The 122,120-nt window shown below is 44.3% G+C and overlaps 2 protein-coding genes, 2 long non-coding RNA genes and 1 pseudogene across 6 annotated transcripts; 4 read left to right on the top strand and 1 right to left on the bottom strand.

Annotated features, from left to right (window-relative positions):
• Nucleotides 1-4,398: 4,398 nt before the first annotated feature.
• Nucleotides 4,399-12,241, bottom strand: LOC109493662. Of its 3 annotated transcripts, none has more exons than XR_006588789.1 (4): nucleotides 12,179-12,241; nucleotides 11,744-11,937; nucleotides 8,156-8,340; nucleotides 4,399-6,391 (listed from the first exon to the last, which is right to left on the bottom strand). It is a non-coding gene; the product is annotated as an uncharacterized LOC109493662 (long non-coding RNA). The 3 variants fall into 3 exon arrangements; XR_006588788.1 differs by having other exon boundaries at nucleotides 11,744-11,989; nucleotides 12,179-12,239; XR_002147948.2 differs by lacking the exon at nucleotides 12,179-12,241 and having other exon boundaries at nucleotides 11,744-12,171.
• LOC111557580 lies at nucleotides 8,253-10,383 on the top strand. The gene is made up of 2 exons (XR_002737759.2): nucleotides 8,253-8,372; nucleotides 10,268-10,383. It is a non-coding gene; the product is annotated as an uncharacterized LOC111557580 (long non-coding RNA).
• Nucleotides 12,242-55,729: 43,488 nt separating the features above from the next.
• On the top strand, nucleotides 55,730-56,339 carry LOC123381565 (annotated as a pseudogene).
• A 12,703-nt stretch (nucleotides 56,340-69,042) lies between these two features.
• On the top strand, nucleotides 69,043-78,655 carry LOC101085108 (NUT family member 2G-like). The gene is made up of 7 exons (XM_023249687.2): nucleotides 69,043-71,565; nucleotides 73,227-73,944; nucleotides 74,430-74,558; nucleotides 74,900-75,039; nucleotides 75,498-75,784; nucleotides 77,274-77,390; nucleotides 77,768-78,655. Exons 1-7 carry the CDS (start codon nucleotides 71,550-71,552, stop codon nucleotides 78,521-78,523), a joined length of 2,163 nt encoding a protein of 720 aa, XP_023105455.2. The 5' UTR covers nucleotides 69,043-71,549; the 3' UTR covers nucleotides 78,524-78,655.
• A 16,612-nt stretch (nucleotides 78,656-95,267) lies between these two features.
• LOC101094382 (putative serine protease 47) lies at nucleotides 95,268-102,697 on the top strand. Its single transcript, XM_006939027.4, has 5 exons — nucleotides 95,268-95,494; nucleotides 96,319-96,481; nucleotides 97,753-98,030; nucleotides 99,492-99,658; nucleotides 102,191-102,697. The coding sequence occupies exons 1-5, from the start codon at nucleotides 95,299-95,301 to the stop codon at nucleotides 102,503-102,505; spliced, it is 1,119 nt and encodes a 372-aa protein (XP_006939089.2). The 5' UTR covers nucleotides 95,268-95,298; the 3' UTR covers nucleotides 102,506-102,697.
• The last annotated feature ends 19,423 nt before the right edge of the window (nucleotides 102,698-122,120 follow it).

The following is a 122,120-nucleotide window of genomic DNA, read 5'->3' as shown; positions in this document are numbered from 1 at the left end:
TTGTCTTGACTACTCTTGTACTTGTACAGATGCATATAAACCAGATAATCATCTTTTTACATTCTATTTTTTAAACGGTAGCAATTTTATCAGTATTGCTTTCAATATATGGCCTCTTAAAAGTAGTAATTCTTCTATCATGAACATGGGTTAGCTCTCTATTCTTTATTCCTTTAGAAAAGCTGTGTTTTTTCCTCATAAAGTTTTTTTCATTTTAGATTATTCCAAGGTATCATAGTTGCCAGCGTTGTGGCAAATGGGATAATTTTCCTATCATATTTTCTAATTATTATTACACTGATCTCAATATGTTACACTGACTTCAAATATTATTTTCAAATCATGCTGATTTGCTAATTCTAATGCTTAGGTTTCTAAGGGAGAAGGTACTGTTTGGAAATTACAACAAACATATCCATTTCTAATATTTTTAGAATTTTAAAAAAATTTTACAATTAATCAGCGCCTCCAGGGCAATACTTTTTTTTTTTTTTTTTTAAATACAATTTATTGTCAAGTTACCTAACATATAGTGTATGCTCTCAGCTTCAGGAGTAGATTCCCATGATTAATTGTTTACATACAACAACCAGTGCCCATCTCAACAAGTGCCCTCCTCAATGTCCATCACCCATTTCCCCCTCTCCCTTGCCCCCCCCCCCCATCAACCCTCAGTTTGTTCTCTGTATTTAAGAGTCTCTTATGGTTTACCTCCCTGTTTGAAACGATTTTCCCCTTTCCCTTCCCCCATGGTCTTCTGTTAAGTTTCTCAAATTCCATATATGATTGAAAATATATGATACGTCTCTCTGACTGACTTATTTCACTTACCATAATACCCTCCAGTTCCATCCACGTTGTTGCTAATGGCAAGACTGCATTCTTTCTCATTATCAAGTAGTATTCCGTTGTACATATAAATCACATCTTCTTAGCCATTCTTCAGTTGATGGACATTTGGACTCTTTCCATACTTTGATTATCGTTGATAGTGCTGCTATAAACAATGGAGTACATGTGCCCCTGGGAATCAGCACTCCTGCATCCTTTGAATAAATTCCTAGTAGTGCTATTGCTGGGTCATAGGATAATTCTATTCTTAATTTTTGAAGAACCTCCATACTGTTTCCAGAGTGGCTGCACCAGTTTGCATTCCCACCAACAGTGCAAGAGGGTTCCCATTTCTCCACATCCCCATGAGCATCTGTTCATTCCTGAGTTGTTAATTTTAGCCATTCTGACAGATATGAGGTGGTATCTCATGGTGGTTTTGATTTGTATTTCCCTGATGATGTGATGTTGAGCATCTTTTCGTGGCCATCTGGATGTCTTTGGAAAAGTGTCTATTCATGTCTTCTGCCCATTTCTTCACTGCATTATTTGTTTTTCAGGTGTTGAATTTGGTAAGTTCTCTATAGATTTTGATGTCATTTGTAAGTATCTTTTCCCATCCTGTCAGTTGCCTTTTAGTTTTGTTGTTTCCTTTGCTGTGCAGAAGGTTTTTGTCTTGATGATGTCCCAATAGTTCATTTTTGCTTTTAATTCCCTTGCCTTTGGAGATGTGTCAAGCAAGAAATTGCTGTGGCTGAGGTCAAAGAGGTTGTTTCCTGGGGTTTTGATGGCTTCCTGGCTCACATTTAGGTCTTTCATCCATTTTGAGTTTTTGTGTACGGTGTAAGAAAGTGGTCCAGTATCATTATTCTGTATGTTGCTATCCAGTTCTCCCAGCACCATTTGCTAAAGAGACTGTCTATTTTCCAATGGATACTCTTTCCTGCTTTGTGAAAGATTAGTTGGCCAGACATTTGTGGGTCCAATTCTTGGTTCTCTATTCTATTCCATTGGTCTATGTGTCTGTTTTTGTGCCAATATCATACTATCTTGATGATTACAGTTTGTAGTAGAGGCTAAAGTCTGGGATTGTGATGCCTCCCACTTTGGTTTTCTCTTTAAATATTACTCTGGCTATTTGGGGTCTTTTGTGTTTCCATACAAATTTTAAGATTGTTTGTTCTAGCTTTGAGAAGATAGCTGGTGCAATTGGCATTGCAGTGAATGTGTAGAGTGCTTTGGTTAGTATTGACATTTTAACAATATTTGTTCTTCCAATCCATGAGCATGGAATGTTTTTCCATTTCTTTGTGTCTTCAATTTTCTCGCAAGTTTTCTATAGTTTTCAGCATACAGATCTTTTACATCTTTCGTTAGGTTTATTATTTGGTTGGTTAGGTTTGCTTTCTCTTTCTGTTGCTTCATTATGGGTGCATAGAAACACAACCGATTTCTGTACATTGATTTTGTATCCTAGGGTTTTGCTGAATTCATGGATCAGTTCTAGCAGCTTTTTGGTAGAGTCAGGTTTTCCACGTAGAGTATTTTGTCATCTGCGAAAAGTTAAAGGTTGACTTCTTTGTCGATTTTGATACCTTTGATTTCATTTTGTTGTCTGAATTCTGATGCTAGGACTTCTAACACTATGTTAAACACTGGTGAGAGTGGACATCCCAGTCGTGTTCCTGATCTCAGGAGGAAAGCTCTTAGTTTTTCTCCATTGAGGAGATAATGGCTGTGGACTTTTCATATATGGCTTTTTTGATGTTAAGGTATGTTCCTTCTATACTGACTTTCTTGCGGGTTTTTATTAAGAAATGATGCTGTATTTTATCAAATGATTTTTCTGCATCTATTGACAGGTTCATATGTTTCTTATCCTTTTTTCTATTAATGTGATATATACCACTGATTGATTTGCAAATGTTGAACCAGCTCTGCAGCCCAGGAATGAATCTCACTTGATCATGGTTAGTAATTCTTTTTATATGCTGTTGAATTCGATTTGCTAGTATGTCACTGGGAATTTTCACATCCATGTTCATCAGGGATATTGGCCTGCAATTCTCCTTTTTAGTGGTGTCTCTGTCTGGTTTGGGAATTAAAGTAACGCTGGCTTCATAGAAAGAATCCAGAAGCTTTCCTTCCATTTCTATTTTTTGGAACAGCTTGAGAAGGATAGGTATTAACGCTGCAGTAAATGTCTGGTAGAATTCCCCAGGGAAGCCATCTGGTCCTAGACTCTTATTTGTTGGGAGATTTTTGAGAACTGATTTAATTTCTTCACTGGTTATGGTCTGTTCAAATTTTCTATTTCTTCCCATTTGAGTTTTGGTAGTGTGTAAGTGTCTAGGAATTTTTCCATTTCTTCCAAGTTGTCCAGTTGGTTGGCATATAATTTTTTATAGTATTCTCTGATAATTGTTTGTATTTCTCAGGGGTTCATTGTGATATGTCCAATTTCATTCATCATTTTATCTATTTGGTTCCTCTCTTTTTTTTTTTTTTTTTTGAGAAGTTTGGTTAGGGGGTCATCAATTTTATTTTTTAAAAAAACTGAGCTCTTGGTTTCATTGATGTGTTCTACTGGGTTTTTTTTTTATTCTATATTCTTTATTTCTGCTCTAATCTTTATTATTTCTCTCCTTCTCTGGCCTTTGGGTTTCTTTGCTGTTCTGCTTCTTACACAGGTTAATGATTACTATGTGTTTTCTTCACATTCACACAGTAAGATCTTGAGAGATCAATAAATATGGGGGTGAAACCCCTGTTTGGGGCTCTTGTCTCCTCCCAGACATTAGCTTCTCTTGTATTCAATTCTGCATCCTCTGGGTCCTCTGGGACCTCTGCCTATGGGAGAGGCCATACAGCCTCTACAAAATGCCCTTCTAGCATGGGAACTGCTTCTCCCCATGTGGCTTGTGGACCCCTCAGACCTCGCTGCCTGCTCCTGGAGGATTCATCCTTCCCACCAGAGCACCGCCAGGTATTGAGCTGCAGAATTTCTGACTCTGCCTTCCCCTGTTTATAGAGTGCTAATGGTATTGAAACCCTCTCCTATCTCCCTTTCTTGTTCACTTGTGGGTGTTTCCACTCTCTTTCTCTCCACCTACTTTCCCTGGGAATGCTTTTCCTGTACTCTACCCCCTTTCTCTGTCCTCTCTCTGCAAAAACAGGTCCCTACCCTCTGTGGCTTCTTTCTCCTCCACTTCACCTCTGTGCCATGTACCTGTCAAGTTATGCAGATAATCCTCAGACCAATTTTATAGGTGTGCACAATGGTTTGGTGCTGACCTAGTTGTATTTCAGAGACAAGAGAGGCAGAGAACTTCCATGCTGCTCTGCCTTCCTAGCCTCCCAAGATTTTTGTTTCTTGAGGTAGGCCTGTATCACTCTAAACTTCCTTCTTATAACTACTTTTGCTATGTTCCAAAGATTTTGGACCATCATGTTTTCAAGTGTCTCCATGTATATTGAAATTTGCTCTTTGATTTCTTCACTGACCCATTAATTGTTTGGTAGCATGTTGTTTAGTCTCCATGTGTTTGTGTTTTTCCTATTTTTTTCCCTTATGATTGAATTGCAGTTTCATATCATTGTGGTCTGAAAAGATGCTTCCTGATACAATGCTAACCTTAAATTTGAGACTTGTTTTGAGGCTTAACATGATCCTGGATAAGGTTTCATATGCACTTGGATGTATATTTTGTTTTGGGGGGATGGAATGTGTATATGTATTATCTGTTAAGCCCCTCTGTTCTAATATGTAACTTGTGGCCACTGTTTCCTTATTGATTTTCTGTCTGATCTATCCATTCGTGTTAAATTTTCCTACTATTATTTTACTGTCAATTTCTCTATGTCTGTTAGTATTTATGTATTTAGACGCTCCTATTTTGGGTGGATAAGTATTTATAATTGTTGTATCATTTAGTTTGACCTCTATCATTACGTGGTTAATTCCCTTCTCTGTTTCTTGCTACCATCTTTGTTATAACGTCTACCTTGTCTGATAAATAAGCATTGCTACCATGGGTTTTTCCCCCACTTCCATGGAATATCTTTTTTCCATCCTTTTGCTTTCGGTATGTGTCTTTAGGTCTGTAGTGACTCTCTTTTAGATGAGTCTTTTCTATCCATTTAGTCACTGTAACTCTTGATTGGAGCATGTGGCATGTAATCCATTTCCATTTAATTATTGATAGGTATGTATTTACTGCCATCGAAATTGTGTGTGTGTGTGTGTGTGTTGTAGTTCTCTGTTCCTTTCTTCTGCTTTCCTGCTTTTAGCATTATGCTTGGATTTGTCTTTATTGGGCATCTAGTATAGATTTAGATTTGTGGTTACTATGGGGTTCATATAGATCCTATATGGATTAGCAGTCTAGATTAAGTTGATGATCACTTAAGCTTAAATACATTTTAAAAGCACTGAAGTTTTACTCCCCGTTTTATGTATATATTTTATCTTTTTAATGTGTCCTTTGACTAGTTTTTGTAGATGTTAATTGATTTTACTACATTTTTACTACTTTTGTTTTAATCTCCATGCCAGCTGTTATAATGTAAACCAATGATTTTTTGATTTTATGATTCTATTTCACATTTGGCAGAAAACAGCCTTAGATTGATGTTTTAGTCCACTTACAGTAATTGTAACTACTCACAACATAGGATTTCTGCCATATTTCTGTGTTTCCTCCATATTCTATTGCCTTTTTATCTTTTAAGTATTTTGAAATACATATTTTAATTATCTCGTGCTGTAGACTCTAAGTTCTCTCTTGGCCAGCGAGAGAGCAGATGCAAGATTGAAAGCGAGACGGCTAATGTCCGGGAAAAGACAAGACCCCCAAGTAAGGGTCCTTACCCCATATTTATTAAAATCAGAAGGCTTACAAACGTGATGGGAGTGCACAAAGAGACAATAAATTGGTAAACATGAACTCATGGGCATGAGGGAAAGGGGGTTTTGAGGATATACGGTTGGGGTTTGGGTCAATATAAAACAATCCTGGCACCAGGCAGATGGTTGTTAACAGCAGACAGGAGGTGCCCTGTCTGTTTATCTTAGCCAACCTAGGGGATAAGACACAGCAAGTAACCTCAGGGTTAACAACACACCTTTTCTTTTGCTAATCAGCTCTGCTCTGCAGTTTCATCTACAGTGCAGTGGTCTATAGCCCTATTTACCTGTTTGCCTAATTTGGTCCTTCCTTCCTGTGAAAGCAGCTTTCTGCTATAGTACTAAATTGGGGGTGCACTTTTGCCCTGAATACCTAAGCTTGCTTACCTCATATGCCTTTGTATTGGGGGCCTTTGCGCCCCCCCTCCTCTATTCTGGGGGCAATCCTGTTTCCCAAGCGTGGATGTGAGCATCCTATGGCTTTGTAATTCTTTATGCCTTGTTAACCCATCAGTGCAGACTCAGGGAATTCCTAAGCTTATTCTCCACAGTGCCCCCTTTTTGTTTTTCTTGGTTCTTTTAGTTTTGTGTTTGAGGACCATCATGACAAGCTCCTGGTCCTTCTTTTGCTTTTGGATGGCTTGGAGGGTGATTCTGCAAAGACATAAAAAGAGACACGGTAAAAGCATTCCACTTTCCAGAGTTATCCAGAATTTGAGATGGGTGCTAGCTGTGAGAAAGGATTTACGTTGTGCCACATTTCCCAGGAATCAGCCCATTTTTAAGCTGATTTTCTACATATTGTAGCTGTTGGCACAATGTCGTATCTAAATTTTCTGTGTTGTCAGAGAGTTAGGAAGAAAAGACACTGTGAAGGTGTGCCTGGACAGCATCCCAAGCCTAGGGGTGATTATAAGGAATGCCAGTCATGCAGATATGCTGGTAGTTAGGGTCACAGGGCAGTTTAGAGTGGAGGAACAAGCCTTCCTGTTACTTTCCAATAAATTCCACTGCAGCCCCAAGAGCTTCGAGGCAGGCTGAAACTTGTTTATCAATGGAAGTCTGGCTTATAAATTCTTTGGTAGTGTTGACCATATTTATTAAGGACATGGGCTGTCTGGATAGTATGATGCAGGCTGATTCCAGCTACAGTGGCAGAGGCGATAACACCTACTGCTGCTAGGATGCCCATGATCAGTAGGCCAGCAAATCTTTTTTGCCTTACAGCAGAATGCCAGTGTTAAACAGGCTTGGAAAGCGCACCTAACTCCTGATAGATGTATACAGGGTTCTAGAGCTATTAACAGGAACCCAGGCTGAGACATGCTAACTACTAATAAGGAGGAGATATTTAATTGGGTGATGTTATCAGTACTTACGCAGGATATAAACCAACTCTGGGAGGTAGAGATATGATAGTTGTTGGATCTGTAAAGTGGAGGTAGCAAAGAAAACACAGGGAGAAGGGACACAACTAGTGGTCCATGCTAATTGATTGTTGTGCAGGGAGGCCCAAGTTAGGTTAGTATGCTGATTTACATAAATTTCACCGTGGCTAATGGTACGAATGAAGAAGGGAAGACCTAGCTTCCAAAGGTTAACAAGCCAACGTCCTTTTAATTTCCCTTTATGTGCAGAAATTGTAGGTCCAGACAAACCTCCATCTTTCCAAAAAATACTCTCCCTACTAAACTGGTCAAAGGATATGGTCTTTTTTCAATATTTTGTTTCAAGATGTCCTCTAGGACCCCTGTCAATAATAGTCCAATTACCCCAGTGAAGGTTATGCTCAGTCTCTCCATAACAGGTTGTCCAAGGAATATTATTCCAGGGGTTGTCTGAATATTTGAGACTAGAGCAAGCTATAACAGGAATGTGAGATATGCCTTTTTTTTTTTTTTTAAAGTATATCGAAGCTTATGGCTGAGAAAAAAAGTAAAATTGGCTTTGTAGAGGGTTTGGGCTGTACATGCAAAAGCCAGTTGATTTTTAAGACAAGCAGATAAATTGCTGAACTTAGTAACACACATAGGAGGCGCTGAAGTAAGCCATCACTGCGGTCTTGGCATATAAAGCTAATGTTTTTGTTCCGTTTGGAAGGGCGGGTTAAGACTGGCTCCTTCCATGAACTGTGTCATTATTGCTAATAGGAATATCTCAGGCTAGGAGTGTTAAGGTATCAAATATAGATGGCTTAAGGAGATGAGCCCAATATGAATATTGAGCTTGGCCTGAACAAATGAGGGCAAGGAGAAGAATCAGGGTTACACAAATCGAATTTTTGTTAATGACAGAAATCATGGCCATCAAATGTGAATCAGGGGTGTATATATAATATCATTGTGTTATAAGAGGATGCCGGCCTGGTTAGACAGGCATTTAAGGCTTCCCCATGTTATATGAGGGGCAAAGACTTACATTTGTGGACTGGCTTCAGGATGAGGAGTCCGTGAAGAGGCTTCCTCCATCTTGAAAAAGAGGGGCGGTGGCCACTCACTCATTCTCCGGAAGTCTTGATTCATTGGAAGATATCCTACAGGTCTCCACCATGCCATGGTAAGGCTTCACCTTACCCCGAGAGGGGATCCACAGAGGTCCGGAATCTGAAAGAACATGAGCATATCCTCGACCCCAGGTGAGTTTAGTGAGCCCAGTTCGTGTGGGCCCCTTTCAAGGGTTTTGCACAGCACCATAGGGTGAGAGGGTTTATATTATTTTGAAAAATGTCACTCAGCTACAGTTAGTCCTTGAGGATTAAGATTTAAAAAGCTAAGAGTAATCATAGTATGATTAAGAAGGAGCTGAGGTTGTAATGCAGACAACCAGGGGTATCTCCCCCTTTTTGTTTTTTTAACATGTTTTTGAGAGTAATATATGCTTATTTTACAACTGTTTCACCTGTGGATTATAAGGAATGGGTAATTCCAACCAAGGCTTAAGTAAAACAACTTAAAAGGGCGTGTTGTCCTGTTGTTTTACCCTTTTTTAAAAAATTATTAATTTACTTATTACCATTAACAAAAATGTATCTTTCTGTGGTTGTCGTAGGATGCACTAATTTTATTTTGGCTCAGCAGTAACTTATATATTGATCATCCATCGGCAATTGGGGGAGGGGGCTAAATGACCAAAGTTAGGGTCTATTCCCCTGGCTTTTTTAGCAATGCCCATATAAATATGTTTCAGCCATGTGGATACCCATTTGTGGCATACAATGGGCTATGTTTAGTAAAATGGCTTCCATGTATCTTTGTAAAAGCCCTTCATATATTATCCATTCTTCATATGGTAGAGGCATCCATTCCTCTGCTAAACAGGAACAACACAAATGTGGAGGATTTGGAGGCTGGCACCAAGAGTATTGCCATCATTTTCCCAGACTTTGGATCAAAGGAGGGGGAATCTTAATCTTAACCCTGTGTGTTTTTAAAATGTATTTATTTTAACCTTAGTCTGTTCTGAGCACATGTAAAATTTCTTTTTAAAGATTTTTCTTCACGAAACTTCTACAACTTTTTTTGCATTTAGATTTTGTCCCAAGGCATTTCTTTTCAAATAACCAGTCTTATTTAGGACAAAATTACTTTCTTTTACCTTCAACAAAATTATATTTCCATTTCTTATGTCTTTTTGTCATATCTACTTTTCTACATACAGAGTTGCTTTTCTTATTTTTATCAGTTTTAACTACATTTAGTAGATAAATTTTAATTCTTAGAAACTTCAATCTCCAGTGAAAACTAAGTAGTAACCAACTGTGAATTGTCTGTTATATGAGAAAATTCTTTAGGTGGTAGACTTATGAATCCATTAAGCATAAAGCATGTTTTTTTAATGGATTTTTTTTTTTTTTTTAGCATTTATGCATTTTTGAAAGGCAGAGAGAGAGAGAGAGCGTGAATGGGGGAGGGGCAGACAGAGAGGGAGACACAGAATCTGAAGCAGGCTCCAGGCTCCGAGCTGTCAGCACAGAGTCCAACATGGGGCTCGAACTCACGAACTCTGAGATCATGACCTGTGAGATCATGACCTGAGCCGAAGTTAGCCGCCCAACCGACTGAGCCACCCAGGCGCCCCTTTAATGGATTTAAATATTCGTAGTTGTTTTGTTTTGTTTTTTGACTTAAGTCAGAAGCATAAACCTATGTTAAGTACAAAATGCTTCAACATTCCATTTGATTTAGAAGAGGCCTAAATGTCTGAAGAACTTAATTTATCATTTAAGCAAAACGTTCAAGTCTTAGGTTACCAAAGACCCTGAAAGCTATCTTAACAATTGCCCATGAAAACTATAAGGCAAAAAAAGTTAACCATTAAGTCATCCTTTATGTTAACAAATTGGAACAGAGATAACATGAGCTTATTTGACCTTTAATAGACCTTAATAGAATAAGGATCTATAATTTAAAAGATATGCCTATCTTAACATTTCATCTGTGTCCCCTTAAAAGTTTACCATTGTTAATTTTTTTCCTGTGGAACCAGTGAGGAAATCTTAAGTTTAAGGGGGTGTTTTTTCCTTTTTGACAGTGTGGGGAGGAGGAGCTGATGCTACATGAGACACCGAAGAGCCAGATTTGAAGGCTGCACCCAAGGTAATGCAGAAACAGGAGGAGTGGGGTGGGAAGGGAAGGCAGAAAAAGTGAGGTGCCTCCAAGAGGCCTGAAGGCAGACAAAGGCACAGAGGGCAGAGAAAAGAGTTCACGTGGTCCTAAAGCCTGTCAGCTCAGATAGGTGAGCAGATATCAATTTTTGTTTTGTTTTGTATTATTTGTTTTGTTTTCCACTAGTGGAATTAGGCAGTCTATGTCAGGCCAGAGAAGACAGGGAAGTTCCCCGAAACAAAAGGAGTTTCGGCAGCTGCTTGGGAATATTCCTTAAAATCTCTATCCAGAGATAGACTAGCCAGAGACAATTAGCTCTAGTCATCATACTCATTAATCCAGGAAATGAATGAGGGAGAAGCCCTCACGTGTAGTTAAAAGTAACTAGCGTGTATAGGGAGAAACAGTAAGAGATAGAGTCTCCTATATTAGGGATAACCTGTGTAAAATACACTGCACTATTTTAGTGGACTGTTTTACTGACAATGATAGGAAGCTGGGCTTGCTGCCTTGGATGGGAATATTGCCCTGTGCCAGAGAGTTGTTAAAAAGACCCGAGAACAACAGCAGCAAAGTTCTGCATAGCACGAGTCATGCAAGCACATGAAACTCTGGGGCACAGATAGCATACTGGGCTAGGGTCAGAATGATGTCCATAAGAGAGCCCCAGTCCCAGACACACATGGAATAAGCACCACAAATATTTTCTAAAATGCCAATTGTAAAAGGGCTGTGATGGACATACAGCTGAACTGATTTTTGCAATTCTTTTACTATTGGAAAGAGCAAGCCTTCATGGATGTAGTGCCCATTTTTCCTGATAATGGGAAACAGCTGGAATTTACTGGCCTCATGGGGTTTTTAAATGTACTTTTTCATTGGGCTAAGGACTTTATCAGAGCCGGCTGGTGAGGTTTTTAGAGGCTCAAGATCGCCCCACCCTTTTGGGGGAGGAGGTGTATCTTTTGGCTGTACAGGCACCAGAGGCACAGCCTGATTATAGGGGGACGGAGGTTTTTCCTCCCTTTTAGATAACTCTGTGTCTTCATATACATTGTCCAATCTCAAGGGGAGAAAAGCAGTATGGATGATGGACCAGGTGAGGATTACCTCAGGGGGACATTAGCCTTTTCAGAATGCCAGGCCTTCAATGTTTTCTTTATTTGTTCCCATACTTCAAGATCTTAAGTTCCTTGTTCTGGGGACCAAGGGCAATTTTGTTGGACAGTCAGCAATAATCTAAGGAGAGCCTTATAATTTAGAGCAGTCCATGCTGTGTCTCCTAGGGACTGATGAATTCGAATATAGCACTTTTGTTTAGGGGCTAGGGAGCCTCCCATGGTAGAGCTCTCAAAACATCCTGTGGCAGCAAATCCTAATATAGTTCCGCTTTATCCCTTACCTTGTCAGATAGAGACTGTATCCGGTGCGATTGTTTTCTTGGAGCCCCTTAATCGTTCTGCAGCATCATGCAGTCCTCGTGTCGTACCACCTCTTGGCCATGTTGGCTCCTTGCCCACGTTGGTCCACAGTACCCCTTTCCTTCTTTCACCTCAGGGTCACCATCTGTTGTAGACTCTAAGTCCAAAGTTCTCTCTTGGCCAGCAAGAGAGCAGATGCAGGATTAAAAGTGAGAGATGGCTAATGTCTGGGAAAAGACAAGAGCCCCAAATAAGGGTCCTTACCCCATATTTATTAAGACCAGAAGGCTTACAAACGTGATAGGAGTGCACAAAGAGACAATGAATCGGTGAACATGAACTCATGGGCATGAGGGAAAGGGGGTTTTGAAGATATACGGTGTTTGGGGTTTGGGTCAATATGAAACATGGGGCACCTGGGTGGCTCAGTCGGTTAAGTGTCCAACTTCAGCTCAGGTCATGATCTCACGGTCCGTGAGTTCAAGCCCCGCGTCGGGCTCTGTGCTGACAGCTCAGAGCCTGGAGCCTGTTTCAGATTCTGTGTCTCCCTCTCTCTATGCTCCTCCCCTGTTCATGCTCTCTGTTAAAAATACAATAAAAAATAAAATAAATGAACGTTAAAAAAAATATGAAACAAAATCCTGGCTCTGGGCAGATGGTTGTTAACAGCAGACAGGAGGTGCCCTATCTGTTTATCTTAGCCAGCCTAGGGGATAAGACAGAGCAAGTAACCTCAGGGTTAACAATGCACCTTTTCTTTTGCTAATCAGCTCTGCTCTGCAGTTTCATCTACAGTGCAGTGGTCTATAGCCCTATTGACCTGTTTGCCTAATTTGGTCCTTCCTTCCTGTGAAAGCAGCTTTCTACTACAGTACTAAATTGGGGGTGCACTTTTGTCCTGAATACCTAAGCTTGTTTACCTCATATACCTTTGTATTGGGGGCCTTTGCCCCCCACCCCCCTCCTCTATTCTGGGGGCAATCCTGTTTCCCAAGCGTGGATGTGAGCATCCTATGGCTTTGTAATTCTTTATGCCTTGTTAACCCATCAGTGCAGGCTCAGGGAATTCCTAAGCTTATTCCCCACAATCTTGTCATTTATTTTGCTCTACATCTCTTAGTTGTTTTCTTTTTGATTTTCCAGGGAATTACTAGTAATATAACAACCTAGCTTGCATTAACACCAAATTCTTTTAATAGTATCCAAAATACTTGTTCATATACGGTTGTTGTCCTTGTGCCTTCCTTTGTGCTGTTACGTCACACAAAATCTCTTGTATATTTTGTGCCAACAACACAGATTGGTGCTTTATGCAGTTCTTTTAAATCAAGTAGGTTAAAAACAACAAATACATTTGTACTGTCTTTTATATTTACCTCTTTGTAGTTAATACTTTCTGATGCTCTTTATTTCATCATGTGAGTCAAGTTTTCTCCATGTTTTTTCATTTAGTATTAATGACCTCTATTTTTTTTAATTTGAATTTTTTTAATTCTGTATTAAAAAATTTTTTTTAATGTTTATTTGTAGAGAGAGAGAAAGAAGAAAGAGAGAAGTGAGAAAGAGAGAGAGAGAGAGAAAGAAGAGAGAGAAGTGAGTGGAGGAGGGGCAGAGAGAGAGGGAGACACAGAATCTGAAGCAGGCTCCAGGCTCTGAGCTGTCAGCACAGAGCCCGACGTGGGGCTCAAACCCAAGAACTGTGAGATCACGACCCGAGCTGAAGTCGGACGCCCAACCGACTGCGCCACCCAGGCGCCCCTTAAATTCTGTATTTTTGAGAGAGAACACATGCAAGCAGGGGAGGGGCACAGAGAGAGGGACAGAGGATCTGAAGTGGGCTCTGCACAGACAGCAGCTTCAGCTAAGCGAGCCTGATGTGGGGTTTGAATTCATGAACCGTGAGATGATGACCAGAGACAAAGTCAGATGCTCAACCAACTGAGCCACTCAGGCACCCCAAGCATCTGACTCTTGATTTTGGCTCAGATCATGATCCCAGGTTTGTGGGATCAAGCCCCATGTAGGGCTCCGCACTGAGTGTGAAACCTGCCTTCCCTCTGCCTCTCTCCTCTGTGTGAACTCTCAAAAAATAAAAGATTTAAAATATTTTTATTCAAGGGTACCTGGGTGGCTCAGTCAGTAGAGCATCCAACATTGGCTCAGGTTATGATCTCAGGTTTGTGAGTTTTTGTTTTTAATTAAGTAATTTATTTTTAATTTGCATCCAAGTTAGCATACAGTGCAACAATTATTTCAGGAGTATATTCCTTAACTCCCCTTACCCATTTAGCCCCCCCTCCCACAACTCCTCCAGCAACCCTGTTTTTTCTGTATATTTAAGAGTCTCTTATGTTTTGTCCCCCTCCATGTTTTTATATTATTTTTGCTTCCCTTCCCTTATAGTCATCTGTTTTGTATCTTAAATTCCTCATATGAGTGAATTCATGTGGTATTTGTCTTTCTCTAATTTTGCTTAGCATAATACCCTCTAGTTTCATCCACGTAGTTGCAAATGGCAAGATTTCATTCTTTGATTGCCGAGTAATACTCCATTGTGTATATATACCACATCTTCTTTATCCAGTCATCCATTGATGGACGTTTGGGCTCTTTCAATACTTTGGCTATTGTCAATAGCACTGCTATAAACATTGGGGTGCATGTGCCCCTTCAAAACAGCACACCTATATCCACTGGATAAATACCTAGTAGTGCAATTGCTGGGTAGTAGGGAAGTTCTATTTTTAAACTTTGAGGAACCACCATACTATTTTCCAGAGTGGCTGCACCAGTTTGCATTCCCATCAGCAGTGCAAAAGAGATCCTCTTTCTCTGCATGTTTGCCAACATCTGTTGTTGCCTGAGTTGTTAATGTTAGCCATTCTTACAGATGTGAGGTGGTATCTCATTGTGGTTTTTATTTGTATTTCACTGATGATGAGTGATGTTGAGCATTTTTTCATGTATCAGTTGGCCATCTGGATGTCTTCTTTGGAGAAGCAGCCACTCATGTATTTTCCCCATTTCTTCATTGGATTATTTGTTTTTTGGGTGTTTGAGTTTGATAAATTCTTTATAGATTTTGGATACTAACCCGTTTGCAAATATCTTCTCCCATTCCATCAGTTGCCTTTTAGTTTTGCTGATTGTTTCTTTCACTGTGCAGAAGCTTTTTATTTTGATGAGGTCCCAATAATTCATTTTTGCTTTTAATTCCCTTGCCTCTGGAGACATGTTGAGTAAGAAGTTGCTGCGGCCAAGGTCAAAAAGGTTTTTGCCTGCTTTCTCCTCTAGGATTTTGATGGCTTCCTGTCTTACATTGAGGTCTTTCATCCATTTTCAGTTTATTGTCTTTGATGTAAGAAAGTGGTGGAGGTTCATTTTGCTGCATGTCGCTGTCCCATTTTCCCAGCACCATTTGCTGAAGATACTGTCTTTATTACATTGGATATTCTTTCCGGCTTTGTCAAAGATTAGTTGGCCATACGTTTGTGGGTCTATTTCTGGATTCTCTATTCTGTTCCATTGATCTGAGTGTCTGTTTTTGTGCTAGTACCATACTGTCTTGATGACTACAGCTTTGTAATACATCTTGAAGTACGGGATTGTGATGCCTCCAGCTTTGGTTTTCTTCTTCAAGATTTCTTTGGCTACTCAAGGTCTTTTCTGATTCCATACAAATTTTAGGATTGTTTATTCTAGCTCTGTGAAGAATGCTGGTGTTATTTTGGTAGGGATTGCATTGAATATGTAGATTGGTTTTGGTAGTACTGACATTTAACAATATTTGCTCTTCCAATCCAGGAGCATCAAATAGTTTTCTTTTCTGTTTATCTTCAATTTCTTTCATAAGTTTTCTATAGTTTTCAGTGTATAGGTTTTTCACCTCTTTAGTTAGATTTATTCCTAGATATTTTATGGGTTTTGGTTCAATTGTAAATGGGATCAATTCCTCGATTTCTTTTTCTGTTGCTTCATCATTGGTGTATAGGAATGCAATAATTTTCTGTGCATTGATTTTATATCCTGCAACTTTGCTGAATTCATGGATCAGTTCCTGCAGTTTTTTGGTGGAATCTTTTGGGTTTTCCATATACAGTATCAGGTCGTCTGCAAAGAGTGAAAGTTTGACTTCCTCCTGGCCTATTTGTATGCCTTTTGTTTCTTAGTGCTTTCTGACTGCTGAGGCTAAAACTTCCAATACTATGATGAATAACAGTGGTGAGAGTGGACATCCCTGTGTTCCTGACCTCAGGGAGAAAGCTCTGTTTTTCCCCATTGAGGATATTAGTGGTGGGTCTTTCATACATAGCTTTTATGATCTCAAGGTATGATCCTTTTATCCCTACTTTCTAAAGCGTTTTTACCAAGAAAGGATGCTATATTTGTCAAATGTTTTCTCTGAATCTATTGAGAGGATGATGTGGTTATTGTCCTTTCTTTTACTGATATGATGTATCACACTGATTGTTTTGCAGATATTGAACCAGCCCTGCATCTCAGGTATAAGTCCCACTTGGTCATGGTGAAGAATTCTTTTAATGTATGGTTGGATCCAGCAGGCTAGTGTCTTGTTGAGGATTCTTGCATCCATGTTCATCAGGGTAACTGGTCTGTAGTTCTCCTTTTTGGTGGGGTCTTTGGTTTTGGAATCAAGGTAATGCTGGCTTCATACAATGAGTTTGGAAGTTTTCTTTCCATTTCTATTTTTTGGAACAGCTTCAAAAGAACAGCTGTTAACTTCTCTTTAAATGTTTGGTAGAATTCCCCTGGAAATCCATCCAGCCCTGGACTCTTGTTTTGGGGGAGATTTTTGATTACTACTTTAATTTCTTTACTGGTTATGGGCCTGTTCAAATTTTCTATTTCTTCCTGTTTCAGTTTCAGTAGTTTATATGTTTCTAGGAATTTCCCATTTCTTCCAGATTGCCCATTTTATTGGTGTACAGTTGCTCATAATATTCTATTATCGTATTTCTGCTGTGTGGTTGTATCTCTCCTCCTTCATTCTTGATTTTATTTATTTTGGTTCTTTCCTTTTTCTTTTTGATCAAACTGTGTAGGGGGTTTATCAGTTTTGTTAATTCTTTCAAAGAACCAGCTCCTGGTTTCATTCATCTGGTCTACTGTTCTTTTGTTGTTGCTGTTTGTGGTTTTGCTTTTTGTTTCCAGAACACTGATTTCTGCTCTAATATTTATTATTTCCTGTCTTCTGCTGATTTGGGTTTTATTTACTGTTCTTTTTCCAGCTCTTTAAGGTGTAAGGTTAGATTGTATATATGAGATCTTTCTTCCTTCTTTAGGAAGGCCTGGATTGCTATTTACTTCCCTCTTATGACCACCTTTGCTGTTTCCCAGAGGTTTTGGGTTGTGGTATTATCATTTTCACTGGCTTCTATGTACTTTTTAATTTCCTCTTTAACTTCTTGGTTAGCCCATTCATTCTTTAGTAGGATGCTCTTTAATCTCCAAGTATTTATCTTTCCAAAGTTTTTCTTGTGGTTTATTTTGAGTTTAATAGCATTATGGTCTGAAAATATGTGGTATGGTCATGATATTTTATGTACCTGTTGAGGGATGATTTGTGTTCCAGTATGTGATCTATTCTGGAGAATGTTCCATGTGCACTGGAGAAGAACGTGTACTCCGCTGCTTTAGAATGAAATGTTCTGTATATATGTTAAGTCCATACGGTCCAGTGTGTCATTCAAAGCCATTGTTTCCTTGATGATTTTCTGTTTAGATGATCTGTCCATTGCTGTAAGTGGGGTGTTGAAGTCCCCTACTATCATGGTATTATTATCAATGAGTTTATGTTTGTGATTGATTTATATATTTGAGTGCTTCCACATTTGGAGCATAAATGTTTACAACTGTTAAAACTTCTTGGTGGATAGACCCCCTTAATTATATAATGCCCTTCTTCATCTCGTTACAGTCTGTATTTTAAAATCTAGACTGTCTGATATAAATATGGCTACTCTGGCTTTCTTTTGGCAACCATTAGCATGATAGATGGTTCTCCATCCCTTTACTTTCCATCTAAAGGTGTCTTCAGGTCTAAAATGGGTTTCTTATAAGCAGCATATAGATGGATGTTGTTTTCTTAGCCATTCTGTTACCATATATCTTTTGATTGGTACATTTAGTCCATTCACATTTAGAGTGAGTACTGGAAGATATGAATTTAGTGCCATTATGTTTCTTGTAGAGTTGGAGTTTCTGGTGGTCTCTGGTCCTTGCTATTCTTTGTTCCTTTTTGTCTTTTTAGTGTTTTGTTTGTTTTCGACTTTTCTCCCCTCAGTACACCTTAAAATTTCCTGCAGGGCTGGTTTAGTGGTCACAAACTCGTTTAATTTTTGTTTGGGAGACTTTTAATCTCTCCTTCTATTTTGAATGACAGCCTTGCTGTATAAAGAATTCTTGGCTGCATATTTTTCCAATTCAGCACATTGAATATATCCTGCCACTCCTTTCTGGTCTGCCAAGTTTCTGTGGATAGTTCTGCTGCAAACCTGATCTGTCTTCTCTTGTAGGTTAAGGACTTTTTTTCCCCTGATGCTTTCATGACTCTTTCCTTGCCTGAGTATTTTGTGAATTTGACTATGATATGCCTTGTTGATGGTCAGCTTTTGCTGAATCTAATGGGAGTTCTGTTTCTTGGATTTTGATATCTGTGTCATTCCCCAGGTTAGGAAAGTTTTCCAGTATGATTTGTTCACATAAACCTTCTACTCCTTTCTCTCTCTCTATCTTCTGGGACCCCTATGATTCTGATGTTATTCCTTTTTAATGAGTCACTGAGTTCTCTAATTCTTACACCATACTCTTTTGCCTTTTTTTTCTGCTTCATTATTCTCTGTAAGTTTGTCCTCTGTATCGCTGATTCACTGCTCTTGCTTCATCCATCCTTGCTGTCGTGGCATCCTTCAAGATTGCAGCTCAGTTGTAGCATTTTTTTATTTCATCCTGACTAGCTTTTACTTATCTCTGCAGAAAGGGATTCTAATCTATTTTCAACTCCAGATAGTATTATTATCTTGACTCTAAATTCTGGTTCAGACCTCTTGCCTGTATGTGTGTTGATTCTTATTCTTGTTCCATTCTGGTGATCATTACATGCAGTCAGTTTCAAAACTCTTATTGCACTTTTCATTTTGGCCTGATTTATTTTTAGGTCTTTTATCTCTCTGGTAAGGGTCTCTCTGATGTGTTCTATGGTTTCTCAAGTGTAAGGGTCTCTCTGCTGTGTTCTATGGTTTCTCAAGCCCAGCTAGTATCCTTATGATTGTTGCCTTAAATTCTGGATCAGGCATATTACTTTTGTTTTTATTAGATGCCTGGCTGTGACCTTTTGTTGTTCTTTCTTTTGGCATGAATTCCTCCATCTTGGCATTTTGTCTAGGTCTGTCTTCTTCTGTGTTAAGAAAGCCTGTTAATTTCCAGCTTCTGAGAGTAATGGCTTTACAAAGAAGAGGTGATAAAATGTCCAGAGCCTCGTGCTCCAGGAAGTGTCCTGCATACACTCTACTGCTGTGTTTTGGTGCTGTATCCCTCAGGTAAGTTGCCCACAGAGTTTCTTCTTACCTGAAGTGGGCAGTATTTGGACCTTGGCCAGAGTGTGGCAAGTTTTAACTAGGTGTGCTCTGCTCTGCTCATTAAGAGAGACCTGATGCTACTTACACTAGAATTGAAGCTTTGAAGAACTATGGTCTGTAAACATGTACAGGGGTGTGTGCTGGTATTCTGGGGGAGGGGTCTGCTGCACTGTTCTTTAGGCACACTTGCCTGAGAAAGTACCAGAAGAGTGCAGGGGGGGGTGGGACTTGGTGTAAGCAGGTCAGGCAGCCAGTATTGGTGCTGTGCTCTTTGCTGAAGTTGGTTTATGCCTAGGGATGTGGGAGGGAAATGGCACTAGCCAGCTTCTCTCTGGAGAGAGGAGTACATGCTGGCTGCTCTCAGGGAGGCAGTTTCAGAGGAATTAATAAATTCCCCTTGTACATTTTTCAGATCCCTAATTTCAGTCTCTGGGCTGCTTGCCTTCCTGGAGCAGCTCAGTGCACCCTGGGCTCTATCCCAGCCAGGCCAGCTGACTTTTAAAATTCCAGAGTTCCAGGACCTAGTATGGTGGGTATCTGTACTGATCCTCTGGTAAAGGGTCTCACCATGCTGGGACTGATGCAGGTTTGACCCAGAAGGGCAGCTGTGCCAGAGCACAGTGGCATGCAATATGGAGCAAAGCAAGTGTCTGGGTTGGCTGCCCTCAGCAGGTGTCTGTGCACCTATGCTGAGGGGCAGGGTAGGGAAATGGCACCCACCAGTTCTTTTGTCCCCAGAGAGGTAATGCTACCTCTCATAGCTGTGCTCTAAAGAGAATGAACAGGCTCTCCCTCTGCCACTTAGATGTTCCTTAGATTGCACAGTGTGCCCTGCCTCTGTCTCTTGAGTAAGGCAATGTCCTCAGGGTTCTATCCCAGCCAAGCTAAGGAAACTCTGATACTGCTTTGAGCCCTGCTGCTTGCAAAAACTCATGAAAATCAGCCCTTGTCATTTTCCCAGCCAATGGCTTTGGGGGAAGTGCTCTCCTTGTGCTTATCCTTGTGCTCTCTACTCTCTCTCGCCTTTCTCTGTGACCAGAGCTCCCTCCTCTCTGCAGCACCATGATCCATTTCTTCCCCAAACCATGTCTCTGCATTTCCTGTCTTCCTCAAAGCGGCTTCTTCAATCCCTTTAGTTGTGAAGTTTGTTCTATCCAACTCAGGTTGATTTGTTGAGTAGTCAAAATGATTTGATAGTTATCTAGCTGTGTTTGAGGGATGAGGCAAGCCTAGGGTCCTCCTGTTATGCTGCCATCTTAGTTTCCTTCTGATTATAGTGATTTTTTATTTATCTGTGTAGTTATCTTTATCAGTGTTATTTCTTCATATGGCTTTGAGTTACTGTCTAGTGTCCTTTCATGTAAACCTGAAGGACACCCTTAAGAATTTATTTTGAGGGAGAGAGGGTTTGAGTGGGAGAGGGGCACAGTGGGAGAGAGAATCCTAAGAAGGCTCTGCTCAGTGCTACCCCAGCTGATGCAGGGCTCAATTCCATGAACTTTGAGATCATGACCTGAGCCAAAATCAAGCGTTAGATACTTAACCCATGGAGCCACACAGGTGCCCCTAAACATTTCTTACAGGGCATATCCAACAGCCACACTCTCCCTTAGTTTTTGTTTATCTTGTGATGCCTTAATTTTTCCTTTACTTTTGAGACAGTTTCACCAGATACAAAATTATTTGTTGACAGGTTTTTTTCTTTCAGCAATTATTAAATATATTATCATCCTACCTCTTGCTAAAGCAATCTTCTGAGAAACTGGCCTAATTTTATTGAAGATCCCTTTTATATGATGTTACTCTGACTGCTTTCAATATTCTTTTTGTTTTTAGCTTTTGATGCTTTATGTTTTGGTGCAGGACCCTGAGGTTTACACACTTGGGAGTTAACTGAGCTTTTTAGATTTAAAGATGCATGATTTTTTTTTTATCACTTTGGGGAAGTTTTGGCCATGATTTATTCATAGATTCTTCCTGCCCCTTTCTTGCTCTTATTTCTGGGAGTCCTATGATGCATATATTTGTATTACTTTTTTTAAAGTTTATTTTATATTTATTTGAGAGGGGGAGAGAGAAAATCCCAAGTAGGCTCCATGCTGTTGGCATGGAGCCCAAATTAGGGCTTGATCCCATGAACCACAAGGTCATGAACTGGGCCAAAATCAAGAATCGGCTACTTAACTGGCCACCAAGGCACCCCCATACGTTTGTATTCTTGATGGTATTCTACAGGTCTCTTCTCTGTTCACTTTTCTTTTTTCTTTCTGCTCCTCAGACTTGATCATTTCAGTTGTCTTACCAAGTTTATTGACTCTTCTGTTCAAATCATCTTTAAAAACTCTAGCGAATTTTTCATTTGTTATTGTATTTTTCAGTTCTAGAATGTTATAATTTCTTTATATAATCCTTTATGTTGAGAAACTTTTTCCTGGTTTTGTTTGGCTCTTTTGAGCATATTAAAGATAGCTGATTTAAAGTTTTTGTATAGCAAGCTCAATTTCTGTGCTTCTGGAGCTCAGTGTCTCTTAATTTTTCCTGTTTGTGAGCCATATTTTCTTGTTCCTTTGCATGCTTTGTCATTTTTCTTGTTGAGAACTGTATGTTTTAAATACTATAATTTGGTAACTCTGGACCCCAGATTCTTCCCCCTCTTTAAAGTTTGCTTTTGTTACTTAGTGTTGGTTGTAGTAGTTTGTTTAGTGACTTGAATAAAGTTTCTATTTGTGGGATAGTCTCTAAAGTCTCTGTTTCTTTAATGTATGGTCAGTTGAATTCCTAAGGAAGGAAGCAAAGGAAAGGAGGAACGAAGGAAGGAGGGGCAAACACAAAAGGAAAGGAGGAGGGAAAGGAAATGAAGGAAGGAAACAAAGAGGAAAGGAAGGAATAAAAGAGGAAAAAAATACTTCTTCAGTCTTTTACAGATTGGCTCTGTGTTGGAGCACTCACTCATCGTTTATTAGGCTTTTATAACACAGAACATGGAACAAGAATTTAAGGAAACCAGGAGAATAGTGTCCTAACAAATATACAGTATCAATAAAGAGAAATTATGAAAAAGAATGTAAATTCTAGATTTGAAAAATATAACTGAAGTGAAAAATTCTATGCAGAAGTTCAATAATAAGCTTAAGCTGGCAGAAGAATGAATCAAAAAATTTGAAGATATGTCAACTGAGATTATCCAGTTTGAGAAACTGATTGAAAAAAAAACTCTAACAAGAACATAGCCTGAGCTACCTGTGGAATGCCATCAAGCATGCCAAAATGTACATAAATATACAGAAGGACAGAACAGATATAAAGAGGCAGAAACAGCATTTGAAGAAACAGTGATTGCAAACTTCTCAGATTTGATTAAAAACATTAAAAAGTGGGGGAGAAAGGGAAATGGCAGAGTAGTAAGGTCCTGAGCTTACTTCATCCCACGGACACACTGAGGGAACAACAAAGATGTATTGTATTTCACTCCAAAAATGACCTGAAAACTGACAGATCTTCCACAGCGACTCATAGAGGGAAGGCGACATCAGAAATAGCAGGAGGGGCAGAGAAGTGGTTGGGAACCAGGTCCCCAGGGTTAATGACTGCAACAAAAGGGACATCACGAGCTTGGAGTGAGGGAATCAGATCCCACAATGGGCACTGCTACCCTTAGGACATGAACTGGGAAGATGAGTCCCCATATGTCTAGTTTTGAAAATCAGTCTGGGTTAACTCTGAAAGTGTCTGAAAACTACAGGAAATCTAGCTTCCACCATGTTTAGCCAGCATGCTAAACAACTATGCCAAGACAACCACAGAAGCAGCAGTTTCAAAAGTGCCTGAAGTACATGGGGTAGAAAGGAAGGGATCTCCAGATTTCTCCAGGAACAAAAGTACTGGCAGGTACCATTTTTCTTACCCTTCCCCAGCCTAGATAACTGGACCTTGTAGGAGCTAGTTCTAACATTCTCCATCTACATTGCTAGCACCACCTGCCCTGCCCATGTGTTCCTCTGATGACCAACCCCACCCAACTCATCCCAGCACATGCCCCTCCAAAGCAGTTACTATCCTGCCACATCCAGCAGGCAACCCCACTGGTACCAACACCCCTGAAAAACAACTCTTGCCCTGAGTATGTAGGTAGCTAACCCCATACACTAACATGGCTGTAGCTCCTGCAGGTAGGGCTCTTACCTGGGTGTGCAGTGAGCCAGCCCTGCCTTTTGTTGCCCCTGGTGTCATAGCAGGTAACTGCAGACAACCAGACTAAGCGCTGGTCATGCCCAAGAGCAAGCTTATGGTGGATGCAGCCAGTCCTCTCAGAAGCACAGGGAGAAACTCTTCCCACCAGTGAGCCTACAGCAGCTGCACTGGACCTCTCAGCCACTAGTGTATGGAGTAAAACCTGTCCACAATGCACCTTCATCATCCAGAGGAGATCATTACAGCCAGTCCTTCCCACCAGTATGCCCACAGCAATTAACAATTAAGGCTCAATGTCAACAAAATATTAGCAATCCAAATTCAACACTACAGAAAAGGATCGTTCACCATAATCAAGTGGAATGTATTACAGGAATGCAAAGATAGTTCAATATTCACAAATCAATCCATGCAATATATCACATTAACAAGAGGAAGGATAAAAACTGTACAGTCATCTCAATATGGGAGAAAAAGCATTTGACAAAATACAACACTGGTTCATGCTAGTAACTCTCAACAAAGTGCATTCAGAGGGAGCATATCACAACATAATAAAGCCCATATACAAAAATCCCACAGCTAACATCAGACTCAGTGAAAAACTGAAAGCTTTTTCTCTAAGATCAGGAATAAGATAAAGTGTCTACTTACCACTTTTACTCAATACATTACTAGAAGTTCTAGCTATAGCAATCAGACAAGAAAAAGAAGGAAATGGCATCTGAATTGGTAAAGAAGAAGTTAAATTGTCAGTATTTGCATATGACATGATACTACAACCTGAAAGGCTCCACAAACATTATTAGCACTAACTCATTAATGTTGAAGGATACATAGTTAATATACAGAAATTTTGTGTTCCTATATGCTATGAACAGTGTAGGAGAAAGAAAACTGCCATTTGTAAATGCACCAAGAAGAATAAAATTCCCTAGAATAAATTTAACCAAGGAGGTGAAAGACCTACACTCTACAGGACACTGATGAAAGAAACTGAATATAAACAAATGGAAAGACATACCACGCTCAAGGACTGGGAAAATTAATATTGTTAAAATGTGCATACTACCCAAAGCAATCTTCAGATTGAATGTACTTCCTATCAAAATACAAATGGTGTTTTTATAGAACTAGAAAATAAGCCTAAAATTTATACAGAGACACAAAAGACCCCAAACAGCCAAAGCAATCTTGAGAAAGAACAAAGAAGGTATCACAATGCCAGATTTCAAGAGATACTACAAATCTGTAGTAATCAAAAACAGTGTGGTACTGGCACACAAAGAGACATATACTTCAGTAAAATATACAGAACAGAAATAACAAGTTTATATGGTCAATTAATCTCCAACAAAGGAGGCAAAAACACACAACGGTTAACAGGCACTCTCCTCAATACAAGGTGCTGAGAAAATCAGCTGATGCAGAAGAGTAAAATTGGATCACTTTCTTACACTATACACAAAAATAAATTAAAAATGGCTGACTTCTGGGGAAAATGGTAGAGTAGGAGGATACTAGGATCACCTTATCCCATGGATACACCTAGAGAACACCTGGCAGACTGGTAGAACAGACTCCCCAAAGCTAAATGTAGAGAAGAAGCCACATCAAAGAGGGTTGGAAGGGTAGAAACAGAGTCCAGAGTTAAATAGACCCATGGGACTATCCCTAGTAGGGAGGAACACCTTATACATGAAGAGGGAAGAGAAACAGACTCTCACACCAAGCACCCCAGGCATGGGGGGACCTGCATAAGACAAGTCTGTGTAATATTTGGCTGTGAAAACCAGAGGAGCCTAATATTTTGAGTTTGTGTAATTTGTGGGGCTTAACACTGGAAGTTTAAAAATCAGTGGGCTCCACTCTGGAAGAGTGGCTATCTGATGGGCAATAGGAAAATGAGTCCCTGCCCTTAAAGAGACAGAAAAAATGGCACCATGGTGATACAGCATAGAAGCAGCAATTTGAAAACCATTAGGGGTGTACAGGAGGGACATTTGTTTACTAATCTCATGTGTGTGCTGGAGGGGCAGGGATCTCTGGGGGGCTTCTCCAGGAACAAAGAAGCTGCCAGATGCCATTTCCCTCCCCTGCCCGCCCAAGCCTTGACACACGGACCCCCTCTGGGAACCACTGCAGTGCAAACACTTTTGGCCTAGCGTGTTAACAGCACCCACACCCTGTGTTCTCTTGTGGACCCAGCCCTCCAATACACCCTAGGCCCAAGCCCATGCAAAGTGGTGCCACAAACCTGGCAGTGTGCAAGCAGCCTTGACAGGAGGCAGCACCACTCCAAAGTGACTCCTGTCCAGGGTAGAGGGGGAAGATGACCACACACAACAGTCCAAATGTGGACCCAGCTGTGCACTAGGGTCAGACATCTGTGGGAATGGCCAGGCCCACCAACACAAGCTTCTCAGGGGACAACACAGAGAAATCACCCTGTAGTTTGGTGCTACTATATCTCTGGCAAATACCTGGTCTGACTCAACTCAAGCTCACAGTGGCCCAACACTGGCCCACTAACAACAACAGGGACCAAACCCTGCCCATGACAAAGAAAGCCACTGCAGATGACTGAAGACAAAAGTGGCTCAGCCATAACAAGAGGGCTCACACAACACATATAGACACCCCTGAAGCACCAGTCTCTGGTGAGTGGGAGACTTTGCACAGGAAAATCCAACAGAGCCTATTCTTCATAAGGCCACAACTTTCAAGAGTGGGAGATATAGCTGACCTTTCTAATACATAGAAACAAACACAGAGAAGTAGACAAAATGAGGATACAGAGGAATATGTCCCAAAGAAAGAACAAGACAAAATCACAGCAAGAGAGCTAAACAAAATGGTCATAAGTAATATGCCCGCTAGAGAATTTAAAGTAATGATCATAAAGGTATTCACTGGATTTGAAAAAAAGAGTACAGGACCTCAGTGAGACTCTTAATAGACTGAAAACATAAAGAACCTATCAGAGATGAAAAACTGAAATTTAAAATACAGTAAAGAAAATAAATAGACCAAAGGAAGCAGAAGAATTGGTTGAGTGATCTGGAGGAGACAGGAATGAAAGCAAGCTGAAGAGTGAAAAATAACAACAAATGAGAGTTAGGGAACTCAGAAATACTATAAACAGTAATAACAGCTGCATTATAGGGATACCAGAACAAGAAAAGAGAGGAAGGAGGCAGAAAATGCACTTGAAGAAATAATAGCTGAAAACTTCCAGAATTTGGGGAAGGAAACCAATCAGGATCCAGGAGACACTGAAAGCCTCCAACAAAAATCAACCCAAGGAGGTCTACACCAAGACACCTGGTAATTAAAATAGCAAAAAATACTGATAGACACAGAAATGTAAAGGTTGCAAGAGACAAAGATTACATACAAAGGAAACCCCAAAAGGCTATCAGGTGATTTTTCAACAGAAACTCTGTAAGGCAGAAGGGAGTGGCACGATGTATTCTAAGTGCTGAAAGGGAAAAATCTCCAGCCAAGAATATTATATCTAGCAAGGCTATATCATTCAGAATAGGAGAGATCCAAAGTTTCCAAGACAAAAGTTAAAAGAATTTGTGACCACCAAACTAGCCCTACAAGAAATTTTAAGGGGGACTCTGAGTGTAAAACAAAAACCATGAGTAAGAAAAGTAGGAAGCACAAAAGCAAAATAAATAAATTATATCTGTAAAAATCAGTCAAGAAAAGCACAAAATAAAGACATAAAATATGATACTGAATATCTGAATAGTGATGAGGAATAAAGAATGAGTTCAAAATTAAGCAACCATCAGTTTAATATAAACTGCTACATGCAGATGTTATATATACATCTAATGGTAATCATAAATAAAAAGATAAGCAAAATATAAGAGTAAGAAATCCTTCACTAAAGAAAACCTGAAAACCATGAAAGATTGAAAGTATCAGAGAAAAATTACAAAAACCACAGGGCCAGTAACAAAATAGTAGTAAGTGCATAATTATCAATAACTACTTTGAATGTAAATAAAGTTCCAGGTTTTTTTTTTTTCACAGACTGAAAAAAAAATACATAGATTGACAGAATGGATTAAAAAAAAAATAAAAACCAAGATCCATCTATATGCTGCCTACAAGAAAATCATATCAGACCTAAAGACACGTGCAGGTTGAAAGTGAGAGGATGGAAATGGGGAGCCAAGGAGCTCAGTCAGTTAAGCATCTGACTTTGGCTCAAACCATGATCTCATGGTTTGTGAGTTCAAGTCCTGCATCAGGCTCTGTGCTGACAGCTCAGAGCCTGGAGCCTGCTTCAGATTCTGTGTCTCCTCTCTCTGCTCCTCGTCCACCCCCCCTCAAAAATAAACAAATATTTAAAAAAATTAGAAAGTAAAGTAAGGGGATGGAGAAACATTTACCACAGAAATGGATGTCAAAAGAAAGCAAGGGCGGCAAAACTGATATCAGACAAAATAGATTTTAAAACAATGACTGTAAAAAGAAAGACACTATATAAAAATAAAGGGGACAAACAATGAGATACAGCAAGTATAAAAATACATGTACCCAACATGGAAGCACCCAAATAAAAGCAGCTAATTATAAATATAAAGGAAGTATCTGACAATAATACAATAATAATAGAGAACATTAATGTCCCACTTACATCAATGGACAGGTTATCTAAACAGAAAATAAATAAGGAAACGGTGGCTTTGAATGACACACTGGAGCAGATGGATATAACAGATATATTCAGAACATTCCATTCTAAAACAGAATATGCATTGTTTTCAAGTGCACATGGAACTTTCTCCAGAATAGATCAGTTGTTAGGTCACAAAACAAGTCTCAACAAATTAAAAAAGACTGAAGTCATGCCATGCATCTTTTCTTACTACAACACTATGAAATTAGAAATCAACCACAAGAGGGGCGCCTGGGTGGCGCAGTCGGTTAAGCGTCCGACTTCAGCCAGGTCACGATCTCGCGGTCCGTGAGTTCCAGCCCCGCATCAGGCTCTGGGCTGATGGCTCAGAGCCTGGAGCCTGTTTCCGATTCTGTGTCTCCCTCTCTCTCTGCCCCTCCCCCGTTCATGCTCTGTCTCTCTCTGTCCCAAAAATAAATAAAAACGTTGAAAAAAAATTTAAAAAAAAAAAGAAATCAACCACAAGAAAAAATCTGGGAAGAATGCAAATCATAGAGGTTAAATAACATGCTACTAAACAATAAGTGGGTCAACCAAGAAATCAAAGAAATAAAAAAGTACACGGAAACAAATGAAAATGAAAACCTACCTACCTCAAGAAGAAAAATCTCAAAAAACCTAACTTTACACCTAAAGGAGCTAGAAAAAAGAGCAACAAGCAAAACCCAAAACCAACAGAAGGAAGGAAATAATAAAGATTTGAGCATATATATATGTATGCATATATATAGAAACAAAATGCATGTATATGTATATATGCATAATATAGAAACAAAAATAAACATCAATAGATCAAGAAAACCAGCTGATTCTTTGAAAAGATCAACAAAGTTGATAACCTCTATCCAGACTCATCAAAAAGGAAGGAAGGAAGGAAAGGAAGGAAAGGAAGGAAAGGAAGGAAAGGAAGGAAAGGAAGGAAGGAAAAGGACCCAAACCAAATCACCAGTAAAAGAGCAGAAATAACAAACACCACCACAGAAATACAAACTATAAGAAAATATGAAAAACTATATGCCAACAAATTTGACAACCTGGAAAAAATGCATAAATCTCTGGAAACATATATATTAACCAAAATTGAAACATGACAAAATAGAAAACTTGAACAGACCAATAAGCAGCTCAGAAATTTAATCAGTAATCAACAAGTAATCAACTCCCAACAAACAAAGGTCCAAGATCAGATGGCTTCAACAGGCAAATTCTACCAAACATTTAAAGAGTTAATACCCATTATTCTCAAACTATTCCAAAAAATAAAAAAGGAAGGAAGACTTTCAAATTAATTTTCTGAGGCCAGCATTACCCTGTGATACCAAAACCAGATAAAGACTCCACTAAAAAAGAAAACTGAGTCAACATCCCTGATGAACATGGATGCAAAAATTCTCAATAAAATATTGGAAAATCGAATTCAACAATACATTTAAAAATCATCACCACTATCAAATGGGATTTATTCCTGCTAGGCTGTGGGGGTGGTTCAATATTCACAAATCAAGTGATACACATTAAAATAGAACCATATGATCGTTTCAATAGACACAGAAAAAGCATTTGAAAAGTACACCATCCATTCATGATAGAATCCTCAACAAAGTAGGGAGAGAGGGAACATACCTTGACCTAATAAAGGCCATATATGAAGACCCCACAACAAACATTATATTCATTTGGGGAAAACTGAGAGCTTTCCTCCTAAAGTCAGGAACAAGACAACATGTCCACTCTATTATTCAACATAGTACTGGAAGTCCTAGCTACTGCAATCATATAAGAAAAAAAAGGTATCCAAACTGGTAAAGAAGTAAATCTTTTAACTATTTGCAGATGATATAATACTACATACAGAAAACCCTAAAAACTCCACCAAAAAAAAAACTACTAAAAGTGATAAACTCCAGAATGTCACAGGATATAAATTCAATGTACAGAAATCTGTTGCATTTCTATACACGAATAATGAACTAGAAGAAAGAGAGATTAAGAAAATTCCATTTACAACTGCTCAGAAAACAATAAAATTAGGAATAAAATTAACCAAGGAGGTGAAAAATCTGTACTCTGAACACTGTCAAAAACTGATGAAAAAACTGAAGATGACACAAAGAAATGGAAAGACATTCCATGCTCATGGATTAGAAAAACAAATACTGTTAGTATATCTATACTACTCAAATCCATCTACAGATTTAATGCAATGCCTATCAAAATACCAATAGCATTTTTCACAGAGCTAGAACAAACAATCCTAAAATTTGTATGGAACCACAAAAGATCCCGAATAGCCAAAGCAACTTTGAAAAAGAAAAGAAAAGCTGGAGGCATCACAATTCCAGACTTAAAATTATAGTATAAAACTGTAGTAATCAAAACAGTATGGTACTGGCACAGAAAGAGACACATAGATCAATGGAATAGAATAGAGAACCCAGAAATGGACTTACAAATATATGGCCGAAGCAGGAAAGAATATCTAACAAATGGTGTTGGGAAAACTGGACAGCAACATGCAAAATGAAACTGGACCACTTTCTTACACCATACACAAAAATAAATTCAAAATGCATGAAAGATCTAAATGCAAGACAGGAAACCATCAAAGTCATAGAGGAGAACACAGGTAGGAACTTCCTTGACATCAGTCATAACAATTTCTTTCTAGATATTTCTCCTGAAGCAAGGGAAACAAAAGCAAAAATAAACTACTATGGCTACATCAAAATAAAAAGCTTCTTTCTGTCACAGTGAAGGAAATAATCAACAAGACTGAAAAGGCAACCTACTGAATAGGAGAAGACATTTGCAAATAACATATCTGATAAAGGGTTAGTATCCAAAATATATAAAGAACTGATATAACTCAACATTCAAAAAATAAATAACCCAATTAAAAAAATGGGCAGAAGACATGAACAGACATTTCCCCAGAGGATATCCATATGGCCAACAGACACATAAAACGATGCTCAACATCACTCATTACCAGAAAAATGCATATAAAAACTACAATAAGATATCATCTCACACTTTCCAGAATGGCTAAAATCAACAATATAAGAAGGGATCAAGTGTTGGCAAGGATGTAGAAAAAAAGGAACCTTTTGGATTGTGGGTGGGAATGCAAACTGGTGCAGCCACTGTGGAAAACAGTAGGGAGGTTCCTCAAAAACATAAAAATAGAGGGGCACCTGGGTGGCTCAGTCGGTTAAGGGGCCGACTTCAGCTCAGGTCATGATCTCGCTGTCCGTGAGGGCTGTGAGTTTGAGCCCCGCGTCGGGCTCTGTGCTGACAGCTCAGAGCCTGGAGCCTGTTTCAGATTCTGTGTCTCCCTCTCTCTGACCCTCCCCTGTTCATGCTCTCTCTCTGTCTCCAAAATAAATAAATGTTAAAAAAAAAAAAACAAACAAAAAACATATAAAAATAGCACTACTCTACAATCCAATAATTGCATTACTGGGTATTTACCAACACACACACACACACACACACACACACACACACACACACACACACACAACCAATTCAAAGCGATACATGCACCCCCATGTTTATAGCAGCATTATTTACAATATCCAAAGTATGGAAGCACCCCTACCATCCATCAATAGATAAATGGATAAAGAAGATGTGGTACACACACACACTGGATTATTATTCATCTCTAAAAAAGAACAAAATTTTGCCATTTACAACAACATGGATGGAGCTTGAGAGCATAATCCTAAGCAAAATAAGAGAAAGAGAAACACCATATGATTTTGCTTGTATGTGGAATTTAAGAAACAAACAAACAAAAATGAACAGAAAAACCAAGAAAGAGACTCTTAACTATAGAGAACAAGCTGATGGTTACCAGAGGGGAGGTGGGTGAGGGTATGGGAGAAAGAGGTGATGGGGATTAAGGAATGCACTTGTCTGATAAGCACAGGGTGATATATGGAACTGTTGAATCTCTGTATTGTACACCCGAAGCTAACATAACACTGTATGTTAACTATATTGGAATTTAAAATTAAATTAGGGGCACCTGGGTGGCTCAGCTGGCTAAGCACCGACTTCAGCTCAGGTCATGATCTCACAATTCATGAGTTCAAGCCCCACATCGGGCTCTGTGCTGACGGCTCAGAGCCTGGAGCCTGCTTTGGATTCTGTCTTCCTCTCTCTCTGACCCTCCCCCACTAATGTTCTCTCTCCCTCAAAAATAAATATAATAAAAATTTTTAAGGGGCACCCAGGTGGCTCAGTTGGTTGAGTGTCCGACTTCAGCTCAGGTCATGATCTCATGGTTCATGAGTTCAAGCTCCGTGTCAGGCTCTGTGCTGACAGCTCAGAGCCTGGAGCCTGCTTTGGATTCTGTCTCCCTCTCTCTCTGACCCTCCCCCACTAATGTTCTCTCTACCTCTCAAAAATAAACATAATAAAAATTTTTAAGGGGCACCCGGGTGGCTCAGTTGGTTCAGGTCATGATCTCATGGTTTGTGAGTTTGAGCCTGGCGTTGGGCTCTGTGCTGACAGCTCAGAGCCTGGAGCCTGCTTCGGATTCTGTGTCTCCCTCTCTCTCTGCCCCTACCCCCTTCGTGTTCGTTCGTTCTCTCTCTCTCTCTCTCTCAAAAATAAACATTAAAAACAATTTAAAAATTTTTTTAAAGAAACTAAAGACACAAATAAATTGAAAGAAATTCCATGCTCCTAGCTAAGAATTACTATGTTTAAATATTCACACTACAAGCAATCTACAGATTAAGTGCCACCTATATCAAAATTCCAATGGCCTTTTCACAGAAATAGAACAAACAATCCTAAAATTTGTATGGAACCACAAAATACCCCAAATAACCAAAGCAATTTTGAGAAAGAACAACAAAGTAACATGCTCCTTGATTTCAAATGATCTTACAAAGCTGTAGTAATTAAAACAGTATGGTATTGACATAAAAACAGACACATAGATCAATGGAGCAGAACAAAGGGCCCAGAAATAAACTCATGCACATATTGTCAATTAATTTATGACAAGAGAACCAAGAATATTCAACAGGGAAAGGACACTCTCTTCAATAAATGGTTTTGGGAAAACTGGATAACTATTCCATACACAAAAATTAACTTAAAATGGATTACAGATATGAATATAAGACCTGAAATCCTAAAAAGTCCTACAAGAAAACATAGGGTGTAAGCTCCCTGACATCTATCTTTGTGATGCTTTTTTTGATTTGAACCAAAAACAAAGACAACAAAAGCAAAAATAACCAAATGGAACCAAAAAAACCCCAAATGGAGTTTTTTTAGCATAAAACTAAAAAGCTTATGAACAGTAAAGGAAATCATCAAGAAGATGAAAAGGCAACTACAGAATGAGAGAAGATATTTGCAAATCATGTATCTGATGAGGGGCTAACATCCAAAGTTTATAAAAACTCCTATAACTCAATAGCAAAACCAAACAATCCAATGAAAAAATGCGCAGAGGATCGGAATAGACATGTTTCCAAAGAAGACATACAGATGGCCAACAGATACATGAAAAGAAGCTCAACATCATTAATAATCAGGAATTGTAGATCAAAACTATAATGAGACATTACCTCACAGCAGTTAGAATGGCTATTACCAGGAAGACTAAGTAAGTGGTGGCAAAGGGTATGCTTGCATCCTCTTGATGGGAATGTACATTGGTGCAGTCACTATGGAAAACAGTATGGAGATTGCTCAAAAAATTAGAAATATAACTACCATATAATTCAGCAATCCCATTTCTTGTTATTTATCTGAAGGAAATGAACTATCTCAAATAGATATGAGCACTACCATGTTCATTACAGCACTATTTACAACAGTCAAGATATGGAAACAACCTAAGGATCCATTGTTATATAAATGGATAACTATGTTGTCAGATATATATAGGTACATGCATACATATACATATAATGGAATATTATGCACCCATAAAAAGAAGAAAGTTCAGGTATTTGTGACAACATGGAACAGACTCTTAACTATAGAGAACAGATAGTTACTATAGGGGAGGTGGGTGGAGGGATGGGTAAGATAGGTGAAGGGGGATTAAGAGTACACATATCTTAATGAGCACTGAGTAACACATGGAATTGTTGAACCACTGTATTGTACACCTGAAACTAATATAACACTGTATGTTAACTATGTTAGAATTATTTTTTTAAGGCACAAACTTCCAGTTATAAGATAAATAAGTTTTGGGAACGTAATGTGTGGCATGCTGACTACAGGTAACAATATTGTACATTTGAAAGTTACTAAGAAAGTAGATCTTAAAAATTCTCATCTCAAGAAAAAAGAATAAAATCGTACCTGTGAGATGATGGATGTTAACTAAACTTATTTTGGTAATCATTTTACAATATATACATATATTAAATCATTATGCTGTTTACCTAAAGCTAATATTACATGTCAATTATATCTCAATTATAAAACCCGTACATATCCCACCTTACAGAAGATAGAAACAATAATGAAAAAACAGCAAGGAAGAGAAGCTGGGAGGAAATTTCTTGGTGTGATCACACCACCACTTCCCAAGGTACCACCCCTGAAGCTACAAAAGCTGTACAAACATCTGCCCTAGATAGAGACAAGTGGAGCATGTGGTCCTACAGTGAAACACAGCAACATTCTCATAAATGGGCAAAAACGGGATGAATGTGTATACAACTGATGTCTATTTTTGAAATAACTTGGCCCACCTGTGAGGATCCCATGTGTGAGTACCCCATGATGAGGCTCTAATTTGGTACACAGCTAAAGTAACCTTTTTTCAAACCACCAAGAGCACCTGTGAAACTCATCCCACACTCATGGAAGCACACTGATGCTCCTTACTACTGGCAATCAGGGGGAAGCTCAATCCCTAAGGCACAATAATCTGGGTAAAAAGGAATATACAACCGCTCACCAAACCAAACCTGTGTACAGCCTTAGCCACAGCAATATATACCTAAACAGACCTACTCGCATGCTGGACTTCATTCTGACAACTTGATTTTGGTGCACATAAGAATAATAGCTCTCCCATTGCCAAAGTCTCCTGTAAACTTCACTCATCAACGTGAACCTACTCCCCTCAACAAGAGCATTGAAATCCAATGAATCTGCGTGAGGCTAGCCACAGAAATGTGTGGGCAATGGTGGGCTAAGCACAAAACCCATTTAGTTGACCCGGGTGCTGAGTGTGAAGTTACCATCCATGACCATTAGACCATAATTATATGTTCCTATTCACACCACTTGGAATCTCACTGAGCCACACAAACTCACCCCTCTCAGGAACATATAGCATACAGGGAGCAGAGGGAGTCTGGTGGACCTAAAAGAGTCAAACAGCCTCCCCATCATAAGCTTTCCCCCATCCAACATTGCAAAGTACTTTCTGTACTTGGATATGGCTTAAAATCCCATTAGATTTTTACTCAGCAAGGGAACCCCAAGTACTTGTGTTTACAAACCATGCCAGCCAAAATTCTCCAATGCCACAAATGAGTTCTCCCACCAGTCCCCTGGTGCTAACCACTCTAGAATCACCAATTCTGAGCACCAATTATCAGGACACCAGGCGTGCAGGGAACCTCACAACAGGTAAAAGAAACAAACAGCTGTGTCCAAGGAATTATCCACAGAAACTAAATGGCCCAGGGACAGGAACTCTTGGCTGAATGTCCATGTACTTTAGGACCATAGTGTTACACAACTGCAAAGACTTAGATTTCTTATAAGCTATTAAAGAGGGGTGGGATCGTGCACTTGCTCACACATCTTGCTGTATGTGGGTTGGTAATCTTCATCAAGCTTTACAGATAGCCAGGGACATGTATCAATGGGACCAGAATGTCACTCTACTGACTAAACAGATCAAACAAGTCAAACTCTTCATTTCTGATCTATTCTCTGGGCTTTCCCTGCAGCTGGCTGTAAATGGGCTTTGAAATCTTGCTTTTGTAGGATAGGGGGTCCTTAGAATGCTTTATCACTGGCTCCAAACTTGGGCATTATAAAGTAACACACAATTTCAATTGTAAAATGAACACGGAGCCAACAGAGGGAATGTTAAGTGAACCAAAGACGCCCCATATATTGGCTCCTATGCTGTTTATTTCTTCACAGCAGGCTGAGACCTCTAGTTCATAACATACTACTATCAAGCTCAAATTTTTACATTTATGCTTTAAATATAGTCCAAATAAGCCCATTTAGAGCCCACCTGCTTTGCATACCTTGTGAAACCGCACCTAACATCTGCTAGCTACAGATAAAGCAAACCTTGGGGCCATGAAAGACCCTACTATGCGGCTGCTCTTCAGAACATACGAATGTACCCAAATTCATTTGCTGTCATCTTAACTCCCAGTACCACAGAATGGGATTTTATTAGCAGATAGGATCCTTAAGAACTAATTAAAGTAAAATAAAGTCATCAGGGTGGGCCCTAATCCGACCTGTCTCCTTATAAGAAGAGATCAGGACACAGACACACATGTGGACGACCCTGTGAGGACTCCCTAGAAGACAGTCACCTGCAAGCCAAGGAGAGATCTCCAGAAAAACTTTCACTGCCGATACCTTGACCCCAGATCTCCAGCCTCCAGAAATGAGAATAAATTTGTGTGTAAGCCACTTAATTTGTGGCACCTTGCTACAGCAGCCCAAGCAAACCAATGCACTTCCCATCTTGTTGCTGAGGAACACTGCCTAGACACCTAAGTCCCCGTCCAATACCCCTCTTTTCCAGGAGTTCCTTTACCTTGTTCCCCCTTCTGGGCGGTAGTCCTGAGCCACTGCCTCTGGAAGGTTTTCTGTGAGGGACTCTGCCCCTCATGTAACCTATGAAAGCACCACCCTAATAAAGCTTACTGTGTGCTACTGCTGTCTGTGGTCATGTCTTTTCCTTGATCAGCCTTGGAATCCTCAAACTCACTACATTCTACCTTTAGATCTTTCTCATCTTTTTTGAATACACATATACACATTTCTGTTGCATGTGCCTGTGATCTAGCTAAGCAGGTCATCTTATCTGAGCTTCAAGAGTAATGATACAGTCCATAACGCCATTTCTTAGCTCAGAAGCTCCAGTTGTTGCCTATTCCTAGAAATTCCATGTATTGAAAGATTACGATGCGTTAGACATTGTGCTAACATCTATCTATATATACAGTATCACAGGAAGACATCACAACTATCTTCCAACTGAAGTATGGTTATTCCCATTGTACAGTTGAAAACCGAGACAACTTAAGGTACACAGAGGGTATTCAAGTGTTAGCTAATTTACCTAGTATCAAATAGCAATATCTGGCAGAATCCATGTCTGTTTGACAGCAGAGGCTAAACAGGTAATAAAGGCATGCAACTCAATCCCAAAGGCTTTCAAGAAGTAGGTTGCATTTGCTCTGCAGTCACCCAGAAAATACATCACAAGAGGCTGCTAAGAATATACATACTTGAATAACATTTACCTTTAAACGTGTGAGGGGCACCTGGGTGGCTCAGTTAAGAGTTAAGAGTTAAGTTAAGAGTCCAACTTCAGCTCAGGTCATGATCTCACAGTTCATGAGTTCGAGCCCTGCATCAGGCTCTGTGCTGACAGCTTGGCGCCTGGAGCCTGCTTTGGATTCTGTGTCTCCCTCTCTCTCTGTCCCTCCTCTGCTCATGCTCTGTCTCTGTCTCTCTCTAAAAAAAAAAGATAAACATTGAAAAAAATTTTAAAACATGTGATTGGTAAGTCATGGATGAAAAGAAAATGTATCCAAGCCTCTAAAGTCACCTAGGTATGCATTCTGATTGCTGGATCCTTTCTCTGTGCTGTAGACACCTTCTGAAGTAGTGCTGTGTTAAGTAGCTGACAGGTGGAAGAGGCTTTGGAGATGGTCCAGTCCAGTTCTCACATTACAACCTTGCAAAATCTAAGGCCTGAGGATGGAAACAGACTTGCCTAGAAACCCAGGATGTTAGTAAAAGAACTAGGAATAAAACCAGAGCTCTATTACACAGGAATAATTAAAACAGAATCAATTACAATACTAGCTATTACTATGTTGAGGGTGTCTGCAATATGCCCTGTATATACAGTATCTTATTTAACCCTTAAAGCAATCTTTTATTTATTTATTTAATTTTTTTTTTTTAACATTTATTTATTTTTGGGACAGAAAGAGACAGAGCATGAACGGGGGAGGGGCAGAGAGAGAGGGAGACACAGAATCGGAAACAGGCTCCAGGCTCCAAGCCATCAGCCTAGAGCCTGACGCAGGGCTCGAACTCACGGACCGCGAGATCGTGACCTGGCTGAAGTCGGACGCTTAACCGACTGCACCACCCAGGCGCCCCTAAAGCAATCTTTTAATGGAGGTGTTATTTCCATCTTGAATGAGAGAAAGGAGTTTCTAAGTCTAGAATCACACAATACATGGCAAAGAAATTTGAATCGAGTTCTTTTATAGATTCAAGATTTTATGCTTTTCCTAATTTTTGCCTCAACTTTTATTCATGCTATTAAACTACAGGAAAATAACTAACAGTTATATCAATGATAAAAGAACAAAAGGCAAATATATGATGCATTCCACGATCAATATAACAAAGATCTCTACAATAGCTAAGCTTTATTCTTGTCTCAAGGAAAGTTTGAATGGAAATAGCATATGCATTGCATGTTACCACTTCCAGTTGTAAAGTTATGGGAATTGTAGGATCATCTAGAAACAAGAAGGCCTTATTCTCTTTTTTGTAGGTGATATCTGTTGACTCCCTTATAGACATTCCACTTGGATCTTCCACTGTATAGTCTTTTTTCTCCACCTTGTCTCAGTGGTTCCTTGTACTGCTTTCTTGGGTCACACAGAGATAACATGGGACACAGATGTGTTTTGTATTGAGCCTTTTCCATAAGCTCTTCACCTATAGTGGCACTGGTCACCAGAAGGGCAGTCAAGGAAAATAGCCAGTTGTCTTGTGAAGCTTTCCCAAAAACTTCCTCAGGGCTGCTTTTTCTTTATCAATCTCCCTGAACCGGATATTTAAAGCCTTTTGGAGTTTCTGAATGTGGAGTCTAGTCCTCTTCTCCTCTCCAAGGTTGTTCACAAGGGCCTTCCTCAGGTACATGGGATCTCCTATTTTCAAGGTGCTCTTCTGTACTGGGTAGCCCATTCCACCCATTGTGAAACTTTGGCAGAGGAAGGTCAAGACAGGAGTGAGGCTTCCTGTAAATGTCTCAGTAAAATGAGTCTCCTACAGTTTGGAATATTAGAACCATGACACCATGGGAACAAGAGTCACAGAATCTTGGGGATGAGTGGCATCAGAGATCCATCTGCTTAACCTGAACTTTTGTGTCTGCCTATCAGAGGAAGTTTCTAAGTTTACATACACTCTTAGTTTAGAAACAGAGATGAGTGTTTCAACACATGAGAGTGGCATCAGGATGGTTACTGCTGTTTTGTGGTTACACGTAGGTTGAATGGTAAGTGCCTTTGGGCACCCATATGCAGGACAAGAATGTTTACAGATAGAGAAAAATAGAAAGTAGAGTCCATAATTCAGATTAGTTTTAGAAGCTTCATTCCTTATGTGTTCCCCTGAAGGTGCTAAATGTTTAGATTCTCTCATTTGTCTAGGCATTGGATTAGACTTAAAAGGCAAAAACTTCCTCATGAAGTATCTACTTTTCATACAAGAAGGAACAGGAAACAAGAAAATATACATGTTATCTATCACATGTGCAAAAAAAAAAACCCTAAAGAAAATACAAACTAAAAACGAATGAGATGATAGAGCTGGGAAGGGACAAGGGGCTAAGACGAGGAAATGGAAATAGGGTTGAAGGAACAGAGAGAGGAGCACTTGGGTATATCTTTTTGTCAGTTAAGTGTCTGACTCTCCATTTCAGCTCAGGTCATGATCTCACTGTTCATGAGATCGAACCCCGCGTTGGGCTCTGTGCTAACAGTGCAGAGCCTGCTTGGGATTCTCTCTCTCTCTCTCTCTCTCTCCTGCTCTCTCTCTCTCCCCACACATGTGCTTGCACTGTCTAAATAAATAAATAAATAAATAAATAAATAAATAAATAAATAAACATTAAAAAAAAGAAACTACAAACAAAGCAAAGGAGGAAGGCTATAACATACTCTGCTACTGGAGTGGAATTGAAGATATCAGTAGGACATGGAGGAGTCCATGTGGATTCATGGTTCTATGAATCAGTACAAATTCATAGTTCTATGAATCAGATTAATCTACAGTTCTATAAATCAGTATGAATTCTTGTGAAGAGTGGACCATTAGAAACTCTGGTCTTCAAAGATGACTTAAAGACTTTGTAACTCTCCCCAACATGGTTTGGGCTCCATTTATTCCTGAACTCAAAATTCCTTCTCAAAGGACAGATAACAGGTTTTATGGCTCTGTTTTTAGATTTTAGCTAGGACTTTATTAATTTATTTTAAAGTTAGCTAACATACAGCATACCTGGCATCAGGAGTAGAACCCAGGATTCATCTCTCACATATGACACCCAATGCTCAACCCGAAAAGTGCCCTCCTTAATGCCACTGTCCATTTAACCCACCCTCCCGTTAAGTTTCTTAGATTCCACATGAGTGAAGTCATATGGTATCTGTCTTTCTCTGACTTATTTCACTTAGCATAATATCCTCCAGTTCCATCCACGTTGTTGCAAATTATAAGATTTCATTCTTTTTCAGCGCCAAGTAGTATTCCATCCATATATAAACCACATCTTCTTTATCCATTCATCAGTTGATGGACATTTGGGCTATTTCCATAATTTGGCTATTGTTGATAGAGCTGCTATAAACAAAATCTTTGATGATATTACTTTATTCCTTTTAGCCTCGTTAAGAGCAGATACATATATATTTGTTCCAGTCCTCTTTAATAATGGGCAGGAAAACTGAACAATGTGGAATGTTTCTAATTAACAGGAAAGCACATTTTTCTTCTAACAAGAGAACTTTACTAATTTTCAACTTTCAACTGTAGCCTTTGGAAATCATCAAAAGGTTTAGCAAAACTTGTTTGTATTATCAACTAACTACTAATGAGTACAAATACTGATAGCCCAATCAGACCACACTTTAAGGGAGTCTGATGGGCCCACACTTTTGGAAGCAAGGAGCAAAGGGATCTTTACAAACATGACATACCAGAAGAGATTATCAGATTGGCCAGAAGTGTAGAAGTGATCTTTTGGTAGAGAAGATTTGGACAAGACACTGCTTTCCAATAACTCAAGGACTATCATAAAAACTGCATGTATGCTGACAGGAAAACTAGTGTTAGCTGGTAGAGATGGAAGATTACAGCTCAGGATAATGAGCAACTCTCCCAGCATCTGGAGGTGACCATTAATAACATATTTGCCACTAGAGATGTTCAGGAAAAATCATTATAAGGGTGTCATACACAGCAATCACTCACATTGTATTTTGGAATATATCTCTAAGATGTCTTCTATATCTGAAATAAGGATGATGATAATCAGCACACCATCATTTACAACAACCCAGCATCAGGAAAGGATTACTGTTGCTATTTTACATGTGAGGAAACTGAAGCTCAGAGAGTCGAACTCTGTCCAAAATGGACCTCTAACCTTACGTGACTCCCTGCAGCCATTATCCCATCTGCAGAGCCAGCAGCATACATAGAGATGTGAACTCAAGAAGGCACTTCTGGGTACACAGATGCAAGCAGCACATGAACCAATGCATACATTCATGAACTAGGACACGTAAAAACACATGGGTGCACAAACACACAGTCTAGGGCAGGGCTGTCTTGTAGAAGTTTCTGTAATAATGAAAATGTTCTATATCTGTGCTGTCCAATACAGCAGCCACTACCATATATGGATTGAACACTTTGAAATGTGGCTGGTGTGACCGAGGAACTAAATTTTAAATTTTAATTTCAATTAAACTTAAATTCAAATAGCTCCATGTGACTTGTAGTTATCGTACTGGACAACACAGGTCCAGACTTACAGGTGATGAAACGTGCATGTCCTTAGGTCTGTGACATGCTGGAGACAAGCATTTATACAGAGTCCCTTGTGTCTTCATGCAGTCACAACCAAACAGACATACTGCACTCTTCCACCCCTCAATCCCTCAGGTGTGCGTGCACAGAAACATGCGTGCACCCACGTTAACACATGGGCAGACAGCAGCATCATTCCTTCACTGGAAGCCACCCCCTCCACTCCACTGAGGGTGGAGGAGGCAGGCCATCCTAGGACACGCATTCCTGCAGGACTGTCTTGGACTAGAAGAGAGGCGTGAAAGTGCTTACAGAGCGAACGTGTGCTTTAGAAGCTGTTCTGTGCAAGTTAAAGGGAGAGGATGGCTAATGCTTTAACAACTGTGTGCTGTCACTTGTGTCGAGATGGCATTTTCTGTAGTCCTCACAGGCTCCTCAAACCCAGTACTATCTCCCTTGTAATGTGTGTTCATTAAGCAGGACCTAAACTATACAGGTTTTACTACCGCCAACAGTGAATGGGTACTGTACCCCCAGCATGTCCCAGTGCCTCTCTGGCCTGTGCATGGTCCTGCATCTCTTCTGACCACTAAACCCTTCTGTGTCTGCTTGTGCTCACCCTACCCCTACTCACCCCACATTCCACAGTCCCTGCAGCCTGACCACCAAGCCCTCTGTCAGTCAAAGCTGCTATGATAGAGGTCAAAGTCCAGCTTTTGGAGAATGGGGGGAGTTCATACAAAGTTTCAGAAGTCGCCATAAGGTCTGGTAAGAAGGAACATCAGAAGTGTGTGTATGATCCTAGCCTGTCCTTGACCAGGGCTAAACAGACCTCACATGATTCTTGCTGGAGGCAGGCCAGGGTGATCAGACACCACCTGGGGGATGGTGGAGGATGAGGAATCTAACCAGATACCAAGGGTGGGGACTCCAGCTGAACTGACTTAGCAGGACTCTTGCTAAAACTGAACAGTGCAGAGAACTCAGAAGAAGCTGGTTGGAAAAGTTCATAAAAGCCTGAGTAGAATCTTCCCAGGACAGAATCTCTGTCAAGGGGAAGGAGCACTTCATTCTCATCCCCTCAGGATACCTGAGGACGTTTCTCAGCTGACTTAAGATCACAAATCTCCTGGTCAATGTGTCTGGGCACTCCTAAATGCCAGAGCCCATTAGCATACTGTGAGTCTGCTCAAAACCCCCTCAAAAGCACTGTTGCAAAATCAGGATGCTGCCATCACTGTTCTCCTGGATGCTGACCCCAGCCCACCTGACGCTGACTGCAATGCCTGAGAAAGGGTGGTTAGCACTCACAGCAGGGGCCACTCAGGAGCTAATAGGTGAACACCCAAAGAAAGAAAAAGGGGAGGGGGACAACTGGGGACAGACAGGTAAAAATGAAAGAAAAACAAAAGAAAAATCCTACACACCTAAAGTTAGAAGTCATTCTAAAAGATTTTGTTTATAAAAATAAAAATGAATGTTAGAAAAACCTACCACATGCCTATGCTCAGCTGGGTCACTCCGGGGTTTGGACTTGAATACATGAATGATATGGCAGGGCATCACTGCACTGTCAATCTCAGGAGTGACTGAGATAATTAAGGCACCCAAGGCATAGCTCTGCCAGAAGTCCTAAGACCTCTTGGATTTGAAAGGCTCTCTGGTCCATCAGTTATGAGAGAGGATTTTTACATTAAAATGGCATTCTGTTTATGCTGAGGCTATTCATACAATGTTACAATTCTCTATTCTCTAAAACTACTCAATTGGCAGATAAGTGGAAAAACCAAAACTGATTATTTTCTTTGTCCAAAATTGTCTTCAAGTTTTAAATCTGTATAATTTTCAGAATACTTATAATTATTCTACAGAACATGAAACAAGAAAACTAATTTTTTTATTGCCTTGATATTTGTATTATCAGGTATCTAAGACCCAAACAAAAATGTAGGCCAGATATACAAATCTGTGAAATTTTAAGTGATATTTAGGGAGCTGCAGTTAAAAATGCACATTCCACTTCATAAAGTCTAGCTGATCTAATGAACCTTTCTTGGGTCTCATGGATGTACAGGCCTCTATTTTTATGATAGTTAGGCCTGCTGTATTATTTTATAAGATTTCTCTCTTGCCGCTTTTAAATGTTTACAAAGTATGATCACGTTTCCCAGGTGGGATCCTTGCAACTTTCCTGTAGGTGAGTTACAAGACATGTTCACATTATCCCCATGCCACCTGCCAGCAGTTGAGTGGTGGTGAGAGTGGGAGTGTGCCACCTCCGTACTGCTTTCCACAGTGGCTTCACCAATTTACAATCCTACTAACAGTGCATAAGGCTTCTCTCTTCTCCACATCCTTACCAACACTTGTTATTTCTCAGACAAAATAGAGTTTAAATAAGCAGTTACAAGAGATAGTGAAGAACATAATACATTAATAAACAGTTCAACACAGCAAAATAAAACAAATGTAAACATCTATGCACCTAATAAGAGACCATCAGAGTATATGAAGCAAAAACTGACAGAACTGAAGGGAGAAATAGTCCTACAATAATAGTTGGAGACATCAACATCCCTCTCACAATAATGCATGAAATCACCAGATGGAACATAAGGAATCAGAAGACTTAAACAACATAATAAACCAACTGAATCTAACATATACAGAGCACTCTACCCAACAACAAATGCATACACATTTTTCCTCAAGTGTTCACGGGGCATATTCTAGGATAGGCCCTATGTTAGGAACAAAATTAAGTCTTGAGATTTAAAGAAACAGACATCATACAATGTATCTACTCTAACCACAGTGGGATGAAGACAGAAATCAGTAACATAAAAAATGAAAACTTCACAAAATTGTGTAAATTAAACAGTTTTCAACAACCAGTGGATAAAGAAGAAATCACAAGAGAAATTAGATAATACTTAGCTGTGAATGAAAATGAAGATACAACACACCAAAACTTACGGCATACAATGAAAACAGTGCTTAAGGGGTAAATCTCTAACTATGAACACATTAAAAAACAAAATAAATCTCAAACCAACAACCTAAATTTACAACTTAAGGAACTAGAAAAAGAAAAGAGGGGTGCCAAGATGGCTCAGTCAATTAAGCATCTGACTCTTGGTTTTGGCTAAAGTCATGATCTCATGGTTCATGAATTCAAGCCCCACGTTGGACTCTGTGCTCACAGCGCACAGCCTGCTTGGGATTCTCTCTCTCCCTCACTCTCTACCCCTCCTAAGTACATAAACAAACATTTAAAAAAAGAACAAACTAAACCCAAGCTATCAAAGGAAGGAAATGATAAAGAAAAGAGATAAATGAAATAGAGAATAAAAAAATAATCAATGAAACTGAAAACTAGTTCTTTGAAAAAATCAACAAAATTGACAAACATTTAGCTAGGTGGACTAAGAAAAAAAGAGAACACTCAGATAATCAGAAAAAATATTCAGAAATGAAAGTGGGGACAATAATACCGACCTTACAGAAATAAAAAGGATTGTAAGAGAATAAAAGGAACAATTGTACACAAAAAATTTGGATAAGTCATGTGAAATGCACAAATTCTTAGAAACACAAGACATATCAAAACAAAATCATGAAGAAACAATCTGAATAGATCTATAACTAGTAAGGATATTTAATTACTAATAAAAAAAATACCCAACAAAGGAAACCCTGGACCTGATGGCTTCAACTGTGAATTTCACTAGACATTTAAAGAATAATCAATCCTTCTCAAACTTCCAAATAATTGAAGAGGAGGGAATACTTCCTAACTCATTCTGTGAGGTCAACATAACCCTGATACCAAAGCCAGAAAAGCCACCAGAAGAAAACTGAGACTAATATCTTTCATAAACACTTAATAATCTCAACATAATAGCAAACAGAATTCAACAGCATATTGAAAGGATTATACAGCATGACTAAGTGGGATTTATTCCTGTAATGCAAGGATGGTTCAACATAGAAAATTCAATCAACACACCACATTAACAGAATGAAGAAACCCACATGATCATCTGAATTGATGCAGGAAGCACATTTTACCAAATTCAACACTTTTTCATGATATAAACACTTAACAAGATAGGAATACAAGGAAATTATCTCTACATAATAAAAGCCATAAAGGAAAAACCCAAAGCAAACATAATCCTCAAATGTGAGACACTGAAAACTTCCTTTAAGATCAGAAACAATGCAAAGATGCTTTTCACAACTTCTATTCAACATGGCACTGGAAGTCCTAGCGAGAGAAATTAGGCAATAAAAAGAAATAAAATTATCTCTGTTTACAGAGAACATATTATATGTAGAAAACCTTAAAGAAAGATACCATAAAAATTGTTAGAATAAATGAATTCAGCAATGTATCAGGATATAGAGTCAACACACAAAAACCAGTTGCATTTCTACATGCAAAAATGAACAATCTGAAAAGGAAATTACAAAAACAAATCCATTTACAATAGCACCAGAAAAGAATACTTAGGGATTGACTTAATCAAGGAGACAATGAAAGCTAATGAAAATTCCAAGATGTTGCTGAAAGAAATTAAGAAGATATAAATAGAAACACATCCCATGCTCATGGATTAGAAGATTAAATGTTGTTAAAATCTCAATATTACCCAAAGTAATCTACAGATTCAATGCAATACTACCAAAGTATCAATGATATCTTTTCTGAAATAGGAAAACCTATCCTAAAATTCATATGGAATCTCAAGAGGCCCTGAATAGCCAAAACAATCTTAAGAACAAAACTCACACTTCCTGATTTCAAAATCTACCACAAAGCTACAGGAGTCAAAACAGTGTGGTATTGGCATAAAGAAACCACAATATGGACCAATGGAATCAAATATAGAGCCCAGAAGTAAACCCTTGCATATGAAGTAAAATGATTTTTGACAAGAGTGCCCAGACTATTCAATGGAGAAAGGACAGCCTTTTCAACAAAACTGGATTTCACATGCAAAATAATGAAGCTGGACCCTTACCTAACAATATGCTAAAATTAACTCAAAATGGATAAAGAGCTCAAATGTAAGACCTAAAATAATAAAGCTCTTAGAAGAAAACATATGACTAAAGCTTCATGACACTGGCTTTGGCAGTGATATTTTGGATAGGATAACCAAAGGCATAGGGAACAACAAAAAATAGACGAACTTGGGACACTAAGAAAATTTAAACATTTTGACATCAAGAGGCACTATCCACAAAATAAAAACACAACATACAGAATGGGAGAAAACATGTAAATCATGCATCTGATAAGGAATCACTATCCAGAATATGTAGAAATTTCCTAAAACTTGATAGAAAACAAAACAAAACTGATTCAACAATGGGCAAACAACTTGAACAGAATTTCTCTAAAAAAGATAAACAAATGACCAATAAGCATGTGAAAAGATGCTCAACATCACTTATCATTAGGGAAATGCTAATCAAAACTCCAATGAGAAACTACCTTACACCTATCAGGATGGCTACTGGAAGAAAACGAGAGGATTTGGAAAGGATTTGGAGAAATTGGAACCCTTTTGCACTATTGGGAATATAAAATGATATGGTCACTGTGGAAAACAGTAAGAAGGTTCCTCAATAAATTAAAAATAAAAGTATGACAGGACCCAGCAACTGCATTTCTGGGAATACACCCAAAAGAAACAAAAGCAAGGTTTTCAAGAGATATTTATACATTCATGTTCAGAGCAGAATTAGTCACATTATGTGGGATGTAACCCAATTGTCCAACCAATAAACACATAGGCAAATGTGCTATATATATAAAACAAAATGTTATTTAGCATTTAAAAGCAATGAAATTCTCTAATGTATTACAACATGGATAAAACTTGAGGACCTTAGGCTAAATTCAATAAGCCACTCACAAAAATACAGACAAATACTTTTCCATTTATATGATGTATATAGAGTAGTCAAATTCACAAAGAGAAAAAATAATGGTTGCCAGGTGTGGGGTAGAGAGGAGAATGGAAAGTTAATAGGTATAGATTTTCAGATTTAAACTATGAAAAGATCTTCAATAAATGGTGTTTGGAAAATTGGACAGCTACATGTAAAAGAATGAAACCAGACCATTTTCTTACAACATGCACAAAATAAACTCAAAACGGACTAAAAACCTAAATGTGAGACCTGAAACCATAAAAATCCTAGAGAAGATCATAGGTAGTAATGTCTCTGATATTGGCTGTAACAACTTCTTTCTAGATATATCTCCTGAGGCAAAGGAAACAAAAGAAAATTAACTATTAGCAGTATATCAAAATAAAAATCTTCAACATAGCAAAGGAAACAAAAATAAAAGACAGTCTACAAATGGCATCTCTGATAACATACAAACCCAACAACAAAAATACAAATAATCCAATTTAAAAATGGGCAAAAGACATGAACAGACATTTCTCCAAAGTCATACAGATGGCTGACACATGAAAATGTGCTCAACATCACTCATTATCAAATACAAATCAAAACCACAATGAATTATCAACTCAAACCTGTCAGAATGGCTAAAATCAAAACACAAGTGTTGGTAAGGTTGTGGAGATAAAGGAACCTTCATGCACTGTTGGAGGGAAAGCAAACTGGTGCAGCCACTGTGGAAGACAGTAGGGAGGTTCCTTAAACAATTAAAAATAGAACTACCCTAGATTTCTACTGTGTCTATTCTCACTCCAGCAGAAGTCTGGGATTTTATTCTCTGGAGAGGTTTCTGTACTGCATGCACATACCCTAATCCTAAGCCCAACCCTAACCATCTGGAGAGGTCTGAGCGGCGAAATACAAGACACACACCCTAACCCTAACCCTAATCCCTAAAAGCTAACTCTAACCATAACCGACTCTGATTTCAGCTCAAGTCATGATGCCAGGCATGGAGCCAGGCAACAACAGATGTTGGCAAGGATGCACAGAAAGAGGATCTCTTTTGCACTGCTGGTGGGAATGCAAACTGGTGTACCCACTCTGGAAAACAGTATGGAGGTTCCTCAAAAAATTAAAAATAGAACTACCCTACGACCCAGCAATTGCACTACTTGGTATTTATCCAACAGGTACAGGTATGCTGTTTTGAAGGGGCACCTGCACCCCCATGTTTATAGCAGCACTATCAACAAGAGCCAAAGTATGGAAAGAGCCCAATGTCCAACAATGGATGAATGGATAAAGAAGCTCTGGTATATATATATAATGGAGTATCATTCAGCAATCAAAAAGAATGAAATCTTGCCATTCGCAACTATGTGGATGGAGCTAGAGGGTATTATGCTAAGCGAAATTAGTCAGAGAAAGACAAATATCGTATGACTTCACTCATATGAGGACTTTAAGATACAAAACAGATGAACATAAGGGAAGGGCAGCAAAAATAATATAAAAACAGGGAGGGGGACAAAAACATAAGAGACTCTTAAATATGGAGAACAGTTACTGGAGGGGGTGTGGGAGGGGATGGGATAAATGCATTAGGGGCATTAGGGAATCTACTCCTGAAATCATTGTTGCACTATATGCTAACTGACGTGGATGTAAATTAAAAAAATAAACTCCTTCCGACCTCTTTATCGTCATCTTTTTAAAAAATTTTTATTTATTTTTATTTTTTTAATGTTTATTTATCTTAGAGAGAGAGAGAGACAAGAGTGTGAGTGAGGGAGGGGTAGAGAGAGAGGGAGACACAGAATCTGAAGTAGGCTCTAAGCTCTGTGCTGTCAGCACAGAGCCCAATGCGGGGCTCGAACTCATGAACTGTGATATCATGACCTGAGCCAAAGTCAGACGCTTAACAGACTGAGCCACCCAGGCACCCCCATCATCCTTTCTTGGTAAAAAGCCTCAAGAATGTAGGGATAGAAAGAACATACCTTAAGATCATAAAAGCCACATATGAAAGGCCCACAGCTAATATCATCCTCAATGCGGAAAAACTGAGAGCCTTCCCCCTAAAATCAGGAACACAACAGGGATGGCCACTCCCACCACTGTTGTCAGTATCATACTGAAAGTCTTAGTCTCAGCAATCAAACAAAAATAAATAAAAGTCATCCAAACTGGCAAGGAGTAAGTCAAACTCTGGCTCTTCTCAGATGACGTGACACTATGGAAAACCCAAAAGATTCCACCAAAAAACTGGTAGAAATGATATGTGAATTCAGCAAAGTCACAAAATATAAAATCAACATACAGAAAGCAGTTGCATTTCTATACATCAACAATGAAACAATAGAAAGAGAAACTGAGGAATCAATACCATCTACAATGGCACCAAAACCCATAAGATACCTAGGAGTAAACCTAATCAAAGAGGTAAAAGGTCTGTATACTGAAAACTATAGTAAGCTTATGAAAGAAACTGAAGACACAAATAAATGGAAAAACATTCCATACTCATGGAATGGAAGAACAAATACTGTTAAAATGTCGATACTATCCAAAGCAATCTACACATTCGGCACAATCCCTATCAAAATACCACCAGCATTCTTCACAGAGCTAGAACAGTCCTAAAATTTGTATGGAACCAGAAAAGACCCCAAATAGCCAAAGTTATGTTGAAAATGAAAACCAAAGCTGGAGGCATCACAATTCCAGACTTCTAGCTGTATTACAAATCTATAATCATCAAGACAGTATGGTATGGACACAAAAACAAACACATAGATCAATGGACCAGAACAGAAAACCCAGAAATGGACCCACAGACATATGGCCAACTAATCCTCAACAAAGCAAGAAAGAAGATCCAATGGGAAAAAGACAGTCTCTTCAACAAATGGTGCTGGGAAAACTGGACAGCAACATGCAGACAACTGAAACTGGAGCACTTTCTTACACTATACACAAAGATAAATTCAAAATGGATGAAAAACCTAAATGTGAGACCGGAAACAATCAAAATCCTATAGGAGAAAATAGACAGCATCCTCTTCGATTATGGCCACAGGAAATTCTTACTAGACATGTCTCCAGAGGCAAGGGAAACAAAAGCAAAAATGAACAATTGGGACCTCATCAAGATAAAAGGCTTCTGCACAGCAAAGGAAACAATCAACAAAACTAAAAGGCAGCTAATGGAATGGGAGAAGATATATGCAAATTACATCTCAGATAAAGGGTTAGTTTTCAAAATTTATAAAGAATTTATAAAGAACTCAACACCCAAAAAACAAATAATGCAGTGAAGAAATGGGCAGAAGACACGAACACTTTTCCAAAGAAGACATCCAGATTGCTAACAGACACACGAAAAGATGTTCAACATCACTCATAATTGGGGAAATACAAATCAAAACCACAATGAGACACCACCACACACCTGTCAGATGGCTAAAATTAACAACTCAGGAAACCACCAATATTGGTGAGGACACAGAAAAAGGGGAACACTTTTCCCTGTTGGTAAGAATGCAAACCAGTGCAGCCACTCTGGAAAACAGAATGGAGGTTTCTCAAAAAATTAAAAATAGAACTATCCTACAATCCAGAAATTGCAGTATTAGGTATTTACCCAAAGGGTACAAAAATGCTGATTCAAAGGGGCCCATGCACCCACAATGTTTATAACAGCACTATCAACAATAGCCAAATTATGGGAAGAGCCCCAATGTCTATCAACTGATGAATGGATAAGGAAGATGTGGTGTGTATGTACGTATATATACATGCCTACATACATATACATACATATACGTACACATATATGCACAATGGAATACTACTTGGCAATCAAAGAGAATGAAGCCTTCCATTTCCAATAATGTGGATGGAACTAGAGTGTATTATGCTAAGCAAAATAAGTCAGGCAGAGAAAGACAAATATCTATGATTTCACTCCTATGTGGACTTTAAGAAACACAACAGATGAACACAGGGGAAAGGAAGGAAAAATAAGATAAAAACAGGGAGGGGAGGAGACAAACCATAAGAGACTCTAAATACAGAGAACAGACCGAGGGTTGTTGAAGGGGAGGTGGAGGATGAGCTAAATGGGTGGTGGGTATTAAGGAAGGCAATTGTTTGATGATCACTGGGTGTCATACCTAAGTGAGGAATCACTGGATTCTATTCCTGATACCAAGCCTACATTGTATGCCAATACTTGAATTTAAATAAATAAAAGAGAAAAAGAAAAAAAAAAAAAACAGGAATCTGAAGAGTGCCTGGGGCACACAGTGGGGAGGTTATGTGCTCATTTTAGAGCACATCTCAGACAGGCAGCATTCATGGAACATTCTGGGAACAAAGGAACTGGCCAGAGCCATTTCCTTCCTCTACCCCCTAGCAAAAGCACAGGGCAAACTGTAGGAACCAGTGCAGTATCAGCACTCACAACCTAACTTGTTTACACCAAGTCCCACCCCCATACCCTCTGATACAACCACTCTTCCCAGTCAACAGCCTCATTCCCAGCTTGGCAGGCCCCCTCTTCATGAAGACCTGCCCAAACCCCTGCTCACATGTATCTCCCAATCAGGAGGTTTGCAGAGTCTTGGTTCCCATGGCAGTGGCAACAGGGCTCATTCCACAAGCAGACCAGGGAGCACCCAGTTAAAACTCGCCACATTCAAGCCAGGAACCAAACACTGCCCACAGCAGGCAAAGAGAGCTCTGCAAGTAACTGGCGCAAAGAATAAAGCAGCCCGTACTCAATAGCATAGCGCAAACAGCATACCTTAGAGGCACTCCCGGAAGCACCAGGTCCTGGGGAACAGGTGACACCATACTGCAGGGCACTACAGCACCTCTTCTTCATGAGGCCATTCCCCTCAAGAACAGGAGACTCAGCTGACTTGCCTAACAAAAAGAAACAGGCACAGAGACATAAGCAAAATGAGGAGACAGAGGACTTTATCCCAAATGAAGCAACAGGACAAGGCCACAGCTGAAGACCGAAGCAAAACAAATATAAGTAACATGCCTGATGGGAGTATTGAAAGCAGTGATCATAAGGATACTTACTGGGCTTGAGAAAAGAGTGGAAGACATGAGTGAGACCCTTAACACAGAGATAAGGAGTAACAGAGAGATAAATTGTTCAATAAACAAATGAGAAACACACTTAACAGAATGAATGGCAGGCTGGAAGAAGCAGGGGAACATAATGACCTAGAAGACAGAGTAACAAAAAGTAATCAAACTGAACAAAAGGGAGAAAAAAAGACTTATGCAAAACAAGAAGGCACTCAGGGAACTCAGTGACTCCATCAAGCATAGTAATATTCACATTATAGGCATCCTAGAAGAAAGTAAGGGGACAGAAAATGTATTTGAAGAAATAAAGCTGAACACTTCCCTAATCTGGGAAAGGAAACATATCCAGATGCAGGAGGCACAGGGAACCCCCAACAAAATCAACAAAAGCAGATTCGCTCCAAGATATATAATTGTTAAAATATAGTGATAAAAAGAGATATTTTAAAAACAGCAAGACAAAAGTAGACAGTAACAAACAAGAGAACCCTCATAAGGCTATTAGGGGATTTTTCAACAGAAACTTTCCAAGCAAGAAGGGAGTCGCATGATATACTCAACGTGTGAATGGGAAAAAATTGTAGCCAAGAATACTCTATCTAGGAAGGCTATCATTCAGAACAGAAGGAAAGATAGAGTTTCCCAGCCAAACACAAACTAAAGGAGTTCATGACCACTAAACCAGCCCTTCAAGAAATATTAAAGGGAACTCTGAGGAGAAAGCAAACAACAAAAATGACAGTATGGAGTCAGGAAAACACAAAGGAAGTAAAAATAAGTATTTCTGTAAAAAAATTAGTCAAGACATTAAAAAAAATTTTTAATGCTTATTTATTTTTGAGAGAGAGAGAGAATGAGAGGGACAGGGGCAGAGAGAGATGGAGTCACAGAATCTGAACCAGGCTCCAGGCTCCCAACCGCCAGCTCAGAGCCCACTGCAGGGTTCGAACTCATGAGCTGCGAGATCATGACCTGAGCCAAAGTCAGATGCCCAATCGACTAAGCCACCCAAGAGTCCCTAAAAAATCAGTCCGTGCATTTTAACAATATTTTTCTTCCAATCCATGAGCACAGAATGTCTTTGCATTTTTTGTGTCATCTTCAATTTATTTCATCAGTGTTTTATAGTCTTCACAGTACAGGTGAAAGTACAGGTCTTTCACCTCTTTGGTAAGATTTACTCCTAGGTATCTTATTAGTTTGGCTACAACTGTAAATGGGACTGTTTTCTTAATTTCTCTCTCTGATGCTTCCTTGTTGGTCGTTGCAAGGAGTATGGCTGGAGTCGCAAAAGATGAGTCTGCAAACAAAGTGCAGTTAAGTGAAGGTCCTCATACTCAAGTCGGAATGAGGCCCTGACTCCACAATGAAGCTTCTTTTTATTAGGGTAATCGATAAGGACTACGTGCATAAAGTCAGCTAAGCAAGTGTGTTAATCAATCTAATGGTTTAGTTTTTCAAGGTTGAATTTCGAGTTAATTGGTTTCTATAACACTAAGAAGTGTCAGCTGTGAAGGAGGATCTGGCACTGGACAATGCTAATGGCTTTAGGCGTTCCTTACTAGTCGCAGCCGTGTTCAGCTGTGTAAACATGTCCTACACAGGTCCTGTAAACATGTCCTAAGGCCTTGCACCTTCTCCAGCCCTTCCCTTTTGAAGTCTTTTCCTTTGATGCTTCTCTCCTGCATCTCCCACAGTTGGTGTATAGACATGCAACAGATTTTTGCACGTTTATTTTGTATCCTGCAATTTTACTGAATTCATTTATCAGCTGCAGCAGTTTTTCAGTGGAGTCTTTAGGATTTTCTGTATGCAGCATCATGTCATCTGCAAATACTGTTAAAATGTCAATACTACTCAGAGCAATCTATACATTTAATGCAGTCCCTATCAAAATACTAATAGCATTTTTTACGGGACTAGAACAAACAGTCCTAAAATTTGTATCGAACCACAAAACACCCTGAACAGTCAAACCAATCTTGAAAAATAAAAGCAAAGCTGGAGGGCATTGCCAATCTGGACTTTAAGTTCTATCAAAAAGCTATAGTAATCAAAACAGTATGGTACTGGCATAAAAAGAGACACATAAACCCAGAAATAAACCCACAACTATACGGTCGATTAATCTTTGACAAAGCAAGAAGGAACATCCAATAGGAATACACAGTCTCTTCAACAAACAGTGTTGGGAAAACTGGGCTCAACATGCAAAAGAACGTAACTGGACCATCTTCTTACACCATACATAAAAATGATTTCAAAATGGATTAAAGACCTAAATGTGAGACCTGAAACCTTAAAAATCCTAGAAGAGAATATAGGCAGTATTTTCTTTGACATAGGCCATAGCAGCTTCTTTCTAGATATACCTCTTGAGGAAAGGGAAATAAAAGCAAAAGTAAACTACTGGAACTATATCAAAATGAAAATCTTCAGCACAGTGAAGGAAAAAAACCAACAAAACTAAAAGACAACCTTTAGAATAGAAGATATTTGCCTTTCGGCCGGAACTGCCATCTTCCAGTAATTCGCCAAAATGACCAACAAAAAGGGAAAGAGGAGAGGTACTCGCTATATGTTCTCTAGGCCTTTTAGAAAACATGGAGGTGTTCCTTTGGCAACACACATGCGAACCAGAAAAAAGGTGACATTGTGGACATCAAGGGAATGGGCACTGTTCAAAAAGGAATGCCCCACAAATGCTACCATGGCAAAACTGGAAGAGTCTACGATGTTACCCAGCATGCTGTTGGCACTGTTGTAAACAAACAAGGGCAAGATTCTTGCTAAGAGAATTAATTTAGGTACCGAGCACATTAAGCACTCAAAGAGCCGAGACAGCTTCCTGAAGTGTGTGAAGGAAAATGATCAGAAAAAGAAGGAAGCCAAGGAGAAAGGTCCTTGGGTTCAACTGAAGCGCCACCCTGCCCCACCCAGAGAAGCACACTTTGTGAGAACAATGGAAAGGAGCCTGAGCTGTTGGAGCCCATTCCCTATGAATTCATGGCGTGATAAATCCAAAAAAAAAAAAAAAAAAAAGACGTCAAGACTGTAAAAATGTTTCTTTCAATTGAGTAGCAGCATAGTATTGTCTTCCCCAAAGAAGTATTTAAAGCAAACTTTATATCCGAATTCACTGGGGGATGGTTTTATTCAAATTTTGTGGGTTTTGAGGCACCTGGATGACTCAGTTAAGCATCCGACTTTGGGTCAGGTCATGATCTTGCAGTCCATGAGTTTAAGCCCCGCGTCAGGCTCTGTGCTGACAGCTCAGAGCCTAGATCCTGCTTTGGATTCTGTGTTTCCCTCTCTCTCTGCCCTCCCCTGCTTGTGCTGTCTCAAAAATAAACGTTAAAATATGAAAAAAAAGAAGATATTTGCAAATGACATATCCAATACAGGAGTAGCATCCAACACATATAAAGAATTTATAAAACTCAACACCCAAAAAGCAGACCCAAGATACCACCCAAGATAACCAAGATAACCCAAGATACCACCTCACACCTGTCAGAACGGCTAAAATTAACTCCGGAAACAACAGATGTTGGTGAGGATGCAGAAAGAGGAGAACACTTTTGCACTGTTGATGGGAAAGCAAACTGGAAAACAGTATGGAGGCTCCTCAAAAAATTAAAAACAGAACTACCCTACAACCCAGCAATTGCACTACTGAGTATTTATCCAAAGGATACAAAAATGCTGATTCAAAGGGGCACACGCACCCCAATGTTTATAGCTGCATTATCAACAACAGCCAAATTATGGAAAGAGCCCAAATGTCCACTGACTGCTGGATATGGAAGATGTGTATATACACATACACACAATGGAGTATTAGTCAGCAATGAAAAAGAATGAAATCTGGACACCTGCAACAACACTGATGGAACTAGAGTGTATCTGGTAAGTAAATGTCAGGCAGAGAAAGACAAATATCACATGATTTCACTCCTATGTGGAATTTCAGAAACATAACAGATCAACATAGGGGAAGGGAAGGAACAATAGAGGGAGGCAAACCATAGCAGAGAACTGGGGGTTAACAGACGGGAGCTGGGGGGGAATGGACTAAATGGGTGATGGGCATTAAGAAGGGTACTTGTTGGGATAAGCACTGGGTGTCATATGTAAGTGATAAATCATACTGGGTTCTACTCCTGAAACCAATACTTCACAGTATGGTAACTTGAATTTAAATAAGTTTAAAATTTTAAAAATGGGCCCAAAACATGAACAGACATTTCTCCAAAGAAATCCAAATAGCCAACGTGAAAAGATGCTCATCATCACTCATCATCAGGGAAATGAAAATGAAAATTACAATATCACCTCACACCTGTCAGAATGGCTAAAATCAACAACACAAGAAACAGGTGTTGGCAAGAATGTGGAGAAAAAATGGACCCATGTAGTTCAAATTCATGCAGTTCAAGGATGACATGTATACACTACTTACAAGATATTCATTTATATTCAAACCTATATAGACTCAGAGTTAAAGGATGGAAAAGGATACAATACCCCATTCAAATAGTAACCAAAACAAACTAGGAGTTCTTATACAAACAAAACAAAACAAAACCAACCAGGTGTTTTATACAAAATCGATTTTAAGTCAAAAACTTTCTGTAGACCATAAAAGGTCTGTATATAATGATTAAAGAGTCCATTTAACAGCAAGATATAACAACCATATGTACACCCAATATCCAAGCACCTAAACATATAAAGTAAATGCTGACGTATTATATTGCACTATAATGATGTTAGGGGACTTCAAAAACTCACTTATAATAACATAGAATATCCAGACAGAAAATCAGTAAAGAAACAGTTGACTTGAACAATAGTATAGATCAAATGGACCTTACAGACATACACAGAACTCATATTCCATCCAACAGCAGCAAAGATTCATTTCTAGTACACAAGCAACGCTTTCCAGGATAAATAATACGTTAAGCCACAAACAGATCTTAAATTAAGAAGACCAAAATTATTCAAAGGATCTTTTCTGACCACAAGGGAATGAAACTAGAAATCACTAGCAGCAAAAACAAACAAACGAACAAATTCACTAATGTACAAACTAAACAGCCCACTCTTGAACAACCATTTGCTCAAAGAGGAAATCAGAAGGGAATTGAAAAAGTGTATCAAGACAAACTCAAAGAAACACAGCACACCCAAACTCACAGGATGCAGCAAAGGCAGTAAGTACTAAGATGGAAGTTTATAGTCATAAATGCCTATATCAAAAAAATAAAATAAAAAGGACCTCAGATAAACAACCTACCTTTACACCTCAAGGACCTAAGGAAAAAAAGAAAAACATAATCCTCAAGTTGGAAGGAAATAGTACAGATGAAAACAGAACTATATCAAGTAAAGAACAGAAAAAACAGCAGAAAAAGTTTTAAAAACTAAGTGGTGATTCTTGAAAAGATAAATTCAACACACCCGTTACTACATTAATTAAGTAAAGAGGACTCGAATCAAGAAAATCAGAAGGGAAAGAGGATGCAATAAAAAGTGATGCCTCAAGTCCTAAGAGGAAAATACGCTGCAATTCAGGCCTATCTCAAGAAACAAGAAAAATCCCAAATACAAAATCTAACAGCACACCTAAACGAACTAGAAGCAGAACGTCAAAGAAACCCCAAGGCCAGCAGAATAAGAGGAAAAATAAAGATCAGAGCAGAAAAAAAAACAATATAGAATCCAAAAAAATATTGTTTAAATGCCCATACTGCCTAAAGTGCCCTATCGATTTCACGCAATCCCTATTAAAATTCCAATGGAATCTTTACAGAAATAGAAAAACAATCCAAAAATTTATAGGGAACCACAGATCCTGAAGAGCCAAAACAATTTTGAACAAGAGCAAAGCCTGAGGCATCACATTTCCTGATTTCAAAATAGATTACAAAGCTACAATAATCAAAATAATACAGTACTGCCATATCGACATACAGGTAAACGGACCCAAGAGCCCAGAAATACATCCATCTATAGTGTGATCTTCAAGAAGGATTCCAAGAACTCACAAAGTGGCAAAAGGGTAGTCTCCAATAAATGGTGATGGGAAAACATGCTTAAGAGTGAAACTGGTCCCTTATTCAACTTCCATCACAAAAATCAACTCCAAATGGATAAAAAAGACTTAAGACCTGAAACTACTAGATAAAAACAGAGATTCTGCTGCTGGGATCTACTTTGTGTCTTCAGAGCCTGGCATCCGGCTGCATTGATCAGGGTTATGTTTAGTTTGTTGGGAGGGGTTAACAAGTATGACTGATATTCTGGCACATACAAGGTGCTTCATCATGACTGCCCACCTCTGAACATCAACTTCATCACCTGCCAAAGTGAAACAATTAATGTTTCCACCTAGTGGGGTTTTTACGGATTTGGAATACATGCATGTGCAAGTACTCCACACAGGGCCTTGCACACACTAGAAACTCAAGTGATGCAGTGATGATGCAAATTTGCATTTTCAATGGAGCCTGATAAACACAGCTGGGCACTCAGTTTGGCTCCGCTCTTTCTTCAACAGTTTAGGACACCAAGAGTTTTGGCTGTCAATATTTGGATAACGGGAAACATGTTGCATTCTAAAAAGGTCACCGTTTATAATTTTACAGCCATCTACTGAAGTTCTATGCCATGCCTGCTCCATTGGGAGCCACCCAAGGGAGGAAACAGGTTTCTCTCTCAGGAACGGTCTGGGTCTACTTTTCTCCTAGCAGAGTCCATCCAATAGGTCAGTCCTGCCAGCACATTCTGGACAGGACTGGTCATGCCTGACTTCCTGGAGGGCAAGTCCTGACCTACCAGCCACCCCACTGAGGACAGGACTCCTGGGGGACTCAGACCCATTCTGCATCCAGCCACCAGAAGTGATATTCCCAGACCAATCCAGGTGAAAATGAGAAGACTGCTGACAATTCCAGGGGAATGGCTGCCCTAGAGAAGAGACAGGATGACGGCAAGCCACAGGAGGTCAGAACAAACAACGGTCAGTACACATGGGGGAGACTTACAGCCACCAATACAGCCCCATATCCCACTCCCAGGCCAACAGACACTCCACCCAGTCACAGTGATCTGTGCCACCATCAAACAGGCCCACAGAGCTCCACACATCCTCAAACACACAAACCCTCTACCTATCAGGTGCCTGGTTGTGTACCCAGAACCCTCATACCCCAAATATACATAAACCCCCAGCCCCAATAAAATTACAGCCATGGTCTTCAATAAAATAATACACTCCCAGGGAACCTGGGTGGCTCAGTCAGTTAAGCATCCGACTTCGGCTCAGGTGATGTTCCTGCAGTCCATGGGATCAAGCCCTGCGTCGGACTCTTTGTTGACAACTCAGAGCCTGGAGGCTGCTCGGGTTCTGTGTCTCCCTCTCTGTCTGTCCCTCTCCCGCTCACACTCTGCCTCCTTCTGTCTGTCTCAAAAATAAACATACATTTAAAAATTTTTAATTAGGAAAATGCACTTCCAACCATCCCCGTATCCCCCAAAAATCCACTCAACCTCATAAAACCCCCAATGCAATGCACACAAACCCTCCAACAATAACGGAATACATTAAAACCAAACTCACATACTCCTCAATGTTAGACACAATCCTCTAATCCCACATATACCACATACAGTCCCCTAGAGCTGTCAACATCCACATAGGTATGCCTTCAAAGCTCAAACATAAATACCCTCAGACAGACACAGACAGGGTTTCCTACCTTCTCCTAAATGGTCACTCCCCCCAAAAACAATGACCTTACCACCCTGATACAAACGTACACCCATCTCCCTCTTGAGAACCTATAAATACCATGTCTACACCCCTCAATTCTGCACACACAACTCAAAACACCCCAATACACTAACAACCCTGATCTCCCACATCCCGCCACTCCCTAAATTCTTACCCTGACAGGATGCATGAATACAGGTATAACAATGATATTGCAAATACACACAAAACCAACACATGAAGCATTAAAATGCATAACTCTACCTCTTCTGAAACGCACATACACATATTCACCATAGTCTCAAAATGCACACAACCAGCCACACCACCCAGCCAAACCACACGCACCCACACCCACCCACACACCATTCCACACCACCTGTATACACACAGCTCTCCTTGCCCCCCCAAATCACACATACACAATCCCTACACATCCTTAAAACTACCCCAAACTATCTCATACCCCCATATACCCACAAGTTATTCCACAACCTTCTTTGTCCTGATTCACATTGATTCTCCCCAGCCTCCTTCCAAACACAAAACACACACACATACAACAGTCCCCCCAACCGCTATCCCAACCCGAGGCCTCCAGAAAAAAAAAAGTACTGAATATATACAGCCAACCCCTTAAACCTCTCAAATACACAAGAACCCTTCAAAATTCCTCAAACACACTATGGACCCCTTACAAATAGAAACATACACATACGCGACCTTTCATGTCCCAAGTGCACATGCACCCAGACACATACATAAGCAACCCCTAATCCTCAAATGTATATATTAGATTACTCACTATGATTTCACTCATACATGGAATTTAAGAAGCAAAACAGATGAACATATGGGAGGGGGGGAAATACACAGGGAGGCAAACCATAAGAGACTCTTAAACACAGAGAACCAAACTGAGGGTTGACGGGGGTGGGGTAAATGGGTGATGAGTATTAAGGAGGGCACTTTGGATGAGCCCTGGGTGTTAGACATAAGGGATGAATCACTGAATTCTACTCCTGAAACCAATATTGCACTGCATGTTAACTAGCCAGAATTTAAATAAGTTTTTAAAGAAAAAGATGACTCACTAAACACTGAATTCACACACAACTCAGCCTGTACTATATCCACTCAACACACCACACAAACTTCCTGCAAACACCCTGAATATTCACAGGAATTCACACAACCCCAGCGCATACACACCCTCACGTCACTGGCACACACGCGTACAGAGCTCCAGTCTCACAATGAGAAACCGCCCTCGTGAGGTGCTGCCCGCGTGACTACAGCAGGACAGCCTGCTCACACCCAGTCTGGACATTTCGATAAGGGCCTGAGCTTAGAATTCGCACCCCAAGCTCCCACTCTGCTTTTCCTAGGGCACCTTGGAAAGTAACCCTCCAGAGCTGAGCCCGGGAAAAGCGAGCAACCTCCACCCCAACCACCTGGCAGTACTGGGTGCTTGCTACCCTGCACTCTACGTCTGCTGGCTGTGACCCAAGATGGACAACTGCCCTTCCCCTGGCCCACTGCACGCCTGTTACAGGGACCTGGAAGTAAATCTTGTGACTCTCCTTCCTTGGAGGGAGGGGGGTGTGCTGAAACTGTGCGTTCGATCAAACCACCCTGTGCTTTTCACTTCCCCCCGGTGTTGCTCAGGTGCTGAGGGAGCTCCCTGCTGAGGCTGCGTGGGTATGACCTGCTGAAGGCGGTCTTAATACAAGACTGGTTCTTAATACATCTACCAGCTTGGGACCCCCCACAATCCTCAGCACAACATGTGAGGGCCATCCAACCCCCCCCCCCCGCCCAGACACAAGCGCAAACCTACACACTCCCCAACTTCACACACAAAAACTCCATGCTCGTACAAACATTCACGATATTCACAACACCGATGTGCACTTACACAGTTTCCACCACCTTGAAGACACTCACACGCTCAGAATCTATAATATAGAAACTGCGATGGGGATGAGTTCGGTGACAATGGCAAGTATCACCTGCACCTCTTTCCAGGGAAGGCCCTGTGTCCCCCGCTGACAAGGGTGCCTTCGGGAGGCAGTGTCGACTCCCGGCTCCTTCAGGGACTGCCCAGCTACACACGGTGGCCTCACCTCGGGGCATCCCCTTTGCAGGAAGGCATATGTCCCACGGGTTGATGGAGGCCTGGCCGGTTTCCTCCAACTGAGGACAGACAGCTCTGAAAGAGAGTTCAGTGGGGGAAGCACAGGCTGTGCTGGAGTCTGGGGGAGACATCAATGGGTCCAATCCTGCTTTCTGTTTCTTCCCTCACAGGTGCTGCTTAGTAAACATCCTGTTCCCTAAACTCTGTGTTCAGGTCTGTTTTCTGAAGAATCCAAGCTACAAGAAGTATTTACCAAGCACGGTAAAGACTCCTCTTCTGGCTCTGACTTTCCAGTGGAGAAAACAGATGCTAAACACAGAGCTGCATCACGGACACGGACACGGACACACACACACACACACACACGCACAGCATTAGCCAATGTCCAGTCAGCACTTTGACCAAAAACTCTGATCTCTGCACACGGGAGGAGGAGAGGCTACAAGCACCAATATACAACTTATTAAAAACCGGTTACTGTTTCTAATTTTGTTTCTGGGGCGCTCCCAAGGAAGAGGCCTTGAGCTTCCTTAACCGCTGCATTTCTAACCAGGGTGCACCGTGGACACGTTTGTCGTTTAAAGCGTGAGTGAGCCTCGGGAAGGAGCTAGACCGCTGACCTCCAAGCTGACATTCTCTCAGGGTCCCTAACCAGGAGCAGCCACAGGAGCAGGGTCTGGCGGAGGGATGAGGGTGGCGGGATTCATCCCCTGACTTGCTCCCTCCTCCTCTCCCAGCAGAGGCAAAGCCTGCCTCCAGCCCCGTCCTCCTTCCCATCCTCTCCCTGCTCTGTTCCTAGTCCCACTGACCCCGTTCTGCTTTTCCCAGTCTCGGCAGGCTGTAAGCCCTTGGACGCGCAGCTCCTACAGCAGACATCAGAGCAGCCTCCTTTCTGGAGCCACCTTTTGGGCGTCCTCAGACCCACTCCTGTGTTGCTGCAGGGCTCCTGAGCCCCCAAAGCCCAGTATGGATGACAGCGTTCGGCTCCTTTATCCCCACCAACTGCTGCGAAGTAGAAGGGGTGGGAGCTCCTAATGGCCTGGCCAAAGGGGCCGCTCCGTGCGGAACAGAGGATCCCTTCTGCCCAGGGAGAGATGCGGGAACACAGGGTACGTGCCGTAACGTACACTCCAAAACACCAGTGGCCCCAGAACAACCAGCTGTGATCGGCCTCAGCCATTCCAGACATTTCCATCCATTCCACGTGAGTGGGGCGTTTTCAGTGCTGGTTTGGGATATCGAGACACTCCTGTTCTTCTCCCCTAAAGCTCAGGGTCTACATCTTCCCCTATCAAAAACAAAACAAATTAAAGAAACCCAAAAATGTCTACCTTGCATGTGTTACATCATGTTCTTTTTAGAACATAAAATGTTTTAAAATACAAAAAACGGGCAAAGGTCCATTTTGCCAACAAAACACAATGCAATTAACATACCGTACTGTCCCTTTATTGGGGATAGGTTACAAAGGAGGCAGTGAGAGCCCTAGGAATCCGCTAATGCTAAGAGAGGTGGTCTTGGGGCATTCAAGAAGGTGACGTCGGCACCTTTTGCTGGAGGGAGATGCACCATGAGGGAGAAAAGGCCAGTGGGAGACTCCCCATAAGGAAGGCCCAGAAAGGCCTGGGTGGGTCCAAGGGAGAGGGGAGGCGGGAGGCAGGAGGCAGCTGTGTATGTGGTCAGCTGGTGGCCATATTGACTGAACCCTCTGGAGGGTCTGCAGGTCCATGTGGACGGAGAAAAAGAGCATCAGGTCATCCCATCAGAGAAACATGAAGCTGAGATAAGCTTCCCAGGACTAGGAGCGTCCTGAACCTTTGAAAAGAAAAGAGAGCATACCCTGTAGGGTTCTGGAACATCACAGCCATACCTACCCAGAGCACAACATCCCAGTCTCTCCGGGTCTCAGCCCCCAGCCCTTCTGCAGGGACAAAGCCTCCCAACTCCAGCCTTGTCAGTTCACTGACCCCGCCCCCAGAGGTCCTGCCGAGCACAGAGGACTCAGGCTTCCACTGAGATGAGCTGGTTGAGAACTAGTGACATGGCTGACCAGCATGATCAACAAAATGCCCCACCACCTGGGGCAGCTGCTCTCGCAGATACAGATTTCTACAGACCGTCACCACCTGGAACCCACGTGGAGGGTGTCCTTGCCTCCCAGCCATGCCCCAGAAGAGACAGCAGTGCCCGTAGCTGCCCGGCTGGCTTGCGGGGGTTGCCCGGGAGAGCAGACCTTCCGACCTCCCGTCCAGGAATCCCCATCACACCAACAACACGCTGGTGAAGGTTCTGCACCGACAGCCATCGATGCCCACCAGGCCATCCCACTTGGGACCCAGATGCCAGGACCGCAGGTGCTGAAGGAGTCTCCACCCACCTAACAGACACCCCCAACCTATCTGCACATCACCAATGTTTACAGGGATGCTTTGGCCCTAACCAGTGGGCCGACCTGATTAGGAGTGACGCAACGGTTCAGAATGACCAGGCTCGGTGCACACACACAAGGGCCGACAGCTCCGGAAGCTCCACTCACAATTCACAGAGTCACCCCCACACACACACACACCCAACGATGCCCGAATATGCTTGCTTCACCCATCCATCCATCCATCCATCCATCCATCCATCCATCCATCCATCCATCCATGCACACAGACCGGTGGTGTGCTCCTAAATGCTCAAGAAAATGCTCCCGGACAAAGGAGGGAAAGGCTTCCCTTGTGGCGTTTACCTAGCATTCGCAGCTTGACTCCTTCAAGCGACCCGCCTGCTGACACTAAACGCAGAACTAGGAACAGATGCACACCACTCACCACCCCGAGTCGGCACAAGTCACTTCCGGCACACCCCAACACTTCACACAAGGCCACATCAAGCACCCCCCCACCCCCGACGCCAGGAACGAGTCACGGACTTGCCCTCCACACACCAACACACACACACACAACTCCACTATCCAAAGAAATGCCCTTGGAATGCTCCTAAAACCTTCACGCCTCGCGAACAACTTGGATAATTCCCGTAGCCGGCGAGGGATAGATACACAGCTGCCGACCATCAGGAAAAGAAACGGAACCATGAACCACGTGGTCCTCCGACGCTGGCCGCATAACACACAGCACGCCACACACCGAAACCAACACACGCAGGCGCCGGTCCAAGCGCTGCCCCTATGCACACGCGCCTAATCCTCCCAAATCGGCCGCGACTCGCACCAGCCCCCGAGTCAGAGGGGGCAGCAATCGCACGTGCCACGTTCCCCAAAGTCCCGACAGCTAACCGCCAACTCCCCGAGGAGCTAGGCACTCCCCGTCCACACACGACTCTCCGCCCGCGCTCACACACGGACTTGGCCCCTTCATCACCAACGCCCCGAGACCGCACTACCCCACACGTGCGAACACACGTGCCACGCTCCCAGCGGACAAGCTCCTGCGGCCCCACCTGTGCTCCGCTGGCCTGGCGGCCCCGCGCCCTCGGAGGGGAACCGCGACGGCCCCTCGCCCCCCGCCCACCGCCCCCTCCAGGCCCCGGAAGCACGACCGCCGGGACGCAGACCCCAGACCCGCCCCCGCCGCCCGGGACCAAGTTGCCGACGCCGACACGCCCAAGAACCCGCTTCAGACCGCCGGGTCGGGACGCCGGGGTGCAGACCCCAGACTCACCGGCCATCCGGGACCCCGCTGCCGACGCCGACTACCAAGAACCCTCCTCAGAACCACTGGTTCGAGACGCCGAGGCGAAGACCCCAGACCCGCCGCCGCCTGGGAACCCGCTGCCGACGCCGACACGCCCAAGAACCCGCTTCAGAACCGCCGGGTCGAGACGCCGCGGCGCAGACCCCAGAGCCAACGCCGCCCGGGACCCCGCTGCCGACGCCGACTCCCAAGAACCGGTCTCAGCCCCGCACGGTCCACACCCGCACACCGCCCGAAACACTCGCGCGTCAGCTCACCGTCGCGGCGGCGGTCGCCGAGCGTCCACGCGGCCGGTTGCTACGTGACACGCGCGCGCACAAGCTAAGGCCTTAACTCGGCGACCGCGGCTACGCCTGAGCAACTAACAGCGCGCGACCCTGGCCTCGACTTGACGTCACGGTGGCACGAGGCCGCCGGGCAGGGCGCCGCCTCCAGCCGGGAGGGCCGTTGAGCCCCGCCCCCACGTACGCGCGCGCGCTCCCCGGCGCACCGCCTCAACGGACGCGGCGGGCACTGGGGGGCGGGCCCAGGAGTGCTGCAGCCCCGCCCCCCTGGGGTGCGCGGGCGGGCAAAGGACACGCAGGGACGCGCCTGGAGGTCCCTGCGGGGTAGGGCTCCAGGGGACCCTCTCGCGCTGGGAAGCCACTCGGGCGGCTCTAGCTCGGACGGGACGGACTCTTTATGGCCGTCCAGCCTTGGAGCCGGCGCCTGTGAAGCCCGCACTGGCGATTGTAACACCGCACACGTGCGCTCCGCGCCCTCTGACGCGGCCTTCCCACCGAGTTAGGGGCCAGGTGCACCTGCAGCCCCACGGCCTCCGGTGGGGCCACGGCCGCCCTCGGCCGGGACCGCCCGTCCCTCTGCTCGTCCCCGCCTTTCCACAAGTGCTGTGCCCCTTGGACGCCCGAGCCCGAAGGTTCCATGAAGGAACAGATCAGGCGGAGAATGCAGACCTGGGGAACACTCCAAGGGCCCCCTCCCTCCCCGCCTCCTCTCCCAGAGTTTCCCGAACGCACTGCCTGTGCCGGGTTAGGTTCCTTAGTGTAGCTGCTGATACACGGGCTGCTCAGTACGTGTGATGCACGGACGCCTCCTTAGAGGCTTGTGCTCTGCCTTTGATCCTGCTGGACAGAGGCAGTCACACAGGTGGGCTGGGAACGATGTGCCCTCCCCACCCTCCTTTTCAAAACAGCGAAGAATTTCAACTGATTTTTTTTAAAAAGGACTCAACTTCTTGACCAGATTTTGTAATATTCTTGAGAGAAGCTTCAACCTCCACAACCTCTTCGTGGCCAGTTGCCACTTTCGTGCTATTTCTCAGCCACAGCAGAACGATGAAACCTCGCACTGCACACCTCCAAGTCCACGGGCTGCAGACTCCAAGAGACACAAGCATGATATCCCCCACTCTGCTAATGTCCTTGCTCCTGTGGAAGGCCATCCCTCTTCTGAGGCCTGTGATCCGTGTCCAGAGATGGGTTTGTCTCAGAAGTTAATGCAGGAACGGCCAGAGATCAGGGTCTAAAGGAATGCTCTTACTCCCTTCTAGGACCAGTCTTCCCAAGTTACATTTGGGCTAATTTGATGCCATCTGCTTCTGGACTCTAGATTTCAAAGTGTTTGAAAATGATCGCAGAATTGGGACCAGAGAAGTTTTCTGCAGTGTCATCTTTTATCAGTGGCCCTGAGAAGGGTCACTCAAGTCCTACGTCTGAGCCATGAGAATCTTAGCAATAATTGGTTGACTGACTGGACAAAGGCAGCAAACAAGAAGGAGCCTGCTTTCACGAGTGCCTGAGTACATTTTGCCTCAAAACTCTCTAAAACAAAGCTGTTGCTTGAAACCCATTTCAGCCTTCCCCGGATAAGAGCTCAGGTCTTGAGAAATGTCTCCAAGTTGTTTATTTTTCAATGCCCAGCAGGGATGTTTGCAATAAAGTTCACTATGATTTGCTTGAGTGGCTCTCAGCTCATCTCCCCAGGTCATATGCAGGAAGCCTGCTCAGAGCAGCTGCCAGAGAACACAAAGATGGGTCCCTGTGGAGAGTCCCTTCCACACTGCAGAGTGGGAGAGGCCTGGGGAATGTCCTGAAGGGCTGCACCGTGGAGCTCACCTGCTTTGGGTGGCTGGCCCTACACTCCAGAAGTGCTCATAGAAATAATCCCTGGGCCCTGTCAGGGTGGGAGTTGGGAGAAAACTTAGAAACCGTGTGGAGATTGGAGAGGAATTGGGAAATGACTCTCTTACACGACTATAGCACGGAGCAGGGGGAGGGGAGGAACTCCAGGTCCTGAACTCAAAGTCCAGTGCCTTTCCGCATCAGGGTGTCCACTGTTCAGTTTCCACACAGTGGTGGCCTTTGGAGTCAACTTTTCCTCAAGGGGGCAAGGAATTGTTTCAGTGCGTTAACCAGGAGTCTTTTTCAGTGTATGGTCAGTGTGGAGCCATCCTTCTCAACCTCCCTTTCCTTCCCCAACACCCTGCCATCGTAGGAGCTGTACTGCTATGATAGCAGGGGTGAAGCAGGTCTCCCAAGAGATTGGTGGCAACCACTGAGGTTCTTAACCCTCGTCACCCTTGGCCAATTTCCTACCAGTCCTCTCTTCTGACAACACAAAACCCCAATGCTCTTTCATATCATTTTGAACCTTCCCAGTAAACTGATGTTGATGTGCAATATGAAAAGAAGAATCAAGCCAGACTTTAAAGAGGTGCTCCTTTGATTCTCGTGCAGATGGGGCCACATGCACTGATGACATGGATTCCAAAGAACAAGGGTCTCTCATGCAGACAGGAAATACACAAGCCCGTGAGCAGGGCTTCCAGGCTAGCATTGGCCAATGAGAATTTAGAGGAAGCTGGTTGTGTGAATGGGGGTTGGACGTCAGTGGATAGATGGCAGGTGCACATCCATTTCATGGGGATTGATTTTAACACCTAGGAAAACCAGGACTGTAGGATGTTAGGGAGGGGAAGGTTTCCTATCCCTTACTTCTGTCCTTAGTCCCATTAATTCCAGATACTCAATTCTGTATATTTGGCGCCTCCAAATTCCATATCACCCAAAGAGCCTATAGACACCGTGTGTGTGTGTGTTCGTGTGCACGTGCGTGCGCAGGCAAATGATTTTGTGGGTGAGCCAAGATAGCACTCTTTTTTTTTTCAAAGTAGCACCCTTGAGTCTCCTAATCCAAGTTCTCTTTCTCACAGGGTGACTAATATTGGCTGAATATATTACACTGTTTGGGTGGAGATGCCATATAAAGTACAGAACCCCAGCTAAATGCAAAATTCAAATCAACTGGGAACAAATTTCCAGTAAAAGTTATATCCAAAATATTGCACGGGACACAATTATTCTAAAAGCTGATCCCTATTATCTGAAATTCTAACTCAATTGAGCATCCATTATTTCATATGCTAAATCCAGCCACCCTATTCTACAGGGTCCTTGAAATGTAAAGGACTGTAGAACTACATGTTCCCAGAAACCAGTCTCCAGAAATAAGGACAGGAGCCACAGTATCAGCATAAAGTCAATCACTGGGCACACTCACACCTATTTTGGAATATGTGTCAACTTTTAGCCACAGAAAAAAATACAAGCATTTTTTGAAAATGAAAATAGCTCACATGTACTTTTAGTTGCACAATCCGTCTCTCTGAAGATTTGGACGTCACAGATAACACTGGTTTCCTGCGAGAAAGGGGCTTGGTGCCCAGGAGTAAGAGGTGGGAGGAAGAGTCATCACTGCATATTCCTTTATGTCCTTTGACATTGAACCACACAAAGCTATTGATTCTTTGAGATATTCCACTAAAAGAAGGAAAAATGTTAACAGTCAATGTTGAATGACAGCACAGGATGCTGGGAAACAAAAAGTAGTGATTTCTGGTCCTGCATGTGTAGGCTGCACGACCTTTGTCTGACAGGCTGGGGCTTTCCAGCAGAGGAGAGCATTAGTAAGGCTCGTCCGGCTCGTCCTGCTTGAGTCTGAGCAGCTTCCAGCAGCGGAGGGCGGCGAGGACAGAAGGACCCGTGTGCAAGCAAGCACGCAGGATCTGCTGAGACCATGCTAATTTGGAACCTCAGTTCCATGTGGCCTTCAGGACCCATGTGTTCATCAGAATACATGTTCTGAATCTTGTTCCGAAAGTCCGGCCTCGGTTGAAGTGAGTCAAGAGCCAGGTGGGAAGCAGAGTGGCTTGAGGGACACAAACTCGGCCGATGGATGGAAAACGGAAACAAAGGACCACCAAGTAAACCTCGGTGCTCGGAATCTGAACAACTTGTATCAATTGCCTCAAAAGGCACACAGCAATTGTGTTGCCCCTGTGTCATTTGAGAGGGACTTGTGGTCCTTGCCTACCTGCCAGAGCCCTCAGGGAAGGTCTCCCCACCCCCACCCAGGGCCCTGGCCCTCGGCCCCTCCCCCGCTGCAGAATGTCAGGAGCCCTACATTCTGTCCCTGTTTACATTCAAACTTTTCCCTCCTTAATTGGCTCTTGAGCATCTGCTGGAGCAGGTCGCCGTCTGGGACCTGGATTCGACGTTTCTCATTGTGGTGGCTGCAGGATACAGTGGTCCCTGCCTAAGCCTGCGGGGATGGCTTCAGAAGGAGGTAAGCCTGTGGGTTGGGCAGGTGTGTCCGCGTCCCTGCCATCCCTCAAATCCGTGGGATTCAAATGTGACACTTGGACAGGGGCACATGGGGGTGGGGGTCGGGGTTGAGTCGAGAAAGAGGGCGGGGGCCAAGGACAGCTCATTTGGGAGCCTGGGAGCCCGTGGAAACCTGCAAGGACCCTGGGGAGGAGGGCGGGTCGAGACCACTAGGGGAAATGCCCTGGGTGTGGAGAACGGATGGAGGCAGGCACACTGCGTGTCTCTGGAGTCACACACCACTTTGACAGTTTGTAGCACAGGTGGCACCGTGTCATGGTGGTGGCACAGGCAGGGTCCCAGGGAAAGGACAGCCGGGTGTGGTATTCCTCAGACACCTGGACCTCCCCCACCATACCCTCCAAGGGACTTGACTGCAGATTCTGGGTCTCCATAGTGCCTGATAGGGAGGTGGGGGGAGATGGTCTGAGCCAGGACGTGGTTCAGTGGGACAGTCTTATGGCCAAGGTCCTCCCCGGGAGCGGGGCTGGAAGTTCCTCTAACACCCACGGCCCAGGACTTCCACTCCTTCCAGCCCAGAGCTGACTTCTCCCCAGCCCAGGTGACCCTTTTCGTAGATTCAGCAGGGACAGGGCATCAGGTGGCCTCAACCAAGGTAGGCCTTGGGTTCCTCAGCTGTTCTGGGTCCCTCTTCCTCTTGAGGACGTGCGGTCCTTCCACCTGCTTCATCTTGTCCAGTGTTTCCTGGCCAACCCTCAGCCCTGGGAGCCACCTTTGAGATGAAGGTGCTGGGCCCCTCGTGTGTCCTCACCTTCACTATTGGAGCTGGAAGGGGAAGACCACAGAAGCCTGCATTCCGACGACCAGTCCCACGTGACCCAGCTCCAGAGTCCCCCCACCCCAACAGCCCCGCTGCCCCCTCTGCATTGCCCTTTGCTAATCTTCTGTAGCCACCGTGGGCTGCGAGTGACAGGAACCAGGGAACATGACGCCTGCCTCACACTCTCCCAGGATCCGAGCTGCTGAGCGGTGGCAGCACCTGGCCCGTGCTGCGTGTGGGCTGTGGGGGTTCCTAAGACGGGGTTACGTGGGGGCTCGGAGGCCGCGCTTATAGGGAGAAAGATATTACAAGCGTTTGTTTTCTTATGTTAGGACAGGAAGAAAGGGAGGGAGTTTTACTGAGCGTCAGGCATTGGGGGTCTGAGCAGGAGAGGGGCCCAAATGGTTTAGACGCTGCCCGTTCACAAAGGCCCTTCAGGTGACTCGGACGTACCTGGGAGCAGAACCCAAGCCGCCTGGGAGCCGGCCGAGGGCATTTCCCACAGGGCAGATGTCCACCCAGCCCCTCGTCCAGGAGGACAGCCCGTGAGGATGGAGGGTGGTGTCTGGGGTCCTGGGGAGGTTCCCAGAGTCAGTGCTGGCCAAGGCTGCCTCTTCCAGGCAGGCAGGCTATCTTGTTGAGAAGGGCGGGGACAGTAATTGTCGTCTGGAGGCCAGAGCATGGAAATCACTCCAGGACACTTGCAAACCGCACCTGTTCCTGTAAGCGTCCCTCCCGTGTCGCGATTCCCCACTCCGCTCCCTAGTGAGCAAAGGGGCCCAGGATCCTGCGTCCTGGCTGCGATTCTCCGACTCGATCCGGCCCTTCCCTTCTGTCCACAGCATCTCCAGTGCTGGGACCGCATGTGGCCATGGACCCAGAGGCCTCCGTGTCTTCTTTGACGGCACAGCCGTTTCCTCCACCTGCTGCTGGCGCCTCGCACTGGTCACCCCGGGGGCAGCACTCGCCGCCCCACATGACCCTGCCATTCACGCCTGGCAGCCCCGTGGTGCTGCCCACTTTCTGCAGGACACCGCTGGTGGCAGGGGATGCCGTCCATGGCCCAGGTGGGACCCGGGCCTGTAACGTCATCGTCCAGGTCAGGTCAGAGTGGGGGCCCGCAGATGCCCCCCAGACTCAGACCGTCGTCCTCACCCAGGCCCCCGCTCACTGGAGTCCTCCCGGGGCCCTCTGTGGGGGTGCTGCATGTCCCACACCCCTGTTCCTGGCAACGTCGGCAGCGGAGAGCGGCGTGTCTGCCCCAGCCATCGGGGGCACCGGGGCCGGCAAGGGAGGCTCCAGCCCAGGCCTTCGACCTCAGGCTCCGCCCCCGGCTGTCCGCCTGGCCCCCATGGTGCCCCCGGGGACCGCAGGGCCGCAGCCCCCCGCAGCTGCCAGGGAGGGCAGCCTGGCCAGCGGCCCCGCCAAGGCCTCGCCCGCGGACTCGTGTAGCCCCAAGAGCGTGTACGAGAACTTCCGGCGCTGGCAGTGCTTCAAGGTCCTGGCCCGCAGGCACCTCCCGCAGAGCCCCGACGCCAAAGCCCTCTCCTGCTTTCTCATGTGAGCGCCTTCTGCCCCCCACTGCCCTCAGCCAGGACCCTGGGGTGTGCCCATGGCGGGGGCCTCAGGGTGAGGAGAGGAGGGTGTGAGCCAGTGCCCCTCTGGGAAGGCAGTGCGGCGCGGGTCCTCTGGGGTCCCCCCCTGGACACGGGGTGACGGCACTTCCCGCAGGGGACCGGGGGACCGGATCACTGCCTGGCACGGCACGCTCAGTATCGTCATTATGGAACGCAGGGTCCGGGGGCAAAGAGCTCCCTGATCCAGGTGCGGGTGGGTGGTCAGCCTGGACCCCAGGGCCCGGGGCTGCCCAGTGTGAGGCAGTGACAGTGGTCGCCTGGAGGGGGCTGGTTTGCACGACCAGACACCGCCTGTCACCTGCCAGCACTGAGTCATGCTGGGCGGGGGACACGTGCTGCACAGGGCGGGGGTGGGGCAGGGTGGGGGCCACCAGGCCACAGCCGCCGCCTGACCCCGAGGGCTTGCAGCCCGGTGCTTCGGTCCCTGGCCCGCCTGAAGCCCACCATGACGCTGGAGGAGGGAGTGTGGCAGGCCGTGCAGGAGTGGCAGTGCAGAAGCAACTTTGACCGGGTCATCTACTACGAGATGGCAGGAAAGTGAGTCAGGGTCCCAGCCCCAGGCCTGTGGGACCCGTGAGGCCGGGCTGAGCACAGGGTCCTCCTCACCTACCTGCCCAGGCTTCAACCCCAACCTGATCGACACCCACTCCTGCCTCCATGTGTAGGTCTCAGGATGGGGGCTGACTTGCAACCCCGGGGAGGTGGGACCCCTTCTGTGGCCGGGCCGGGCCGGATCGGCCAGCCTGCTGCCTCCTGGGGGGCCAAACCATGGCTGCCGCTGCCGGGCACTACCTCTTCCGGTCCCCCACGGCCTCCGCCTTTGCTGGGCTCCACGGCCGGGCCCCTCCTCAGTGTGGCCTGGGTCTCCTCACCCCCAGGTTCATGGAGTTTGAGGCAGAGGAGGAGATACAGATTCAGAAGCTGCAGTGGGTGAAGGTGGCCCAGGGCGCATCTGCTCCAGCCCCACCCAAGCCTGGAACACAGGGGTCCCCGGCCCTGGAGGGGGGCCGGCAGCCAGGTACAGCACCCACATTCCCAAGGGAGCTGGCGGCCGAAGGCAGTGGGGCCTAGGGAAGGCCGCTGTCCCCACGTCCTGTCTCCTCCTTCACGTGGGCCTTGGTCTTTCAACCAAACCAGCCGCAGAGAGCCTGGGGTCGTAGCTGCCCTTTGTCACCGTGAGATATTGACCTGGCCAAGTTGGTGACTACTCTCCCACCTCCCTGTCAAGGGACCCGACAAAACTCTGCCTGGAAAGCGGGCTGCGGGGGGAGACCCTCGGAGAATCGGTGGGTCCTCTGTTGCTCACAGGAGACGCTGTTAGATGCTCCTCCCCTCAGCTCCCCAGTCCCAGGGTGCCTGTGGCTTCAGGTGGCCCTGACCCAGCCCCCACAGACATCAGTGTCCCCCAAACCCTGCCCTCTCCACAAGCCAGCTGGAGCCCCTCTCACCTCCTCCCTCCTTCCCGCTCTGCCTCAGCCTGCGTTCCCAGGAAGGCCGGCTCCAGGGCCCAGCCACCCTGCCGGCAGCCACACAGACCCCCGCAGCCCAAGGCACCCAAGGAGATCCCCGCTGAGGCTGTGAGAGAGTACGTGGACATCATGGAGGGGCTGCTGGGGCCTGCCTGCTCAGCCCCGGGGGCGCTAGCAGGTGAATGGGGACAGGACGGAGAGGAGCCACGGCAGGACGAGGACGCCATCTACCTGGACCCGGGTCTTCTCAGCTACATTGACAAGCTGTGTTCCCAGGAAGACTTCATCACCAAGGTGGGCTGGCCCACAGCCTGGCGTCTGGAAGATTCCAGGCATTGCCACTCGGACACCCGGAGTGGGGCTGTGCCTAGGCCTTTGGGATCAATCTCTGTTCCTCGTTCCTGAGCTGTGTGTGTGCAGGCACGTGTGTGTGCACGTGTGTGTAATTGGATGCATGTGCTTACGAGCATGTGTGTACTTGTGTGTATGTACGTACAAGCAAGGGTTTGTATGTGTGTGTATTTGAGTGAATGTGCTTATGTGCATGTGCGTGTGGGTACTTGTGTGCATGCATGTGTGTATACTTGTGTGCATATGCGTCCATTTATGTGTGTGCATGGGCGTGTACTTGAGTGTATGTATATACATGCAAGTGTTTGTGCGTGTACTTGTGTGAACGTGCTTACGTGCATGTGTGTGTGCCTGCGTGTAGGGTGCATGTGTGTGTGCTCTTGTGTGCATGTGCATACATGTGTGTGTGTGCATGTGCGTGTACTTGTGTGAATGTGCTTACGTGCACGTGTGTGTGCCTGCGTGTAGTGTGTGTGTGTGTACTTGTGTGCATGTATGTACATGCAAGGGTTTGTTTGTGTGTGTACTTGTGTGAATGTGCTTATGTGCATGTGTGTGCCTGCATGTAGTGTGCTTGTGGGTACTTGTGTGTATGCATATGTGTATACTTGTGTGTTCGTGCGTCCATGTATTTGTGTGCATGTGCGTGTACTTGTGTGCGTGTACATACATGCAAGTGTTTGTATGTGTGTGTACTTGAGTGAACGTGCTTACATGCATGTGTGTGTGCCTGTGTGTGTTTGCATGTGTGTACTTGGGTGCATGAACATACATGCAAGGGTTTGTATGTCTGTGGACTTGTGTGAATGTGCTTACGTGCATGTAAGTGTGCCTGCGTGCAGGGTGCACCTGTGTGTACTTGTGTGTGTGTGTGTGTCCATGCACGTGTTTGTGCCTATATGTAGTGTGCCTCTGTGGATACTTGTGTACATGAACGTGTGTGTACTTGTGTGTGTGTGCACCTGTGCAGGTGTGGGTGAGCCTGTGTGGGTGTCTGTGTGTGGCCTGTGTGTATGCGTACGTGCATGTCTGTGTGTGTATGCATATGTTTGTGAGGATATGTTGGTGTCTACCATTTGAATGCTTCTGTGTCTCTGTGTGGGCACATATGTGTTGGGGGTGTGTGTGCATACGCATTTGTGTGGCTTTTGTATGTGTGTATGTATATATGTACGTATGTATGTATAGGCTTTGTCTCTCTGTGTATGCACGTGTGAAATTGTGTTCTCTGCATGTGTGCCTGTGTGTGCATGTGTGTGTGTGCGTGTGTGCCTGTGTGCGTGCGCGTGCAGCCAGTGACCATGATGGTTCAAACATCCTGCCTTGTGCAGAAGGCGGGGTGGGGCTTCACGTTACCACTTTCCCGGCGGGTCCTGCTTGGCTCACAGGTGCCCCCTGCCAACCTGCCCACAGCCTGTTCCTTCTGTCCCAGGTGGAGGCAGTCATTCACCCGCGATTCCTGGCAGAACTGCTTTCTTCAGAACCACAGCTGGATCTTTTGGCCCTCGCTGAGAAATTGGAGCAGGAGGAAGGACTCTCCCTTGCAGCGGTGAGCAGGGCAAAAGAGACACAGGAGAGGAGCTGAGCCAGGGGAGGGAGGGGACCCAGGTGAGCCAGGGAAGGGGGGGCACTCAGTACAAAGGCACACGTGACTCACGTGACTCGGTCCCCCGCTCCCCTGCCTAGGAGGCATGGCACTGGGGAGGCGAGCTCCAGGAGCTCCAGGGCAGGTACTGAGCAGAGAATGCCGTCTACAGGATGGGGAGCCTGGGAAGGGAGGGAGGGACTCAGGGGGATATCAGGAGAGCCAGGGCCTCAAGGGCCACCCGTCCCCTCCTCCCACCCCCCCCCGCCCCCCATGCCACCGTCCCACCTCCCCTCTCACACTCCCGTGCTGGCCAGTCACCGTCACCTCCCTCCTCCCAGCTGGTAGAGAAGAGACTGGTGGCCTTGGCGGTGGAGGACGGTGTGCCCACAACCCCGAGTCACTGTGCAGCGACACTGGGCTCCGGGCCTGAGGGTGAGGCCAGGGCCCGGCCAGGGGTCAGCCGTGAGGCCTGCCCAGCAGAGAGCGAGTGCCAGGACCTCCGGAGGCACAGCCGGGCACACGCGCACCCGTGCAGACCCAGAGCCTTTGCCGCGTCTCCGGGACAACAGGAGCTGCCTGCCCTCCGGGCTGGTGGGCTCTCCTCTCCTCCCCAGCGGCCAGGGCGCACCCCTCCTCGGCCGGGCCCCAGGGATGCCCCCGTGTTCAGAGAGGCCCCCCCTGCTAGGGAGCCTGGCGGGCCAGCAGATGGGTCCAGTGAGGACGAGGAGGAGCTGCCCAGCCTGGCCTTCCTCCTGGCCTCTCGGCACAGCCTGCTGCCCTGGGGGCTCTCCCAGAGTCCTGCTCCGGCCCCGGGCCTCCCCAGCCCTGGAGGGCGCGGGCCGCGGGGAGCTCCCCAGGCCCCCGCTGCTCAGAGAATAGGCCGCAGCCCAGCCGCTCCCCCAGCTGCCAAGTCCAGAAAGCGGGCTCTGCGTGCGGGTCTGGCCGCTGCCGGGAAGACGCCCCTCCCAGGGGCCAGCCTCAGGGGCTCGGTGCGGGCCCTGGCCGTGGGGCTGCTTCGGCCCTCTCTGCCTCCAAAGAGAAGGTGTGGCTCCTTTGTCCCAGGGAGGAGGAAGAAGCAGCACTGCAGCCCGTAGGGAGCCCTGGGCCCACCCTTCAGTGCTGATCCTGGCTGGGGGGAGAGGGGGAGGGCACGCCTGCGGGCGGGGTGGCAGCAGCCCCCAGGGGCGCTGCGTGTACGTGGGAATAAAGATGGTTTTGCTGGGAAATGCGTCTGGGCCGCTGCGTGGAGATGCCCTGGCCGGAGGGAAGGGGTCTGGGAGGGGCCTCCAGGGGCTTGCGGTCACCATGTGCGTCCCTGAACATCCAGGGATGGGCGCCCTCTGCACCACAACCATCTTCCAGAGTGCAGTCTGCAGTCAGCCCTGTCTTCTCCGGGAGCTGCCCTCTGCCTCCCTGCAGCGTCCAGCCATGGGGCTGAGCTGGGGCGGGGAGGGGGGCTTGGGGGGGCTACATCCTCCTTGGCTCCTCCAAGGCTCCCTGTGTGGGCCTGAGGGAGGGCAGAAGGCCTGGCCTCAGGGGACAGGCTCATGGGCTCTGGCCTCCTGGTATGAGGAGCATCTTCGAGTCCCAGTGGGACCATTGAAATGTGAGGGATGGGGGGGTGGGTCCTCTTCATCCCCGTGAGGATGGACTCGGGGAAAGCATGAGGTGGGACTCGGGGGCCACCAGCCGAGGTGTGCGTGCGCTGTCCCAGGCGGCACCTCCGGGTCAGCTCACTGGGCCTCCACAGGGAGCCTGGAGGGAGCCAGGCTTCACCATTTTCTGAGGACCGTGGGCTCAGGGAGGCCAGGGGATGAGGGCAGTCACGGGCGCCAGGGCGGCTGCCACACAGCGTTGGCTCCAGAGTCCTCCTCCTGCTCCCGTAAGAAGAAACCCCTCAAAGTAGCCATGGAGTCGTGGGGAAATCCCTCGCATCCAGGTGCACACCTGTCCCCACTGATGACGGTGTCATGTCTTCTGATGGCACCCGGGCAGTCGGGCTCCCTGTTGCCCCCCTGTCCTGGCTGCACGTTTGTGCTTCATTCCGAGCTGCGGGGTGTCCTACAGGTCACTGTGCGCTGGGCGGGAAGGGGGAGAGCAGGCTGGCTTGGGGAATCCTGGCCAGGGTGCCCCCATGCTCCCCAAACGCTGATCTTGGGGAGGCCTGCCCGCACCCATGCCTCCATCGGTCATCAGCCATCACTGGGCACGGGTGTCTTAGGGGGCTCCGGCAGAGAAAGATGGTGTCCGTGGCCAGTTGTTAGGACAGACAGTGCTGAGCCATCCCCGGAACCCCTACAAGCATTTGCTCTGGAGACTCTGGGCCGGGAATCAGAGGGCTCGGAAAGTCCCCACTTGTGGTCCCCACGACCTACTTGACGGGACCCTTCCTCCAGATGAGCTGGCACGAGTCCCCACAGGTCTCCTGGGAGGCCCTGGACGTGACTCACGCAGTCTGAGGGCCCGTCCGTCTGGGATGCCTGCGTGCCAGCCTGGGCTCTCTCTCGGTGCTCATTTTAGCAAAATATCTTGCGATTAAGCTGGGCTGTGTGAGGGTTCATTTTCCCTACTTCACCGCAGTCTCTGAAGGCCAGTCTCCACCCTCCTCCCATAGTCTGTCCTTTGGAATGTCCTTTGTCGTGGTTCATTCCAAAGATCATGCTTCAGGGCCGTGTATTGTGTGAATTCGTGCAAAGTGCATGGACATTAAAAGATGTTTTCCAACCCCACACACAATCTATAGAGGTATCCGTAAGGTGTTTCTAGGTTGTAAGGCTCCTAAAAATATATAAATAGAACAATTGGTAAAGTGCTCCTGCCCTTTACAATCTGTTCATATGAAAACAGCCAAATGTAGATTTTTCTCTTGCAAATTGTGCTGAAGTGGAGCCTCAAAGCCATCTATACAGACCAACCTATGCCACTGGGAGCACAGTGGTGTTATCAGTACCGAGAGGGTGATTCAGATCACACACCATCCTTCCCCCCCTATTTTCACCTCGATGTTGGCTTTGCTGGATCCCTTGTGCTGTCCCAGAAAGCAATGGATATACCACTATTGTAGTCTCTGTGTACTTCTGATAAGTACGACTTGTACGCCTGGATTCATCTTTTCAGGGCATTCGCTATTGGTTGCTCTGCGTGTGCAAGATATTGACAACCTCTAGATAAAACTGACATTAAAAGAATTTTCTCCAATGGTATTTGGAGAACAGTCATAAAGTAACTAAACAAACATAATTGCACTATACTCTAATGTGTCCAAAGTTTAAGCTTTAAGTTATATATAGATAAAAATGAGGATAAAGTTTTTCCCCTCAGTTCAGCAATAAGACCAGAATATCTGCTCTCATCTCTCCTTTTTCAACTTAATATTGCAGGTCCTAGTTAGTATAGTAAAGCTAGAAGTGGCAATAGAGGCATACGGTTTGGAGAAGAAGAAATATATCTGTCATTATGTGCTGATGTCATTATGTGATGACGAAAATTCCAAGGAGACTACAAGAAACTCATAATAAATTATAATAGATTACTTTAGCGAAATCTCAGAATACAAGATCAGTGTAATATGCAACATCGATCATATTACCACAGTCTAGCAACGAACAATTGGAAATGAATATCTAGAACATATACAATCATTCTCTCAGAAATGAGATGTTTGGTGTAAGTCTTTTAAAAAATGTAAAGGACCTGCACAATGAACCTTACAGAACTGATGAAAACAAACAAGCCCATGTAAGCACAAGAACATACTGCTTTCATGAACTGAAAGAGTCAAGGTAGTAGATCGTCAATTCTTGTAAAATTGACAGACAGGCTTAAAATGGAATTCCTGTCAGTTCCCCATAAGGCTTTTCTTTGGTCAAAATAGACAAACTTATTCTAAAACTTATATCAAAGTTAAAGGAAGAGTGACAGCAGCAAAATGATGGACAGACTAGGATGGTCCAAGCTCTTGCTTCTGCACAGAAAATTAAAAAAAAAAAAAAAAAAAAAAGAAAGAAAAGAAGAACACACACACACACACACACACACACACACACACACACTCTCAGAAACCTCTAAACCAACTTTATAGGAGCTCCAGAAAATAGCCAAAGGCTTCCAGTGACCAGCATATGCCCAATCAAGAAAAAACATCTTCAAAAAGGTAAGAAGGTTTTGTGGCATTTTACCCACCCTTGTCCCATACCTCCCAGCAGGGCCATGGTCTTAGTCCTGTGCAGGAGCAGGGCTGGTCCCCGGTTCCCCTCCTCCATTGTGGGGAGCAGAGCAGACCTTCCTTGCAGATAACTGTGTTCCCTCATTCCAATCTTTCTGGGGGCCTCCTGAAGGCCTGGAGCAAGATGTTCTTGTTTGGTTTGTACAGGTTGGACACAGGTGGGAAAAGGCAGGTGCTGCTGCTCCTGAACCTACAGGGCACCTCTGAACCTACAGACGCCTGAGCTAGGAGATTCAGGCTGGGGACACGCAATTGACCGTTTAAAGCTCAGGAGATAAGCTAAAGTAAGACTTTGGGAAATGAGGATTTTCTAAAGCAGCCTGTATACATGGGAGTTTAAAAAGCCATGTGCAGGACAGGCAAGAATGCTCAGAAAAGTCCTGAGAAGACCTCAAGCTTCCACCCCAGGCTGACTCCTAGCCCAGAGCAAGCCTAGCAAAGGGGGAAGGGGGACAAGGACTCCAGCACAGAGCCAGCATGCCTGGGGGAGGTAGCTGTTCTCTCTCATTATTTGTTATTTTTGTTTGTTTATTTGTTTCAGCTCTGGAGATTCAAAGAAATCTTTCAAAACATAAGCGAAACACAAACTAAAGAAACAAAGACTTCAGTGTTTAAACTCAACAAGTAATCAATCGTCTTTGCAAAAAAAAATAATAATAATAACTGGAGGTGTGGCTGGGTGACTCAGTCATTAAGCATCTGACTCTTGACTTTGGCCCGGGTCATCATCTCACAGTTCATGAGTTCTAGCCCCGCATCAGGCTCTGTACTGAGAGTGCGGAGCCCGGTCGCGATTCTCTCTCTCACTCTCTCTCTGCCCCTCCCCCCCTCTTTCAAAATAAATAAATAAACTTTAAAAAAATGGAAGCATCAAAATGAACACACTACTACAGACTTCAAAAATAAGTAAAAACCCAACAAACCATGGGGAACAGGAAGATTCTTATTTCCAGAGTTACCAATAATAACCAATTTCCAACAAAAAAGCCACAGACATACAAAGAAACATAAAAATAGTAAGCTCATCTTGACAAAAGAGCAAAAGCACTTCTATGAATGTAGGATAGTTGTTTTATTTGTTTGTTTGTTTGTTTAGCAAGTATATGAGTGGGGGAGGGAAACAGAGAATCTGAGGCAGGCTCTGCAGTGTCAGCACGGAGCCCCATATGGGACTCGAACTCCCGAACCCTGAGATCATGGCCTGATCCAAAAGCAAGAGTCAGGTGCTTAACTGACTCAGCCATCAGGTGCCCCGAGGATAGTTGTTTTAACAAATTGTGTTGAAACAATTGAATGCCCACAGGCCAAAAAAACAAAAAACAACCCCCCCCCAAAACCTCCACCTAAACTTCACATTTTATATATAAAAATGAACTCAAAATGGATGATACATCTGTACATAATGTAAACACATCTGTACGTAATGTAAATACCTCTCTACATAATGTAAAACGTAAAACTATAAATCGACAAAAAACATAGGAGAAAATCTTTATGATTTAGAGTGAAGCAAAGGTTTCTTAGCCATGACACCAAAAACATGATCTATGAAATTAAAAACTGATAAATTGTAATCATCAAGATTACAGACTTTTGTTCTGAAAAAGACCCCATGAATAAGATGAATAAACAAATTGATGTATTGGTGCCACCCTCAGAATCCACTTCGATTTCAACAGTTTTATATGTACTCATTTGTATGTTGGTGTATAATTTTTTTAAAGCGATTCTTTTTCTTTTTTTAATTTAAATTTTCGGGTGCCTGGGTGGCGCAGTCGGTTAAGCGTCCGACTTCAGCCAGGTCACGATCTCGCGGTCCGTGAGTTCGAGCCCCGCGTCAGGCTCTGGGCTGATGGCTCGGAGCCTGGAGCCTGTTTCGGATTCTGTGTCTCCCTCTCTCTCTGCCCCTCCCCCGTTCATGCTCTGTCTCTCTCTGTCCCAAAAATAAATAAACGTTGAAAAAAAAAAAACATTTAAATTTTCATTAGTTAACATACAGTGCAATATTGGCTTCAGGAGCAGAATTCACTGATTCATCATGATATGAAATTTTGTGACATGGACTCTTATAAACACCACAGTGAAGATGTATCACCGGGGTCGTACCTAATGCTACTCTTCACAGACCCGCCAGCCTCTCCTCCCTCCCTGGGGTCCTCCATAACCCCTGGCAACCACAAACATGCTTTCCATCTTGACAACCTTCTCTTCTTAAGAATGTTGTATAAAAGGAATCATATATATGTTATATAAGCAAAATGTTATATAAATGACTTTTCACTCAGAAAAATCCCCTTGAGATCCATTCAAGTTGCACACATCAATTTGCTCCTTTTTATCAGAGAGTAGCATTTACTAGTATAGCTGTACCACAAATTGTATGGCTATTTACTGATTGGAGATCATCTGGGTTGTTTCCAATTCGGGGTTCTTACAACTAAAGCCATTATGAACGTTCACGTACAGGGTTTTGCATAGACATGCTTTTGATTTCTCTGGGATAAATGCCCCACAGGGTGATGCTGAGGATTTGGTAAGTGTATGCTCATTTTTTTTTTGAAGAAACTGCAGTCTGGGGATGCAGGGGACTTGGGTGGAGTCTAGGGAGTCTGGGGGGTGCAGTTGACCTGGAAGTGGTGGCAAGAGTGTCTCTAGTCACAGGAGACATGGGCCACTGTGCTTGTAACCCAGGTCACAGGGCACTCGAAGAGAGTCACAGGGGTATCTAGGAGCACAGAGATCTTGGAAGTAACCAAAGAGGTGTTGGGGGGCACCAGAGGCTCGAAAGGAGTCATAGCAGTTTCTGGAGGCACAGAGGACATGGGAGGATTCCCAGAGATTTGGAGTGCATGGCAGCCTAGAAGCAAACAGTTGTCTCAAGGAGGAGTGGTAAGACCCAGGGAACACCAGCATCATTGGGTGGATGGTGGGTTCAGAGAAGCACCAGCAGCATCAGGGTGCATGAGGGCCTGAAGGAGCACCAGGACTGTCTGGAGGTGTTGTGACGTGTATGGTCACACAAGGGATGTGGAGGGAGTTGCAGGCACGTGTGGGGCAGCAGAGAACTGGGAGAAGTCACAAGAATGTTTAAGGTACAGGAGATTTGAGAAGAGTTCTCTGCCCAGGGTCCCATGAGGCTGAAGTGGAGATGTTCACTGGGCTGCGTTCTCATTGGGAAGCTCTGGGTAGAAAATCCACTCGCAAGCTTGTCCTTGCTCCTGGCACAATTCAGTTCCATGCAGCAGAAGGTCTGAGGCCCTGGTTTCTTCCCAGTGTCGTTGAGGGCCACTCTCAGCTTCATTAGGCCAGTGCATCCCTTGCCGTGTAGCCCCACCATTTTCATGCCAGCAACACCAAACCTTTCTCATGCTCTGAACTCAGACGGGGATCACACCACTGGCTTTCCTGGGGCCAGTGTGCAGATGGCAGATCATCTGAGCCTTCACAATCATGTGAGCCAATCCCTCATAGGTAAACAATCTCTGCCGCTCCCTGTTTCTTGCTCTCCTGATTCGTATTAGCTCTGTTTCTCTGGAGAGCCCCAACAAATGTAGCAACCGCTATGAAAGTCACTAAAAATATAGGTATAGAGTTAACAGAGGAATTAGATGGTACAATAAAAAATGTACCATCTTAGTGGAAAAGACAGAAGTAGAGAAGTAAAAGTGGGGGAAAGATAAGAGAAACACAGAAAACAAGTAGCAAACTGGAAAATGTAATTCAAACCACATCAATAGTCACATTAAATACAAATAGACTAAGCACTCTAATTTAAAGATAGACATTGAAAGACCATATTACAAAATTTAAAAAACAAGGCCCTTATAAATATGATCCCTAAGAGGAAGAAGGAAAGAAATGAGAAATTAAAGTAATCCAACTTTGAATGGAATAAGTAAAACTTTTATTTGCAGAAGTCATGAACCTCTATGTAGAAAATTCTAATGAACTTGCCAAAACAAGAGACTATAGTTAATAAATAACTTGAAGATCCTAAGAAGCAATATTTCTTACAAAAGTCCATGATATTTCTGTATACTAGCTATAGAAAGATGAAAATAAACTAAAATAATTTTATTCACAATAGCATAGAAAATAGATATAAATTTAATAAAGAAGTACAAGATCTGTACATTGAAAACTATAAAACATTGCTGAGAGAAATTAAAGATCTAGTTAAATGGAGAAACATATCTCACTCATGGATTGAAGGATTTCTTTTTTTTTAATGTCAGGTTTATTGATGTATAATTTACATATAGCTATGTAATCATCACCACAATCAAAATATAGATTGTTACATAACCCCCAAAAATTCCCCTGTGCCCCTTCATAGTCTTATTTTTTCATTTAATGTTTTTATTTTTTTAATTTAAATTTTAGTTAGCCAACATACAAGTTCAATATCGGCTTCAGGAGTGGAACTCAGTGATTCATCACCTATAAACAACACCCAGGGCTCATCACAAGTGCCCTCCTTAATACCCATCACCCATTTAGCCCATCTCTCCACTCACCTTCCTTCATCAACCCTCAGTCTTTTCTCTATTGTTAAGAGTCTTTCATAGTTTGTTTCCCTCTCTCTTCTACTCCCCTGCCTTCCCATATGTTCACCTGTTTTGTTTCTTTTTCCCCCTATTTTTATAATTCATTTTTTTAATTCTTTTTTTATTCTCAAGTTATTTAACATACAGTCTAGTCTTGGCTTCAGGAGTAGAACCCAGTGATTTATCTCTTACATATAACATTCAGTGCTCATCCCAAAAAGTGCTCTCCATAATGCCTGTCATCCATTTAACATATCCCCCACTTCACCCCTGACAGCAATCCTCATTTTGTTCTCTGTATTTAAGAGTCTCTTATGGTTTACCTCCCTCTCTGTTTTTATCTTATTTTTCCTTCTCTTCCCCTATGTTAATATGTTGATTTTCTCAAATTCCACATATGAGTGAAATCATGTATCTTTCTCTGACTGATTTATTTTGCTTAGCATATTACCCTGCAGTTCCATCCATGTTATTACAAACAGCAAAATTTCGTTCTTTTTCATAGTCCTATAGTATTCTAGTGTGTGTGTGTGTGTGTGTGTGTGTGTGTGTGTGTGTATGAGTGTGTGTGTGTGTCTGTATATATATATATATATATATATATATATATATTTATATTTATATACACACCACAATATACCACATCTTCTTTATCTATTCATCAGTTGATGAACATTTGGGCTCTTCCCATAAGTTGCTACTGTCAATAGCACTGCTATAAATGTTGGGGTGCATGTGCCCCTTTGAATCAGCACCTTTTTATCCTTTGAGTAAATACCTATTAATGCAATTGCTGGGTCATAGGGTAATTCCATTTTTTATTTTTTTAGGAACCTCCATACTGTTTTCCAGAGTGGCTGCACCACTTTGCATTCCCACCAACAGTGCGAAAGTGTTCTCCTTTCTTTGTGTCCTTGCCAACATCTGTTGTTTCCTGAGTTGTTAATTTTAGCCATTCCGACTGGTGTGAGGTGGTATCTCATTGTGGTTTTGATGTGTATTTTCCTGATTATGTGTGATTTTGAGCATCCTTTCATATGTCTGTTGGCCATCTGGATGTCTTCTTTGGAAAAGTGTCTATTCATGTCTTCCACCCATTTCTTCTCTGGATTATTTGTTTTTTGGGTGTTGAGTTTGGTAAATTCTTTATAGATTTTGGATACTCTTTATCAGATGTCATTTGCAAATATCTTCTCCCATTCTGTCGGTTGCCTTTTAGTTTAGTTGATTGTTTCCTTTGCTGTGCAGAAGCTTTTTTTCTTGATGAGGTCTCAATAGTTCATTTTTGCTTTTGTTTCCCTTGCCTTCAGAGACATTTTGAATATGAAGTTGCTGCAGCCTAGGTCAAAGAGGTTGCTGCCTGTTTTCTCCTATAGGATTTTGATGGTTTTCTGTCTCATATGTAGGTCATCATTTCAAATTTATTTTTGTGTATGGTGTAAGAAAGTGGTCCAGTTTCATTCTTCTGCATGTTGCTGTCCAGTTCTCCCAGCACCATTTACTAGATTGTCTTTTTCCTCTTCTTTTCTCCTTCTCCTTCTCCCCTCTCCTCCTCCTCCTCCTCCTCCTCCTTCTTTTTTCTGAGACTATCTTTTTTCCATTGGGTACTCTTTCCTGCTTTGTCGAATATTAGTTGGCCATATATTTGTGGTTCGATTTCTGGGTTCTCCATTCTGTTCCATTGATCTATGTGTCTGTTTTTGTGCCAACACCATACTGTCTCAATGATTACAGCTTTGTAATACAGCTTAAAGTCCAGGATAGTGATGCCTCCAACTTTGGTTTTCTTCTTCAACATTGTTTTGGCTATTTGAGGTCTTTTGTGGTTCCATACAAATTTTAGGATTGTTTGTTCTAGCTCTTTGAGGAATGCTTGTGTTATTTTGATAGGGATTGCATTGAATGTGTGGGTTGCTTTGGGTAATATTGACATTTTGACAATATTTGTTCTTCTAATCCATGAGCATGGAATGTTTTTCCATTTCTTTCTGTCTTCTTCAATTTCTTTCATAAGATTTCCATAGATTTCAGCATATAGATCTTCTACCTCTTTGGTTAGGTTTATTCCTAGGCATTTTATGGGTTTTGGTGCAATTGAAAATGGGATTGATTCCTTGATATCTGTTTCTATTGCTTCATTATTGGTATATAGAAATGCAACTGATTTCTGTACATTGATTTTATATCCTGTGACTGCTGAATTAATGTATCAGCTCTAGAAGTTTTTTGGTGGAGTCTTTTAGGTTTTCCATGTACAGTATCATCTCATCTGCAAAGAGTGAGAGTTTGACAACTTATTTGCCAATTTGGATGCCTTTTATTTCTTTGTGTTATCTGATTGCTGAGGCTAGGACTTCCAACACTTTGGTGAAAAACAGTGGTGAGAGCAGACCTCCCTGTTGAGTTCCTGATCTTAGGGGGAAAGCGCTCATTTTTTTCCCACTGAAGATGATATTAGCTGTGGGCCTATCATATATGGCTTTTGTGATGTTAAGGTATGTTCCTTCTATCCTGACTTTCTTGAGGATTTTTATTAAGAATGGATGATGTATTTTGACAAATGCTTTTTCTGCATCTATTGACAGGATCATATGGTTCTTATCCTTTATCAATGTGGTGTCACGTTGATTGATTTGTGAATATTGAACCATCCCTGCAGCCCGGAAAGAAATCCCACTTGATCATGGTCAATAATTCTTTTAATGTACGGTTGAATTCAATTTGCTAGTATCTTGTTGAGGATTTTTGCACCTAGGTTCATCAAAGATATTGGCCTATAATTCTCCTTTCCAGTGGGGTCTTTGGTTTTGGAATTAAGGCAGTGCAGGCTTCATAGAATGAATTTGGAAGCTTTCCTTCCTTTTCTATTTTTTGAAACAATTTGAGAAGAATAGGTATTAACTCTGCTTTAAATGTCTGGTAAAATTCCCCTGGGCAGCCATGTGGCTCAGGACTCTTACTTGTTGGAAGATTTTTGATAACCGATTCAATTTCTTTGCTGGTTATGGGTCTGTTCAAATGTTCTATTTCTTCCTGTTTCTGTTTTGGTAATTTGTTAGTTTCTAGAAATTTGTCCATTTCTTCCAGATTGCCCAGTTTTTTTTTTTTTTGGCATGTAATTTTTCACAGTATTCTCTTCTAATTGTGTTTCTGCAATGTTGGTTATGATCTCTCCTCTTTCATTCATGATTTTATCTATTTGGGTCCTTTCTCTCTCTCTCTCTCTCTCTCTCTCTCTCTCTCTTTTTGATAAGTCTGGCTAAGAGTTTATTAATGTTGTTTATTCTTTCAAATAATTAGCTCTTAGTTTCAATGATCTATTCTAATGTTTTTGTTTCTATATTGTTTATTTCTGATCTAATCTTTATTATTATCCTTCTTATGCTGGCTTTAGGTTTTATTTGCTGTTTATTTTCTAGCTCCTTTAGATGTAAGGTTAGGTTGTATATTAGTGACCTTCCTTGCTTCTTGAGATAGACCTAAATTGCAATGTACTTTCTTCTCAGGACTGCCTTTGCTGCATCCCAAAGGTTTTAGGCCGTTGTGTTTTCATTTGCATTTGCTTCCATGTATTTTTTTTATTTCTTCTTTAATTTCCTGGTTAACTCATTCATTCTTTAGTAGGATGTTTTTTAACTTTCCTGTGTTTGAGGGTTTTCCAAACTTTTCTTGTGGTTAACTTCAAGTTAGTTGAAGTGTAGTGTAGTGATCTGAAAATATGCATGGTATGATCTCAATCTTTTTATACTTATTGAGGGCTGATTTGTGACCCAGTATGTGATCTATTCTGGAGAATGCTCCATGTGCACTCAAAAAGAATGTGTATTCTATTGCTTTAGGATGAAATGTTCTGAATATATCTGTTAAGTCCATCTGGTCCAGTGTGTCATCCAAAGTCATTGTTTCCTTGTTGATTTTCTTCTTAGATGATCTGCCCGTTGCTGTAAGCGGAATGTTAAAGTCCCCTACTATTACTGCATTATTATAAATGTGTTTCTTTATGTTTGTTAGTAATTGATATATATCCCAAGTTGGGAGAATAAATCTTTATAATTTTTGGATCTTCATGATGGATAGATCCCTTAATTATAATATAATGCCCTTCTTTATCACTGGTGATAGTCTTTGGTTTAAAATCTAGTTTGTCTGATATATATATGGCACTTCAGCTTTCTTTTGATTTCCATTAACTGATAGTTGGTTCTCCATCCCCTCACTTTTAATCTGCAGGTGTCTTTAGGTCTAAACTGAGTCTCTTGTAGGCAGCATATAGATGAATCTGGTTTTTTTTTTTTTAATTTTTTTTTCAACGTTTTTTATTTATTTTTGGGACAGAGAGAAACAGAGCATGAACAGGGAAGGGGCAGAGAGAGAGGGAGACACAGCATCGGAAACAGGCTCCAGGCTCCGAGCCATCAGCCCAGAGCCTGACGCGGGGCTCGAACTCCCGGACCGCGAGATCGTGACCTGGCTGAAGTTGGACGCTTAACCGACTGCGCCACCCAGGCGCCCCTAGATGAATCTGGTTTTTTATCCATTTTGATATCCTCTGCCTTTTGATTGGAGCATTTAGTCCATTTACATTCAAAGTGGTTATTGGTATGAATTTAGTGCCATTGTGTTGCCATAGATTTGGTGTTTCTGGTGATGTTCTCTGGTCCTTTCTAGTCTTTGTTACTTTTGGTCTTTTTTTTTCTCCACTCAAAGAGTCCCCCTTTAAATTTCTTTCAGGGCTTACTTAGTGGTCATGCATTCCTTTAGTTTTTGTTTTTCTGGGAAACTATCTCTCCTTCTGAATGACAGCCTTGCTGGATAAAGGATTCTTGGCAGCATATTTTTCCCATTCAGTATGTTGACAGTATCCTGCCACTCCTTTCTGGCCTTCCAAGTTTATGTGGACAGATCTGCTATGAAACTGATCTGTCTTCCCTTGTAGGTTAAAGATTTTTTTCTCTTACTGTTTTTAGGATTCTTTCTTTGTCTGTGTATTTTGTGAATTTGACTATAATATGCCTTGGTGATGGTTGTCTTTTATTGAATTTAATGGGAGTTCTCTGTGCTTCTTGGATCTTGATGTCTGTGTCCTTCCCCAGATTAGGGAAGTCTTCAGCTGTTCAGATAAACTTCTGCCCCTTTTCCCTCTCTTCTGGGACCCCTGTGATATGAAAATTATTATGTTTTAAAGAGTTGCTGAGTTCCTTAAGTTTGCCTTTGTGATCCATGACCTTTGTTTCCCTCTTCTTTTCAGCTTCATTATTTTCCACAATTTTATCTTCCATGTTACTAATTTGCTCTTCTGCTTTGTCCGTCCTCATCATGGCATCCATTTCAGGTTTCCATATTGGTTATAGCATTTTTAATTTTGGCCTGACTAGATTTTAGTTATTTTATTTCTGGAGAAAGGGACTGTCTTGTATCTTCCATGTTCTTTTTTCAAGCCCAGCTAGTATCCTTACAATTGATTTAAATTCTAGTTCAGACATCTAACTTACGTGTGTTGATTAAATACCTCACCATGAGTTCTACCTCTTGTTCTTTCTTTTGGTGTGAATTCACTGTCTTGTCATTTTGTTCAGGATAGAAAAGAAGAAAAGAAAAATGAAGAAAAACCCCCACAAAAACCCACAAAGAACAAAGAAAAAACAAACAAGCAAATGAACAAAACTAGATTGTGGGTATGTTTTGGTCTGCTTGTTAAAATAATCTAGATCCAGGGGCGCCTGGGTGGCGCAGTCGGTTAAGCGTCCGACTTCAGCCAGGTCACCATCTCACGGTCCGGGAGTTCGAGCCCCGCGTCAGGCCCTGGGCTGATGGCTCAGAGCCTGGAGCCTGTTTCCGATTCTGTGTCTCCCTCTCTCTCTGCCCCTCCCCCATTCATGCTCTGTCTCTCTGTCCCAAAAATAAATAAACGTTGAAAAAAAATTTAAAAAAAAAACTATATTTAAAATAATCTAGATCCAAAAATAAAGTAAAATAAAGTAAAATACAAGTAAGGAAACCACAAAATTAATTAAAATATTAAAAAAATAAAACATATATGAATAAATAATGAAAATCATAATAATAAAAAGTCTATAAAGTAATTGAAAAAATAAGTAAATAAATAAAAAGAATAAAAAAAAGAATAAAAGTAAAACGGAAGTTAGATCTTATTTCCACTAGAGCTGAAGATTTGCAGTGCTATGATCATGGACTTGGTGCAGGGAGTTATTTGCGCTGGTCTTCTGGGGAAGAGGCCTGCTGTGCTGGTTCTCAGGCTGGCTTGTTTGAGTGGAAATCCCCATCTGGGGTGCAGGGGGCAGGGCTTGGTGTAAGTGGATCTTGCCTCCACTAGGTGGTACTGTCTTGCTCCCTGAAGGCGCTCTTCCCTGATGGGTGGGATGAACATCACTGTGCCCACCTTCTAGCCCCGAGATGAAAGTTTGCACCCCCCACTCTTCAGGGAACCCTCAAAGAAGAGCAATCAATCGCCCCTCTTGTGTCCCCGGTTTCCATCAAAACCCCAAGTTCACCCAGCTTGTGTTCAAGCTTTTTTTTTTTTTTTTTATCTCAGGTGCAACACTGAGTTTCAAAACTCCACATTTTAGGGATTCCTGTGGCGTGGACGAGCACTGCTCCTCTGGGGGAGGGTCTTGCCATGCTTTTGCTGCCCGGCTTAGGAAAGCAGTTGCACAACTGCACAGCAGTTCAGAGCTTATATCAAAACAGAGCAGAAAGCTGGTACCCGAGTCTGACTCCTATGCCTGGGAACAGTGCAGCACATTGGTGTCACCTGTTCTTCTTGTGACCCAGGAGACCCTCAGACCACGTTGTCATTCCTGGGATTCCGCCCTGGCACCTGAGCACTTTTAGGCCAGGCTCATACCTCACGGTAGCAGACTTCAAAAAGTTCTGCTGCTTATACTACTTAGCAGTAGCCTCTGAGTGCAGCCCCTCCCCCTCTGCGTATCTGCAGCTATGTCTCTCCCAAGTCAACTCTCTCCTCCTCCTACCTTCCAGAAGGTGGTCGCTTTTCTACTTGTAGTCTTACAGTTTTTGTTCTCTCAGACCTCCCATTGATTTCTGGGATGTTCAGGATGATTTGATAACTATGTAGCTGTGTTTGAGGGACCAGACAAGCTTGGGTCTCCCTACTCCTCCTCTATCTTAACTCTCCCTCCTTCACAGTCTTTCCCTTTTTCACTCTCAGCCCCTGGTAACAACTGATAGTTTTTCTCCCTGTGGCTTCTTTTCCACGTATGTAAATGCAATCTACAGCATATGACTTTTTTGCCTGGCTTCTTTCATTAAACCTAATGCATTTGAAATTTATCCATGCTATTCTAATTTTCTGTAACTCCTTCCTTTTCATTGCTGAGTAGTACTCATTGTATGGGGGCATTGTAGAACACTTCAGAATACTTCTTCATATTCCTAGGTGACTGTAGTTTATTTAAATCTATCCACACATTTCAAACTTTTTAACACATGTTGGTAATCCCCTTTGTCAATTAAATTACCTTATGATGCTGACTATTCACTTTTTTTAAAAAGTTTTATCTTTTTGTTCAGACTTTCAAAAATATTAAGTAAGCCCTACCGTATGCCAAACATTTTTCTAGGTGTTGAAGATACAATGCTTAAAATAAATACAAAGTGACAAAAACGAAAAGCACATATTGCCTGTGGACTTTCCTTGGTAAGGAGGTAGAGATAAAAATATATGTGTAATATAATGTCAGGTATTAATTGAAGTTTTAAAAGTATTTTTAAACAATTGATGGAGGGGCGCCTGGGTGGCGCAGTCGGTTCTCTCTCTCACTCTCTCTCTGACTCAAAAATTAATAAACATTAAAAACTTTTTTTTTTTTAATTCACCCTATGCAGTCCTCAGTCTCTTACTGGCTCCTTTTTCTTTTTTGGCTCTTTTCTGTGTTTTGGTCTCTGATTTTGTTCTATATGTTTTTTTCAACTATTTTATCCTCTCCCATAGACTCAACTATCACCTCAAACCTCACAGTACTCTCTATCTCCAACCCCAAGGCACTTCCCCAAATCCTAAATTGGTACTTCCAAATGCCTATTGAACGAATCCAACTGTATATTCCACAGACACTCCGATCTTAACTCATTTAATATGGTCTTCATCATCACCTCACCTTCTCCATCAATCCTATATTCCCTTTTATAAAATTCATGAATTATTCTTCTAGTCTCTATATGAAATATAGATTCTTCCTAACACCAGTTTAGGTAAACTGTGGTGTAGTTTGGGTAAGAACCCAAAAGGTGGCTTTTTAAAATTTATTCAAGTATAATTTCTTAGCCAGTAAGTAAAGCTGGGTGCCCCTTGGCTTCTGTTTTCATTAAATAACAATAGTAGCTATTAAGCTGAATTTCAGTGTCTACTGTGTGCAGCTCTAATCCCCCTCCTCTCTTGCCGCTAGACTCAGTGGTGAATAAAATAATTTCCCTGTGCACACGGAAAGTAAGTGTGAGCCGATAGGATCTTACTCCCAATACCAACAAATGCAGCACACTCCATCCTGGAGTAGACAATAATAAGCGTGTCTGAAATTTGGATGTTTTCCTCACACTGTGGAGAAATCACTGATTAACCAAGGTGTATGGGTCTTTATCCATCCCAGAAAATGTTTGCAATTTGATGATTGAAAATGACACACTGTAATGTTTCAACTCCCTTTTCTAGTTAACCAGTTAAATGAAGCATGTTTTCTTGCCTACAGATACTTTAAATTCCCTCTCCCATGAATTGCTTTCTCATACAGTTGCTATTTTCTACGTGGTGTCTACTGTCTTTTCTCTTGAATTCATAGGAGCCCTTGATTGCACTGAGGTCCCGCCCTGCTGGGACCAGCTGGGCAGGAGGCCAAGAGGGGTGGGGTCAGGACCAGATGTGGGGAGGAGTCCAGGCCTGAGTCAGGGCTCAGTGGGGTAGGGTCTGGGCAGGATTAGGGCCCAGAATTGGGGGGGTGGGGGGTGGGGAGGGCAGACAGGGGCAGGGCAGGGCCTAGGATAGGAGCGGCCAGGGATTGGCTGGCCTGGGGTCAGGGGTGGGGGGTCAGGTCGGGTCAGGCTGGGGTCAGTGGCCCCGGTCATGGGAGAGGAGGGGCCGACCCCCCGTGGGCGAGGCTGGCTGGCGGCCCTGCTCCGGCTGCTGCTGCTGCTAGCCACGGGCATACGAGGATCCTGGCCAGTGGTCGCCCGCGTCCCTGCTCCAGCTCCAGTGGAGGCAGCGACTGAGGAGCCCGGGCGGCAGGCGGGTGGCGCGCAGCGGTTGGCGTTAGGAGCAGGTGCGTTGGGCTGAGGCTTGTGGGCGGAGGGGGGGCTCCAGCTCCGGGAGGGGCTGGGGCGTGGCCACGACCTTTTCTCCCCGCCCCCTCGCAGGCCCCACTGTGGACCCACCTGGAGCCGGGCGGGTGGCAGGGCCTGACCCTGGGATGGGGGCTGGGAGGAGGGGGGAGGACTGCTGAGTGAGGGGGCCCTCCTGGGCACACCCCTGCCCCTCCCCCGGTGTGAACCCCAGAACCGGGGCGTTCTTCACTAGACTGCTCCCTCTTCCTTAAGAAACAGCCTCCTGAGTCAGGGGAGTGGCCCTCCCGGGGTCACCCAGCACCACAGACTCCTTCCTGCCGTGAGCCTCCCTCCCTGAGAGGCGGGGTGAGGTGGAGGGCACATAGGAAGCCCCCTGGAAGCATCACGGCCAGCAGGTCGGGTTAGGAACCCCTGAGACCTTCAGTTCTTCCATCTGCAGAGTGGGCGAGGAGGCGGAGGCTGCCAGTTGAAGGGAACACTGGCCCAGCCCCCCGCAGGTGCATTCAGGGACATCTGTCTCCCTGGGGATGCTGCTGTGGCCTCTCTTGGTCCTCCGTGCCTGGCCTCACCAGACCCCTGGGCCCTCATCCTGACCACAGGGTTTGCCGGCCTGTGCTCGGCTCTACTGTCCTCGACAGCAGCTGATGAAGGCAGGGTCCGGGCGGCCCTGGCATTTTGGCCAGGCCCCTTGACCCTCGGCCTTGGTTTTTGCATCTGTGAAGCGGAGGAAGGCCTCTGTGGTAGCGTCACTTGGGGTCACCGGTGTCTCTATCGTAGACAGGGCAGGGGTGTGTCTCCACAGTGTGCGGGAGGCCCAAGGTGACGGGGAAGATCTATGGTGGCCAGGATGTGCTGGCCGGCCAGTGGCCTTGGCAGGCCAGCCTGCTGTACCAGCACACACACATCTGCGGAGCTGTCCTCATCGACTCCCTCTGGCTGGTGTCCACCGCCCACTGCTTTCTCAAGTGAGTCCCCCCTCCTGGGTGCCAGCAGAGGGGCCAGTGGGGCAGCGGGATGCAAGGGGAAGAGGAGAAAAGGGGTGATGGGTGTCCAAGGCGCTGGGCTTTGCTCTGGAGCAGCGTGTAGCCTCCAGACACGCGTCATTCCTGCCTCTGACCGGTGTCCCCTCCACCTGCATGTGCTCCCCACTCACCCCCTCTGTCCTCAGCCCCTGTGCCTGTCCCCCAGCACAGATTGGCAGTGTCTGTCCTGGCTGCCACGCGGTGTGGGCAGGCGCTCTACCTCCTCAGATCAGGGCTTGTCCTCCGTGTCCCCACACTCCTCGGTGGCAGACTGTAGGCAGGGACCTGGGACTACACACACAGCCAGCAGCCGGGTGATTTTTCTTATCATTTTTGCAGAACTGTGTGCCCAGGAGGAGGCGTGGCTGCCGGCACCCATATGCCAGGCTGCCTGGGTGGGAGGTGGGCTCCTCGACCTTGGAGGGTGCCTGGCTCGGCACTCAGCTTCTGAATAGATGAGAAGGGGTCTCAAGGGTGCAGCTGGGCATCACAGCCCAGGCCAGGGAGCTAGAGTTCGGGCACTGACTGGCTTTAAGGGCCCAGAGCCCTGTCAGCACCTACCCTGTTCCACACATTAGCCCCTCTGTGCCATGGCGGGGGTGTCAGTCCAGCGTGGGTGAGATGGGAGGGCCCCATGGACAAGAAGGGAGGTCAGGAGAGGTGCCAGCTGGCATGGGTGGAGCCAGAAGGGAAGGGTTTGGGCACCGAGCGGGGGTAGGACTTTCCACCAGATGGCTGGCAGGGCCGGATGTTTCATCACTCATGTTCCGGGGACACAAGGCTCCATTTCCTGCACTCATGCGCTCATTTAACACATCTTTTGTGGATACTTATGAACAGGTGTGCACACAGCCCTCAGGCAGGAAGGTGTTTACAGGAAGAAGGGGCAGGAAAGATGTGGGGCCAAAGTTGGGCTGTGGGGAGCTTTGGGAAGGGTCAGGCCAGAGCTAGGCTTGAGCCAGCGTTCCTCTGTATAAGGTGGAAGGCCTTGATGTGAGGCCCCACCAAGGAGCCCTGAGCACAAGGAATCCCCACGCTTCCAATTCAAGGTGTGACAGGGAAGCCACACGTCTCAGGTCGGGGACAGGAGATCAGGCAGCCCCATGATGGTTGGGAAGAGGAGTCTCGCGCAGGCAGGGGCAGGTAGATGAGGGGCAGGGAGAGGGAGCTGACCCCGGGCTCGGAGACAGTGACGATGAGCTGTTCCCTGCCAGCAAATCCCAAGCCCCAGCAGACTACCAGGTTCTGTTGGGAAGCACACGGCTGTACCAGCACGGCCAGCACACCCGGGAGATGTCTGTGAGCCGGATCATCGTGCACCCAGACTTTGAGAAGCTTCACCCCTTCGGGAGTGACATAACCATGCTGCAGCTGCACGTGCCTGTGAACTTCACCTCCTACATCGCCCCCGCCTGCCTCCCGAGCCCCGGCATGCAGCTGTCCAGCAACTTGTCCTGCTGGATAACCGGCTGGGGGATGCTCAGCGAGGACCGTGAGGGCGTGTGGGAGAGGCGGGGAGTGGCGGGGGTGAGAGAGGGAGGAAAGACGGGAGGCCAGGTTCAGCCCTAGGGGCCCCCCTGGCAAGCGGGCACGGGACCTTGAGCCTCTGTGCCTCATTTCTAGAGGACTGGACCGTTTTAGTTCTAGTTCTGAAAAGTGTGCGATTCTAAAGCTTTGGAGTTCCTTAAGTCTGAGGGACTGTCCCAACCGTAGGGCAACCTGGCCCCCAGCACTCTCTCTCTGTCTCTGTGTCTCTCTCTGTCTCTCACGCACGTGCACACACACGCAGGCACAGAGGCTGGTTCTTCCTTGAGGGTGAGGACCATGTCTGACTGGTTTTAACATCCCCCCACCCCCACCCCAGGCACCTGGCACGTGCTCCGCTATTGCCTCCCTGCTCTGACAGACCATCGCGTCTTGCCTGTGCCTCCAGACTGGTCTCCCAGCTCCCACCCTATGTGTCCTGTTTAGTGTCCACACAGCTGTCTGCTCACTTTAAATCGTGAATTGTGCCGCTTCCCTGCTCAGCTCCCTGCGTGCCCTCACGGCTGTTTGGACTGTTAGAACAAGTCCAGAATCCCTGCCTTGGCGGTCAGACGCTCCAGACCTTGGCCCCAGCCCTCCCTACATCCCCTGCACACCCCAAGTCAGCCACCAGGCTCCTTCCTGCCGTCCTCACCCCAGGGCCTTTGCCACGGCCGGCTTCTCCACCTGCCTCTCTGCCCACTGGTGTTTGCGTGCAGGGGGCCACCCTGTCTTTACGTCGATGACTCGGCCCCTCCTCTGCGGAGTTCCGCTTGCCCACGTGAGCTGAGAGGGGTTCCTCCTCCTGTTTTGTTTCCCTCACACCGCTTATCACTTCTGAAACAATCCCGTCCACGTTCCTCACTTGCCCTGTGTCCCCACAATCCCGTCCACGTTCCTCACTCGCCCTGTGTCCCCAACAACAATGCCCCCTGTGTCAGTGGCGTCTACAGTATGCCCAGCATGAGGACAGACGAATGGAGGGGTGAGTGCTGGTGGCTGTGTGGGGCGGCGTGGCTGGGAGAGGAGTGGCTGGTGGCTGGTGGGTATTGACGGAGGGATGGAGACAAGCATGAGAGGTGGGGTGGGTAGGCGGATGGGGGGAATCAGTGGATGGAAGGATGGGAGGAAGGGCAGTGACAGACGGGCGGACATGGTGTGTGACAGCGTAGGTGGGTGGGTCAGTGGTGGCCAAGGCCCTGAGAATGGCTGTGCTGGTGGGATTTGCCTTCTTTCTTTGCGGAGTGAGTGAGGTAGAGGGAATGGATGAGTGTGTGAACCGTTCAGGAAGTAGGAGAGGAGCCTGTTAGGGACGGATGGAAGACCGCAGCCGCGTTCGAGGCCCATCTGTGTTGAGCAAACCGCGTGTTTCGTGGTGGCCGGGGCTTCCCCACAGCGCACGCCACAGGTCCCCTTCCTATTCACACAGAACGTCTGCACTCGCCCTTCCATCTCCAGGAGGGTAAGGTGAGCCTCATTGAGAACAAGTTCTGTAACATCTTATACAGACGAAAACTTAGCAACAGCAAGACCTACTCAGTGCAGGAGGAGATGCTGTGTGCTGGTGATTTCTCGACAGGAAAGGCCACCTGCCGCGTGAGTTTCTGTTCTTCCCTTGCCTGTTTGCCTCAGTTTCCCCAGCGGGCCTGTGTTGCTTCTGCTCTGTGGAGACCTGTGGGCCTTCCTGTCTCCCCGTCCCCAGCAGTGTCCCCTGGCTCACCCCTTCCTAAGCCACATGAGGGCATCTGCTGGCAGGACCTCCAAACAGCATCTGTTGTTAGCACATTTCAAGCTTTTCGCTCCAGTGTAACACGCATACAGAGGCATATATGATTGCTAAGAGCAGCAGGTGAATCTTCATATCCTGACACGTGTGACCGACTCCCCACCGCCCAACCCACTCTAACACCCGAGGGGGGCCCAGCCGCCACCTCCAACACCTTACAATAGCTTCTGAACTCTCCCTCCGTGGGGCTCATTTCCAGCTGGCAGCCGGTGTCTCGGCGCTCCGTGTGTGCGTTTCCTCTGCCCTGTCTGTGCTTAGGGCGCGTTCCGTCGTGTGCACTCAGTCCTGTTGTCGGTTCCGCTGTCAAGGAGTATTTTGGGAGCTTTCGAGTTTTCCATTTCATTCGCTTCCAAGGGTCTCATCCGCTTTATATCCTCTTTATATTCACAGCAGCCCACGAGTAGAATCGTTGGATTGTGTGGAGACCCAGCTTTGGCAGATGTCAGGGGATGTGGTGCCCCTGCCCCACCACTTTGAGCAGCGGATGAGTTTATATTCTTGCCAATACTTAGCGCTCTCTGTCTTTGCTCATTTTGGTGTGTGTGCATCGTGGTATCTTACTGTGATTTAATTTGTGTTTTCCAGATGACGGATTAAGTTAAATAAATTGTCCCGTATTTGTTGTCGCCAGATATCTTCTTCAGTAAAGTTTCCCTCTGGTTTTACCCCCGTCACTTTTCTGTTGGGCTGTCTGTCTTTTTATTTCAGGAGCTCCTTATAATTTTGTATATTCTGGGTGTGTGTCTGCCATTGGGCACAACCCAGTGGATTGTGAAGATTTCTTTCCACTCTCTGCGATGCCCCATCCTGCAGGTGGGCAAGCAGGCCCAGAGAGGGAAAGTGACCAGCCCTACATAAGGCAGCCCACGCCTGCTCTGCCAGCATCCTGACTCCAAGCCCACCCAGCCTCCAAGCACACTGTCAGGCCCCAGCCTTAAGAGCTGATGTCTGTGCACCTGCCTCCTGCATGGAAGGCACCGAGGAGTGGGGGGAGGGGGAGCCTGGAGTCAGAGACACGGCTCTGCCATGTGTCCCTGCCCTGGGACCTCGGGTGGCACCTTTGAGCCTGCATGGGATTCTGAGGCCTCCTCCATGGGATTGTTGAAAGGATGCTATAGTGGTCTGAGTGCTGTCCCCCAAATTCACGTCCATTTGGAACCTTAGAATGTAACCTTACTGGGAACTGTGTAGGGTCTTTGCAGATGTGATTAGAGTCTCAAGATGAGACCATTCTGGATTTGGAGGGACCCCAAATCCCAAGTCCTGGTGTTGCTAAAAGATCTAGGGAAAGGCACAGAGACACCTGTTCTCAGACTCTGACTCCAGAACTTTGAGGGTAAGTGTCCGCTGTGGTCACGGGTGATGGCAGCCCGAGGAAACGTGGGCAGGAGGCCTGAGGTGGGCCTGCCGTGGGGAGGCCTCACTGACAGTTGCTCTCATTACTGTCCGGGGAGCTGCTGAGTCACAGCAGGAAGCTCAGCCATCCACCTCCTGGTAGGACGTAGGCCTGGTTTCTTGGTTCCCAGGCCACAGATGATGGTATGGACTTTCTGACCCAACCTCCTCACAGGGCTCAGCCCCTGAGTCCCCACACGGTTGTCACCAAAGATCTCCCTTCCAGCCTTGCCCCCCACCTGCCTTCTCCTGTGGAGTTTAGAGCCGATGCCCTTTGTCGGCCTGCCTGCTGGACATCCATGGTGCCCTTGACCCCACTCCCCCCTCTGGGGACCCCCAGGCTGAGGACACCACGGAGCTGGACACCTGGCAGCCTTCCAACCACCATAGCCTGTCCATGACATTCCATCTGGTACAGTGTGGGCACGGGAAACAGCTCTAGGGAGCGGGGGACACTGCAGAATGTCTCAGGACTCAGATTGTGGGGCAGGTGGACCTGCTCTGGTCTCTGTCTGTCACTTACCGATGCTGTGACCACAGCCAATTTCCTCACTCATGAAGTGGGGGGTGCTACCAGCCTCCCCTTCATAAGGCTTCTGTAGGGAATTCAGTGTGGTGTCTGGTCTGTGGTAACAAGTGTTGGCCTTCGTTCTCCTGCTGGGTCTGCCTCCCCTGATCTGGGCTCTGCTTGTTCCTCTGGGCCACCAGCCCTTCCTGGGGTGCAGGGGCAGAGGGCAGAGTCCACGTGATGACGGATTTAGATCTGTGATTGTCCTCAGGTCAGTTGGGAGCACCCTGAAGTGCATTTCCAAGGCCCGCCCATGTCACCTTGATGTGTCCATAGCTCGATGCTGGTCTGGACTTTCATAGACTCGTGGGCACCCCCTGCCACCTGGTGTTCTTAGACCCTGCTCAGTCACCTGCACTAACTCCCCTCTCTTTCCTAGGGCGATTCGGGGGGGCCCCTCGTCTGCAACCTCCTCAGTGCCTGGGTTCTGGTGGGGCTGGCCAGCTGGGGCTTGGACTGCCGGCACCCTATCTACCCCAGCGTCTTCACCAGGGTTGACTACTTCACCGACTGGATCGACAAGATCCAGAGGCTCACACCTCCCCCTGATCCCACGTCTGCTCCTCAGACGCAGTTTCCAGATCAGCCTTGGCAGACTGCTGGCTCGTCCAGGCACAGCACAACCCTCATGTCTCCCCAGACCTGGTCCCTGCTGCTGTTCATGCTCAGGGGCCCGCAGCAGGCCCTGTGGTGACCCTCCGAGCCCCTCTGTCCTGCTCTCTGCCTCAGGCCCCAGTCTGCTCGCTGGAACCTTCCACACCTCCCCTTCCCCAGCCCCACTGGCTCTCAGTGGTTCCTTCTCCTGGACTCTCCTGTCCATCAGCTGCCATCCCCCAAGCCAAGCCTGAAACAAAACAAAACAAAAACAAATAAAAGACTCATCTCACTCCTGTCTTGGGACCCCATTGCCCCTCCTTCCCTTGAGGTAAGTCAGCTGGCTCCCTGTGTAAGGAAAAGGGACTCATCAGGGAGACGGTCCCAGGAGGGAGCCAGGGCTGCCAGCTGGGAAGAGAGCAGACCGTCTCCACTCAGACCCTGCTCCTGCCTCAGGGACCATGCAGGCCTTCAGAGGAAGTGTGTCAGTCAACACAGGCTGCGTAACAAACATCAGAGCCCAGGCAGCTTCAACAGCAGGAATTTATCATCTCCCAGTCCTGGAGGCTGCAAGTCTAAGATCCAGGTGTGGGCAGGGCAGATTTCCCCTGAGGCCTCTCTCCTGCCATGTAGATGCTGTCTTCCCTCTGTGTTCTCATGGGGTCATCACTCTGTGTGTGTCTGTGTCCTGATCTCCTCTTCTTCACAGGGACACTGGTCATTTGGGATTAGGGCCAACCCAGTGGCCTCATGTTAATCACCTCTGTAAAGATCTTATCTCCAAATGAGCCACATTCTGAGGCACTGGGAGTTAGGTCTCCAATATATAAATTTGGGGGAACACAATTCAACCCAAATTTGAAGTAAGACATTTCACTAGATGTCTACACTGCAAGGGAACAAGAGTTTCCCCAAAGTAGAGAAACACCATTCAAGAGGTTTGGAGGAGGGAGGACAGACTCCCCATGGAGGTGGACAAAAGTTCCCAGAGTGCAGGGTGACTGAGTTGGACTGGAGTGCATGACCCAGGCCATACTGTGGCCACCAGTATAGAGGGCTCTCAGACATGAAGGGTCTATGAGAGTGAGTCAGAAGCAGAAGAGGCCAGATGCCAGGCTGAGAGTCAAAGTTCAGGCCGGCAGTCCTCAGACCTCTGTTCCTAGAGCTGACTGCCAGCACCTTCCTCACCTGTCCTCACAGCCCCACTCTCCCCAGTCTGAAGGGGCCCAAGTCCAGTGAAACTGCTCCCTGCTTCCCACAAGCCAGTCTGCCTGAGGTGTCCACACACCTTCAGCAGCTGGATCCTGGTGTCTCCTTTTATGCTTAGCTGACCCAGGACGTAGTGGCCTGGCAATATGTCTTGAAGCAATGTTCCAGGGCATCCTTCCTGGCAGTGTGCCTGACAAAGGACCTTGTGCAGCCAGCGTAGCCCCAGCCGCACAATGCACCCACTCCAGCCCCCAGACCCACAATAAGGTGGGAAAGCTCCTATCTGATGCATGTCCAGTACAGACCAAGTGGCATTTGGAGGGTTCAGTGCAAATTCTTTCCAATTCTGGCATTGCTTAAATACCCTGGATCCTTGTTGGCAGGTGGGCACAAGTGGACTCACATGCCTATTAACCCTGGGCTCTCACTGATGCAGGAGGCCCCTTCCAGGATGATCTTTGGAGGCTTCAGGAAAGTGTCTTCCGGGGCACCTGGGAGGCTCAGTCGGATGAGCATCTGAATCTTGATTTCAGCTCAGGTCATGATCTCATGGTTCACGGGATCAAGCCCCGCGTCGGGCTCTGCACTGACAGCATGAAGCCTGCTTGGGATTCTCTCTCCTTCTCTCTCTCTCCCCCCACCCCCCCCCCTAAGTAAATAATAAACTTTAAAGTGTCTTCCCAGGGCTCACATCCCTGCCCAGGCCATCCCTCTGGCTGGAGCCCCACTAGTGCAGTGCCCTATGCCTGGCCATGTGCCCGCCAGCAGCTCAGCTGTCTATGGAAGGGGAAAGAGGATGCCTTCCCTCGGTGGTAGATTCACTTGTAGGGCCCCGGGCAGGGCTGCTCAGGCCCCTGGATGCCAGTGAGTTACTGAGATGGCATGCGGTTGACGCACACTCTCACAAGCTCAGGGCAGCTCAGGCAGTTGAGCTGGAGCGTCAGCTGCTCTTCTGGTCCTAAACTATCCTGCAAGCATGGCAGCCACGGCTGGCTGTGCTCTGGAGCCTGCCTGCTGCTGCAGCTAGGGGATTCCTGCCCCTCCCGAGGTTCTCAGACCTCTGATGGAGGCATCCCACACATACCTCACCCACATGACAGAACAACCAGCTTTCAGCTGCAACCCAACCACTTTCCCCATCACTTGCAACCAGCTCAGTGCTCAGTACTAGCCTGCTTTAGCTTCCTTCTCAAGATGAAACGAAGCCCGGTAGGGTTCTGCAGCAGATGTAGAGATGGCACAGGCCATAAGCAGTGGAACAAGGGCTCGAACCTACATCTCTCTCCCCAAGAGCTGGAGCCCCTTGTTATTCTGGCTCCAACAGGCTGCAAGTAGATGACCGTTACCCTGCCCGCCCTCCCCTCAGACATCAGGGAAAGGCTTACTCCACTTGTCCCGAGAGTGAGTTCCAGATACCCACTCCTGAGTAGGCAGACTAAGGGAGAGGTGGAGGAAGGGGGCCAAGCCAAGGGGCCGGTGAGTCTGGGAGCAGGGCCTGGAGGGGCACTGGGGCTGTCGGTGGAGAGCGGGACTAGGAAGGTCCGCCATCAGGGACTCCTTGCCCTGCTAGATGGGGCACTGACACGGGCTGCCAGCTGTCATTGCCAAGTCAACCCCAGACAAGCTACAGAACTGAAAACTAACAAGAATCAATTAGAGGCGTTCTGTTTCCAGTCTGGAGTACAAGGAGCTTGGAAGCCATTATTCCCATCCACAAAACATGAAAAAAATTGAACAAATTAAAAATCAACAGCTTTTCTTAGACCCAGCGGAGAATTGAGGTCACAGGGCAAACCTCAGCATCCTGGCTTGCCTGAGTGTGGCCAGCTTGGACAGCCAGCTGTGCTGTGTAGAAGCTTTTTATTTTGACGCGATCCCAATAGTTCATTTTTGCTTTTGTTTCCCTTGCCTCTGGAGAGGAGTTGAGTAAGAAGTTGCTATGGCCAAGGTCAAAGGTTCTTCCCTGAAGAACACGGATGCAAAAATCCTCAACAAGATATTAGCCAACCAGATCCAACAATACATTAAAAAATTATTCACAACAACCAAGCAAGATTTATACCTGGGATGCAGGGCCGGTTCAATATCTGCAAAATAAGTGTGACTCATCACATCAATAAAAGAAAGGACAAGAACCATATGATCCTCTCAATAGCCACAGAGAAAGCATTTGACAATACAGCATCCTTTCTTGGTAAAAATGCTTAAGAAAGTAAGGATAGAAGGATCATACCTCGAGATTATAAAAGCTATGTATGAATGACCCAACACTAATATCATTCTCAATGGGGAAAAACTGAGAGCTTTCCCCCTAAGGTCAGGAACAAGACAGGGATGTCCACTCTTGCCACTGTTATTCAACATAGTATTGGAAGTCTTAGCCTCTGCAATCAGACAACACAAAGAAATAAAAGGCATCCAAATCGGCCAGGAGGAGGTCAGACTTTCACTCTTCGCAGATGACATGATACTCTATATGGAAAACCCTGAAGATTCCACCAAAAAACCGCTAGAACTGATCCATTGTAAGGGTAGGGCTAACCTGTAGCCTTAAGAAATAACAGCTTTGTTTTAACACTATAGGTTAAGGGATAACAGCCTTATCCTATCAATCAAGGGATGGATTAGCGCTTGATTGGATTGGGGCAAGGGCCTGTTTGAACTGTTTCCACCTGGGAACTATGCCTTTGCTCTGTTCCCAGGTGATAATAAGATGATGTGGTCGGCTCTAAAAACTCAGTACCCCGGCTGTTTGAGACCACACTCTGGTCAAGAGTGTCGGTCCCAATCGATTGGTTTGCCTTGCCTCTCATTGCAATAAACTTTGTTGTGACTGTCACTGGTGCCCGTAGCATTCTGTTTCAGGAGTCGTGTGGATGCAACACCATGAATTCAGCAAAGTTGCAGGATATAAAATCAATGCATGGAAATCGGTTGCATTCCTAAACACCAACAATGAGGCAACAGGAAAAGAAATCAAGGAATTGATCCCATTACAATTGATCCAAAAGCCATAAAACACCTAGGAATAAATCTAACCAAAGAGGTGAGAAATCTATACACTGAAAATTATAGAAAGCTTATAAACATGGAAAAATATTCCCTGCGGAGGCGGCACCTCCCTCCTGTGTTTTATCTCAGATGCGGCTGTGTTTTCCGACGCCTCATTTCTGAGGGACTGCGGCTTTCACCCGTTCTGACCCTCTGTGAGAGGGTCTTACCAAGCAATGGCCAGGTGCCAGCTGTACCCAGGAACGTTTGAGGGACCGTGCTATTGCTGATGACTAGAGACTGTGGCTGGGTGCCAGCCTGCCCCAGAAAAAGTTTACACAATCGCGTAGCAGCAGCATTTCAGGGATTCTGGAAAATCACAACACACATCTGGCACCAGGCTTCACCCTTAATGACCTTGTTGCAGCACCAGCAAATGTGGTTGTTCTCCCGGGTCCACTGGGGCCTTGTCTTTGGGGGAGCCACACAGCCTCTACCAGGTGTCCTCCCGGCAGGGGAACCACCTCTCCTCATCTGGCCCGAAGACCCCCGGACTTCACTCTGCTCCTGGGGATTCGCCCTTCTCACCAGAGCACCACCAGGTATCGAGCTGTGGTGTTTCAGACTCTGTGCTCCTCCTGTTTATAGAGTCTTAATGGAATTTCAACCCTCTCCTTTCTTCCTGTCTCCCTTTTTAGTTCAGTTCCTACAGCTGTTTATACTTTTCCACTTTCTCTCCAGCTGTTTTTTGGGGGGTTGCTTTTCCCATACTCTCCCCCATCTCCACCCTCTCTGCAAGCAAAAACAGCTTCCTGCCCTCTGTGGCTTCTCTCTCCCCCAGTTCACCTCTCCGTGCCATGTACCTGCTGAATTCTGTGGTTCAGGTTGTGCAGATTGTTGTGTTAATCCTCAAATCAGTTTTCTAGGTGTGCAGGATGGTTTAGTGTTGATCTGGCTGTATTTCATGGATGGGAGACGCAAAAAAACTTCCATGCTGTTCTGCCATCTTGGCTCCTCCCTCTTTGGATTTTCTATGTAACTAGTGATGTCATCTACGAATATGGATAGTAATACTTCTTTCTTTCTAATCTGTTTGTCTTTATTTCTTTTTCTTGCCATACTTCACTGGCTAGTACCCACAGTACTAAGTTGAAACGGAGAGATGAATGAGCATTCTGGTCTTGTTTTTGAATTTAAAGGGAAAACATCCATTCTTTCACCATTAAGTATGATGTTATCTGTAGAGTTTTTGTAGCTAGGTTGAGGGAATGCCCTTCTATTCCAAGTTTTCTGAGAGTTTCTAACATGAATGTGTCTTGAATTTTGTCAAATGCTTTTTCTGGATTAACTGATGTGACCATGTGGGTTTTCTTCTTTAGATTCTTAATATGGTAGATTACATTGATGGTTTAAATATTAAACCAGGCTTGCATTCCTAGAAAAAACATCATTTAGTCATAGTGTATTATTTCCTTTCTTCTTCGTGTATTGGCTTTATTTTCTATTTTTGTCTGGTTTCCTTCGGTGGAAGCTTAGATTTTTGAGACCTTCCTTCTTTTCTAGTATGGGCATTTAGTGCCATTTATTTCTCTCTTAGCAATGTTTTATCTGGATTATACCACATTTTTTAAAAAGGTTATTTGTTTTGGGGGGGGAGAGCGTACACACGTGCACAAGCCAGTGGGGGATGGGCAGAGAGAGAGGGTGCTAGTGGGGGAGGGGTAAAGAGAGAGGGAGAGAGAGAATCCCAAGTGGGCTCTGTTCTATCATCAGGGCTTGATCTCAAGAAATGTGAGATCATGACCTGGGCCAAAATCAAAAGTCAGACACTTGGGGCGCCTGGGTGGCGCAGTCGGTTAAGCGTCCGACTTCAGCCAGGTCACGATCTCGCAGCATGTGAGTTCGAGCTCCGTGTCAGGCTCTGGGCTGATGGCTCAGAGCCTGGAGCCTGTTTCCGATTCTGTGTCTCCCTCTCTCTCTGCCCCTCCCCCATTCATGCTCTGTCTCTCTCTGTCCCAAAAATAAATAAACGTTGAAAAAAAAAATAAAAAAAAAAAAGTCAGACACTTAACCTACTGAGCTATGCAGGTGCCCCTGGATCCTACCACATTTTATATGTTGTATTTGCATTTTCATTTAGTTCTGTGTATTTAAAAAATTTCCTTAAGGTCTTTGTCTTAACCGTCAATTACTGAGCAGTGTGCATCCTAATTTTCAAATATTTGGAGAATTTCTTCTTCTCATTGTCATTTTTATGTTATTTAAAGCTTATAGTTTGGACCCAGTAGAGTAAAATGCAATTGTTTTTATTTTAGTTACTTTATATGGATTCTTCAAATATCATTGGAGTAAACTTTTCAAACATTAATTTTGCATAATAGTTCTCAGTCTTTGGTACTTGTTAGAGTAATCATAGGGAATGCCCTGAAATATAAATCTCAGACTGCTGGAGTCACGTTTATTAGGGGAATAGTGGGAGTTTGTGAGCCCCTGTTGCACTTGCTCTCTGGGCCAGCACATGGGGATCCTAAGGGATCCAGGATCCAGGATCCAAGATCCAGGAGAGGCGCCTGTGTGTGTAGGGACTAGAACTAGCACCTGATGCCCAGGACCCAGGCCCAGCCCCTCCCATCTAGCAAGTGCTCAGGGGGAGGAGGCAGCAGCCTCTTCCTTGCTGGTCAGTGTCTGATTCTGAACTTGTGGTTGCAGCTGTGACACTCAGGCTGAGCCACCAGGCAGCGCTTACCAGCTTTGATCCTGTGGGCTTGGCTATGGGCAGTGTCCATGAAACTTTAAGGAAGGCCAGTCTGCAGGGAAGCGTCTTGGACAGGTTAACCCTGTGTTCTTGCCATGTCAACAGTCAACATATTCATCATGGCCCCTGACTATCCCCATCCAGATAAAGGCACAGCTTCTCATGAGGTTGCCAATATTTTATTTTTCAAACATCATCAATGTCATTTCATAAAAGAAAGGACATCCTAACCCCAATTAACTAGGAAGCACATCTCACAAAAGTTAAGCAGGTTTTCCCTAAAACAAGACTTTTAGTGACTTCTGTGGACCATCCTCTTTTTTTTTTTTTAATTTTTTTTTAACGTTTATTTATTTTTGAGACAGGGAGAGACAGAGCATGAATGGGGGAGGGTCAGAGAGAGAGGGAGACACAGAATCTGAAACAGGCTCCAGGCTCTGAGCGGTCAGCACAGAGCCCGACGCGGGGCTCGAACTCACGGAGTGTGAGGTCGTGACCTGAGCCGAAGTCGGCCGCTTAACCGACTGAGCCACCCAGGCGCCCCTGGACCATCCTCTTTTTATCCAATTGTGGAAAGTCCATGCTGGAGAAGGCCTCAGCCATTGTGTGCTGCCAGGAGTTTCTATGAAAGCAGGAAGCTGGCACCTTCAGTGGCTGCCTGGGCAGTGGAGGTGAAGGGACAGCATGTGCCAGGTCTGTGCTCTCAATGAGGCTGTCCTCTGCCTGTGTCCCTTTGTGTCCCTGCCTTCTGAGGAATGATGGCAGTGCCAGGGACACTACCCAGCTTCCCACTGAGTTACTGTAGAATTGCTCCTGCCTGACAGGAGTGTCACCTACAGGCAAGAGGGCCCCAACCCTTCCTGGAACACATCGATCCTGGCCCACCACTTAACAACCCCCTTCAAACAGAGCCACTTGAGCAGCATGTTGGTAAAAGTTGTTGTCAGGATATGCAGTCTGTGACTTGGAAAATGCTTGCTCCTTGCCCTGCTCTTGGAGAAACGTGACATTTTGATTTTTTTTTCCAACATTTATTTATTTTGGGGACAGAGAGAGACAGAGCATGAACGGGGGAGGGGCAGAGAGAGAGGGAGACACAGAATCGGAAACAGGCTCCAGGCTCTGAGCCATCAGCCCAGAGCCTGACGCGGGGCTCGAACTCACGGACCGCGAGATCGTGACCTGGCTGAAGTCGGACGCTTAACCGACTGTGCCACCCAGGCGCCCCAAACGTGACATTTTGTAGGAAGAACTCAGCCCAGGGAGACCCAGAGTCTCATTGACTGTCAAGTCTGTTTCTTCAACCAATGCTTTCATTCCTGGTTGGGGATAGTGAAGGTGGATAGTTACTGCCTTCACTGTGATGGCCTTTTGCTGGCGTCACTGGCCAAGTTTGCCTTGGTCAATATTATGTACAAAAGTTTGCCCAGAATCTGCCTGTCTCTCAATCAGGCCGCAGCCATGCTGCCCCTGGGATGAGGCATCTCCTCTGTACACCCTGAACACAGTGGTTACTTCCCTGATTATATGACTGTGTCAGCCATGTAAACTATTATTTCTTGATGTTCTTTGCAACTTTCAATTCTGGAGAAATTGAAATCCTTTTTGTGGATTACAGAACAGTAGGGGCACATCTTGTCTAACTAACCCAGTTCCTTTAAAGTCCTTAGTTTTGCCCCTTTGAAGGCCTCCCAGGGGTCAACACCCATGGTCTGGTGAGTTGACAAGATATCATGTTCTATGCAGGTGTGGAAACCCCCTCCAGTGTCTGGGAGGAGTAGGTAGGGGCTTCCGGATGGGAGACAGGAATGCATGTCATCTACGGGGGTGAATCCCAGGAAAGAGTTCCTACATCAGGTGTGGGTCACCTTTCTGCCCCTGTCTGAGAAGAGGCCCTTCAATGTGGGATGATGACCAGCTACTCTCAGAGGGGACGAGGTGGAGCCATGTGTCCCCTACGCACAGAGCCTGAGGCCTGCAGGGAGCACCTGTAGCACCTCTGTGGGGGTCAGGGCCCAAAAGGGACCTTGGGAAGTCCCTTCTGGAAGGATTTATCTGTCCTTAGTCTAGACATCAGTGCCTTAGGCCTCCACCACACACCTGTCCTTTTGGGGTCCCACACCCAGCAAGCCACAACCCTGACTTCCACATGCAGTTTCCCCCATGTGTGGCCAGCCAGGCTGCGACCACCTACCCTGAGGGTGTAGATAAGCAGGGCAGAGCCCACTGCTCCCCACTGGTGAGGCAGCTACAGCAGAAAGGTGGGGTCCTGAGAGCAGGGCCCAGGAGTCAGGGAAGTGGAGGCAGAAGCCCAAGAAAGCTGATGCCTGACAGATGGACCCATTGCTGAGCCCACATCCATGGTGTAATTCAGGCTCCTGTGTTTGCTCTGGGATCACATGACCCCATGGTACTGGCTGTCACAACCCTGTGTGACAAGTACAGTCAGGCAGGGGGGTGTTCCCTGGGTGAAGTGACAGGACACAGCCTCTCAGGGCACAGTGGGCTCCAGACTCAGCACTATGTCTAGACTGTGAGCCCATTGATTCTGGGGGGCATGACAGCATATGGTGAACAGATGATCTATACTCTGAGTCACACAGGCTAGGAGCCAAGCACCGGCCACCACCCTGGGTTGTCAGCTGGCCTGGCCACACTCTGGTGTTTTACAGTTCAGCCTGCAGAAAGCTCGCTGTTGGGAGGGCACACACAAGACAGCCATGCAGAATGTGATCAAGGGTCTTGGGTGCCTCATGCCATCTAAACCAGAGGCTCTTAAACAGCTGGGGGTAGGAGACCCCCAAATCTTTACTGAGATTTCTGAGCCTATCCCCATACCCCAAAGTTTGCACAGATTGCCAAGAGGTTCATGTACTTATTGATAGAATTATTAATCAAAAAGGAATCAGAACTTTGGTGCTTTGGACAACTCTTAGCCTATCCACATTTCAACAATGGGAAAGCTTGTTTGAAGGTGAACACTGGGGTGCTGCTGGGCCACCATTCGAAAGAGAGACCATGGGTGCAGCTCATGCATTTAATCAGCCACCCCAGCAGAGGCTAGGAACAGAGACAGGGTTACTCCAGCAGACACAGTGACCATCTGAAACAAGGGGACAGAGAAGGCTGAAGGAATGAAGGAGGGTGGCCCAAATTCTTGGATCCTATAAATGGGAGAATGGTGCTATTTGCCCATGAACATGTGCTTCCCTTTGAGAAAGGGAAGGCAGACCCCAAAGGTAGTATAGACATCATCAGGACTGAAAATTCCAGCACAGACCTAGAGGACACAGGCCCAGGTGTCTCAGTTTTGAAAGACAAGATCTCCATCTCCCAGAGCAGTGGTAGTCCACCAAGCTGAGGGAGTGGGGCTGCCTCCTGACCTATGGAAGTGATGTCCCCACCCCACAGGGCATGGAGGCAAAGCATCTCACCCACAAGGGTTGTTGTCATACATTAAGATCTAACGGGATTTGCCTCACCGGGTTTGGACTTGCTTAGGACCCCTCACCCCTTCCCTCATTCCTATTTCTTCCTTTTGGCATGGGAGTATCTATCACACATCTGTCCCACACATGCAATTTGGAAACCCATGACTTGTCTGGTTTCACAGATTCATAGGTGGAAAGGAATTTGCCTCAGCATGAATCTACCTCCAGTCCTTCCCAGACCTGATTTGGATGATATTCACATGAGCCTTTGGATTTTGGATTTAGAGTTGATGGAGGATTGAGTTAAGACATTTGAGGTTGTTGGGATAGGATGAGAGTATTTTCCAATACGGACTTGGGTAACAGTGGAAGAATGTTATGGACTTGTGTTCTCCAAGATTCTTAAATTGAAGCCATAATTCCCAGTGTGAGGGTCTTGGGAGGTAGGGCCTTTGGAAGGTAATCAGATCATGGGGGTGGGACTTTCACGATGGGATTATTGCCCTGATAAGGAGAGACACAGAGATCTCTCTTCCTTTCCTCTGTGTGAGCACATAGCAAGAAGGCACCCCTGTGCAGGCCAGGAAGAAGACTCTCCTCAGGAACTGGATGTGAAATCTGGGTCTTGGGTCTCTCGCCTTCAGAACTGTGAGAAGTAAATACTTGTTTTTTAAGCCACTGGTCTGTGGTATTTTATTATAGTGACGTGAGCTGGAGAAGACACAGGGAATATCTAAAATGGTCTAATATACATACACCCAAAAGTAGAGACAAGAGAGGACAAGGAGAAGCAACATTTGAAAAGATAATATTATGTTTTAGAGTTGATGAAAAAAATGTGTGTTGTCTATTAATAAAGCAAAAAAGATCACACAGAGGATAAGAAAAAATTTTTAGCCTGAAATTAATCACACCTCATGAAACTGTGGAACTCAAAGACAAAAGGTAATCTTAAAAACAATTAACAAGGAAACATTGATCACCAACAATGAGAGGGCTATTAAAATGGTGGCATAATTTTCAATAGCAAAAAGAAAAGCCTGATTAGATAGAATAATTTTTCAAATTCCTAAAGGGAAAATCTTTCTATATAGAACTGATTACCCTGAAACATTGTAATTTATAAAAGTTGGCCAATAAGAGAACTGATAAGTTATTTTTAATATATTCACACAATGCAAAATTATAAATAATTAAAATGAAAGAAAATCTAATATGTCAATTGTTATCACCTTGAAGTCAGAATGTTGAAACAAAAAGCCAAAGACAATATGATACATAGATTATGACACCATACATGAACAAAAATATTATCATTATGTATACTTTTGATTACAGCTAAAAGCATAAAGGCTTTTATAAGATGGATATACACCAAGCTCTATTTATTTTTTAATTACAGTATAATTAATATACAGTGTTTATTAGTTTCAGGTGTACAACATAGTGATTCAACAATTCTCTATGTTACTCAGTGCCCATCATGACAAGTGTACTCTTTTTTTTTTTTTCAACGTTTATTTATTTTTGGAACAGAGAGAGACAGCATGAACAGGGGAGGGGCAGAGAGAGAGGGAGACACAGAATCGGAAACAGGCTCCAGGCTCTGAGCCATCAGCCCAGAGCCTGACGCGGGGCTCGAACTCACTGACCGCGATATCGTGACCTGGTTGAAGTCGGACGCTTAACCGACTGCGCCACCCAGGCGCCCACAAGTGTACTCTTAATCCCCCTCACCTACTTCACCCATCTCCCCGGCCCCCAAGGTCTTGATAATGGTTGTCTTTCCCACTGTTGGTAGGAGTGTAAAATAGTACAGCCCTTATGGAAAACAATGCAGAGTTTTCACAAAAAATTAAAACTATAACTATTGATGAGGGAGCGTGGGGCAGGCTGAGTGCAAAGTACAACCTAGCACCTCCTCTCTTAGGGTGGGATATGTATGATATTCCTCAGGCACTCCTGGCTGGCCAAGGACAAAGGAGAGGACAGAAAAGAAAACGGTTAAACTGATAGAGTCTACATCAGTTTACAAATATCTTAGTAAATTACAAGAAAAAGGCAATCTTATCAATAGCCTAATTTTCAGAAACCTATAGATTCAGTTTCCTGGAGCCCCAACATCACCCTCCCCTCCATAGTGATGTGGGGAACAAAGGCAAGAAGGAAATGACAGACAAAATTAAATTTCCTTATATCCTGTAGCCCATTGACAAATACTTGAGGCAGCTGAGCAAAACATTTCTCCAGAAACTCCCTACTGTCTTAACATTAATGCTTTGCTAGAGGGAAAAACATTAGCTTGACAATAGCTAGGCCTCTAGTAATCTGTATTTAGCATATGAAAATCTCTTCAGAAACTCCCCTCTTGACTTTTTCTCCCCAGACCCCATAGTATATAATGAGCCACTTTTCACAACCCCAATGCAGTTCTTCCTGCCCACGGGTCCTGTCCCCATGCTTTAGTAAAATTACCATTTTGCACCAAAAATGTCTTCAAGAATTCTTTCTTGGCCATCAGCTCTGAGCCCCATGAACCCACCATCACCCCAAAACCTCATCAACTAGCATATGATCCAGCCATCCCATTGCTTGATATGTATCCAAAAGAATTCAAGCAAGATCTTTAAGAGATATTTGCATGCTCATATTTATTGCGGCATGATTCACAATAGCCAATTGGAAGAAACCCAAATGTTCATCAACAGATAAATGGATAAAAAAAAATGTGGTCTAGGAGTTAAGATGGCAGAGAGGTAGGGAGACCCTAAGTTTGTGTCATCCCTTGAACACAGCTAGATAGTTATCAAATCATTCTAAACACCAGAGAAGTCAACCGCAGGTCTGAATGAACAAAAATTGCAAGACTGCCTATACAAAAGGGACCACCATTTGGGAGGTAGGAAGTACAGAGAGTTTACTGTTATGCCCAGAATTCGTGATCCCCAAAGACCACCAGGGAGCCGAGTCCTATGCAAAAGCAAAGAGCCTTTATTCGAGCTAGCTCGAGTTCAATCTCCTACTTGCACCGACGACGCAGTGACGCAGCGACGCAGCGGTGAGATACCGGAGAGAGCGAGTTTCAAAAGCACAAAGGTTTTATAGGGGTCTAGGGGCAGTTGGTGAGGTAATGGCTGTGGCCTCAGCTGATTGGCTGGGGAAGGGTCGTGGCCTTGGACGATTGGCTGGGGAAGGGTCAGAGTCCTGCTACGCAGGTCACCAGGTGTGTTTTGATCAGGAAGTTTGAACGGGTGAGGGTGAGTGGGAGGTTACTCAAGGGGAGGAGGCGTGGTCTGAGGTTTCTTCGATTTTCCCGGAAAGGGGGCATGTCGGGGACATAGTCACTCAAGGTGGAGGACACAGAACAAGATGGAGTCGGCTGGCGTAGGTCCGCTCTTTCATTACCAGGAGAGATATTGCTCTGGGCCTGGCTGCAAGATGGGAGCCAGGTTAAGGAGGCTACCACAAAGTAGCACAAGCAGTCTGCTACCATGGGGAAGCACCTGGATTAAAGGTGCTCAAGTGGTGAATGCGGGTAGAATCCCAGGAGTGACAGCGTCATCTGAGGATCCCTTGGGTCGCAAGGATGGGTCCTGCCAATGGGCAGTGTTGTTTCCAGGCTTAAGAGTGGGCACTCTCTCTGCCTGAGGGCTGAAAGCAGGGGTTCCTGCATTCTTCTCTGTTCTGACATAACTCTTAACAGCAGCACAGTTGCACCACTGCTTTTTTCCTTCTGCCAGAGGAGCACCATGACTGCATGCTGTGGAAATCCCTAAAATTTGGGAGTTTTGAAACTCAGTCCTGCACTGAAATAAAAAAGCTTACACAGGCAGGGTGAATGTTGAATTCCAAGGGAAACTGGGGACACAAGAGAGGTGATTGATTGCTCTTTTATGAGGGTTCCCTGAAAAGTGGGTGTGCGAACATTCAGCTCCAGGGCTAGAGAGTGGGGCACCGCCATAGTCATCCTGCCCATCAGAGTTGAAAACCTTCAGGTAGCAAAACAGGGTCACCTAGTGGAAGCCAGAGCCATGTACACCAAGCCCTGCCCTCCAAATCCCCAGAGGCGCATTTCCACTCAGTCAAGCTAGCCTGAGAATCAGTGCGGTAGGTCCCTCCCTCAGAAGACCAGTGCACTATCATCAAGTCTCTGATCATAATGTTGCAAAACTTCAGCTCTAGGGGAAATAGGATCTAACTTCCTTTCTTACTTTTATTCTTTATTTCTTATAATGTTTTTCATTTATTTGCCTATTTTTATCAATTCTTTTTTTACTTTTTACTATTATTATTTTTTATTTTTATATATACATTTATATATATTCTTTTTGTAATTTTTATTTTATTGTTTTATTTCATTGTATTGTACTTTATTTTGTTTTGTTTTATTTTATTTTTGGATCTAGATCCTTTGATCTTTTATCAAGCACACCAAAGCACACCCAGGATCTAGTTTTATTGTTTGTTTTAGTTTCTGCTTAGTTCTTGGTTTTTTGTTTGTGTAGTCTTTTCTTTTCTTTCTTTGCTTTTTTCTGGACAAAATGACAAGTTGGAGGAACTCGCCTGAAAAGAAAGAACAGGCAATACAACTCATGACCAGGCATTTAATCAAAACTGATATAAATAAGATGTCTGAACTAGAATTTATTATTTTTTTCAACGTTTTTTATTTATTTTTGGGACAGAGAGAGACAGAGCATGAATGGGGGAGGGGCAGAGAGAGAGGGAGACACAGAATCGGAAACAAGCTCCAGGCTCTGAGCCATCAGCCCAGAGCCTGACGCGGGGCTCGAACTCCCGGACCGCGAGATCGTGACCTGGCTGAAGTCGGACGCTCAACCGACTGCGCCACCCAGGCGCCCCTGAACTAGAATTTAAAACGGTAATTATAAGAATACTAGCTGGGGTTGGAAAAAAAGCATAGAATATGCCATAAAATCCCTTTCTGCAGAGATAAAAGAACTAAAATCTAGTCAGGCTGAAGTAAATATGCTATAGCTGAGACGCAATCTCCAATGGAGGCCATGACAGCAAGGAAAGACAAAGTAGAGCAGTGAATCAGTGATACAGAAGACAAATCATGTAAACTCATGAAGCTGAAAGAAGAGGGAAACAAAGGCCAAAGATCACAATACAAGACTTAGAGAACTCAGCAACTTAGTAAACAGGAATAACATTCACATCATAAGAGTCCCAGAAGAAGAAGAAAGAGAAAAGGGGGCAGAGGTTTATGTGAGCAAGTTATAGGTGAATAGTTTCCTAATCTGGGGAAGGACACAGACATCAAAATCCAAGAATCAGAGAACTCCCACTAAATTCAACAAAAACTGACCATCACCAAGGCATATCATAGTCAAATTCACAAAATACACAGACAAGGAAAGAATCCTGAAAACAGCAAGGGAAAAAAAAGTCCTTAACCTACAAGGGAAGACAGATCAGGTTTGCAGCAGACCTATCCACAGAAACTTGGCAGGCCAGAAAGAAGTGTCAGGATATATTCAAAGTGCTGAATGGGAAAAATATGCAGCCAAGAATTATTTACCCAGCAAGGCTGTCATTCAGGATAGGAGAGATAGAGTTTCCCAGACAAATAAAAACTAAAGGAGTTCATGAACACTAAACCAGCCCTGGAAGAAATTTTAAGGGGGATTCTTTGAGTGGAGAAAAAAATGAAAGCAAACAAAGAACAAAAGCAACAAAAACTAGAAAGGACCAGAGAACATTACCATAAATACCAACTCTACAAGCAACGCAATTAAACTAAATTCATATCTTTCAATAATCAGTCTGAATGTAAATGAACTAAATGCTCTGATCAAAAGAGATTAGGTATCAGAATGGATAACAAGACAAGATTCATATATATGCTGCCTACAAGAAACTTGTTTTAGACCTAAAGACACCTGCAGATTGAAAGGGAGGGGATGGAGAATCCATCATGCTGATGGATGTTGAAAGATATAAGCCATACCTATATCAGACATAATAGACTTTTTTCTTTAAATGTTATTTATTTATTTATTTATTTATTTATTTATTTTGAGAGAGAGGGAGAGAGAGAGAGAGAGACTAGGGGAGGGGCAGAGAGAGAGGGAGATAAAGATTCTCAGGCAGACTCCACACTGTCAATGCAGAGCCTGACATGGGGCTCAATCCCACAAACATCAGATCATGACCTGAGCCGAAATCAGTTGGACACTTAACGAACTGAGCAACCCAGGTGCACCAGATAAACTAAACATTAAAACAAAGACTGTAACAAGAGATGAAGAGAGGCATTGTAGCATAATTAAGGGGTATATCCATCAAGAAGATCTAAGAATTGTAAATATTTATGCCCCCAGCTTGAAAGAACAGAAATATATAAATCAACTAATGACAAACATAAATAAACTCACTAATAATAATACAATAATAATTGGGGATTTAACACCCCACTTAAAGCAATGGACAGATCATCTAAGCAGAAAATCAACAAAAAAACACAATGGCTTTGAATAACACACTGGACTGGATGGAGCTAACAGATATATTCAGAATATTTCATCTAAAGCAGAAGAATAAACATTCTTTTTGAGTGCACAGGGAACATACTGGGTCACAAATCAGTCCTCAACGAGTATAAAAAAATGTATTAAAAATACCATACATATTTTTGAATCACAATGCTATGAAATTTGATGTCAACCACAAGAAAAAATTTGGAAAGCCCTCAAATACATGGAGGTTAAAGAATATCTTACTAAAGAATGAATGAGTTAATCAGGATATTCAATAAAAAATTAAAAAATACATGGAAGCAAATGAAAATGAAAACACAACAGTTTAGACTCTTTGGGATTCAGCAAAGGCAGTCCAAAGAGGAAAGTATATAGAAACTCAGGCCTATCTCAAGAAGCAAGAAAGATCCCAAACACACAAGGTAACCTTACACCTAAAGGAGCTAGGAAAGGAGCAGCAAATAAGGCCTAAGGCCAGCAGAAGAAGGGAAATAATAAAGATTAGAGCAGAAATAAATTATATGGAAACAAAGAAAAATAGTAGAACAGATCAACAAAGCAAAGAAATGGTTCTTTGAAAGAATGAACAAAATTGATAAACCCCTAGCCAGACTTATCAAAAAGAAAATAGAAGGACCCAAATAGATAAAATAACAAATGAAAGAGGAAATATCACAAACAACATCACAAATACAAATAGTGATAAGATAATACTATGAAAAATTATATGCCAATAAACTGGGTAATCTGAAAGAAGTGCACAAATTCCTAGAAGCTCACACACTACCAAGACTGAAGAAATAGAAAATTTGAACAGACCCATAGTCAGCAAAGAAACTGAATCAGTAATTAGAAATCTCCCAACAAACAAGAGTTCTGGGCCAGATGGCTTCCCAGGGGAATTCTACCAGACATGTAAAGAGTTAATACATATTCTTCTCAAACTGTTCCAAGAAATTGAAGTGGAAGGAAAACTTCCAACTCATTCTATGAAGCCAGCATTACCTTGATTCCAAGACCAGATAAAGACCTCACTAAAAAGGAGAATTACGGGCCAATATCCCTGATGAAACTGAATGTAAAAATTCTCAACAAGATACTAGCAAATCAAATTCATTTACAATTGCACCAAAACCTATAAGATACGTGGAGATAAGCCTAACCAAAGAGGTAAAAGTTCTATACTCTGCAAAACTATAGAAAGCTTATGAAAGTAATTGAAGAAGACACAAAGAAATGGAAAAATGTATCATTCTCATGAATTGGAAGAACAAATATTGTTAAAATGTCAAAGACATTTGAGGTTAAAAGACCTCAAATAGCCAAAGTAATGTTGAAAATGAAAACCAAAGCTGGACGCAGCGCAATTCTGGACTTTAAGCTGTATTACAAAGCTGTAATCCTCAAGACAGTATGGTATTGGCACAAAAGCAGACACATAGATCAATGGAATAAAATAGAGAAACCAGATATGGTCCCACAAGTATATGGCCAACTAATCTTCAACAAAGTAGGAAAGAGTATCCTATGAAAAAAAAGACAGTCTCTTTAGAAAATGGTGCTAGGAGAACTGGACAGCAACATGCAGAAGAATGAAACTGGACCACTTTCTTACGCCATACACAAAAATTAATTCAAAATTGATGAAAGACCTAAATGTGAGACAGGAAACAATCAAAATCCTAGAAGACAACATAGGCAGCAACCTCTTTGATCTCAGCTGCAGCAACTTCTTCCTAGACACGTCTCCAGAGTCAAGGCAAACAAAAGCCAACATGAACTAGTGGGACTTCATCAAGATAAAAACCTTCTGCACAGCAAAGGAAACAAAAGATAGCCTACGGAATTGGAGAAGATATTTTCAAACAACATATCTATAAAGGGTTAGTATCCAAAATCTATAAAGAACTTGTCAAACTCAACACCCCAAAAACAAACAACTGAGTTTAGAAATGGGCAGAAGACATGAATAGACACTTTTCCAAAGAAGACATCCAGATGGCCAACAGACACATGAAAAGATGCTCAACATCACTCATCATCAGAGAAATACAAATCAAAACCACAATGAGATACCACCTAACACCTGTTAGAATGGCTAAAATTAACAACGCAAGAAACAACAGATGTTGGTGAGGATGTGGAGAAAGATGAACCCTGTTGCACTGTTGGTGGGAATGCAAACTGGTACAGCCACTCTGGAGAACAGTATGGACATTCCTCAAAACTAAAAATAGAACTACCTTATGATACAGCAATTATACTACTAGGTATTTAACTAAGGGTACAGAAATGCAGATTTGAAGGGGTATATACACCATAATATTCATATCAGCATTATCAACAATAACCAAGCTGTGGAGAGAGCCCAAATGTCCATCAACTGATGAATGGATAAAGAAGATGTAGTATAAATATACAATGGAATATTACTCAGCCATGAAAAGAATGAAATCTTGCCATTTGCAGCAACGTGGATGGAGCTAGAATGTATTATGCTGAGCAAAATAAGTCAATCAGAGAAAGACAATACCATATTATTTCATTTATATGTGGAATTTAAGAAAGAAAAGAGATGAACATATGGGAAAAGAGGCGAATCAAGGAGAGAGGTAAACAAACCACAAGAGATTCTTTTTCCTCTTGGACATTATGCTGATTAAAATAAGCCTGTCACAAAAGAAAAAATATTGTATGATTCCCTAATCACTCATATGAAGTATCTAAAGTAGTCAAAATCATAGAAAGAGAAAGTGGAAAGGTGGGTTGCCTCTGGGGAAGGGGGAGGGAGGACTAGTGTTTAATGTGTACAGAGTTTCAGAACTA

Source organism: Felis catus, chromosome D4, assembly GCF_018350175.1.
Source record: "Felis catus isolate Fca126 chromosome D4, F.catus_Fca126_mat1.0, whole genome shotgun sequence".
Taxonomy (NCBI): Eukaryota; Metazoa; Chordata; class Mammalia; order Carnivora; family Felidae; genus Felis; species Felis catus.
Note: the sequence above shows the minus strand (reverse complement) of the source record. Positions and strands in the feature narration are given on the sequence as shown.

Bases quoted from the DNA above. Each gene is read 5' to 3' on its own strand.
- LOC101094382 (XM_006939027.4), top strand. From the start codon at position 95,299: ATGGGAGAGGAGGGGCCGACCCCCCGTGGGCGAGGCTGGCTGGCGGCC. The intron at 95,495-96,318 runs GTGCGTTGGGCT...GTGTCTCCACAG, and splicing joins GCGGTTGGCGTTAGGAGCAG to TGTGCGGGAGGCCCAAGGTG. The intron at 98,031-99,491 runs GTGAGGGCGTGT...CTATTCACACAG, and splicing joins GGGGATGCTCAGCGAGGACC to AACGTCTGCACTCGCCCTTC.
- LOC101085108 (XM_023249687.2), top strand. The intron at 74,559-74,899 runs GTGAGTCAGGGT...CCTCACCCCCAG, and splicing joins TACTACGAGATGGCAGGAAA to GTTCATGGAGTTTGAGGCAG. The intron at 75,785-77,273 runs GTGGGCTGGCCC...CTTCTGTCCCAG, and splicing joins AGGAAGACTTCATCACCAAG to GTGGAGGCAGTCATTCACCC.